Here is a 144179-nt window from a genome sequence, read left to right on the forward strand (position 1 = left end):
TGCTACGTGCACTTTACTGACACAACTGTGACTTCACACAGCACTTACATATTGTTGTTCTCATGTTGATTTGATTGATTCTACTATTCTCATTTGTAAGTCGCTTTGGATAAAAGCGTCTGCTAAATGACTAAATGTAAATGTAACATAAATGTAAAGTTATTTTATTTCACCAAAACTACACACATTGTATACCGTGAACAACTATTAAGCTTAGTTAGTAGTTAGAACTTCTCAGTTTTGCGGAACAGTTGTATTATTACCTCTTCAGCTCTTCTAATAATGAATGAATGACGATGGTTCAGTGGCAGGTTTTTTTAAGCTTGCAGTTGTCTGACAACAGTTTTACCTGCCAGTAGAAACAGTTACTATTTAACAGCTGACTATTTAAATACCTGACACAAAATCTGCATATAGTGAAATATGCATGTAAGATAAACGGTAATCTACCACATGTGCTGTAGCAGTGCAGACTTCTTTTCATCTCGGACAGACGAATTTTAAGTACAACGCCACTGCATTAGACATTGAATAGTGTTCATTAACACTGAGGATTTTGCTGTGCAGAATGTTCAGTTGCTAAAAATTAAGTTGAAAGAATGTTTCAGGAATATTATTCTAACCTTTAAGTTATGTTCTATGAACTTTAACATTTTTATGCTCTTGGAATGTAATGCAGAATGTTTGGAAAACATACTCAGAACAAAATATTGTTAGCTGGGCAAGAGTTGTGGAAATTGTACTCAGTTTATCTTCTTTAATACAAAAGAGATACATTTAACCTAAAAAACACATCCAACTGGTCAGTTTTATTCATTTTTCCTCAACTGTGATGTTAAAGATCTAGATCTTGGTGTCATTGACTTGTTACATGTGTTTGTTTCAGTGAGTGATCTGAGGATCATTCTGCTGGGGAACAGCGTGTCAGAAAACAGTAGAGTGGGAAACTTCCTGTTGGGGCGAGCAGCGTTTGACAGTGAAGCTCCACCAGATGTTGTAGAGAGAGTCGGAGGAAGATTGAAGGACAGACATGTGACCATCATCAACAGTCCTCAGCTGCTCCAGACAAACATCTCAGATCATCAGATCACACAGACAGTGAGAGAGTGTGTGAATCTGTCTGATCCAGGACCTCATGTGATCGTTCTGCTCCTCAAACATGATCAGTGTTCAGCAGAAGATCAAGAGTGTGTGGAGAAGGTGCTGGACTCTTTCTCTGAGCACGCTTATCAACACACCATGGTGCTCGCCACACAAGAGCCCACTGAAACCAATGACATCCTACAGAAGATCATTCAGAAATGCTTCAACAGACACTTCAGTTTTCAGAGAAGAAGCTCTCCTGATGATCTTCTGCAGGCGTTTGAGGACATTGTGCAGATGAATGATGGACGTCACCTGGTTTGTGAAGGTTCATAGAATTTTTTTAACTCAACAGGCCACAGAAAGACATGAGTGGGATAATATTATGATGATATTTGTTGTGATAAATGAACTATAATAAGTGTTTTAAATTTCTTATCACAGTTTCAGAGGGTGTGAAGCTGAATCTGGTTGTGTGTGGTCGTGACGGGACATTAAAATCCTCCGTATCAGAGCAGATCTTGCAGCAGACAGACAGAAGACCAGAGTGTGTGAGGACTGACGTGCAGCTTCATGGCTGTCTGATCAGTCTGGTGAAGCTTCCAGCTCTCAGTCGTCTCTCAGAGGAGGAAGTGGTGCGTCAGACTCTCCGCTGTGTTTTTCTCTGTGATCCTGGAGTTCATGTTTTCCTCCTCATTATTCCTGACACTCCAATGACTGATGAAGACAAAGCAGAAATGGAGAAGATCCAGAGGATATTCAGCTCAAGGATCAACAAACACATGATGATCCTCATAATGCAGAGTTCAGAGCATCAGACAGCTGAACTCAATGAAGAAACACAGTCTGTCATTGAGAGTTTTGGAGGTCAACATCATTTTTTTGGTCCCACCACACAAGTGTCCACATTGATGAAGAACATTGAGAAGATGCTGGAAGAAAACAGAGGAGAGTTCTTCTCCACAGAGACATTTTTTGATGCACAGATGAAAAAACTACAGACAGACATTCCTTTTCAAGGTAATGACCATAAAGTCAATAGCTGTGTCCCAATTCAGGGTCTGCATCTTTTGAAGACCGATTGAATCACAGCATCGTGATGAAGGCTCTCTCATTTAAAGGGTCCTTCAAATGCAGCCCACAAATTTGTCCTTTTATTCCTGAGCCCTGAAGGATAGAATGAATGAATCCTTCACGGCCCAGGCTATCTCAACATTTATTGCACACCAGTGACAGTGCGACTTTTTCTTTTCTTTTTTTTTTTGAAAGATCATGCTAGATTACACTTAATAAGTATAATATTAAGTATTTGGTTTCATTCTACACAAATAGCTAATAATACAAATTAAAAAAAAAAAAAAAAAAAAAAAAATGTTGTTCAAATGTAGATTTTATAGATGGTATATATCGTCGCTGCCCGATGAAACTCACGTTTCAGGAAGTGAAAAAAACACCGTATTTCAAAAGCAGTTGAATGTAGCGTTGTCATACTTGGTACGGCATCTTTACATGTAACCATATTCTTGCCAGTGTAATGATATAATCCACATTTGACCAAAATTGAGTTTAAATGGACATACGTACATATTTTACAGTAACGGTGGTCGATAAGCGTTCTTCCGATCATTAATTAGAATGGCCAAGTCGCGTTTCATATTGACAGATGAATACGCTTAGTTTATTAAATAGCCTACGTCTTAGTTTATTAAATACGCTTAGTTTATTTAATATTAATTATAAATTTATTAAATGTCTCTTGCAAACTATGAAGGGACAATGAATCAATACACTGACATGGTAATGCTAGACAGATACTTTGTTTGCACAGTCCTACTGTAATTTTGTCACTCCTAGACGTACGTCTGGCGTCAGGGGGGAAACGTTTACCTCGATAAAGGAAAGTCATTGTCTCACCAGGCTATGTTTATTTGGCAATGTAACCTCACAGTGTTATTCGGCTATCCAGTGCTGAGCTTCGATGAAACTTCACGAGACCGGCGAGATGCTTCCACAGGGCGGGAGATACGCGGCGTGATTGACAGCTTTGACACCAAATGGATATACGTGAAAATCAGATGACATGATTTCACAACTTTTCATTGGCCATTTAGATATGTGAAGCATACTGTATACGGAAATGAACCTGGACATTCAATCCGTCGAAAAATCTCAAAATCGGCAAAATGGACATACGTGGTTTTCATCGGACAGCGACGATATAGTATATAGTTTTATATACTTTTTATTATGTACATAAATGGACCAAGCTGAACATGGTTAGACGGGTTGTGAACCATGTTTTGTTTTCAGTCAGCTGTCACAGTTGCTAGGAAACAGGATTAACGATTCCATAGGCTAGATCATCCCATTTAACTGTTGGTCAGACTTTCATGGACTGTAGTGGACTGCATTACTAAGACAGTAATGCTTCTGGAGATCTACCTTCCAACAAAGTTTAGTCCTAATACACCTAATTCAGGTTTTTTGATTAGCTAATCAAGATTTTTTGATTAACTTGAACCCATTTTTGATTCCAAATGCAGACCTGCCAACATGTACACATTTTGCATAGCGTGTACGCAATTTGACCTCAAAGTACGCCGGTACAATTTGTCACTCTAAACTACACAAAAACCTGGTGACTCCTCTGTGCACACGTAGTACTCAAATCAAGCAAAAGAAAAAGAGTTTGACTGTGTTCATTTCCCCAAATAGCAAGAGAAGGATGATTAACAAATGCATAAGGCCTATCATTAAAAAGAGACTGCAAATCGACAGAAACACAAAATCCCGCTCGACCTCCCTCCTTCCACTCCCGCCGTCTCAGTGACTGAATTTTCAAGTGAGGACAGTACAGTAGTCACGCACTTTTAACTCCTTAAGGTCAACGGGTATAAAATGCTCAAGTAATGAAAGTGTCTAAATAATCTAAATAAATTTGAAATCACTATATGGCTTAGTGATTATGAAAGTGCTGTGATTGGTGGATGACTGACAAGCGCGAGTCTGGGGAAACAGGCGTTTATTTATTTATTCTCAGTGTTGAGAAACGTAGCCTAAAAGTGTTGCGTTATTGTGTTAATAATAACTAAAGTACCTAAATAGCCTACTTATTTTGTATGAAAACTAGCACATTAGTTACTTATGCATTTGAAAATATCTGTCTCAGTGCTGTGTGAGCTCTCTCTCTCATAAATTCAAACGCGCACACACAGAGAGAGGGAAGATCATTGTAAAATGGTAAAATGGTTTAAAATTTGTTCTTGCTTGGGTTATTTTTCTGTCAGAAAGCATTTTGAATTATCCTTCCGTGTTTGTAAGATTCGTTAAATGATGGGCGCTTTACTTAACACAACCCCTCGTTACAGTATGTGTCGGACTAACAACTTCTACTTGATATTCTTGAATAATCGATTTGTTTTGCTCTTTTTGGTCCTGTCTATTCATTGTCAACTGTTTTATATAAATATGTATGTATTGGCTAATGTTTACTCAGCGAATGTTTGTCTTGTTTATAATGTGCAATGATCAAATTCAAAGACAGCACATTACAAATAGAAACCCTTTTTTTCTGTGGGATTTAGTATCATATTTGGATTTTGGAATAATAAATTAAGTATTTTAAATGAATCACATGTAAACTCAATGTTCCCTTTCAGTCGGTCATGTTCGACGTACATCAGAAGTGAACCGACGAATTGGGATATCGCCAGAGAGCCATATTACCTTCGAGTGTAACTAAACGAACCAATGGAATCGGTGTGCTATATTTGCATAACGCTCACCGCCCCCGCAAGGCTGGTATAAATACGGAAGTGGATGTAGTCACACTCTGTCTTTCGCTTTGGAGCCAACTTGTGTGTGTTCTTGCTATCGACTGAGTTTAAACTACTCAAGCCTTTGAAGAGCCTTGTTTTTCTGTGCTGGTGATAAGGCACCCTACAGCGAAGCCGCGAGCTGTTTACAGAGCGTCTTTTTCAAGATGTCATTTCAAAGTGTATGTCGCCGCTATTGCCACGCAGCAGACGATGGTAAGTCTTTGGGGAAGCATGACCTGATCGTCAGGTTCCTGATGGGGGGCGAGGAGACTGAATCTGCCTCGCCCTCCCTCTATACCTTCTTGGGATCTGTCCCTGGTACTTACATCTCTCCGTGGTCATCCCTTCGAGCCTTTGCAGTCAGCGAAGTTAAAAATACTATCCATTAAGACCGTCCTCTTGGTTGCATTGGCCTTGGTTAAGAGGGTAGGGGACCTGCACGCATTTTCGGTCGACGAATCGTGCCTGGAATTCGGGCCCAGTGACTCTCAAGTTATCCTGAGACCGCAGCCTGGATATGTGCCCAAGGTTCCTACCACTCCCTTCAGCGATCAGGTAGTAAACCTGCAAGCGCTGCCTTCGGAGGAGGCAGACCCAGCCCTGGCTTTGCTCTGTCCCGTCCGCGCTCTGCGCCTGTAAGTGGATAGAACGCAAAGCTTTAGGACTTCAGATCAGCTCTTTGTCTGTTACGGAGGCCAGCAGAAGGGAAAGGCTGTCTCCAAGCAGAGGATGGCCCACTGGATAGTGGATGCCATCGCCTTTGCTTATCAGTCCCAAGGTGTGCCTTGCCTGCTCGGGTTAAGAGCTCACTCCACCAGAGGAGTATGGGTTCGCTTCCCCAGTGTTGTCTAAGCCTTACTGTAGTGGGTCTTGCGGAACAGCAGTAGATTCTCTCAGTGTAAGCTCACCCCTTCTCTGCCCCAAGGTGCACCAGGTGGCTGGAGCTTACGCTGGGCACTGGAAGGGGTCAGTAACTGTGGAGTTTTATTTGGGATCCCAATTCGTTGGTTCACTTCTGATGTACTGCAAATGTGACCGACTGAAAGGGAACGTCTTGGTTACGTATGTAACCCTCATTCCCTGAAGGAGGGAACGGAGACGTACGTCCCATCGCCACAGTTCCTGTGCCTTCGCTGTAGTGCAGACTCAAGTTGTCTCCTCAGCGAAAAACAACTGCAACAAGTGCAACTGCATCCGCTTCTGTATTTATACCCGCCTAGAGGGGGCGGTGCGCGTTATGCAAAACACGCATGCTAATTCCATTGGCTCGTTTAGTTACACTCAAAGGTGATAGGGCTCTCTGGCGATATCCCAATTCGTCGGTTCACTTATGATGTACGTCTCCATTCCCTCCTTCAGGGAACGAGGGTTACATATGTAACCGAGATGTTTTTACTGTTTTCCAAGGGTTCTGTGTCCTGTCCGTCATACTGTTACTCAAAAAAAAAAAAAAATTCCAAGGTTGGCAGGTCTGCAAATGACACTGAGAAGGGCTCAATACTTGTCCAGGACAAGTGGATTTTTGAACTTGTTTAAACAGGTTTTAAGGACTTATGCAATTCTTCTTTTACAGGTTCAACAGAGAGTGAAGATGAAATGAGGATTGTGCTGCTGGGAAAAACTGGAGTTGGGAAAAGTGCAACAGGAAACACCATCTTAGGAATTGACACGTTTAAAGCAGAAACATCTCAGCAATCAGTCACTAAAGAGATTCAGATAGAATCATCTGAAATCAATGGCCGACACGTTACTGTGATCGACACTCCAGGAATGTTTGATACTGAACTTACTAATGAGGAGATCCAGAGAGAAATCAGCCACTGCATCTCCATGATGCTGCCTGGACCACATGTGTTTCTCCTACTGATTCCACTGGGACGGTTCACTAAAGAAGATGAAACATCAGTGAAGATCATCCAAGAGACATTTGGTGAGAAATCTTTAATGTTCACCATGGTGCTCTTCACCAGAGGAGATGATCTGAGGGATAAAACCATTGAACAGTTTCTAGATAAACCTGGATCTCCTTTGATGAAGCTGATTGAAGCGTGTGGAAACAGATATCATGTGTTCAATAATAATCAGACTGGAGACCGAACACAGGTGTCTAATCTGTTGACGAAGATAGATGCCATGGTGAAAGCAAACGGAGGGAGTTTCTACTCATGTAAGATGTTCAGAGAGATGGAAAAAGAAAAACAAGATCAACAAATGAAGATCCTAATGGATAGAATCAGAGAAGAACTGGTAGGCAAACATGAAGAAGAGAATATGAAGATGATGATGGAGGAAGAAAGACAGAATCATGACAAAGAGAGAAAGAGAAGAGAAGAGCATGATGATAAAAGGAGTGAGAGGGAGAAACCGATTTCTGACTATCTGAGACTTACTAAGAGTAAAGAGATGTGCTCTAAAATGGATGATTCAGTACAGGTGAGTGTTCAGTACAAGTTCTGTTATTAAAAAAATAAATAAATAAAAAAATAAAAATAAATTGTAACAGAAATAATAACCCACCAAATGTTGCCAGACTGAATGATTTGTGTTGCTTTTAACTCCAAAAGGTCACAGCCTACAGGAAACTAGAGACTGAATACAGCAAGTGGTCCTGGAGTCTTCGCAGCGCCATGATGGAAACTGAGAACAAACTATACAACAAAATAGAAAATGAAGCAATTCATGAGGTTGATGAAACTGATCTTCAAAGAGAACTGAAGAAGACAAGTGAAGAAGTGGAAAAATCAATGTCTGAATTCTTTGAGAAAAACAGGGATAAAGATATACTGATTCAGTGGAAAACATCATTTGAAATCAAAATCAAAGGGATTCAGGAAAATATTTTGAAAGAAACAAAGAGGAAATTAAATGGAATTCTTCAGCAGCGAGACCTGAAGAAAAAGATTGATGCTCTGAGGACAATTAATGAAAACACTCTCTATGAAAAGAACAAAGAACTTGCTCTAAAACTCAAAGACAAAGCAAATAATGAAACACTGAAGAAACAGTTTGATTTGTTTTGGGAACAGAGTATGAAGAAGATCATAAACACTAAACCAATCAAAGACATTGACATAATGAGAGATGTGAAAAAGATCCTCAGTGACAACTATAGAGGTGTTTTTTTCAATCACTGGATGGAGAGAAGGGATATTTTTTCTGTGGCAAGTTATTCTGATTATGTAAAGGGAAACCGGTCCACTGAATTTACAGATTTTAAAAATGCCATCAAATTAGCTATAGGGAGGTTTGGTTATGCTCTTTCTAAAGAGGATGAAGCCCAAATAAGATCATTAGTCACAGATGTTGGTCAGCAAGCAGACAAAATTATTCAGTCATTTAACATTTCAAAGACGGGCTACAACATTAGCTGCATTCCACAACTCACAGATTACTTCAGGGCAAGAGTAAAAGAACATGAGGAAGGATCTGTGAAATATGTGTTTAAGAGTAAATTTGTCATGGACTTGGTTTATTCCATCTGTAAGAGAGCAAACAAGATGATCACTGACCAACACAGGATGTTTAGAGAAGCCAATGATCCTGAAATATATGTTGAGAAGAAGAGAGAAGAATACTATAGTATTTTCCAGAAATACTGTCATGGATCAACATCAGCTGTCATTTTTGGTGAGATCATCTGTCAGAAACTGAAAGAGCCCATTGAGCAGAGTGTCTACAAGAAGACTGCCAGAGATCTGACTGATGAAATGAGATCAAACTGTGAATCACTGAATGGAAACAGATCAAATCTGGAGAAACACATCCTGAAGACACTGGCAGAAGAGGAGGATTTTACCAAATACATGAACTACATTAATTATCAGAGAGATTACTTCAAGAGTTTCATCAGAGATGAAGTCAGTCAGTACATCATTCATAAGTTCAGTGTCAGTGTTTTACCCAAGATGAAGGAGAACTTTGAACTCCTGCAGCAGAAGATCATGAAAGCAGCACATGAATCTACTGAACATGTTCACGTGAACAGAGGAGATGTTGATTTGTGGATGAAGAGTTTCACACAGAAGCTCTCAGATGAGCTGATCTTCTCTGAAAAAGACCTCAGTGGAGTGAAACATGATGATGTTGATGACTTCAACCTTCTAGAAGATGTGATAAGACAAGAGCTTCCTGCTATAATATCTGACATCAGCAGAAGATTCAACAGAAAGACATTTCTAGTAAATCTTGACTATAAGGACAGACCACATCAGATTCTGATTGATCACTTCTGTCAGTGCTGTTGGGTTCAGTGTCCGTTCTGTAAAGCCACCTGCACCAACACCATAGAAAACCATGATGAAGATCACAGAGTTGCTTTCCACAGAGTGGATGGAATTATTGGTACATATTATGGTTTAACACAGAATCTTTGTACTGATATTTGTACAAGTTTAGTTGGAAGTGATCTGCATTTTAATACACCAGATGGTCAGTTTAAATATAAAGAATACAGCACAGCAGGAGGAGTTTATGCAGAATGGAGCATCACCCCTGACCACTCCGATCTGCCCTACTGGAAGTGGTTTGTGTGCAGATTCCAGAAAGATCTGGAAAAATGTTACAGTAAAACATTTGAGGGGAAAGGGAAGATTCCAGACAAATGGAAAAAATACACAAAACAGGATGCTATTGAGAGTTTGGATCAATGTATCTAATGGAGAAGAATAGAAAAATGAAAGAATGAAACTTACGTCTCCTATGATCACAGTAAGAGTTTCTATTACACATGACAGAGATTCTGAAGTCGTCAACATCTCAGCAAATATGAGGGCTTGACAAGATTCAGTTACTCATAAAATATATGCTACATTTAAATGTGCAGTATGCGATTTCTGAGAAGAACTGATTATCTTTCAAATCACCAAAATAAACATATCCCTACCCAGAGGGATCACACCTCTATTGTGGTAGAACTCACAAACGCCATGCAACACAGACACCTCCCCCATCATGAGTGGACACACTCCATACTGCTGATTGGCTACAAGTGTGTTTTGGTGCTTGGTCTGAACCACTTTCAACAGCGTTTCTCAGAAATCACTTACCGCACTTTTAACAAAATTTCAGTCAAAATTGAATTGTTTTTGTGGTGGTGAATTTTACAGATTTTTTTCCTGATTTTTTTAGAGGTGAAATTAGCTATAGATATACAGATAATTAAATAACAACTTTAATATTTCATATGATGATATCAAAATTGAAGATTAAAAAAAAAACTTTAAAAAAAATGTAATGCTGCATTTGCTTGTATAAATCATTAAGTATAGTAAAAAAAAAAATAAATAAATAAAAACAAAGAAATAATACATTTTCCCTCTTGTCTTATTGAAGCCCTGGACAAATCCTGCATGCAGGTCAAGAGATGAAAGATAAAATGTTCTGACCACTGTCTAAACGTTTACTTAGTGTACGAATGAACACTAAAGAAAAACATTTCAGAATATCAAGATTCACCCCAGTCCAGAAAGAGACTCTGCTCAAAAATCCAGCATAAATAAGCATTAATTACATGATGGTCCAGGTTGGTTTATGCTGGTCTAGGTTGGTTTATGCTGGTCTGGCTGTTGGACCAACATCATACTGTTCTCAATCAAAACGGAGCTAGTGAAGCTAGTTCACAAGCATTGTCTTGCAGAGTTGAGTGTGAGTAGACCAGAGTATGTATGCAAGCAGTGTTTTGGGGACAAGCATTGTTTTTGCTTGCATATTTCTAATTTCTTTAACACACTATGTAAAGGAAAACAATATAAGATTAAAACATTTAATTTATTGTAATATACATAATTATCTTTATTTTTTTGCTCCCTCTTTTGAAAGTAAATGAAAATACAAATAGTTTCAGTTATGATTACGTTATTAATCAATGTCATCCGCAGTTTTGAATAAAGTAAAAATTCAAACTGGTGAAAATGTTCAAAAGATCAAAGAGATTTGTCTCCTGTTTCAAAGGATCTGTTCACAAACCAGTTAAAATCAATTAAAAAAAGCTTGTGTGTATACATACCAAAACAAAAACATTTTGAGATATGAAAACAAAGAAAAATGTCAAGTTCATTCATGAGTTTTAGACTCATGCTTCAAACACCAGTCATATCAGAGGCATTACCCATTGTGCCCTCCAGTGGATGCAGTGAGTTCCCATTCAAAAGAGAACAGCAGAACATCATGTGGATTTGATAGGTTTAAAGTGGGGGGAAGTAAATGATAAGCGCAGGATGAAAGCAAGAAGTATCATGTAGGAGATCACGTGACCTCCTGACAGAGATCCCTTACAAAAAAGAACTGCATTATATTGAAGTACACCTGCAGTAAAACTACAGTTGTATTGCAGCTATACTGCAATATTGCAGTTTTTTTGTGTCCAAAAAACTGCAGTTTTCTATATGTAAAAACTGCAATAATCTTTTGTAAGGGATGGCCGCTTGAGTCTTCGTCAATTTGTAAAGGAGTCCACTTGAGCTCCCCTACTCGGCACTGATAAATCATCTTTTTGAGTTATAGCTTTGTTATAAATCAATAATATTTGCTCCTTGGGTTCTTTTACCAGTGTGTGATGGCTAAACGACAGCTTTTACTGTCCTCTCCAGAGAAAAAAAAACGGCTAAAAGAACCAGAAAATGAAGCGTTGCGCAGCATGGTGGCCGACGAGCTAAAGCTACAGTTTGGTATCGTTTGAGAAATCTTCAAGGAGGAATTTCAACCTGTTGCTGAAAGAATTGGTTTCTTGGAGAGAGAGATGAAGTTAATCAGTAACAACTTTGAAAACATTCAGTCAGTGGTTCGGAAAGTAAAGCAGGATTCAGCTGAAGTTAAGCTAGCTGTAGACATGCTACAAGATAAGATGGCGAGACTGGAAGATAAGAGTCGGCAATGCAACATTCGTTTCGTTGGCCTTAGAGAAAAGAGCACCGACCCTGTGGGCTTCGTGCAAACACAGCTATCTAAGTGGATTCCTTCCCTTAAAAACAAATCAGTCGAGATAGAAAGGGCGCATCACATCTACACTAGTGACAGCAACAGGAAAGGTCGCGAACACTGATCTTTAAACTACTACACTTTCAGGACAGAAACGTGATTCTCAAAGGAGCCCGAGTCGCCGGTCCAATACTTCACAAAAGCAGTTTGCTTCTTTTCTTCCCCAATTACAGCAACCAAACTGCCATGAAAAGACGTGAAATTAATCAGGCTAGGAAAAAACTCAAGCAACTTGGGATCCCTTCCTTCATGAGTTACCCCACTATGATTAAGGTGACACATCGCGGATCAACCTCCTTTCTGGAAACGAAGTGGAATCTTATGCTTCCCAGCACAAGGAATCCACATTACCTCTGCATGCATCGGTTGATGTACCAGCTGTAATGTTAACGGATGCCAGCCTGCAAACCAAAGCAACTGATTAAAAGACTCGTCAAATGCAGCGACTATACCGAGCATCACATCGGTGAACCGGTATGCCGAGTCAGTTCTTACTGATGTTCTTTTTGAGTTCATCAATGGATATATCTTGATCACAAAAGTCCTTCTGAGTTTCATCAATACCTTGTGCCACATTTTTTATACAAGAGAGGAAGTATGAGCTCTGATTACTGTTGTGTTCAGAATAGAGTTTCTTATAAAATTCTTCCACAAAATTCGAAATTTGTGGGGGGTCTTCAGAGAGCAGTTCATTAATTTTAAGTTTATATATACTATTAACACAAACATTTCTTTTTTCTAAATTATGAAAATATTTTGTATTCCTTTCACCATGTTCTATCCATTTCCGTCTAGAACGAATAAAAGCTCCCTGTGCTAAATTTTGATAAATATTGTCCAATTCAGATTGTAATTCAATTAAACTATTGATATCGGCTGGTGATTGCTCAGTCTTTTCATAAATAGAAATGATTTCCTTCAGTATTCTATCTTGTCTCAGTCTTTTTTCCTTAGATAATTCTTTTCCCCTTTTGATAGCCATATTACGTATCTGAAATTTAGTATATTCCCAATGTTTGCCATATATTTTTTCTTTTTTTTGCTTTTATTAAATTTTCATTTATAATTTTTTTGGCTTTTTCTTTGAAGATTTTATCACTCAAAAGTGTATTATTTAATTTCCAATAATTTGGTTTATATTTTATTGATTGATTCCTAATACATAAGACTAAAGTAACCAAATTATGATCAGAAAATATTGATGGTTCTATTTTGGCTTCTTCCACACTGTCTAGTAACTCATTTGAAATAAGCTAAAAGTCAATCCTGGATCTCTTAGATAAATCTTTGTTGTTCCAAGTAAACTGGATTTGATTTGGATTTTTTAATCTCCATACATCACAACAGTTCAAATGCATACAGAGATTATTAAATTCTCCGTAAGTGCCTCTTAATGATCTTTGAGGTTGACAGTCTTTGGTGGGGTCACTTATGCAGTTCCAGTCGCCCCCAAAAATTAGTTTAGCATTAATGAAGGAATTCGATAAAGCATTTATCTGTTCTTCAAATTCAGCAAAGAAAATTGTGTTTTTATGACTATTGTTATGACCATATATATTACCCAAAATGAAAATATCCTCCATAAGTTCAATAACTAAAATAATCCATCTTCCTGAATCATGAACTACATTTTTAAGGATTTTTCCCTGAAAGGAACCCTTTAATATGGCAACGCCAGCTGATTTACTGTTTCCATAAGCCATCCAAATATTATCTCCCCATTGATTTTTCCAGAAATTAAAATCTGAAGCTAAAGCGTGTGTTTCTTGAAGGAAATAAAAATCTGCTTTAAAAGTTTTACAAAATAAAAATACAGCTTTCCTCTTAATCTGTTCTCGTATACCCCTCACATTGAGTGAATAAAGTGACAAAGACAAGTTGAAAAGTATAACAAAGGTTGACTCAGAAAAAAAACCCCTGAGTTTTAGGTCTATTAAAGAAACAAAATGATTTTCTGCACCTTTTTAAATAGCTACTAATTTGAACAGGCAAACGAGTTTATAATTCTCTGATATTTGAACTATCAAACATGAGATATAACAGCACATCATTAGATGTAATTTAGAATACCACTCCATTTCTCGACGAACGCAGTTTCCTTAAATATCAAGTCCGATCCATCATTACATTCGAATTTCTTTACCCTCAATGATGGCTTTGGCTCCGACGAAGAAGGCTTTTTTCCCTTGCTTTCGTGCCTCTTCAATCTGTGGCCACAGCTTAGTGCGTGTCTCTTTGTCCTTTGTGGTTAAGTCTTCGCCGAACTTTAACTTGTTTGTTTTGAGGAATTCCGAATTCTTTGCACATTTCCATACCCTTTCTTTGGTTGATCTGGATATAAATCATGTTATCACCGGCCAAATTTTGCCATCCTCTCTCCGTCCGATCCTATGGCTTACATCAATTTGGCAACGAAGATTCTCTTCAGGGTCTTGAATGACTGCCTTGCAGATGTCAATCACACGCTGTTTAACGTCTTCTCCTTCCTGCTCTGTTAGGCCATACAGCCGCAGGTTCCATCTTCTATGATAACGTTCCATTTCGTTCAATCTGTCTTCCAGGCCTGTTATTTTCTTCTGATGATCATCACTTGCCTTCTTAACCGTTGTTATTTCTGTTTTCATGTCTTGCAGTTCGTTGAAAAAAACTCTGATGATTCCTTTAAAGCTTCGATGCTGTCTGCATTTTTCTTTATAAGACCTGCAAGACTGTCCGCGTTTTCTTTTATTTTTTCAGCCACAAGCCTCACGATGTTATCTTGGAACTCGGAGAGTGTAGGTTCAGCTTTCCCTTTCTTTGCGGCCGGAGTGCATGGAGCCGAGTCAGGGAGAGGGACAACTCCTCCGTCGGAAGTGTAAGAATGTATATCAGCTGCTTTAACGACTTCCATTACATCCTCGGTCAAATCTTTGTTTTCTTTGGTGAATGAAAGAGTCTTGTTTATCTTTTTACCTTCGTCTCTTGGTCTTTTCTCGGTCATCTTTGTTTTTCTTTTTTCCCCTCAATGTGTTAATTAGTCTGTTTAACTCAAACACAGTCCGAACAAATGTCCAAAATCGTCCTTGTACCAAGACAACAACGTAATCATATAATTCCAGTTGTTTGCACTGATCGAATTTATCGTTTAAGGTGAGAAAATCATTTATTAATCCTTAGCTTTGAATATCGCCAACTGTTCCGGCCGCCATCTTGTTGGCCCCTCACCGCTTCTCCTTCTTTCCAAAGCGCTTGCACTCCCGTGGCGTCGGTCGTTGCTATGCAACCATGAACTGAGCTCTCCAAGAGGATCAGGATGTTTCTGCAAAGGATAAATGATTTCTAGCCCTTGCATTAGTTTTACTACGAGATATATTGATGGAGATAAGATATAAAAACCACCATGTACAGCTATGATCAGCTGTTCGGCTGAGCTTTTGATGTTTTGTTACGGAAAGGCCATAGCTGATCGGTTGATTCTTGTCACACGACCTGCGGTGCGCTTGCGGCATTCTGAAAAGTTGAGAATTGCATGCGCGTCGCGACCGCGTTGATCCCATTATGAGCGCGCCTGCCGTGCGGCTACTTTTGCAAAGCATCACAAGCGTCTTTTGCTTTTCTGTGAGCAGAGCTGTTGCTGTGCACTGCGGTGAAAGAAAGCCACGACTTTTCTCACGCGACCATGCAAGAGACTGACATGAGAAACGTTTAAACCTGCTTGCAAGATTCAATGTGTGCCCGAAACACTTACTGAACTAGAGAGCTGATTGAGACACACCATTTATATGCGATGACAACCGGCTTCTCTCACTGCCACCTTGCAGAGTAGGTCACGTCGGCAGCTCAACCAATAAGATTAAACTGCTGTCATATCGTAAAAGTATCGCCATCACTCTACGATGCATATCGTAACATGTTTGCATCGCGATATATCGTACTACGATAAATCGTTACACCCCTACTGGCCACATATACAGACAAAGTTGTTAAACAGGCAGGCAGATATACAGACTGCAGCGGAGGTTTTAGGCATGCTTCAGCGCATGGGAGACAGATGAGGAACAGCCCAGCACCCGTAAAGTGGCATCCTCCCACGCTAGACTTCAGCTCCTGGAGAAAGCCCTACACATTCACAGCCTGCCCAGCCCACTGACAAAGATTAATGAGGTCTCATGATGGTCAAAATTATTAAAATAAAAGGCTGGCTAAATAAGATCTTGAAAGGACAGCTCGCGACTTTTATGCAGATAACGATTTCCCTGTATTTTTACAGTACAGTACTGGCAGCAGGGTTGCCAGCAATGTACTGTATTTCGCTTTACAGCAATGTACTGTAATGCAATTTTACAAACAGTATTTTACTGTATTTTTATGGCATTTTGTAATTTGATCCATTTTTACTGTATTTTACTATATTGTAATATATATTGTTATTTTACTGTTAAATATTACTTATAATCATTTCTAATAATGATAAAATATATAATTATATAATACATAGGTTAGAATAGTACATACATACTATAGTTAGTAACATTACAATAGTACTATACTACAGACATCAAATACTACTACATCAAAAGGCAAACCAAACAGTAAATTTAAAAAATGTATTTTTATTCAATCAATATATTTAAACATTTCAAAACATTTCAGAATTGTCACCATCTTTCGCCCCATCAGCAACAGTCTTGGTACAGTGCATCAGCAATTTGATTTATCTTAAAAAGTGAGCAAAAACAACAAGTGTCCCACAAGATTCACCCCTAACTGAAGGGCATGTGGATGGCTGCAAACAGGCCACAGTCCCTCAGTGTGAAGTCTTCCATTTAAACACAAAGGACCGAACGAAGCTGTTGACATGTGGGTTGATGGCCATCACTCTGCACCACCATGCAGATCTTCTGCTCACTCCCTGTCGGGCAGTACATTTCTTCCCTTCAATGCCAAAACTGTAACAAAGTCAAGGCACACACACAAATACATGTATTACAAAAACTGTTATCCACAGCACCAATAAAGATGAACAGACAGTGTAAGGTAGAAATGTCAAATGAAAATTCTGTAGCAAAACAAAATGCAACTTATTTTTAAAGTTTAAAAGGTTGTATTATTATGGCTAATACTTACAAAATACTCATATGCTTCCTTGTGACAGCAATGCACTTCCCAGGATGCAAAGACAAGTGGACCACACTGCTGGAAGAAATCAAAATAAATGTTTATTCATTGATGTTGCTTTGTTGGGGATAGGCTAACACATACACTGTTGCCACATGCATTTCATATAGGCCTACTTCAATAATACATCTAGGTTAGTAAAATATTATCCTAGACCTTGCTGAATATTTTGCCATGGCATGCATTATACTTGCTTTGTTGTCTAATAGATAATTATTAACGGTGATAAAAGTAATTTACACCCCAATTCATATTTCATATTTTATTATCATAATTGTTCATTGTCATTACAGTCACTATGCTACAGAACAGGGACTTCTTGCCCAAACAGATGCAGTAATAATCTGATCAAGTTAACAATAGCCAATCTCTCTGACCCCAAACCACCCATTTACAGGAGAGCAGCGGGGCGAAACAGCACGTACACATCTAATAACGGTGTTTTCGACTACAGCTAGCAACATTCACTGGCTAAATGTTTAGTTTCATTCCAGAATAAAAACGATGCACTTTGTAAAAACCTAATAGTAAAATAAACTTACCAAACTTCCAGAAATACACCATTCTGCTTCTCCAGTCACCAGCGGCTGTGTTCTTCTATGTGATGTGACGTCAGGTGGAGCGTTATTTACAGCAATCCTGTATTATTGCCTGGTATATTACAGCCAGGTTACAGCAGGGTTACAGCAAGACTAAAATATACTGTAAAATATTCCCGCTCAATCAAAATTACCCAGAATGCAATATAAATTACAGTATTTTACTGTAATATAGAAATGTGGTACTGTACTGTAGGTTTTTACAGTACTGTGCTGCTAAATCTACAGCGATATTTAACAGTGTAGACTTTATTCTTGTTCTCTTCTTTCTGCCTTCTCATTCAGTTCTTATTTTTTTTCCCTCAATGTTCCAGATGCCCTGAATTACTCTTATAAGTGTAGTCTTTTTTGTTACACACTTAATATGTCTTGCGTTATGGTGTCCGATTTATGGCTCTCAATATAGTATCTTGGAATGTCAATGGTTTAAACGGCGCTGTTAAGAGAACTAAATGGATTATTTAAGATCTAAACGTGCCTCTGTTGCATTAATACAGGAATCTCATTTAAAAGCCTGTGACGTATATAATTTCAGAACACTGACATCATTGACATTTTAAAATAGCCTCATTTTCTTCATGATGATGTTAAAGATTACACATTCTTTTCAGCCCGCCACAAGAGCTATTTGCATATTGAATATCTGCTCATATCATCTGCTTGTATTCCATTTGTTGACAACGTGGATCTTCCGTGCATTATAATAAAGGCTGTATGAAACTGCACAGCTTTTCCACATCATATAGATTTGAATGAGATATACTCCATCCAACATAGACTACGAACATATTTCCTATCATGTATGCCTATGAAAAACGATCAAGCCAATCAGAGTAGGCATGAGGCAGAGCGACATGTGCAGCCCAGTCCTGTTCTGCAGTGCTGCAGCCAGGTGTACTTGCTTTAATCCACTGGCGACCAATGAAAGACAAACACTCAGCATCATCAAACTCCTGAACAAATATGAGGGCGTATATGTTAAATTTAGCAGACGAAAACAACAGACCTCCTGCAGGAGGTTGGTTGCACTGGAACTGTGTCGCGATTCTCATGAATGTGAAAGAAACTGGCCCTGCATCCCAACATGCATACCATCCATCCTAAATAGTATGTGAAATTAGAATAAATGTGTCCCAAAGCATAGTATGTTGAAAAGAGTATGCCAAATGTAGAGGATGTTAATTGTGACAAGATGATTGACAGGTCAGTTTAAGGTGACAGAATGTGTGTAACTATGCAACAGAGCATCTGTTAAAGATGCAATTTTATAACGTGATTGTATGTCACAAAGCTTGAATACTCTTCTGCTACACACTAAAAAGTACTTTTAGGCTGTAGTATAAGTAGGCAAATTGGGGTGCAGCATGTACTGCGCGCTTATTCAGGAAGTAAAGTAACGTCTTGGTTTTGCCCGAAAGCCCCATTCATCAGAATGATCTGACGTAACGTCGAACTCGACCGACTAAAAAGGAACCTGCACAACAAAATCCCCCATCTTAAATTAATAGCGTTCTGTGTTCAGATAGGGTCCACCAGAAGTGTGTTAAAAGTGACACTGAAGCAGTGTTAGAGTTAAATATTGGATAATTATGTGGTTAACTGAGTGATGATTGTTTGGTCAGTTATTTTTGTGGCTGAACTTATTGCATATGCATTTGTAGGAGTTTCCCTTTCAGGTGCAAAATTTATGGGAGGAGAGTATTTGGGCCTATAGATTCATTTTTTTTGTTGTTGTTTTTGTCTTAAAAATTTGGACAGTCATTGACAACTATTACAAACCTTGGAGGACTGAGGATATTTTTAAATATATCTCTGATTGTGTTTGTCTGAAAGAAGATAGTCATAAACATGGCTTGAGTATGAGTAAATCATGGAATAATTTTCATTTTTGGGAGAACTATCCCTTTAATACTCACCAAACTTTGTAATAGAATTATGTTTACAATTTTTTTTCATTGATAGATATCTGAAAGAAAAACAGAAGTACCACCAACACTGTATAGCATACTAGCAAGCTAAAATATAATGCAATGAAATCACCAAAATTCTCAGGGACACAAGGCACCTGCACCACTTAGATCAGGGGTCTCAAACTCAAATTGGCGGGGCGCCGTTTCTGTGATTGACACCTCATAGGAGGGCCATATTTACATTCAAGTGCAAGAAAGTGCAACATTTTAGAAAATTTACTCTCCTTTGCATTATTTCTCATTCACATCAAATTTGCCTACTAAAATATCTTTATACCTATACTATAAATATTTTATTTACCATGCTAAATGTAAACAGCAGTGTCTCTCTCATTGTTACAGAGTGTAATATAATTATATAATACTATTAAAAATATAATACTACTAATATACTATTAATTGCAATAGTCTGGTGCAACGTCTCACATCCAACAAGGTGCATGGAATAAAAAAAAATACAGTAATTTAGGAACAAAACCATCAACACTTGTGGTGTGGAGGGGTCAGAAATAACAAAAAACTGGAGCTATATATATATATATATATATATATATATATATATATATATATATATATATATATATCAACTTTATTTTGCCAAAAAATAAAAATCTCTCATTGTTACATACATTATTAATTTTTAATATTTAGTGGAAGTATTTTCCCTTACTTTATGTTAGCTTAAATAACATTAAAATTTTGCACTGACCAACACTGTACTGAACAAATACAATCCCTGAATACATTTGTACACTCTTCTGTTTCTTGACAGACACCTGCAGCGCATTTGTCCAAGATGCCGTTTGAGCATCGGTAACGTTTAATGGCTGCATCGGACGCGTTTTGGTGGTTTAAATCGACGCTCGTGACTTAAAGTCGAGTGCTTTTACTGTGATTTAGGCAAGCGCGCTCATAATAGAAGCGACGCGGTTGAGAGCGCGGCTCATGGTTGCATAGCAACGACAGACGCCACGGGAGCGAAAGCGCATTGGAAAGAAGGAGAATGCGGCTCGGCCGCTTATGTGACGCGATATGTGAATGCCCCCATAGAACGGCGACTTTTTCTTTGCATATCAGACAGGTAGCAACTGGAGAGAAAAATAATAATAATAATTTAGCGGGCCGGATTATGTTTTATTTTTGAGATCAGTTGCGGGCCGGGTAGAGGGGGAGGGCGGGCCGTAAATGGCCCGCGGGCCGGCAGTTTGAGACCACTGACTTAGATGATGAATTGAATGGGAGATAATCGATTTTTAATTCAGTTTTCCAACCTGTACCTGGTCTCTAAGGCGAGAAAGATAAGAGGACGACATGGAAGTTCATCCCACTTTTATAGTGCGGAAAGCTCCACCTCCGGATTAATGGGCATGACTTTGTTCACATAAGGTGCTGAGAGAAGGCATAACAAAGGTTTCAATTTATTTAGACCAAAAGGACGGTCAGAGTGAGATCTAATGTTAGGAATGTTATTAATTTGTTTTGGTAACATCATAAAGTAAAATGTCTACTAATTCTAAGTCTCAAGACCTTCATCTGCAAATATGTTTTAATAATTCAAAAATAGCACATAAACAAAAATCTGTGGTTTTATAAATGTTTTATTCAGGACCAAAACTTCAGCAGTCTGTGCAACACCAGTACAGTTTCATGATTCTTGGTATTTTGGTACCATAGCAAACCTATTGGAACTATTCAAATATTATAAAATAAAAAAAATGTTAAATAAATGAGTTAATTATTAATGATAATAAGTAGTACATTAAAACAGCATGTGGCCTTCAGATATAAATTGAGTAAACATTCCTTTAAAAAGGTCAAGTAAAAAAAACAAACAAAAAAACAGAAACATTACATAAAACAAGTGGAAAGTCTATTAATCTGTATATACACTCCAAGACTTGATGCATATATCTATTTTGGCATACAGTATCAGATTTTTATTTCCTGTTTATTGCTATGGTTATCACTATGTCAGTCATTGCAGTTTCGGATTCAATCCCACAATTAATTGTGGTTATCACAGTGCAATGTGTACTCAGCAGCATGAAAAATAAACCTTTTCTTCAAATTACAAACGGGTTATACAGAAAGCAAGCAAAGAGCTGTCAATCACTTAAGTTGCGAGTGTAAGATCAGAGTTCTACACTTATGTGAAAACTCCAGTTATAATCGAAGAAGCTGCCTACACTGCACAATGAATCTTATACTTACATTGTGTTTATACTTTGTAATGAAAGGATTCATGAGTGTGTAGAATATAAACTCTGGCATTTTTAGCAGCGTTGAGCAGATTCTGACTAACTTAAACTTAAACATGTCTCATTGGCCATTGCATTTCTAAAATGCTCAACACTTCAAAAAACACATTGTAAATAGAAACACTGGATACTTTTCTTGTGCCCACACAAATACTAAATGCACAGGCAAATTTAAAAACAACCGCCTATCTTGCCTATCTACTCATTGTACCAAGTTGACCCGGTACATGTTTAAAATTTCAGTACAGACTTGATACTGAAGTACAAATACTTCTGACAACACTAGTCACAACAGACGACAAGTCCTCTGTAATACTAGGAAAACAGTTGAACCGGCTCATTGGTTCTTTTGAGTCAGACATGACTGAATCGCTGACTTCTGAATCTGCCTGTTGGTTTAATTCATTAATTTCGAAGCAGTTCTTTGGTTCAGTAACAGGTCTAGTGGCTCCTAGAGTTGTCTCTAATTCTGCATCTTGTGTCTTCAACCCACAACTAAACTTTGTTTCATTTTGTTTTTGTGAACCAGCTCAGCAAATTCCTGGCAGCAAATTGACTGAAAATTCAGAATCAGACCATCTCCTTGTGGGGATGATGTCAGGTCTCCCCCTGTGGAGTCTCTTTGATGTTTAAGGAATATGTCACCAAACATTTTGGCCAACATCAATAGGAGAATACAAGTTGTTAATGGTTTGTGGAAGACCAGATTTCTGTGAGCCTGCTTGGGCCTATGACATCCAGGAGGCATGTCAGATCTCTTCTATCAGATGCAATGTAACTGGTAAAATTTTCAAATCATGACACCAGAAGAAAGGAAAGACTGTGTCAGTAAAGGTGGTTGTGAATGTGTGCAGATTTGTGTTAGTTACAGGATCAGAGAATGACACCATTCCTCTGTCATAGTCCAGGTGAACTCTAACCTTCTCAAGCTTCTGTTTAACAGGAAAGCCAACCCTTTCATCTAGTCCATACTGCACCCACCAGACATCAGAATTAAAGAAAACTAGTCCCTTCCTCTGGTTTGATGCTGTAGTTACTCCAAGACTCCAGTATAAACTCTCTTTAACCTCCACATCCCAGCGGTGTGTTCCTGAGTTAAAACCCTCTGAACCCAGAACACATGAATACTCATCAAATCTCTCTGGATTATCAGGAAGCAGTTGACTGTTCAAGCTGTATCTCACACCAGTCAGATCATCAGACAGGATGAGATGTGGATTCGCAGTGTTTGGATCCAGAATCACAGGAGCTGATGAGACACAATCAACAGCTGCTTTTATTCTGATGTTCATATAATGATCAAGAGTGAACCGTACGCAAATTATGAATTATGACACTCGTCCTGTTGATCAAACACATTAGACATTTTCATTTGATCACTCTGACAGTGTTATAGTAAATATGCTTGAGAATTTTCAGATTTGCATCCCATGTCAACAGAAACTGACACTGACAAAACACTTGATATCTGTAGAGATCTGCTGTATCCAATGAAAATGAATAAATATCATTTTCTTCTCTTGTTTATAACTCATTCTAATGTACACAGCAAAAACTCTAGTGTTAAATTAACTCTCCTGGGAGTATATGTAACACCACACTCGAAAGAGATGTAAAGTGTTAAAATAAGAGTCTCAGGGTGCGTTCACACTTGGTATGTTTGGTTTGATTAAAACGAACCCTGGTGCGATTGCTCGGTTAGTGCGGTTCATTTGAACATATGTGAACGCTGCCATCCGAAACCTGGTGTGCACCAAACAAGTGGACCGAGACCGCTGAAAAGATGGGTCTCGGTCCGCTTCCAAACTCTGGTGTGGTTCGAATGATATATGAACGCAACATGGACCAAAGACATGTAAACGAACCAAAAACAGGAAGACGAGACCCTAAAAAGGACAGAATCCTCACGCATGTCGGTTTTTCTTGTCATAGTCGCGAGTTTGCCCATCTCAGGCATCAGATGCGCGTCTCCACGCAGCAGATTGTTTGTGTGTGTAACGGATGGATTCCCGCCGCTGTTTTGACTACTTTACACATTTTGTAAGCTCTTCACGAGTTCCCAGCTGGCCAAAATACCATCACATGCAGGCTACGCACACACAAGCTCATTTACCTCAGCAGCACACAGCATTGTTTTGGATGTTCGGTAAGTTCTGTCTCAAAATAGGCAATACGTCAAAAAATCCGACCAATCACATTGTGAATGTATGCCTTAAGGTTCAGTATCTTTTGGTTCAGTGATAAAATTGCTAATCTGAACGCTAATCGGACCAGGACTAAATGTTTTTTTTTTCTTCTTTGGTCCGGACCAAATGAACTAATTAAGTGAGTAATTAAGTGAGTGATGATTGACCATTATTGAAGATACCTGATGTCAACAAGCAGAATCACCGAAGAAGAAAATCACAATTGTAAGTCACCATTATGGAGATTAGGATCTTGTCCATTGACATTTTAATATTAGAATATTTCTGGGCTGTTGTAACTGAATTGTAACAGCCAGACAAGAAAAGAGAAAAGATGATTAGGTGGTGTTGGTTTTGACATAATCATTATTTGACCTGAATCACTGAACTCATTTAGAGCCTAAACTCTGAGTTAGATTTACCTTATAGATTTCAACATCCCTGTGATTCTACAGCATAAGATCCAGCATTTACAATATAATCTATAGGGTTTCTTAAAAGTTGTTAAAAATATTTCATTTAGACAAACAGACATCAAGATTCAGCCTGTGAAATCTAATATTAAAAAGTCAAGGTTTAAGAGCCCAACTAAAGCAAACACTAAATTTGTGATTTTTCTCTTTTGGTGATTTTGCTTGTTAACATCAGGTATCTTCAATAATGGTCAATCATCACTCAATCGCTTAATTAATCTTAATTTAACACGTTAGCTCTTATTTTCTCACTTTACAACTCTTGAGTGTGGTATCACATAAACTCCCAGGAGAGTTCATTTTAACACTGGAGTTTTTGCTGTGTAGTAGCTCATCTATAATGCTAAACTGTCAATCTTAACCCATATGTCATTTCCACTGTATCTGTAAGAGCACAGATCTTCTCCAGACTCACTGTTTTGGATGATGTCCTGCATCTTCTTCCAGATTCTGAACTGCAGGTTGCCCAAGTAACGTGACACATGAATCAAAGCTCCAGAATCCATCTGTGGATCCGGCTGTGAGATCTGGACTCTGGAAGAACATTTAGGAGTCAGAACTGCAGTGGCTTTGGATCAGAATCAAAGAGACCAGAGACACCAGCAGATCACTCACCTTTCCATTGAGACTGGAAACTTCTGCAGAACAAACACACCATTTATCATCAAGAACTCAATCAATCAATCATCAATCAATCAATGATGTGAAATCAGACCTTCAGAAAGCAGACGTCATTGTCTTTCATCATCTCCTCCATGTCTCTGATTGTGTGTGAAAGAGCTGAGATGTGTTTGTTAATCTCCTCCAGCTTTTCTTTCATCATCTTCTTCTTCTGCTCCTCTTCCTCCCTCAGTGCAGTGATTGTAGCTTCTTCTTCATCTCTGAGAAACTGATGAAGCTTCTGAAACTGATGTTTAATCTGAAGCTCTGTGTGATCAGCTTGAGACTGAAATCAAACCACATTCACTTCAATCATCTCAAAAGACACAACTGATTCTGGAGCAGCATGAAGAGTGAGAGGGTAAATGTGGGTTAGTTAACTACAACTTTCACTTTATGAAGTACTAGTACTGTAAAAGTAGCTGTTCTGACTCTTTAGAGTACAGATACAGATAATCCCCTCAGCCTCTCCTCACAAAACAAGTGCTAAAGGTGCACTGTGTAAAATTTAGGAGGATCTATTGACAGAAATGCAATAAAATATACATAATTGTGTTTTCAGAGGTGTATAAAGACCTTACATAATGAATGGTTATGTTTTTATTACCTTAGAATGAGCCATTTCTATCTACAAACACCCTGACATGTTAAGTCTCCATTTTATTAATTATATAATAAGTGAACCTCAAGGAACATAAAAAAAAATCCATGTCATGACCCCTTTATATTACATTAAATATCTTACAATAGTCAAAGGTGACTTCTGTTTACGTCTCGCCTCAGGTAGATGAATATTGTCAACAGCTCATGTATATTAATCATAGATCTAATGTTACGAATGTTATTAATTTGTTTTAGTAACATCATAAAGTAAAATGTCTACTAATTCTAAGTCTCAAGACCTTCATCTGCAAATATGTTTTAATAATTCAAAAATAGCACATAAACAAAAATCTGTGGTTTTATAAATGTTTTATTCAGGACCAAAACTTCAGCAGTCTGTGCAACACCAGTACAGTTTCATGATTCTTGGTATTTTGGTACCATAGCAAACCTATTGGAACTATTCAAATATTATAAAATAAAAAAAATGTTAAATAAATGAGTTAATTATTAATGATAATAAGTAGTACATTAAAACAGCATGTGGCCTTCAGATATAAATTGAGTAAACATTCCTTTAAAAAGGTCAAGTAAAAAAAACAAACAAAAAAACAGAAACATTACATAAAACAAGTGGAAAGTCTATTAATCTGTATATACACTCCAAGACTTGATGCATATATCTATTTTGGCATACAGTATCAGATTTTTATTTCCTGTTTATTGCTATGGTTATCACTATGTCAGTCATTGCAGTTTCGGATTCAATCCCACAATTAATTGTGGTTATCACAGTGCAATGTGTACTCAGCAGCATGAAAAATAAACCTTTTCTTCAAATTACAAACGGGTTATACAGAAAGCAAGCAAAGAGCTGTCAATCACTTAAGTTGCGAGTGTAAGATCAGAGTTCTACACTTATGTGAAAACTCCAGTTATAATCGAAGAAGCTGCCTACACTGCACAATGAATCTTATACTTACATTGTGTTTATACTTTGTAATGAAAGGATTCATGAGTGTGTAGAATATAAACTCTGGCATTTTTAGCAGCGTTGAGCAGATTCTGACTAACTTAAACTTAAACATGTCTCATTGGCCATTGCATTTCTAAAATGCTCAACACTTCAAAAAACACATTGTAAATAGAAACACTGGATACTTTTCTTGTGCCCACACAAATACTAAATGCACAGGCAAATTTAAAAACAACCGCCTATCTTGCCTATCTACTCATTGTACCAAGTTGACCCGGTACATGTTTAAAATTTCAGTACAGACTTGATACTGAAGTACAAATACTTCTGACAACACTAGTCACAACAGACGACAAGTCCTCTGTAATACTAGGAAAACAGTTGAACCGGCTCATTGGTTCTTTTGAGTCAGACATGACTGAATCGCTGACTTCTGAATCTGCCTGTTGGTTTAATTCATTAATTTCGAAGCAGTTCTTTGGTTCAGTAACAGGTCTAGTGGCTCCTAGAGTTGTCTCTAATTCTGCATCTTGTGTCTTCAACCCACAACTAAACTTTGTTTCATTTTGTTTTTGTGAACCAGCTCAGCAAATTCCTGGCAGCAAATTGACTGAAAATTCAGAATCAGACCATCTCCTTGTGGGGATGATGTCAGGTCTCCCCCTGTGGAGTCTCTTTGATGTTTAAGGAATATGTCACCAAACATTTTGGCCAACATCAATAGGAGAATACAAGTTGTTAATGGTTTGTGGAAGACCAGATTTCTGTGAGCCTGCTTGGGCCTATGACATCCAGGAGGCATGTCAGATCTCTTCTATCAGATGCAATGTAACTGGTAAAATTTTCAAATCATGACACCAGAAGAAAGGAAAGACTGTGTCAGTAAAGGTGGTTGTGAATGTGTGCAGATTTGTGTTAGTTACAGGATCAGAGAATGACACCATTCCTCTGTCATAGTCCAGGTGAACTCTAACCTTCTCAAGCTTCTGTTTAACAGGAAAGCCAACCCTTTCATCTAGTCCATACTGCACCCACCAGACATCAGAATTAAAGAAAACTAGTCCCTTCCTCTGGTTTGATGCTGTAGTTACTCCAAGACTCCAGTATAAACTCTCTTTAACCTCCACATCCCAGCGGTGTGTTCCTGAGTTAAAACCCTCTGAACCCAGAACACATGAATACTCATCAAATCTCTCTGGATTATCAGGAAGCAGTTGACTGTTCAAGCTGTATCTCACACCAGTCAGATCATCAGACAGGATGAGATGTGGATTCGCAGTGTTTGGATCCAGAATCACAGGAGCTGATGAGACACAATCAACAGCTGCTTTTATTCTGATGTTCATATAATGATCAAGAGTGAACCGTACGCAAATTATGAATTATGACACTCGTCCTGTTGATCAAACACATTAGACATTTTCATCTGATCACTCTGTCAGTGTTATAGTAAATGTGCTTGAGAATTTTCAGATTTGCATCCCATGTCAACAGAAACTGACACTGACAAAACACTTGATATTTGTAGAGATCTGCTGTATCCAATGTAAATGTAAATATCATTTTCTTCTCTTGTTTATAACTCATTCTAGTGTACACAGCAAAAACTCCAGTGTTAATTTAACTCTCCTGGGAGTATATGTAACACCACACTCGAGAGATGTAAAGTGATAAAATAAGAGTCTTGCGTTCACACTTGGTATGTTTGGTTTGATTAAAACGAACCCTGGTGCGATTGCTCGGTTAGTGCGGTTCATTTGAACATATGTGAACGCTGCCATCCGAAACCTGGTGTGCACCAAACAAGTGGACCGAGACCGCTGAAAAGATGGGTCTCGGTCCGCTTCCAAACTCTGGTGTGGTTCGAATGATATATGAACGCAACATGGACCAAAGACATGTAAACGAACCAAAAACAGGAAGACGAGACCCTAAAAAGGACAGAATCCTCACGCATGTCGGTTTTTCTTGTCATAGTCGCGAGTTTGCCCATCTCAGGCATCAGATGCGCGTCTCCACGCAGCAGATTGTTTGTGTGTGTAACGGATGGATTCCCGCCACTGTTTTGACTACTTTACACATTTTGTAAGCTCTTCACAAGTTCCCAGCTGGCCAAAATACCATCACATGCAGGCTACGCACACACAAGTTCATTTACCTCAGCACACAGCATTGTTTTGGATGTTCGGTAAGTTCTGTCTCAAAATAGGCAATACGTCAAAAAATCCGACCAATCACATTGTGAATGTATGCCTTAAGGTTCAGTATCTTTTGGTTCAGTGATAAAATTGCTAATCTGAACGCTAATCGGACCAGGACTAAATGTTTTTTTTTTCTTCTTTGGTCCGGACCAAATGAACTAATTAAGTGAGTAATTAAGTGAGTGATGATTGACCATTATTGAAGATACCTGATGTCAACAAGCAGAATCACCGAAGAAGAAAATCACAATTGTAAGTCACCATTATGGAGATTAGGATCTTGTCCATTGACATTTTAATATTAGAATATTTCTGGGCTGTTGTAACTGAATTGTAACAGCCAGACAAGAAAAGAGAAAAGATGATTAGGTGGTGTTGGTTTTGACATAATCATTATTTGACCTGAATCACTGAACTCATTTAGAGCCTAAACTCTGAGTTAGATTTACCTTATAGATTTCAACATCCCTGTGATTCTACAGCATAAGATCCAGCATTTACAATATAATCTATAGGGTTTCTTAAAAGTTGTTAAAAATATTTCATTTAGACAAACAGACATCAAGATTCAGCCTGTGAAATCTAATATTAAAAAGTCAAGGTTTAAGAGCCCAACTAAAGCAAACACTAAATTTGTGATTTTTCTCTTTTGGTGATTTTGCTTGTTAACATCAGGTATCTTCAATAATGGTCAATCATCACTCAATCGCTTAATTAATCTTAATTTAACACGTTAGCTCTTATTTTCTCACTTTACAACTCTTGAGTGTGGTATCACATAAACTCCCAGGAGAGTTCATTTTAACACTGGAGTTTTTGCTGTGTAGTAGCTCATCTATAATGCTAAACTGTCAATCTTAACCCATATGTCATTTCCACTGTATCTGTAAGAGCACAGATCTTCTCCAGACTCACTGTTTTGGATGATGTCCTGCATCTTCTTCCAGATTCTGAACTGCAGGTTGCCCAAGTAACGTGACACATGAATCAAAGCTCCAGAATCCATCTGTGGATCCGGCTGTGAGATCTGGACTCTGGAAGAACATTTAGGAGTCAGAACTGCAGTGGCTTTGGATCAGAATCAAAGAGACCAGAGACACCAGCAGATCACTCACCTTTCCATTGAGACTGGAAACTTCTGCAGAACAAACACACCATTTATCATCAAGAACTCAATCAATCAATCATCAATCAATCAATGATGTGAAATCAGACCTTCAGAAAGCAGACGTCATTGTCTTTCATCATCTCCTCCATGTCTCTGATTGTGTGTGAAAGAGCTGAGATGTGTTTGTTAATCTCCTCCAGCTTTTCTTTCATCATCTTCTTCTTCTGCTCCTCTTCCTCCCTCAGTGCAGTGATTGTAGCTTCTTCTTCATCTCTGAGAAACTGATGAAGCTTCTGAAACTGATGTTTAATCTGAAGCTCTGTGTGATCAGCTTGAGACTGAAATCAAACCACATTCACTTCAATCATCTCAAAAGACACAACTGATTCTGGAGCAGCATGAAGAGTGAGAGGGTAAATGTGGGTTAGTTAACTACAACTTTCACTTTATGAAGTACTAGTACTGTAAAAGTAGCTGTTCTGACTCTTTAGAGTACAGATACAGATAATCCCCTCAGCCTCTCCTCACAAAACAAGTGCTAAAGGTGCACTGTGTAAAATTTAGGAGGATCTATTGACAGAAATGCAATAAAATATACATAATTGTGTTTTCAGAGGTGTATAAAGACCTTACATAATGAATGGTTATGTTTTTATTACCTTAGAATGAGCCATTTCTATCTACAAACACCCTGACATGTTAAGTCTCCATTTTATTAATTATATAATAAGTGAACCTCAAGGAACATAAAAAAAAATCCATGTCATGACCCCTTTATATTACATTAAATATCTTACAATAGTCAAAGGTGACTTCTGTTTACGTCTCGCCTCAGGTAGATGAATATTGTCAACAGCTCATGTATATTAATCACGTTGTCTGCTTTTGCCTAAAATTAATTGTTGAATGTGGGGAGCGTGAAAGGTGAGTTAGCACTAGGTAATTGAGTTGCCACTTGCCTGTTAGTCCAGCCCACTGCCAAAGCACCTAGAAACTGGAGGTTTTGTTTTATGCAAACAGTTAGATTTTATAAACTTAAAGGTGCCCTAGAACCCTTTTTCACAAGATGTAATATAATTCTAAGGTGTCCCCAGAATGTGTCTGTGAAGTTTCAGCTCAAAATACCCCATAGATTTTTTTTATTACTCAATTTTTTTAATTGCCTTTTTTTGGGTGTAATTAAAAATGCTTGCAACTCTATACATTGCATAAAGTTCACACAGCTAATATATCCCTCAAAATAGATCTTTACAAAGTGTTTGTCATGCAGCATATCAGATAATGTAAGTATGGTATTTATTTGGATGTTTATTTGATTCTGAACGAGTTTGATAGTAGCCTATGCTGTGGCTAACGGGGATAAAGCTAACATTACACACTGTTGGAGAGATTTATAAAGAATGAAGATGCATTTATGAATTATACAGACTGAAAGTGTTTAATAATGAAAATAACGACATGGCTCTGGTAACTTTAACCACATTTAACAGTACATTAGCAACATGCTAACGAAACATTTAGAAAGTCAATTTACAAATATTACTAAAAATATCATGATATCATGGATCATGTCAATTATTATCGCTCCATCTGCCATTTTTTGCTATTGTTCTCGCTTGCTTACCTCCATAAAGTCTGTTTATTTGTCTGTGCTGCTCCAGACGTTAATACTGGCTTGTCTAATGCCTTGAACATGGGCTGGTATATGCAAATATTGGGGGCGTACATATTAATGATCCCGACTGTTGCGTCACAGTCGGTGTTATGTTGAGATTCGCCTGTTCTTCAGAGGTCTTTTGCATAAATCATATTTACATAAGAAAGAGGAAACAATGGTGTTTGAGACTCACTGTATGTCATTTCCATGTACAGAACTCTAATTATTTAACTATGCCGAGATTGCTTTCGTAGTATAAACACTCATGAGGTTAAATGTGTTCAAACAACCGCAAAAGCCTACTCTCTGACTACTGACTTAATGTGTAATTATGTCAACGTTTTATATGTCTCTCGTCTACTTGTGATCCGTTTGACCAAAACACCAAATCTTAATACCCGATGTAAACAGGGCCTCAGACAAACCATTTCAGCTGTTCTAATCAAACTTGTAAGTATATGTCAAAAGAATTAATTCTCACCATGATGTGTTGAACTATTTTCTCAAACTTTGCTTTAATGTTTTCTTTGTGTTTCAGTTTCTCTTGTAAGGGCTTCAGTGATGTATTGAGCTCCTCCTGGAATTTGAAAGTGAAAGACACCAGAGATTTCTTCAATATATTCATGTAATACAAAATGGTACAGAGACATTCATACATTATGTTTATGATATACAACTTATATAAAACAAGTGTTTATCCTCATATGTAAATCTTTCTTACCTTATATAATGAAGCCACTTCATCGATGGGTCTGAATGTGTGATTGATGTGTGTCTGTGAAGTATAGCACACTAAACATGCAGGATGTTTGTCCTCCAGACAATAGAGTTTGAGTTTCTCACTGTGTAAACTGCAGAGCTCCTCAGATCCTGGTGATTGGCTCTCATTTCTCTCCTTCAGGAACAACTCGCACAAGTTTTTTAAAGCAAGATTACATGTCGGCTCAGATTTTGATCTTATCCTGCAGACAGGACACTCCTGAATTTTCTTGATTTTCCAGAACTGCTGAAGACAATCTTTACAGAAACTGTGACTACATGATAAAATAACAGGATTGTTGAAGATTTCACGACACACCGGACAGGAATAATCATATTCAGCTGGTGAATCCATTCTCTCAGTTCGGGCTCCAGAAATGTAGACTTTACTTTCACTTTCTGAAGGATGCTTTCAAAAATGAAAATGTACAAAGATCCGCAGTCTGTTCTGAAACAAGCTCCTCAAAATCCTTTAAAGTATTTTTCTTCATTTTCCACTGATCACCGATTCACCTTTTTTTGCCTTTTTCAAACAGGACAGTCAGTTTGACAGGAAGAGAAATAAAGAGACAGTCTCTTCCTTGTAGTAGATGCAGTGAATGGTTCTGTCCAGGACACCCCTATACAGTTTGTGTAGTTGGTATGACCCACTGGTGTATGGCATTATGCATTATAACTCCTGTGTACGTGTCTTTATGTTAGCTAAAGTTTAACAAAGACTACAACATTCCTGGTAAGTGTTGTAAGAGGGTGGAGTTTCTGATCATCCAGGTTTCGTTGTGCAGCAGGTCAGATGACAACGTCAGGATTTCTTCAGGTTAATGCAGTGGCAGCTGGTGCAAAAAATATTTGGGGGGGGTGCAAAAAAAAAAATAGAAAGAAAGAAATACAGGAATGAATAGGCTAATTGTTAAATATCCATTTAACAAGTGATATAATAATGCATCTAGGCATGTGAAGGTATCAAATTTTCATGTTGCGATTAATTGATGAAGCTTTCTCACGGTATACGGTATTATCACGATATTAAAATAAGTTGCAAAACCATTTTTGTCATAGTTTAGCAGGTTTAAGAACTCTTTTTGTAATAAAACAAAAACAACTCTGACTGAAATTTTCAAACAGATTAAAATGCAAAAGAAGGCTATAAAGAACTCAGATAACACTTTACTCTATTTAATGCATTAAAGGTGCCCTCGAATCAAAAATTTTCCTTAGCATAGTTAAATAACAAGAGTTCAGTACATGGAAAAGACATGCACTGAGTTTCAAACTCCATTGTTTCCTCCTTCTTATATAAATCTCATTTGTTTAAAATACATCCGGAGAACAGGCGAATCTCAACATAACACCGACTGTTACATAACAGCCGGGGACTCCGCCCCCAATATTTGCATATGCTCATGATCCAAGCCAGGCGGAACCGCCCAGCGGAATCATCGGAAGTTCTGCAGGCAGAGTGAAGAAACAAGCCAAGCGAGGATAACAGCGAAAATGGCAGATCATGTCAATAAATGTTATGTTCCAGGCTGTGCAGGGGATGTGAAAACTTTTCATAGTCTTCCTCCAGAAAAAAAAACAGTCAAAAGACATGGCTGAAGTTTATCTATAACCGGATACCGGAACAATTTAACTCAAAGTTGTTAGTTTGCTCTGCCCATTTCACCGCGGACAGCTTTTCTAACCTGGGACAATATCAAGCAGGCTTCGCTCAGCGTTTGACACTGAAGAAAGGGGCAATTCCAACTAGGGCTGGGCGATATATCGAATACACTCGATACATCGCGGCTTGTAGTCCGTGCGATGTAGAAAATTACTATATCCTGAAACTCGCGGACATTTTTTTTCCTTTGTTTTTCCCCCCTCTTGTCCTGTCCAGCATCGAAGCGCAAGCATAATAATCACCTTGATAACCTAAGTTAAGAAGCTTATTTTATTTTATTTTTGATGCTTTTTGTTTGTAGATTAACTTTTACATACTCGCGGTCTTTCCCTCTCACAGAGAGACAAAACAAACGCACATAGTTACAAACGTCAGTCTGTCGCGCATGCAACGTCATACGCCCTCGACCAGCAGAAAGATAGCGGCAGCAGGTGCTAACGGTTACACATGGAGGACGACGAATTAATAAAAAAAAGAAACAGCACAGGATCCATCATCTGGCGGTGGTTTGGATTCAAGAAGGAAGATGTTGAACAAACAACGGTGATATGCAAAATCTGTCGCAAAAGCATCGCTTCAAAATGTAGCAGTACATCAAATTTATATCACCATTTGAGAACCCACCCGCTAGAAAATGAAGAGTGCTTGAAACTCCGCACGACAACATCTCAGAGCGGTGCAATATCAAAGAAAGTGCCTAAGCAACCAGCTCTCACGCAACTGAGTCTGGCCTCTTCTATTTCCAGATCAACGCCGTACGACAAAAACAGTAAAAAACAGAAGGAGATAACGTGTGCAGTAACCCACCACATCGCGAAAGACATGGCCCCGGTTAATGTTGTTGAAAAGCCCGGGTTCAGAAAGCTCATCAACACACTTGACCCAAGATATAATCTGCCGGGTCGCAAATATTTTGCAGAGAAAGCTCTGCCTGAGTTGTACATTAAAGTGAGGGAAGAGCTGGCCAGTCAGCTTGTAAATGTGACCCACTTCTCAACAACTGCCGACATATGGAGCAGCCGAACATGTGAGCCATATCTCAGTTTGACGGTCCACTATATAGACAATTGGAAGTTGAAAAGCAAGTGCCTTCAGACGAGCTTTCTTCCTGAGGATCACACTGGCGGGATCATCGCACAAGGCCTGCAAGATGCTCTCATGTCATGGAATTTAAATGAAGCTCGTCAGGTGTGCATCACCACCGATAACGGCGCTAACATCGTCAAAGCTGTGAGCCTGAACAACTGGACATGTCTACAGTGTTTTGGCCATCGCCTGCATCTTGCAATTGGTGAGTGTTTTTTACCACTGTGATAAAATAGTAATTATCTTTATTGATAAATGAGTAGGGCTGTCACTTTTGTGAAAAAATCATTTTCGATTTTTAAGACACAAGTCACAAATTGAATCGATTGTAAAATCGATTTTCCATGTCTAAAAAAAGACGTTTCCTTTTTCAACGTCAAATAACGGACGAACGTATAGAGAGCGCTGGAAACGCACAAGTCAGCAATATTTCTTATATATTGGCATGAAGTTTCGTGCAGAATAACAAACAGCAACAGGAGTGCAAATTCTCGAAAAAAATATATATGCAGAGGGGACGGCTGCCATAACAAAACATATTTTTTGATAGCATCTTCACTTTTACACAGTACTATATAAATAAATAATTACCAAGAATTAGTTTAGTGTTAGGCTGAGTGGATTTCTTCACAATTACTATACCCTTTTAAATTATTATAACATTTTAAATGTTTGTTTTCATTCTCAGAGAGAAGCATGAAGGACCCCCGTATTGACCGTGCTGTTGCTGTGTGCAAGAAGGTAGTGAGCAGCTTCTCTTTCAGTTGGAAGAGGAGGAGAGACCTGGCCACAGCGCAGCAAGAGCTAAATCTCCCGGCACACCAGCTCATCAGTGAGTCTCCTACCAGGTGGGGATCCCGAGAGAAGATGATTGAGCGGGTACTGGAGCAGGAGCAAGCTATTTCTCAAGTCTTGGCTGCAGACAAGAAAACCCGGCATCTCGTTCTCACCTGGCAAGACCTGGAAGTTCTAGAGTCAGTGCACAAGGCTCTCAAACCTCTCCTGGAATTCACTGACGCTCTATCCGGTGAGAGCTATGTCACAGTGTCCTATGTCAAGCCTGTTCTCCATCTCTTCCAGTCCAGCCTCTTGGCACGTCAGGAGAATGACACCCCACTGACCCAGTCTATCAAAGCCTCCATCCTGGATTACCTAAGGGAGAAGTATTCTGATCCTTCCACTAACGACCTGCTGGACATGGCAGGCTTAGTGGATCCCAGGTTCAAGATAACATACTGCACAGAAAAAAAGGTGGATGCCATCAAGAGCAGAGCCATAACCGAGATGGAGGCAATGCTCTATGAGACTGACCAGGGCACAGCTGAGTTGGCTGCTTCACTGCCTCAAGATGCAACAACGGCATCACAGCCAGAAGAGCCACTAAGAGAGAAATCCCTGGGCAGCTTCTTTAAAACTGCAGCAACAACTTCCACCACACTGTCGCAGAGAGAGCTTATTAAAAAAGAGTTTTCTGCCTACTTGCAGTCTGTTAATGTTGACAGTGAAGCAAATCCATTGCAGTGGTGGAACGACCATGAGGAAATGTTCCCAAACCTGAAAAATGTGGCAAAAAAATATCTGTGTGTGCCCGCCACCAGTTCCCCATCGGAAAGGGTATTTAGTACCAGTGGTAATATAGTTACATGCCATCGAGCATCTCTCAAACCAGACGCCGTTGATAGGCTTGTGTTTTTGGCACAAAACCTCTAAACAACCTGGTATTCCCTGGTTGTTGTAACAAAGGGACAACATAGTATGCACAAAATACAACTACATATTTTTTTACTTTTTATTTGTGCCATATATTTCATGCAGAAGAAACCAAAACTAAAGCTGCAAACTTTTCCATAATGGACCAGATTCACCTTTTGTGAATTGTTTTATGTTTAGGTATTGTGTTCGAAACCATAGGATTGTTTATTAAAAAACTAAAAGGAGGGTCATTTTTATAAATACACTTTCTTTTCCAACATTTGATTTCCTATTATTCAGCTATTTTTTATTTTACTGATTTTGAAATTACCTGTGACATCCTGCACAAAAGCGCATTATATATATTTGTTTTAAATATCCTAGTGGCATTATGCACAACAGGTGCACTTAAATTTAGTGTTGTTTTGAAATGTCATCTTAATGACAACATGCACAAAAGGGCACTTTTTTATTTGTTTTAAATTATTGTAGTGGCATTATGTACAAGAAGTGCACTTTAATTTTGTGTTTTGAAATGCCATGTGAGTTACAGCATGCACAAGCGTGCCCTAATGTCTTGTTTTGAAATGTTGTCTCTGACAATTTTGCACAAAACATGCACTTTCTGTTGACAATTTTATGTTAGTGCCACTCACTGTTTAATAAATACAATTGTTAACTTTGACTTAGTTGTGATATCCCCTTTTTTGCATAAAAGTTTAAAATTAGCATATATTAATGCTGTATGAACAAGAATGTTTTAATGTAGACATAGAGAATCATCATACTGGTGTGATTGTATGCATCAAAGTTTTAATTCAAGGCTAAGGCAAAATATCGAGATATATATCGCGTATCGTGACATGGCCTAAAAATATCGCGGTATTTATAAAAGGCCATATCGCCCAGCCCTAATTCCAACTATATTCCCGCAAGCAGTAAGTAGTGCTCTTATCCACATCTTGGCTGTAGAAACTATTTCTGATTAAATGTAAAGTTTCTTAGTGAACTAACAACATAAACAACCATGTAGCCAGTGTTGTCTAGATCCAATGAAAGATGCTAGTACAGTAATTACTATTAACGGTGAGGTTAAAATGTATTACTGTCTTTGTTATATAAATCTATAACATAACCGTAGATACATATGCCAATTCTCTTTTGTCGGATATAATTATAATTTGACCTATATTTAACCAACAACACATTACACCGAAGCTAACTATGTTAGTTTTTTTGCTTACAGATAGCTTACTCAATACTTCTAGCTAACTTTCTACACCGTTCAAGCTGAAACGACAGTCATTTGACAAGAGATTTAGTCACTTTTTTCAAATATTTTTATTTTTGAGAACTTGTATGACAATTTTGCACGCTTGTATTTCAGACTCAGAGTACATCACCGCGTACAAAGGATGTAGGCTATAATACATGATACATAATGGCACTGTTATTTACAGAAACCTTCCATACTACTGAAGTAGCAGAAATCCCACACATAGGTTTAAAAAATTACTATCCAGTGTGGTTTTAAAATACCTGTGGTATTTCCCTGCAACATATTCTCTCTCTCGAGGGCCATACGTGCACAATTTCCACACGTACACCTGTGGAAAAAGATATTTATAGACGATGTAAGTTTTTGTTACTAATAGCTAAATCGTAATCACACTACAGTAGCTGAGTAGTAAACATGACACTGCTTTTTTGGAATGTCTTCTATGCTTTACTTTGGTTGGCTAAATAAATCAAATTTAAAATCATATCGGTAATGTCAATATATTAGAAACAAATTTTTCGCGCTACACAATTCGTTGTTTAGAGTTGTTATTGCAAAGTGAAGAAGCTATCATTGTAAAACCATACAGTGACACATTATTACAATTTTTTTTTTTTACAATGCTAAAAACAAAGTTGCAAATACTGACGTTATGAGTTATAGTGTAAAGTTGACGCTATATGCTAGTTCCATTGACGTAACAGTTACGTTTTGCAGGTTCATACTGAAAATAAAGACTAACCACTCAGAAACGTCCATGGCCAATCGCAACAAAATTGGTTGCTTCTCTACATCTGCATCTTCGTCAGAAACAGGCTCAAACATATAAGGTTGAATACCAAAACTCTCCATCGTTCACACCGTGCAGTACAGATTTGTTCACTAGTGTGAGCTACTGGAAGGAGCCGAACAGTGAAACAGCCAATCAGAGCGGAGCACCATATTACTATTCATGAGCCTTCCAAATAAGGCAAAAACAGACCTTTTCATTCTAGGGGCTATTTGTGGGGTTATAAATGGAGCTGTAAAACCATATCTGGACAATTTTCGACCATAAAAAAGCCACATACCCTCTATGTAGATATCAGGGAACAATTTAAAATGTTTTTTCAAATCACTCAAGGGCACCTTTAACTAAGATTGAGCAATAGCTACATTTGTTACAGAGAGTGTTATTTTTTGTTAATGTTAGTTTAGAAACACAACTGATCATTGTTAGTTTTATCTCAGGTCCATTAAATAAGTTATTTTGATTTTAGTAACGTTATTAAATATTAACTAAGAAATTAACATGAATTAATAATAATTAATACTTTATAAGTATTTTTATTGTCAGTTTAGTGATAATGAATTAACATGTTAACTAATGAAGCTGTATGTTTTCAAAGTTTTACTGAACAATAACAAATAATCAGAACATTTCTAATCATTAGGGCATGTTGTAGTCCAGATTAAAATATAAAAATGTTTAGGTTTGAAAATAAATATCCTTTTAAGTATTCTGTATTTGGTGCTGTGATGAACAACACTGAGATTACAAAAAAATGAATGGCTGTTTGAAGTGTTTTAAAAACTTCACTAGCGCAGTTACTTTGTTTGCACGGTTTCCGTGGTAACCGCTGCACGCTGCTGTTCCATCAGCGCCCTCTACTGTCAGAGAGTGAACGCGCACTCAGGGAACTACACTAACCTTTTCCACTGGTGGCACTTGCGCTACTAACTTTTTCAGTTACTGGCGCAAAACATGATTTGGTCGCACAAATTATTTATAGTAAGCCACTCTGGATAATAATGAACAATAATGAAACTGTATTGCATACAGATGTGCTTTTTATTTTACTTGCCGTCTTTTAAACCACATGCCTTCTTGTTTTCTTTAACATTGGATGGGATAGATTTACTGCAATAAAAAATACAGTACACAAAGTGCAAAATGAATTTCTTTTGGATTTCAACATGCTATGGTTGGCACAGATGGGCAGACTCCTGAACTCTTAAGGAAAAATAAAATAAATATAATCCATAAAATAATATAATAATAGATTTTCAGCAGCTATTGACTTTTCTGTATTAAAGATACAAAAAAAACAAAAAAACAATGCATGTCCACTTCACAGGATATCCCCCTCACATGCCAAAATCGATTGGCCATTGTGTATAGTGGGGCCTCCTTGCCCTTTGCCCCTGCGAGAGCCAGTTCTGCACACTCTCTCTGGCATCAAAGTCAATCAGTTCAGGCCCCTCTACACTGATTCTGATAAGGTCTTCTACAGTGTCTGAGTGAAGATTTGCTCTTATGTCTGATTTAATTCTTTTCTGTGTAGAGAAACCTCTCTCACAGACAGCAGCAGAAATAGGGAGTACCAGCATGATCTGGATCAGGTGTAGGATGTTCTAAAAAACACACACAAAAAAACAGGTATAATAATATATATATTAAATGTGTGTGTGTATATAATCTGCTAAAAACAAAACCACTTGCCTTATAATCTGAGCAGTATGGCTAAGTGGTTAGCATCACCTCCCAGAGTCCAAGGTAGCTCTTGTCTTTAAAAGATGTGTATATCATCATCTTCATGGCCTGAAATTCTTCCTTGGCCAGTTCTGGATTGCACCCATTCCTGGGATTTTTAATAGACATTTAATATAGTTAATCATATTGTGTTATATTATGTTGACTTGAAAACAGTCTGAAGGGGGTGGGTGTGGTACATATACACCTTCTCAGGACTGTGGAGAAATGCTCCAAGAGAAACTCTACATCCTTCACACCGTGGTCCCAGAGCCTACGTTTGTCATCTGGCCAGGCATGGTGGTTGAAGGCATTAAAGGACTGCACCGCTGTGGTCGTTGGTGTGTCCTTTGTGTTCTTCTCTATCAGCACAAATTAAAGAAAAATTCTGAGATTCAATGAATGCATTATTGTCAACATAGAAGTTAAGTGTGTCCTTTTGGATGTAATTGCAATATTATAAACAACTTACCCAGCAGGCTACTGAATCTGTTTCTCAGGTGTTTCACAGTGGACTCACATGTCCTTTCGATTGCTCGCTGCAGTCTGGGGGCAGCTTGGCTGATGGATTCGCCTTCCACCAGTTTTGCAGCCTCCCCTTTTGAAAGGTTGACTTCCTGGATTAAAATAAAATATGAAATAGTAGAACATTCTGTACATTTTACAGTTTATTTCTAATATTAAACACCAGATAACCTAAATATATTTACTTGAAACTCCTGTCTTTCATTGTCCTGATTCTGGTGGCGCTGCTCTCGCATGGCAGCACAGAAGGTGCTTAGTTTTCCACCAGGTTTGGGTTGGGCTGCTAAGGCTTCTATGGTGACTAAAAGGTTTTCAATCCCACTGACAGCCTGGCACACAATCATTTGTTTAGCATGTATATTTATTAATGATTAATAATATGTATTTCACCCAATCCCCCTCTTACCCAACCCTTACTTGAGGTAGGATGATATCATTTCTCTGCAAAAGTAGGCTGAACTGACTAATATAAGAGAAAAGGTCTGCCAGGAAATGGCAGAATGCTACAAAAGTCCCGTCTTCCATAGTGAGTTTGATCTGCAATGTAACGTAAACACACAGATCAACCACATAAAATACTGAAACTCTTCACACTTGTCACCAGTTGAAAAGTATTACCTTTTTGGCTCTTCCTGCAATTTCCGCATTGGCTGAGGCACCTGCCAGGTGGTCCATATGCAAATAAACAGCAGTAAACTGTCCTGGGCTTTGGAGAGCGCGGTCTTTTCCTTGTTTGAGGAATGTTTCCAGAGACCTGGACACATGGGGCAGCCACCTAGTCCCCTTCACTCCACTTGGAGCATTCACATTGACTCCGATGTCTGTTCCCAGCTCCCTGAGTTCCCTCATAGATTTGGGGCTAAAATGGTATGTTTTCCAGACCAAGTTTAGCAGGTCATACACCTGCCCTATCATTGGAATCTCCCGCTGTACAGCTAGCAACCCCAGCTCCAATCTGTAGACAGAATAGTATATTATGTCAGAATAAGTTTTAACTTACTTTCGCTATGCCAGTTACAACATCTGTACATATTATAATGATATGCTATACTCTAGCGATACAATCTATGATATGATAATAAACTAATAGTAATAATAATAGGAAAAAAAAACAAGCAATACAAGACTGACCCTAATAAAAAAATAAATAAATAAATAATTAACAGCACCAAAAATATATATACAGCTACTGAAAAAATTAAAAGACCACTGCAAAAGCAATGTTTCTCTTTTTTTACTGTTGATAGGTATGTTTCGGTAATATGAACAATCTTGTTTCGTTCCATAAACTTCTGACAACATTTCTCAAAGTCAAAATAAATAACATTCAGAGCATTTATTTGCACAAAATGACAAATGGTCAAAATAACAAAAAAGATGTGGTGTTGTCAGACCTAAAATAATGCAAAGGAAATTATTTAATAATCATTTTGTAAAACACAATTGTACTACAGTGTACCTGTGAGGCATACAGTGAAACGGGATGATAAAGTCTCCAGCATCTGCTTGTAGGAGGGCTATCACTCCCCCTTTGTGGCCCAGGTTTACAGAAGCACCGTCTGCCCCCAAAGATACTGTCTTGTCAAGCCAGTCCACACATTGTGCCCCAAGACCAGAAAAGGCTGCCTTGGTTGCAGCATAAATACCTTAGATAAAATAAAATGTAGTGATTTTACTGCTTTTTAGAATTGTACAGTAGGCCAACATAAATCAATGTATATGAGTAATGAAAATTACCTTTTGCATGGGCATGTTGAACCTCAATATGGCCAATGAGGATGTTGGAAGGTCTTCCCTTTTCAATGACTCGCGCATAAACAATTTCACACTCTTTCATGGAGACGTCGGTATCGCCGTCTATCATGAATGACAAGTACTGGGTCGAAGAAATTTTGGCACAGGTCTTTTGCTTGAGAGTGTCTGAGATTACTCCAATAAATTCAGCACATGATTTGTGGTTAGCGTATGTTGGATTAATGGCCACCCCGTTCTTCTTCATAAGAATAATTTGTGATTTAAATTTGGTGAAAGGCATTTCCTCTTTGGCTATATTATAAGCTACATTGAACTTAATTATCAATTCTGATTCCTCACTTGCTCGGTTTGCTAAATCTTGACGCCGAAATGCAGTGGGGAGTGCTGCTGCGTCACGGGATATGTACCTGTCTCTACACTTCGCGTGCTTCATACTGTCATTGTGAAGCTTCAATGATTCGTGTTTGAATTGTTTTGACGCGGTTACAAATTTGGACTGTCCTGCAATTGAAGGCCCACAGAATTTACAGTACACACAGTGCATTGCTCCATCTTGGTACCTTAACCACTGGTATTCTTCGAGCCACTGGTGTCGAAATTCATATGTCCGTATCGTTTTTCCCGCGTGTGCTTTCCCTGACGAATCCTTCTCAGCCTCATCATTCTCACTCACAGGCTCCGTTTGACATGTCGCATCGACATCAAGTGATGGTTCTGTTACACTTGAACTTCCCTTCTTAAAATAGGAGTCAATTGTCCGCTTCATTTCAACACGTACAGATTGTAGGCTATGTTGAGATATATATATGCGATTGCTGCGTGTGTCTTAACTAGAGGTGTATTTTTTTAAATCAACGTTAGGCTACGCCTCGCCTACACCATTCCGGGAGGGGGCGGGGGGGTCGCTGGGTTGAAGCCAACTTGATGTGTTGAATGCTCAGAGCACGTTATAAAACGAATTCTTAAAATACACATTTCTGTTTTAATAAATGCTCATAGTAAATCATAGCATATTGCCTAAAACATAAGGTAGGTACAAAAAAAATTAGTGATACATTTGCGACCCCATAGAAATTAGGGTCGCAATGGCATTTCAAAAGGTCGCATATGCGATCATTTTGATCGCAGTGTAGTTCCCTGGCACTTTCATCAAAATCTTTGCTTTCATTCAGCGCGTCTTCACTGGTTCCGCCATGTGCTTCTCGTACACGTTGGGATTGTTTACATCTGAGCACGTGTCCTTTTGACGCAGAATACAGCGGTGTTGTGCATTTTATACGATTGATGGGTAAAGTATTCTTAATTGCTTTATAAAAAATTAATAATTGGTAATAAATTATTATTTATGGTATTCTGAAGTGCCGACGATTACAATATCATGCATATTCATTATCGCGATTTATCGCATTACCGAATATCGGCACAAGTCATCTATCTAAAACATGGAAAATTCAATATTTAAAGCATGCCATAGGGCTGAGATATAAAAAAAAAAATATCTGTATTTAATTTAAAAATATATATTTAAGATCCTGCCCAATATTTTCCTAGACAATATTTTCCTAACAATGTTCATATTGAAGGCTATAAAAACAAACATGAATGTAACTGTGTAGTATATGCTATAAATTATGTGCAAAAAAGGGGTCAAATCACATTAGGCCTAGGCTACATTCTAAAATTGTACCTTTACAATCTAAAAACAAAATGTTTTTTGAAGCAGAAATTAAATACACTAAACTAAAAATGAAAATAAATAAAAACAAAAGAACAGACTATAATTATTATTATTTTGATTACCCTAGAATAGTCACTTCACACAGTTGCTGCTATCGTACAAATACACTTAGTTGTAGGTTCGAAATATGACAATTATGTTCGTCAACAAAAACAAATTTTCAACAAATATTTTGAGCAAAATGTATTTTACTCAGATTGAACTCCGTCTGTTCAGCACGGCGGCGGCGCTCGTTCATGGAAGTTTGTGCTTGCTGAAGGCTCGTCCACGCCTGACTGCAAAATGGAAATATTTTCTCGACTTTCTAACTTTTACAGTTGGAGAATTTGTCTGTGAAATGTAAATTATGCACTGAGGAAATTATTAAATGTCACTTTAGCTTAAAAAATTATTAATAGAGGTATGTTTGTTTCCACCAATCGCTGCACAAGTTAAGGTTACGTATGATGATGAAAGCACGTTAGTGCGAGCCCTCCCGGAACCCATAGAGATTGCATTGCAGTGACTGCAGTTCGAAAAAAAAGTTCTTTGAATGGAAGTCAAGCGGCAACCTCCCCCAGTCTCTCATGAAGCCAATACGGAAGTGACTTAAACTGTGATTCATCGACTGGCCGCTGGGGACAGGCTGCAAAAGAGAGCAGAATCTCATAGAGTCCCATGTTAAATTGGCCAAGTTTACAGCAGAAAAAAACATGTTTACAAGTTGGTTCAAATTGTGGTTTTGGTCTATACTGCTAATTTTGCCCTTCATGACAACTGTGAGGGGGGGGAATTTTTTTCTAACTAATTCTTTTAAATTATATTAAGCCTTACATTTCTGCATAATTAAGGGCGTGGTCACTTGAGTGACAGGTAGATGCTGCTGCTGTCTGTGAACCGTCACTTTACCTCTGCTAATTCCAGCCGCTGAATTTGGCATCTCAGCCGTATTTGTGCTCGATTATTTTATACAATTATAAAATATGGCTTGCTGCATAATATTCGAGACTGATGTGTGTCTGTGTAGATGTGCATGCATGCGGAAGATAAACAGAATATGTTGTTGGATCGTGACATTGGCTGAAAGTTTTGTTTGTGAGATTTACTACAATGACAATGGCGGGAGGATATCAAAATCTGACAGCACTGCTTGGATATTATAACTAAAACTGCTGCACTATTTTGAAAAAAATATACTTTGGACACAGGCTCATTTGTTTGTTAGATACGATCGTATAGTTTTACAACATAAACGCTGCTCAGATTGCATCCTTTCTTGAAGAACGATGACAGAGAGCAGATCATTCAGAAGAAATGTTATGCAAACAATGGATAATATATCAATATTTCATGGACAAAAAGTACTGTTTTTGTTTTGCAATGGACATTTATATTTTACCCAAGTGCCACAGATTGGATTCATCTTGCGATCTCTATTATAAAGGTATGAAGTCCCATTTTAATTTTCCATGTTGTTATTTGCACACCCAACACAAATTACTGGTGTTGGAGCATCTATATCTTAAAAAAAAAAAAAAAAACACTGTAGATTGACAGTAAACCTTTAGAACTTTCTGATGACAAAACTTATCTTCATTAATATTTTAAATCGTATCTTAGATAGATAGATAGCTCCTTTGCTTGCTAACATGGTCACGTCGAGCTAGGCGGGCGTGGTTTCAGCAACCAATCACATCAGCTCAGACCACCTCCCCGCCTCTTTGCCCATTTTCAGTTATCCGGGAGTGACGTGCGGTGACGCGCAGCTAAGATGGCCGCGGCCTCATTTAAGCGTCAAAACTGCTGTTCATGACTCTATGGTTGACGTCACGGACACTACGTCCATATTTTTTTACAGTCTATGATGGAAGTCTATGGGAGCAGTCGGGGCAAATCTCCGCCAGACTGACATGCCCAAAAAGAGGCGGTACTCCACAGAACGTAACTCGACGCTGATTGGACTATATCTAGAGGCAGAACAAACAGCCTAGCAGTGACAGCTAGCGTAACCAGTGCCCAAGGAAGTCGACCGGAAGTTGAAGTCGGCCGCGTGCCGCCATCTTGTAGCAGAACTTCACTTGCGTTAGCATCCCATTGACTCTCATTCATTTTGGCGTCACTTTGACAGCGAATAACTTTACATCTGAGGCGTTTAAAGACTCAATTTGTCCATTATTTATTTCTAAAGATACACGACAATGTATAAAGGGCTCCATTACCTTCTATGTTACATTATGGCCCCGTAAAAACAGTTTTTGTAAAAATAGGCTAACGATTGCGTCATAACCACTCGACTCTCTGTCGCACAGTAGAGAAATTACCGAACAGTATGCATTAACTTAATATGGCGTACTGGCGTTACATTTTAAAATACTATACAAACTAATTAATCAGAATACTTACTCCTGCTCACTCACGCCAAAGAACTCCCCGCTCAAGCTCACCGTTTCTGCAAGATTAACGATGGCAGTTTGCACGCACAGCTACTAGAAGATTTACATCTGTCAGACAGGTTGCGGACGTCATCAAGCTTAGTGTGAGTCTGCGCGTCAGAAACGGAAGTGCTAAAAATCGCTAAAAATGGGCTTCACTTGTCTCAATTGAGTTCCAATGGGGTCGCTGTGTCCATTTCTTTTACTGTCTATGAGCGTAACTCTGTGGTTGAATCCGTCCCTTTCTCAATTTGGTGGTGCGTCGCCCTATAGCCCTAATGAAGAAACCGCCCCTGGGTTAATGTGAACAAAATCAAACTCTCAAAAGTTTAATGCTAAGAAAACCTTGAATCAGCAACATAAAAAAAAAAAAAATTGCTCCTTATTTGCTGGTCATTAAGTTCACACAGTTATTGTCCTGAACAAATCTTTACCAAAATGATTCCTTCACATGCTGTGTTTGGAGATGCGAGCAGCACTTACAGAGTTTACAGATATTATGACCAGAAAATCAATTTACATTCTACACATTTGTTCATTTAGCAAACACTTTTTTTCCAAAGAGAGGAATACAACAAAGGGATTCATCTTGAGGAGGCAATACACATGAACAATAAAATTAGGTTTTCAACGAGCTTAAATAAAAAAAATAAAAAATAAATTGAGTTTCATAAATTTGAATGTCACAAAACTACTACAATTCATTGGATAAGTGAGGCTGAAATGCAAATATTAAGATAATTTGGTGTTCAAAGGTATAACGTTACACACTACAAAATTAAATTTATTACCAGATAGCTATAGGCTGATTGATGCAAGTGCAAACAGCAGTCTAAAAATGTATATTAAAAAAACTCTCTTTAGCTACTAGAATTTAAGTTTAGAAATTATTAAAGTGATTGTGTACTTTGTCGTGGTCAGTGGCCAACTTAAAATATACATTTCATCTCAGATTTTACCTCAGAGATTGTTCGTGCGCAAATCAACCAAACAGAATATTTAATTACGTAATTAACTATTTATTCATTTGGCAGTTAAAACGCTGAACATATAGGCAAAATCGATTAACAAACGGCCAGGAAGCGCTTACCTTGTCTCTGGAGTCCGTCTGCTGGAAAAAAAATGACCATCAGGCGCGTGCGCAGTTGACAGAACTTGTGCGCGCTGCTAACGGTTTAAAATTCAAACTATCCGTGTGTCTCAATCAGCTCCCTGGTTCAGTAGTCAGGGCACTGATCAGGGAATCAGCCACATTCACTTTTATGATATACTGATTCACGACCTAGGGAACTAGGGAGCTGATTGAGACGCAGGGTTTGTCTCGTGCAAAAATCTGAATATTGGATGATGTAAGGTTCAGTTATTTTTTTGTACATATTAAATTCAAAAGGTTTTTTACAGAGGGAATTTTGGATATCTCTTTTTATCACTCCATAAAACAGAAAATACTATCAACAGCCTGAAAAAAAAAAAAAAAATCACCATTTTTTTTTTAGAAATAAAATGCATAAAATCAGGAAAATTATATATCAACAAATCCCTCTGTAAAATAAAACTGTAAAGTTTGGTGTAAGTTCTGCTGAAGAAGTGGAGATTTGTGACTCAGAGCAGGAGAAAAAACTCATTTTGAGAAAATGGCCTTTACAAATATTTACTGTAATTGAAATCTATAGATGCAAATAGATAAAGTGCTATAAAATAAACACTTAAAGGTGTATTTTGGATGTTTTCTTTCCACCAGTCTGATAAAACACTTTATGAAAACCCAAAAAGTGCAAAATCTCAAAACATGAGACAGGTGCCTGTTGTTTCTCCCCTTAAACACATTTGACAAGATTTCTGATTCATTTCCACTGATTCACATCAATTTCAACGGTGAAATATTGGGTTCAGAACAGAGAACTAGAGATACATACATAATCATTTATTCAAAAAACAGATACTAAAAAAAAAAATCATAAAATAATGTTTATTACATAATACTATGATCAATATGTTTAACATTTCATTTTCTTGTATAAACAGTGAAGAATAAAACAAACTTACAAAAATATCACTTCTGTGCTCGTCTTATTGGAGTCCTGGACAAATCAACAACTGAAAGACAAAATGTCCTGATCGCTGTCTAACAGATGAAACGTTTATTCAGTGTATGAACAGAATGAACACTAACGATCAACAGTTCACAAGATCCAGAATCACTCCAGACAGAGTCAAATTAATGTATTGAACTGCATCCACCATTTTGTTTCTCGAAAATTGTTCCATTCACAGACATATGGGTCACGTCTGGATGATATACACAAGTTCAGTCTGGAGGTTAACATCTTTCAGCTTCATTAAAACATGCAAACACTCATCAGGACTGTCACAGTAACTCTCACCTAATCAAACTCTCACAGACTCAGTACAAATGTGTTCTTGTTTGTTTAGTTCTGAAGCAGGAAGTTGTAGATCCCAAAGTCATTGTCAGTTTCAGAGATCAGCATGTCAGCTCTGGCTTTGTCCAACCTCCTGCGCAGAAAATCCCTTCGTCTGTGCCACTCCTGAAGCTCCTCCTCACTGTGAGCGAAGTCACAACTCAAGCCTTCAGTACAACTATCAGCCAACCTGTCAATCACACACCACAGCCAATGAGGATGACAGTAAAAACCACCTGTGTACTGATCAAACAACATGTGACTGATAGCAGATTAGCCAGTCAGAATAATTCTTCGACAAACCCTTCATCATTGATCATGTTCATTGACTTGATGTTGGTGTACCTGGGGCAGATGGAGAAACAGGGTCCAGGGAAGCGATAAGACCAGGACAGACTCTCGTCTTCTCCCTCTCCGCTCAACACTCTGTACTTGTGTTTCTCTGTGGTGATGTGCTGCTGCCACTGCCGGTCACTGTTACTGTGTTTACCACACAGAGGGCAGTAGAAACTGTCCGGCTACACCAACAAACACACTTCATGAGCACACAGTAAACATTAGAACGGCAAGAATAAACCTGCGAGCACCAACCATTGGTTCAGCAAAGTCCGTCGGCATGGTGATCTGCTTCTCTTCTACTGGCTGAGGCGGTGAGGTGCCGTCAGATGCTCTGTTCTGATTGGAGAGCCAGACGTCAAACACCTGCTGGATGTCCGTGACTGCAATTAAACCAGTCATTCATTCAGACTATGTCTAGACTGTGACGTCAGCTGAAACCAAATTCACACTCGTACAAAATATGTAGTACATACTGCACTGGTGACAGTAAAGATCGCCAAAGTTAGGACAGTTTGTCGCAGATTCATGTGTCTTGTATCATTAGTGAACAGTGCTGGCAAAAGGAGTCTGAATGCGGACAGGCTATTTTCGGGCAAAACAATTTTGGTCGAATTTGAGGTTCACACAAAAATTTGTTCATTAAGCCCTCATCTAGAGATCCCAATGCTTCAAACTGCAATCAAACGCAATCGTATGCAATTAAATGTATCGTTATTTGTACGTTTTCTGAGAGGAGTACCTTTCCTTTGTCCATGAATGATGACATTTTTCTTGTTTCTCGACAACTGGAGCTTCCTCTCAGCACAAGTTTGGTATCATTTTAAAGCGCAATGTGAATATTCATAGTGAATTCTTGATGAGTCTGAATCAATGAAATGTGATTTTCAAACTCATGCTGATGTAAACGAAATGATCTTACTTGCGCTGACTGACAGATCTGAAGTGCACACACAAAGATGGCTCAGACAGCATGCAATCCCAATCAAACTGCAAATCCCACAATATCTGTCTTGGCGACAGTGTTGCCAAGTCCGCGGTTATCCTGTGGAATTTGGGCTACTTTAACACCAAAAACTCGGATTTTACCCCCTGGAATTTTTACCGGGGTACTCCACCTGAAACGCGATTGGGCTGGTTTTGGGTTAGTTTTGAGTAGCAATTGGGCGGCTTTTGTTTGCGAAAACCTGGCAACCCTGCTTGGTGAGTATTCACACAAACATTATCTGTTATGTCTTAAAGCTGCTGTAAGGGAATTTTTAGAAAACGTTGACTTAGCCTGAAAATTTGAACAAGCACATCTCACAGGTCACATCCCCTTGCTCTCTGCTGCGCTACAGCCCTCCCTCCACAGCTCCTCCCCCATCACAACGGAGCCTGCCGTGAACGCGCAGGCTAGTAAGCAATCAGGACAACCGATGACGGCGGATAAATAGTTATAGCACATTCACTGGTACGGACGAAACATAAAAAATTAACTGGCACTGAGTTTGTTCCGTAAGTAGAATAGGGAAGTCATAGGACATACAGAGTGAGTTTCTAAAGAATACGGAAAGCGGAAGCACGTGCATCAAAAACCTTCTTTTTTTTTGTTTTTGACTCAAGAAAGAAAGATCTAGGATGACATGGGGGTGAATGAATTATCAGGAAAATTTTATTTAAAAGTGAACTAATCCTTTAATGTTAATCAAGCAATTGTGGTTTCATGGGGGAAAAAGTTGAATATGTATTTTTTCCTATAGATATTTAGTTTTAACTCGGTTTGTACCAAATCTGGTGGTATTACCAGGGTTTTAAGGTATGTTTGCTGGTGATTTTGTTTTTGGAAATTTCAGAAAACTTTAACTCGATTTTTCTCAAAATTTACTTTGCTGACTCTATTGACTTCAAACAGGTATGGCTATTTTTTTTCTTTGTCTTATTCCAACAAATCATACAACATTTTGAAGGCTTTTTAATAGAGAATGTGAAAATAGTAACTAATTTTTCAAAATTTGCTCACAGCGACTCGTTTTGCCAGCACAGGTATTTTTAACTCGAGACTAAGAATATTTCCGCCATATTCAACTTTTTTGCAAAACGTATTTTTGCAAACTAGTCCTGCAGTGCAAAGATTCTCTGGAGTCTAAATATATATATATATATATATATATATAAGATTCATCACCACAACAGCATGCCAAAATGCACAAATTGGGCATGGACACTTGCTTACTTAAATGACTATAACTCTTGAATGAAATAAGATAATCACCAAACTTGGTACACTTATGTATGGCCTCAATATGAGGACACGGGCATAAAAAATGTGCTTGCCCACTTTGTGGTGCTATAAAAGAAAAAAATAAAAGAAATCAAAATGGTCTATGGATCCACTGGTCCTACTGACTTGAAAATTGACTAGCAATGTCTTTGTCAAAGGTGCCATCGTCTATGAAGAAGACATTCACATATGTTGAAAAACATGACCGCACCAATCAATTTTCAGCAGCTATTTAACAAGGGTGAAGAGGTTGATCAGAATTAAAATCTGTGGGCATGTTTGACTCTTTGATCCCAGAGGTCTGTGCAAAATTTTGAGAAAAAAAAAAAAAAAAAAAAAAAAAAATATTCGGCCACCCGGGAGGAACTATCATATTTTACGTGTGTTCAAATGATTGTATGTTATGTTACTGTATATTATGTTTCTCTTACACACATGTTCATACAATGTCAGATCTCCTCATTCTAAATAACTTTTTAAAAGAGTTAAAAAATTTGATAAGAAAAACTGCAATTTTGTCTCGCCTAAATCAATCATCCCTAACATTAATCCTCATCTATCACACTACACAGGACCAACTTCAGCGCATGAATAGACATCAGTGTTGACTGTGTGTTTGATTTCATGCTCACAGCCGTTGTTCTTCATGTACGTCCACAGCTCCTTCTCCTCCTGACTGTGAGCGAAAGTACAGTTCCCGATGTAATGACATTTACGCTGCTTCAGCACATGGATGCAGATCTGTGGGGAAACATTCAGCGTTAGACGCCAGGAGCTCACAGTTTAAGCATCTTTATTAAAGCGTGCACACAGAAAGCCACCTCTCTGACAGCACGTCGAGTTGAGTTCTCTCCAGTTTGAGTGTATTTGAAAGGGCAAATGCACACAAAAATATATCAAACTGCCCGTGTTGGTGAGTATGCCTTTAAATAGTCAGTTATGTCTTAAACAGTTGGGAGAAAATCAGATGTGTACCATTCAATCCGTGCTTTAGCTCCTAAAGTGATAGTAGCCTAAACCTGCTGCTGTCTGAGTCCTTAAAGTTAAAAAAAAAAAAAGACAAAGAGAAAATCACTCACTGCTCTTCACTGAGTTACTTTAGTAGCTTTAACAAGGATTTATACAAAGACGACTACTGAATTTTAGTCAACAATCTATTGTAGATTGTCGTATATTTTGTTGACTAAAACTAGACTAAAAACAACTCAGATGATTAAAATATGACTAAAACTAAATGCTGATTTAGTCAAAAGACTGACTAAAACTAAATCAAAATTTTCTATCAAAATGAACACTGGCTTTTGACAAATACATTGCATGTAGAATTATAAAAAAACAAATAATTCACATCACTACTTTGATTTCACTCACGTCGTATTGTTGAGGAAAGGTCTTGGCAAAAGGTACAGGCCGCACTGTGACCCACTTCTTCCTCTCGTGAGACCTGACCAGTAAAACCCTCCTGTCTTTGGTCCAGCTGAAGAGAGACAGACAGAGGAAGAGAGTGAGAAGGTTTGCGTGTGTTTAGATGTGGCATCTGTGTGTGTGTCTGTCCGTCCGCACCTGTGTCGGGCTTTAGAGGTGCAGTATTTCAGCGCTCGGTCTGGTTCACTGAGCAGCCCATCTTTCCAGCACTGACTGCACACAAACTTCATCATCAGCTCCAGCCTGTGACCTTTGACCTCAGCTGTATCAGCACCTCCTGTTCCCTGCACAGGACCCGCCTTCCCATTCGTATGCTCTGCTCTGATTGGACTCCTTGGTTTTGCTGCTGTGTTTTTAATTGGTGATCGTGATGCTGCAATCACAGGCTGATGAAGACACAATATAAACAGAGTTTAGAGACGATCACACAATCTATGTACTAATTAATACGGTTGATCAGAACTCTACCACTAAGCATTTCAAGAATAATTAAACTAAAATCAAAAATAAATAAAATCCATAAATGAGCAATGGCCAAAGTCAAGATTTTCACTAAATAAAAAATATATTTTTTCCCCCTCGCTAAACCCTATTGTCTAATTTCAGAACAGTTGAAAGAACATTTTCTTAAATGATTTTGACTTACTTACCCAGGTTTCCTTGTTTTTGCAGAGCATAAACGGAGAAATGTTAGAAAATGTCCTTCTCGCTGTTATCATATAATAGCATGTTTTATTGTTTTTATTTTATTTTAAGCATTATTACATGTTCTTAATGACAATTGTCATTAAAAAAAAAGAATTATTTTGCTGTTACAATAAAATATCAATATTAAAAGATCAAAATTAAAATAAAGCAAATGTTTAAAAACATTAATACTTTACTAATCTAAAATCTAGTAAACATGATTTGACACTGCGAGAAGAACATCTTCTAAAACTTCTCCATTTGTGCAATGCAAAAAATAAGTCATACAACTTTAGAACAGCATCAGGCTGAATACATAATGATAATTATTTAAGAAATACTTTGATATTATATTAACATTATGTAACAATAGATAAGAAACTCACACGCTGTTTGTTCCAGTGTTTTTTGGACTCCTGCACAATCTCTTCATGGCTGATTTCTAAACACAGAGAGATGATGTTTGGTGAGTTTATAAATATAACAATAAAGAAACCAGATGGATGGATAGATAGATAGATAGATAGATAGATAGATAGATAGATAGATAGATAGATAGATAGATAGATAGATAGATAGATAGATAGATAGATAGATAGATAGATAGATAGATAGATAGATAGATAGATAGATAGATAGATAGATAGATAGAAAAGAAAATGGATGGATGGATGGATGCATGGTGTCTTTATTGCCATTATTATATTATTGTCATAGTACTATTTATTTTGACAAAGTACTGATTTGTTTTATTTGTATATTTTTTGTATTTACCATCCTCTTGTAAATTTGAATTCATAGCAATAAAACAAAATATTACAGCAAGAAAAAAGTTGGAAAACACAATCCTTTCAAACATTATTGTGCAAAAATAAGGGGTTTTAAACTAATATCAAACATCACAACGATATCTGTGTGTGAAAGAGATGCTTTAGATAAAACTGATAACAAATACTATTTTAAATGAGTAATTTGTAGATTTAAAACTTTGCTCTATTGTAAAATTATTTTCTATTTTACATCGTTTGTCTATTTATTTAGTATAGATGTTTCACTGTAACAGCAAAATAACTCTGAGGAACATCTGAAGTATATACAGATACATGACAAAAAAAAAAAAAAAGGAATTTTTTCCACTCCAAATGTCACACTTAGTGCCTCATGAGTTGGTAACACATGTTATGATTTCTGTCACATGACAATTACAGGTATTAAACTGTATTGTGTGTGTATCAGATCTCCAGTGTGTGTTTGTGTACCAGTCTCTCTCTGCAGGATCCAGATCTGCAGTTCGATGAGCGAGTGAGCGAAGCAGCAGCCGTCCTCCCTCTTACAGCCCAAACTGAGCTCATGACGGCACATGTCAAACTGACAGTGAGAACTCAACGCTCGGATCTTACTGTAACTCACAGTGCTGTTCTTCACCACGTGAACCAGACACCTGACAGAGAGACACACAGATGCTTTATTATGGCTGGCCGACTAGAAAAGACACCAATGGATGGTGTTTTTTTCCACGTACTTCTTCTTGTCAAACTGATGTTGCGTTTGAGTGTTGGCACACAGAGTGGGATTCTCCTTCCAGCGTTTGCTGATCATTCTGGGTTTACGGTCAAAACAGGCCTGATGAAAGACAGACAACAGTGTTTCAGTATCAGAACAGAGACGTCCAGAGAGTTTGAACAGAATAGTTACCACTAAATGTCCCATTAAATAAGCACATGATTCACAGCACTGAACCAGGAGCACCACTCTTTCATGGAATATTTCACTTAAATGAATATTACTTTGACTGATCTGTGGAAAATGATGTCACTTACATGAGATAAAGTATAAGTGCTCTAGAAAAAGCGTTTTTGTCCTACATACTGGTCGTTAACAAATCGTTTTTTGATTTTGTTAATGACAACTATTATATGAAAATAACATGCTTCATGGACAGAAACCTCTCAGATTTTTTTTTTAATATTAGTGTCATGGGTTTGGAATGACATGAGGGTTTCTGTCCCTCTGTTGATAGTCCAGATAACCTAAACAGATTATTTGTATATGTGAAGAAAAGCCTAATTAAATCTGTTCATCACACAAAGCATTTATATCTCTTCACAAGACCTGGGTTAAACTGCTCAATTCATTTGCATTACTTTTACCATGCCATTATTTACTTTTTTGACCTTCTAAGTTTAGGTTCTTATTTTAGCAGATTAGGTTACACAAAAAAATTATGTTTGCATTGATACATACTTAAATGCTGATGAAATTCATTTATAAAGTGTTTGAATATTTGGTTTGATTTTTCACTCTTATCAACTACTTATTTTCATTGACAAAAATTAGATGCAGTTTTAGCTTTTGTTAGTTTTATAGTAAAACTGACTAATATTAATGAGTATGACATGAAATTTGACTACATTTAAAGGATATTTTTACCAAAAAACAAAAACTATGTCTAAATACATCCTATTTTTAACACATTTTAAATAAATTTTTACTAATTTTGTTTCTTTGCATTTAATATTTTTATTTCTTCTCTTATTTTTATTGCATCTCTTGTAATGATAACATGATTTTAAAATTTTAAAAACATTTTTAGTAAAAAAAAAAAAAGCACTCATGTTATAACAGTAACATCCCATTGTAAGACTCTTTCAACTATGGAATAAATCCACCAGTAAAAACATCAAAACTGGTATTGAATCTTGAAATTTTCACCACAAATTGTGTGCGTGTTTGCTCTTACCTCACAGAGGAACATAAACATGCCCGTGTGTATGTTCAGGAGTTTGATGACACTGAGTGTTTGTCTCTCATTGGTCGCCAGTGGATTGAAGAGCAGCTCTCTGATGAGTAAGCCCCGCCTCTCCTGCGTCCACACGTCAATCTCTTCTTGACAATATGCAAATGTGCAGCCCTCACCGTACTTACACACCTGATTCTCCAACACCTCTACACACACACACACACACACACACACACACACACACACACACACACACACACACACACACATATAGGGAGGATTAAATCACAATAATTACGGTATTAGTTAATTAATCATTCAACAGGTGACGCACCTCTGCAGAGCACAAAGGCGGCCTGAAAGTTGTTGCGAGTTGGGCGGGGCCGGATCCGCCTCCAGGGTGAGTTGGCCCCGCTGCTCCGTCTGCACAACAGAAAATCCTTCTTACAGCTGTGATTCACATCAGACCTGAGCTCAAATTCCAGCACACCTGGACCTGAGAGAGACACACAGACCGATGAGTTAAAGCCAGAGTTGGGGGTAACGCGTTACAGGTAACACAAGTTTGGTGATCAGATTACTTTTTCAAGTATCTAGTAAAGTAACATTACTTTTCAATTTACAACAAAATATCTGACAGCTCCTGTCCTCATACTGAGAAATCATGAGTAAGTACAGAGGTGTTGTGTGAACATGATGGTTATTGTAGTTTTAGACTATATGTGAGCATTTACTCATCTCACTTGCACAAAAACAGATTCAGTATTCCTCAAAATGAATAAAAAGAGTCATATGCAGTTCAGAATATAATGCTAACCTGCAATAATCATGTTAAATAGCACTTTATGTATTTAAAGGTACAATTTGTGATATTTTTTTCCGCTAGAGGTCGCTAGAAGTCTATTCAAAACAAAGGCGTAGTTTGATGACGCCAAGTTTTAGAGCGGAAACTTGGGACATGTGGTCTCCATCTCAACGGACGGTGCAAAAGAATAGGGATTGGAGTCTGGAAGAACTCATGTTCATGGATGCGATTATTAACGTTACTGTAGTATGAAGCAGAGCAGGACCGAGTGTTGCGGGAGCTGAACGAGGAGCTGGAGCGATTGATCAACACACGCCTCACGAGCAGCGGGACTTTTATTATGACACAGTCGCCGGCGCCGCTTCCGCTTTTCCGGTCATGAGTTTACGGGAGCTGTCCTTGTCGACAGAACCAGCGGCAGATGGTAAACAGTAATTATGTTCCATAAATAACACAATCCACCATAAAACGTGCAAGAAGTAAATAAGGAACTGCTTGAAGCAAGCTAGTGGTTTGCTGGACGCTAGACACTACTTCCGCATTTGTCTACTGCACTGTTGTCATGTGGTTTCTACGTCAGTAAATGCGGTAACAAAGGTAACTGACGTCATTGACAGTCGACTGCACTGCCCCGTGTCACTGTTTAGAATGGGGAATTTTCTCATGATTTACAAGTAGTTGAAAACATTAGAGATATTGTTTGTAATCAGCTGGACAAAATATATAACACTAGCCTAGTGGTTTTTGGACATTTTACTGCAAAAATTTTACATATTGTACCTTTAATCTCACTTTATTAACCAATGTCTTTGCTGCTGACCTTTGATGATCCAATTCAATGAGCAAAAATGACTTTAGTTAAACAAACATTTGTGTTTCATCTTATTTGAGCTGCGGGTATTAATTTTGTTTTGTCTGCATATGTTTTATTGACTCAGAGGAAGACCGTGAGGGTTTAAGGTGCCATTTGGGACAGGGAAAATCGGTTGTTCTTCTTTTGCGCTTTTTCTGTTGTAGCGGTTAGCAAACAGCATTGCATTACCGAAAGCCCCGTTCTGGATTGGAGTGGGGATCACCTGTGACTGACTGTATTTGTTGTCTGACTGTATGAACCAAACTTTGATGTCTGTAATGTGACAGTTCGGGATGAATACATTTACCGTTACACACCTAATAGATAAATATATCTGATTCTGAATCACCTGTAGAAGTGAAGCAGGTGCTGCAGGCTTGAGTAAATTCATGTGTTTGTTCCAGTGGGTTCTTGGACAGACAGGAAAGTTTGGAGGTCATGTGACCGTTTCTCTGTAAGACACAAACACACACACAAACACACACACACACACAAACACACACACAAACACACACACACAAACACACACACACACACACACACACACACACACGCACACACACACACACACACACACATGAACTCTCTCTCATGTTAAACAGAGATGCTCCAATGCTTTCATATCATCAGACGGTCACACTCACCGTATGAGAAGAGTTTGTCAGTTTGACAGACGGCAGAAAATTATGACAGACTTTTCCACCTGAAAGAGAAATAAACACATACAGCAGAATTCATTTATTTGATCCCACAGTCTTGGAAAACCTGGACACAAAAGGCATCTTAAAAGTGTTATTTCTAGAGATAGATCAAATCTTAAAAAGTCATATGAATGTAATTTGTCTCTCAAGATAACTATTAAAGTAGAAATTGCTGAAGATTATAACGTTCTTTTGTTATCACAAATGTAAATGTTCATTCCCTTGAAAGCATTAAGGTCTTGAAACTTTGGCAAGCATAAAATATAATTATTTGCAATTACTTTATTAAACTACTTTAATATCTCAACCGTCCTAGTTTCTGTAAATAAAATATCTAGTAGGTAATATAGGAATCACATGACTAGAAGATCTGAACGCACAGACCTGGCAGACTGAATTCAGACAGCGAATCGAGCGCGTCTCCTCCCACCACTAGAGGGCGCTGCAGGGAAACGGTGTCTGCGGACGGACAGATGGAGTCTAACACGTCCAGAGTGGAGCTGGAGGAGTCAGAGTTCATCTCAGTTTTAGTGAAGGTGTCCAGAGAGTTCAAATGACTCCCAACGGAGGAGAAGAACGCGGGTGGAAGACGAGGAGTCGGAGAAGAGAAACACACCAGACCGGTAGGAACGACTCCACTCTGAGTGAGAAACAGGAAAGATTTCACTAGAAACCGCAAGCTACATCTCCAACGCTCATCATTCTTCAGTCCCCTCACCTGCGGTGTGTCCTCCTCTTTAGACATGCAGTCCAGGAGACTGTCCAGCTCGTCTCCCATCAGGTCGTTGTCCTCCAGTGGCTGAGACACGGGCACTGACAACGGCACAGCTCCGGACAGACCCGGGGCCTCATGGGAGTCGCTCACGGGGACCGGGGCCGGTAAGACAGGAGACGGCCATTCAGAAGAGCCAGCTGCTGGGAAGAGAAGGCAACACATTCAACCGCAGAACTTAAATAAAACACTTGCATACTGTACACTATATACTAGCTTCTTCTGTATAAAAATAGCAGGTGAAATCTCCATCATTATTATATAATGTCATTATTAAATTACTTCTACAGTATTTGTAAATCTTAATCCAAGATCATTGTGAGTTGATGTCAGCTACTGCAATTTAACCAGACACATCTAATAATCTAATAATAAATACTGTTGCCATTTATGTTTATGCATTTGGCAGACACTTTTATCCAAAGCGACTTGCATTGCCTTCAAAGCATTTCATCAGTTCATGCTTTCTCTGGGAACTGAGCCAAAGACCTTGGATCTTGGATCTAGCGCCGCGATTTACAATCTGAACTACAGGAAAACAACTATGCTGCATTCCCAGCATTCCATACAGATCAGTATGATATTATGAACTTAATAAATGTTTCTTTAAGTACCTGCAGAGTCGGTCTCTTTCTCCAGCTCAACAGACGAGATCTGCAAACAAACAAAACAATGAGAGAGGGAGTTATGCTGAGCTGCAACGCTAAGATTAAAATTAAAATTCATGCAATGCTGATTAGAGGTTTAAAACGTAATTTTTATATATACATATATATATATATATATATATATAAGTCCTGCCTCATCTAAAGGTGGAGAAATGAGCCCGTCGTCCTCAGATCCTGCCACTGTCCCCCCCTGAGACAAGACAATAAAAAGAAAATGTTATACAAATACAGCTTTCTGATAATAAGATTATCTTCACAAAACATTTCTTTAAGCACTCAAACATAATGTTTGAAAACATGTCATTCTGGGTGCTCACATGAGAACTGATGTACGCTTTTCTGTTCTTTAGGCCCAGACTGGCTGCAATTTCCTGGGACAAATTACTGACCGTCTGATCCTGAAAAAGACAGAAAACTTCAGAGAAACTCAACAGACGGAAGTCACAAGCCCTAGACCATGTCACATGATCCCGATAAATGGCTTAATTGAGCTTTCCCCCCATTGGACACATTATCTGGACTAAAAATACATATTTTACATACAGTAAAAAAAATAAAATAATTGTACATAATTAACATTTTAAATAATATTACATATTTAAAATAGTAATTTTAAATATCAGTTTTCCACTAAATTCCTTTTCAATAGACATTAATGAGCAGCAACATTTACTTTCATGATGGTAATGGCTTGTTTGTGATGTTTACCTGCGGTGAGACCAGCAGACATGCAGTGCTGCACTCATACGCCTCTCTGAGTTTCCCAGACTCCCTCAGACACACGGCTTTACGATATAATGCTTTAGTGCTGTCTTTACACACCTCCAGAGCGCGGTCACAATCCTTCACCCCGCTGTCAAACTCACCCTGAGAAAATACAACACATTTATAGCCTGCTTTGCATTAATGTAAGCAAAAACATGCCGTTTTTGTGTGTCTCTTTAAATGCAAATGAGCTGCTGCTCCCCACCCCCTTTCCAGAAGAGGGCGGAGCTTTAACAGCTCATGCTTCAGTTGCGCAACAACAACAAAGCTGGAGAATCTCACGCAGCCAAAATCAGGATTGTCAGCAACGGTGTTCAGCCTTACATTGTTCAAACCGGAGTCGACACTGATGGAGAGACTCAGGAAGAAGTTACAACTTTTAGGACCTGAATGGTTAGTGGATAAATTTATGTAGTTGCTGTGGAGTTAGTTGATTCAACTTTGAGTTTGAACTTTGAGCGTTGTAACTTTGCAGATGTTGTTTATGCTCAAACAGCAACATTACACACTAACTAAAGTTAAAAAAGTGAAATCATAATCAACCAACCCTTTAAAGGTACACTATGTAACTTCTGGCCCTCTAGTGGTTAAAAAACAAAACTGCATGCATTTTGTGGAAGAACATTGTCTTGGTTATGCTTTGGCTCTGCGTGACATCCCGTCGGTCTAAAACAAACACTTATAATCAGTGTTGGGAGTAACGCATTACAAGTAACTTGAGTAACGTAATCAGATTAATAATTGTATACGTAACTCGTAACTTTTTTTAAGAGCAGAGAGATAAAGGGAACTAAGGGGATTCAGACATGATTTAGGTTTATCAAAATATTTCTTTTGTTTATTATCACTTCTGATAATTTCATTGTTTCATTTGATTTAAGTAACTATCTATAGTGTGGATATAGATTTCACACTCACACTAGGCACATTAATATTATATTGTTAATATTAATATTATAGGTTAAAATTAACACTTAAACTACCCACTAAAGATGAGTTGGAGAAATCTGACCACATCTAGAAGTCCTCAACCGGGCAAACTTTTTCTGGCTCTTCTAGTGGCTCTCATCTGAGCAGCCTGGTGACGGCTTTTTAGTCAGATCACATGCATCCAGCTGGGGTTAGAGAGGGATCTGTGACTTTGGGAACTGCTCAGTAAGCTCTTTCTCATGCTATCACGCCGTCCTTGCTCCTTATCTATGTGTGGAGAAATCCTTGCCTGGTTCCTTTAGTATCCTTGACCATTCTTTACATCCCAGCTCATGACTTATTGATGTTAATGTATTCTTGGAGTTGAGTATATATATACACTAACTGAAGAATAAACCTCTGAAGATGCTTGAACTCTGAACTCTTGCCTGTGCTTTTAATTTCTTCCCATGGCGAGGGGCAACTTAGAGTACTGGGGCAAAAAGGCTGAACCTTTCTAGATTTTACAACAATTTGGGGGAAAAAAGCACAAAAACTTACCATATTACTGAGTGCACGGTTGGTTACAGTGTTTACCTTCTTTTTATTCATGTTTTAACCTTTTCTTTATTTGTGAAAAATACTACAATATGATTAAAAAAAAAGAAAAAATGCTTATTTTAAAGATTTAATTTTGTTGTTTTTTATGTTGATTTATTTTTTAATTATTTCTAATTTAGTATGCAATATATTAATCTTATTGCAATTGTTATGCATGTTTTATTTACTATCTTTAAATGAAATAGCTTGACATCAAGTCAAGTCATGTTGCAATAGGCTTGCTGCGATAGTCAGTGTTGACGGTGTTACCAGAGTTCAGCCGTAACATTTCCTCACCATCACAACCCCAACTATCAGTAATCAATATTTTCACATGCAACATAAAATGCAAAAAATCACAGCTAAAACTGATGAAATCTGAAGTCTAGAGTCCCTGGCCACTGGATATTTAATATATTTGGATATTATACAAAAACACTGAAGGAAAACATCAAGATGTACATAAAAAAAACTTTGAGGCAGATATGTGTGACCTGATCCAGAAAAATGAGTCACAGTGACCCAAATTTCAAAATTGAGATTTTGGTATCAATGGAAAGATGAGACAATAAGCTTTAAAATGATATCCTAGTCAAAACCTGAGAAAATCACTTTTAAAGTTTTTTTGCCTGTTTTTTGTTGATATCTTTCAAAATCCATTGCATTTAAAGGGATAAACTATTTATTTTACAGCTTAATTTGACCAAAGACGTTTTTATATATATAAATGCTATTAAACCAGGCTGAAGCTCAAATTATTTTGAAGTATTTATTTGAATTAATATTTTATAAGGCACTTTTACAAAGATTTACTAAATTCAGAAAGATTGAACAGAGGTGCTACAAAGAGGGAGGGTGTGTGTGTGTGTGTGTGTGTGTGTGTGTGTGTGTGTGTGTGTGTGTTAGTTAGAGAGAGAGAGAGAGAGAGAGAGAGAGAGAGAGAAAGTGAGAGAGGCAGAGAGACAAGCAAAGAGAAAACAAATAATGCTAGCCTATGCAATCATTTCTTTGTGTAGGCTAGTTGACAATAACAGTGTAGAACAAATTCATAACGGAGATACCAGCGCGCGCTAGTCTGACAGGAGGATGGCTGGACCAATCGCGTGCCTGTCAGTCGAAACGGGGCTTCCCATTGATAAAAATCAGCGTTTATGTCAGTGTGTTTACATTTCTAAGCTTTTTGATTGGTTCTATACAACGTGTAATTGTTATTACAGATATTTTGTGCCAATTTCCCAGGAAGTTGTTCTCTTGAACATGGGATGGAAACGCAAATTCGCAAAAAAATGTTTTATGCGATATATTCCAATTTTGCACACAAGTTAAATTCAGAACTTTGGATGTAAACACAGCTATATTCACCATGTTCTGATGGGCGGCCGCGCGGTTGATGTACAGACTCTCCAGCAGGGCGGCGGGAACATGAAGCCCCTCGGCCTGAGCGTAAAGTGCCACATTGACGCCCTCGCTGAAATGACCCCGTGCCTGCGTCCACTCATCCTCTCGAAAGGCAGCGTTGCCCTCGTCTAACAGATCACACACCAGCTGAACCACAAACCCCTGATGACACCAACAACAGAGACAAACAGATGAGGAACAAGTGGTCATAAATTAATGTTTTTAACGCTCATTTCAAGCTATAACAAATTGTGAATGTGTCTTCATTTGTGTGCAAAACATCTCCTCAAGCCCAACCTCATAGCCTTCAGGGTCCGGATAAGGCAGAGAACATCTGTAGACACAAATAAAAAACAAAAATCAGCAGATACTCAAAGATACTCAAAGCTGTAAGAATTACAGAGTAGATCAGCGCTTCTCAACTGGTTTGTTTCACACAATCTGCCCATGTTGACATCTGTCCAATTTGACCAGATAACACTTGTTGCCAAAATACTTTGATTGGACGCCAACACAATCTACTATCAGAACAAACCAAAAACTCATTTTTAAAAGGCTAAAGGGTTTGCTGATCTGTTTTCATGGCAAGAAACATTTTTGTAAACTCTATCAGGTTTTATATTAACTATAAATATCTTACAAAATGTTAACTGAATAAAAAATGTTTCTTCACTGGAGTAAACCAAGCACAATCTAATGAAACACAGGTTTAGACAAAACAACTTTCTCCTATTATTAAAAGCATCATCCTGGCCTATTTGGCAATGGATATAAATAATCTGGTCTGAGAATAATAGCACAATCTAGTATTTATTTCTGCAGGGTTTGACAGTTTGTCATACTTGATGAAGCTCAGCGCTCTCCGAATCTCCTCTCGGCGCTTCTGACGCTCAGTGCTCATGTTTGACCATCACAAGCCTGAAAAACAAACAAACAAACGCGTGTGCAAAAGTTCACGTTTACCATCTGTTCACCTTGACAGTCCCAAAAAGACACAAATGCCTTCAATGTAAAAGTGCATTATTATATAAACCAAATCTTTGGTGAACTTTCTTTACAGAAAATAAACCCTGGCAGCTGTGGTTGAGAGAATAATGCTGTAAATAAACTTACAGAATCTGTACGTTTCACAATTTAACCCTCAGGGGTCTGAGGATTTTTGGGGTCCTGGAGAAGTTTTGACATGTTCTGACATTTGTGCTTTTGTTTTTCATAAACATATTAATGGAAAAAGTGTCATTACACTGTATTCAGCACAAACTAGGCTACCATAATATGTGAGGAACATGTATGTTTGTGTTTTTGAAGGAATAACGTTTATGCGTGGTTATTGAAAAAACAAAAAACTTAAGTCACTGAAATAAGGCCAAAAATAATATATTAAATCTGTGTTCACAAGACTTCTGGGTATTGGAGGTTGTAGACTAAAGTTTTTGCTTCAGAATGATGTAAAAATTATGCTGCCTACTCGTTCATATAAAACAATATATTGATTTAGTTTTTGTAAGACACTTTTTGTCAAGAAACACAGTATGCGTGGAGGCGTGAATCATCATGAATAATGTTGTGATTCACACCTGAGAAGACAAAAGATCTGCATAATGAGGCCTTTCAGTCAGGTAGGCTGTGAAAAACTCTCTGTGATCATGCTGATAACAGGATTAATGTCCACTCTTGACAAACAAAAAACAAAAAAAACATGATTTTTGTGATCTCATACATGCACATATTATTGCACATGATGTGAAGAACATTTTGTATAGGCCTATGTTAAATTACAGTACCAGTCAAAAGATTGGACACATTTTTTAAAAATAAATCTTAAGTCTCTAACCAAATATAATGTATTTCTGTGATGCAAAGCGTCTGAACATTCCTACCTCTATGGCATTTCATATAGGATAATATAAAACAATTTCATGTGAATTCTAGAAATACAGCTTTTCACTGTAAATTATAAAATGTTTTGCTCCTCTTTACTTCGAAAAACAGTACATTTACAGTATTTTCCAACATATTACATTGAATTTAAGGTTAGATCTATTGTTTTTGCCATATAAATAGTAAGGGCATTTACTGTTAACCACCATTTTAGTCTTTTACAGATAAAATTACAATCATTTATTTCAGTGGGATTTATACACCAAGGTATATTTGTGTATCTCAACAGTGTTTTTATTCGTGTCTGATGTAATGTGACTAGCCTACTATTATATAGTACACTATCAGACTCAGTACTGCTAGTGTACTAGAAGAAGGGAGTTCACTGGACATTTGAAACACGCCCAAACGAACTTCCTCCCTTCAGTTTCTGCAAAAACGAAACTGAAGCAGCTGGAAATAAACATTCACATCGAGAACCTAATAACCCATAAAGTCAGCCACCAAAGAGCAAATATAACGCCCTATTAAAGCCGTATTAAAATCACTCACAAAGTTTCTGTATGACTCCACTAAACTCACCTGTATCGGGAGAAAATCACGACCAAACGCGCTTTCTTCTGCGCCTCGCGCGTGTTTAGATGGTGGTTCGTGTCTAAAACATTAGAGGAATGACTGACAGGTCCTTAACCTTAACCTCGATCATCTCAAGACATTTTTCCATATGTATGTGTCAACGCTGTCCTGTGAACTCGACAAATGTTTTCAGCTAATGAGACGCGCGCGTCTGCTCCGCTAGGAGGCGCTCGGTGGAATCCGCGTTTAAATCTCTCTTGAGGGTTTTTTTATTGTTATTATTTTATTGGGAACGTATATATTGTAAAAATGGTTCCTTTATAGAGTTTATAACTGCTATACAATTTGAAACACGCCATAAGAAACATTATAAAGTCAAATAACCCACATGCAGGAATCAACGAGCAACTGTGATTGGTCCATCCCGAACAGCGCTGATTAAAGTAACGCTTGTCACGTGACACAGTGACGTTCGCGTTCCGATCTAACGGTCGTAGGTTTCTCTCTGGACACTAATGAACTTTAAACGACAACGCCTAAATCATTTTTCTAAAAAGAAAATCTGTTTTTTAGTAACATATGCATTATGCAAGCCTCAATGTAATTAGTTTGTTGGCACGTGACCATGTGTTTTGAGAAAAGTTTTCAGTCGGGGAAAAAACATTCATACTACACTGCAGTCTAACAAGTTTCTTTATAAAACCTGCCAACAAAAACAATATACGACGAATTACAAACAAGTTAACAAGTACAATTAAACAAGTTATAACGTCGTCGGTGTGTGGGATTTTCACTCAACACATGCAGTAGAGTAAAGCTCAGACAAATGACAAAAAGCATAGAACTACAAATCCCATGAACCACTGCGCGCCTACACTATTTGCGTCATCAGCGCGAGCGGGAGGAAGAAATTGGGAGTAAAAGAAATAGCCCACATCTAAAGCCAAATAAATCATTTCAAACATCACTTGTAAGTACAAACATAATATTTAAACACTAAGTTTGTTCCGGGAACGAGTGTGTTGTAAATAGGCTGAGTCACTTAAAACGTGTTTGTGTGTTGATCATGTATCAGTGTGAATCTGAATACGCATGTTCATATAGACAGATACATAATGACAACAAACATTCATTTAGGGGTGAACAACAGCGGTTACACATTAACATTATAACATGTAAAATAGGTTTATATGGAATGGATTAATCTATGCAATTTAATATTATATAATACAAATAATTAAGGCAAGACACTGCTGATGAATAGGGTAAATGTTATAATAGATTTTCACCATACATTTAGATTTGCAGTCATTTTTGTATGACAAGTTTTCTGAAATGTTATGTTGAAATTTCAAATGAAGCTGAATATGCACTAATTTCCATACATTTCCAGAACAGAAATGAACATTGCATAAATATTGTTTAACTTTGTTGACAATACTAGAGTTAAGGGTTTTACAGAAGGGGTTTCTCTTTTCATCACTTCAGAATTAAATGTTATATAAAATTAGGCAAATGATACATGAACAAACCCAGCAGTAAAAACCTTCAGAATATAGATAGGAATAAAATTGTAATGTTTGGTGTGAGTAAGATTTCTGACTCATTTTGAGGAAACAATTTTAAAGATGTGTATTGTAATTGAAATCTAATAGACAAACACTTAGAAGTGTATTTTTGAATGTTTTCTTTCCACTAGTCTGAATCAACATGTTATGAAAAGCCAAATAGCACAAAATCCCAAATTGAACTGTTTCTTCTCTCTTTAAACTCTCATGTGTTTATCTGTGGGTTTCAGTTGGTGTCAGGATGGCATCAGATGACGTGGCAAATCTCGCGGACTCGTTGGCGAAAACTCAAGTCAACGAGGGAGAGCTCAGCTATAAAGGACAGGGCCTCAAACTGGACAACGCTCAGTCTGGTGAGCTCAAACACACATAATATCTCACATCTGTTTCTGGTGTCTTTATGAAGGAATAATGTTGGTTTTGTGTGCAGTGGAGGAGATGGTGAAGGAGATCGAGGAGTTTGACGGTCTGCGTGCGCTCAGACTGGAGGGAAACACCATCGGCGTGGAGGCAGCACAGACCATCGCCAAAGCCTTGGAGAAGAAGAGTGACCTGCAGGTGCTGAAATCAGGCTCGCGGCCTTCATTTTTACTAAACTCCATCCTAAAACAGTCATTCTTCACTGGTGGAGCATGACCTGAAAGACTTGGGTAAAGTTGGTTTTATATTCGCACATTCAGACATCAGTATTCAATAGCCTTGTTAATCACACTACATTGGACATTCAGTGGACATTCACAAGTAAATATGCCATTAAAACAATACTTTCCTATTTTGATCGACTGTGAAAAATGTTGTAAGTTGACAATCGTTGGTTGTCAATATCATGTCGCTGCTTAAAATTCGCAAACATTAATTTATTGCACATTTATTGGAAAGTCTGAATTTATCAGAAGTCTGAATGTGCGAATATAAAACCAACTTTACCCAAGTTCCTGAAAGTGGGTTGAGGGTCTATAAGCTAAACGAAAGATAGAAATGTTGCCTGGGCAATAAACTAAAAATTTATGGAAGCCCATTTACACCACAACAATGTGGATATCTTGTATAAAAGTCAAAATTAGGACTTGAAAAGTTGAAATTAGAACTTAAAAAGTATTTCGTAACTTTGACTTTATCTCATAATTATACTTAGTATGTCATAATTTCAAGCCCATTTCCGCCACATAGGAGTTCAAGAAATGATGACTTAAAAATTATGATTTTAAAAGTTATAATTATGAGATATAAAGACAAAATTAAGAATGTAAAAGTCATTATGAGATAAGAAGTGGAATTGACGTTAAAAGTCGAAATTTGAACTTTAAAAGCAATTGAAATAAAATGTTGAAATTATGACTTGAAAGTATGTATTATTAAGTCATAATTCCGACTTTTGACATCATAATTTCAACTTTTCCAATCATAATTATGACTTAGTTTGCCATAATGTTGACCTTTCATCTCATTGTCTGTCATAATTTTGACTTTTGAAGTATTCATTTTGACTTTCATCTCATAATTGACTTAGTATATCATAATTTTGACTTTTGAAGTATTAATTCCGACTTTTCATTTCATAATTATGACTTATGTCATAATTTCGACTTCTGAAGTCATAGATTCGATTTTTCATCTGCTGACTTAATATGTCAAAATTTTGACTATTTATGCATGATTTTTTTTTCTTATGTGGCGAAAATGGGCTTCCATAGAAATAAGGTAAAGCACTTAAGGTTATTAGCTTGAAATAAATTTAGTTTGATAAACTAAAACCAAACAAAAACTGAAATGAAAATAAACCAAATTAAAAATATTACAAAACTAATTAATAAAATTACAAAGCAAACAACAGTATTACTAAAACATGAAACTAAAATTGACATGAAAACTAAAAACATAAAAACATTAAAAAAAGCTAATTCTCACACTATTGTTTTATTATATTACATAAAAACTAAAATAACACTTTCACTTGCAGTAATAATAAATAAGATTTGTGACAATCACAATGTTACAGAGCTCCAAATGTGACACGATGATGGAAAAATATGAGATGGGGAAAAAAATAAGAAATATTTATATTGATGGAATTAAATGATGGAAATCAATAGAGTGTGTTTTGTGCATTGAATTATTAGCTGCCAAGAGCAAGATGATATATTATTAATAATATATAAATTTTTATTTTGTAATGTTTATTTACTTCAAGCTATTATTAGGAAACAAAAGTAATCTCCTGTATCTCCATTGTTTTTCTGTCATGTTAGTGCTGCCACTGGAGTGACATGTTTACTGGCCGCCTGCGAGCTGAAATTCCTCCCGCACTGGTGAGATTTGATGATTTAACTATTCTTTATGGTACCACAATTCATCCTTTATAGGTGAAACCCTTTGAAAACTCTTTATTATGCTCAATGTGCTCCTAGCAAGTAGTTGTGACTCATGACTACAACTAAGAGTTTAACAATAGTAAGTGTGTTTCTCCAGGTTTCTTTGGGTGACGCGTTAATCATGGCTGGAGCTCGTCTGAAGGTTCTGGATCTGAGCGATAACGCATTTGGACCCGATGGTGTGAAAGGCATCGAGAAGCTGCTCAAGAGTGCCGCCTGCCACTCGCTGCAGGAACTGCGCCTGAACAATTGTGGAATGGGCATCGGAGGAGGAAAGGTGGGCGGGGTTTATGATGATGCCAGTCGGGTTTCAGAAGGAAAAACTCCATTCATTTTCTCCATAGGGGAATTGATTTTATATGATAACTTAAGGAGGGTTAAGACAGACCTACTGTGAGCTATGAGGTTGTTAATCAATAGTATTTTTATCAAAATATAGTCGTGTTTAACAGTAGAATTCCTACTGAAAAAACTACATTACCCATGATTCTGCAGAAAAATATCCACCAATCAGAGAATTGTGACAAATGAATGGGAAAATAGTTCTGTAACCAAAGATGCTTAAAAAAAAAAAAAAAGTGGATAGAACTGTTGTGCTCTATTATATTGCCATTTTTTCCTGTGGTAATGTGGTGTTACCTGCTCCTGTAGATCCTGGCAGCGGCTCTGACGGTGTGTCATAAAGAGTCGAGTGCGCTCGGCGCCCCCTTGCAGCTGAAGGTATTCATTGCTGGCAGGAACAGACTGGAGAATGATGGAGCCACAGCACTGGCACAGGCCTTTCAGGTGCTGAATGACACGAGAACTAAATCTCAACTATAATATTAATCATTTTCTTGATTTTCATTTATTTGGAGTTTTTAAAATCTACCTGTAAGTTACGTGGTGTCATTTGGTCCATTGCGATGGTCCATTGATGAATGCTTTATCTTCTCAGTTGATTGGCAGTCTGGAGGAAGTGCACATGCCCCAGAATGGCATCAATTACCCAGGAGTCACAGCTTTAGCCACAGCTATGCAGCACAACCCACAGCTGCGAGTGCTCAACCTCAACGACAACACTTTCACCAAGAAAGGAGCGATCGCTATGGCAGAGGTACACTGGAAAACACTGAACTAAAATTAAATCTGAACTATATAGGGCCTTGAAAATTTCAAAAGGAAAGTTTATTAATAATGAGAATCTAGAAGGATATATAGTTTCAACATTATTTATTCTTCAGATTTCCTCTTCAAAAAAGTATCAGCTGTTTGCAAAGTGACCCCCATTTGGTTTCTGACCACTGAAAATGTGTACAATTTACTTATTAAGATCTTCAAGATTGAAGATTGAACCATCAAGGGCCTTTAAAATGAAGATACCAAAAATAATGTTTGTTAAGAACCAGAATCTAAAAGGAAATTAAGATATGTTTAATACTTCTTGAGCTACAGGCATGCAAACTTGAGGCAAAAAGTGCACAAAGTGCTTTTTTACCTTTTTTGAACTGTCACCGTTGGCATATAATGGAACAAAGATTGCCCAAGTCAACAGATTCAACTAATATACCTATCAATCTCTGTGTAAAAAATAAAATAATGACACTGTCATATTTCTAAAGTCATTTTACAGCCCAGTAAATTGGCTCCAAATCTCAGGTGAAATTTGTCATTTTGAACCCCCACTACAAAATAGTGGATTACTCAGTAAATATACATTTAACATTTAATATTTTTGCTTTCATCACTATTTACGTTTCATTCTACAGATTATTATTATTATTTTTTTTAAATCAAAAATTTGAGCCAGGGAAGTTTCTGAAATTTGACCTAAATGACTCATGTTGAAAAATCTAAATTGTTGAATGGCAGCTAAATAATTTGTGGATGTATTGACACCACAGGTTAAAAACTTTAATAGATTTCACCATACTTCCTCAGTTGATTAATCACAGTACATTAAGACCATTTTTTTTAAAATGTGGTTTAAATAAGCAAATGAGGCATTGTCTAATTAAGAATGCACTAATTTACATACATTTCCAGAAGATAAATCTGAACACTGGATAAAGCCAGGTTCAAAATGTTTGTTTCATTTTGTTGACATATTAGAGGTAAATGTTTTTACTGAGGGGATTTTGGATATCTCTTTTTATTAATACATAAATCAGAAAATATTGTAGACAGATGAAAAATACATTTTCACCATGTTTTTAGGAATAAACTGTTCTGTAAATCAGGCTGAATGTTAAATGAACAAACCCCTCAGTAAAAACCTTCAGAATATAGATATGAATAAAACTGTCAAGTTTAGTGTATGTTAGTGCTGCTGAAGTGGAGAAAAAACTCTTTAAAGATATGTATTGCAATAAATAAAATAACCCGCATGAAAAAGCAATGATTCTCAAAGGTGTTTCTCTGTGTGTGGTGTTAGGCACTGAAACACCTGCGCAATGTGCAAGTGATCAATTTTGGTGACTGTCTTGTTCGGTCTGAAGGAGCCAGTGCCATAGCAGAGACTCTGAAAGAAGGACTGCCGATACTCAAGGTACTGACAGATAATGCTGATTAATAGTAATTATGTTATGTACCTTTAGCTAAAGGACTTAAAAATGAAGAAATTATGAAAGCTAAATCAGTAAAGATGCTTGTCCCATTCTCACTAGGAGCTGAATCTGTCTTTTGGTGAAATCACAGAGGAAGCTGCTCTGGAAGTGGCCCGATCTGTCCAGCACAAAGATCAGCTGGAAAAACTCGACCTAAATGGTACAAACACACACAACACACTTAAACAGAAAAAAACAACAGTCTGTGATCATTAAATATGCACTAATTATTCAAGTTTGGCCTCTGAAACCAATGGTGAACAGGTTAAGAACCACTTGTTGTGTTCATGTAAGATTTAATTACGATTAAATGTGTTTTCTGTCAGAGTTGTGTATTTGTGCATCACCTAATACATAATTCTCTCCTTAATGTGTTGAAACAAACAGTGATTTGCAGTGATAAACCAACCGTTAGATGCACAGTTATTATGTAACTAAAACTATTTTCGTTACTTGAAATAAACGATAACTGAAAAATTAAAAGAAAACAACCCTTATCAAATAACAATATAACAAACTTATTTACAATTAGTTCAAGTTTATGTTCTAAAATAACTAATACTAAAAGTGAAATAAAAATGACTAAAAAACATATACATTATATAAAAATAGATACAAATATTAAATAAGTGACAAGATGAAAAATGACAAAAACAACAAAATTACTAAAAAAATAATTAAAAAATGAAAATGGAAAACATAAAAATACTATATGCTAAAATATCTACAACTAAAAGTGAAATAAAAATGACTAAAAGCTATATTGACATTTAAAAAAGAGAATAAACAATAGTTACAAAAGCACAACAAAATTACTGAAACCTTAACATTTAAAATGGAATAGACAGATAGATAGATAGATAGACAGATAGATAGACAGACAGACAGACAGACAGACAGACAGACAGACAGACAGACAGACAGATAGATAGATAGATAGATAGATAGATAGATAGATAGATAGATAGATAGATAGATAGATAGATAGATAGATAGATAGATAGATAGATAGATAGATAGATAGATAGATAGAAAAGTTTGTCAAGATAATCTTTGAAGTTGGCTTGAGAAAGCCTGACCAGAAATGTTTTAAAAGCTTGAATTTTGATGGTTTTCAGTTTGTGAATTTTTTTTTTTTTTTTTTTTTTATTATTATTTTTTTTTTATCTTAGTAGTTTTAAAGCTAGCTAAGATAGATGTTAAATCGGATTCGTTATTAAAGGTATGGTGGTTCTAGCTTCAAAGCTGTACGAGGATTTAGAGTCAGAAGAATAATAACTATAAGTTTAAATTGCATTTCAGTAAGTTGGCTTTCTCGAGCTAACTTAAAAATAACATTGGAAATGTTACAAAAATTATAATAGTATCTTAGTGATAACACTGGTTAGATGACTACATGAGCGAAAAACATTTGTGTCATTAAAAATGACACACTGCAGTAATACTCATAGACTAATCCTCATAATCAATGTGTTTGTCTTTAGGGAACAGTCTGGGTGAGGAAGGATGTGACAATCTTAGAGAGGTGATGGAGAGCATGAACATGGGAGACAAACTGGGCTCTCTGAGGTATCAAACACACACTAAACAAAATCACTCGTACAAAACACATTCCAAGTTCCATTTATCTTAATGTGAAAAAATACCTTTACCTGATTTACAAGAGCATTTGTTTGCGGTCTTCTGTGTTCATGTGCATTTGAAACAAGTCCACCCATAATTTCTTTCTTCCACCACACTTCCACACACACAGTGATGACGAGGGAGAACCTGAGGAAGATGAAGATGAGGACGATGAAGAAGATGATGATGAAGACGTGGAGGAGGAGGAGGAAGAAGAAGAGGAGGAGGGAGAAGGAGATGAAGAAAAGAGTGAATTAAATCAGGTTTGATAACATCTTTAAAGCATCCAGTTTAAAGTAGAATTCAACATAAAAAACACAAAAATGAAATAAACATGTACCTGTGGATGTTTGTGTAGTTCTCAACGCCGCCTTCAGCACCTCGTACTCCAGACGTCTCGTCTTTCCTGACTTTTCCATCTCCAGAGAAACTACTGCGACTCGGTGAACGGAGAAGCTCCCTCATCCAGCAGCAGGTCACATATTACATTGAACACATGCTCACATAATGCACTTCTGAGATATAACTTGTCTCTCAGGTCATTTCTAGTATTATCATAGAGGCTGTTCATGCAAAACATGTTTTAGTGTTTAAAAATGTGACCCAAATTTGGAAAAATCGGAATTTATGGAGCAAAAAAGAGCAGACTGTAATAATCGCAACAGAACTAGAGTTGAGTGTGTTTGTGTGTCTTTTGCAGGTGGATGTGTTGGATGTGACTAAGACAGCTGAAGCATTTCTGAAAATCTCCTCTGTGTATAAGGAAGATGATGAAGAGGTGAAATCAGCCGTGCTGGAGAGTATCGGTGAGATGACGTGAACATCCATCACATGGTTGTTGAATGATCTGAGTGACGTTCGACTGATTCTTGTGTCTGTGTGTTTCAGATGCAGTGCTGAGTAAAGCCTTCTTTACTCCGACTTTCCAGGGTTTGAGTTTTGTATCATCGTTACTGGTGATGCTTGGACTGTTGAAGGTAAAAGCATCCAGCACATTCAGACTAGTTTGTGCACAGATTTTACATATAGTTTTTTATTGATGTGTACCCTTTCTCATGGAAATGTGTCATATCAGGTAACTAAAATAGGTTATGAATGCCATTTTATGTTGACTTTGACATTTTAGCATGATTACCATGCATTTCTATATTAGTCCATATATTTCTATACTAGTTTTGGCTTTTTACAATTGTACCGAACCATGTTCTAATTCAGGGGTTTCAAACTGTTTGATGCCAAGGTCCTTCAAATATGATGATCCCATTGCAAACTACACCCTTTCTCAATATAAATGTCTAAAAAAACCCAGACCCCAGTTTGAAAACCCCTGTCCTGTTAGAAATGGACCTGGTTTCGTTGCTCACCATGACTAAGAACCGTTCGAGCTGATGGTGGAGAGCATGTTTTTGATGTTCAGGTATTTCTCTCTTTCTCTGTAGAGTGAAGACAAGTTAAAGCCGGTGAAGGTGGTCCCAGGTCACCTACAGTGTTTGGAACATGCAGTAAAACAGAGTTATTTCCCCCGAGAACACATCACTGTCCTCAATGCTTTCATGACCAGGTAACTCGACAAACAAATGTTTATGAAGGTAAACAGTTGCTTTTGTTATTAATTGTATGTGGTGACTGAATCTTCTCTTTGTCTGTGTGTTTGATTTATTTTTATATATGAAGGCAGAATAAATCGCTGGAGGTGTGCAGTAGTGCTCGAGACCGCCTGAAATTCACCCTGCAGAAACTCACACCTGAGAGCTGAACACACATACACATACAGTTTTAAAACACAAACATCTGCTTAAATGAGTTCCATGTGATTGTTAATAATAAACTAACATGTCTTGAAACATCACCTGTTGTCTTCCTTCAATAATAAATAAATGTACAGTAACAGGATTTGAAGGGTAAAACTTAAAATCTGCTGTGAAAAATCACATTGTAGCCTACTAAAAAGAAATTGTCTATGATTTTTTCTTTTAATTCATGGTTCTGCTAGCTTCGAAGCATGTTCATTTCTTACCTCAGTTGAAGCAGCATCTTTCCTTTTTTATTACATATTAACACATTTTTTCGTTCCATTTATAACATTTATTCAATTAATAATTTACTTGAAATAGTACTTCTGACCGTTAACTTTTAAAAGAGGCGCGTACGCGCATTTCTGTGACGGTTCTGATTGAAGAGGCGTGCTGTGTGGAAAAGCGCTAATTATTGGTTGTTTTATTAATAAAAGGAAATCCATTGTGTTTGATACATATCTGATATAGTGTCTTCTGATGGTGAAACCGGAAATCTGAGCTGTAGAGAAGACCAGAAGTCAGTATTGGTTTTCTTTTACATTACTCTATTCTTTTATGAATCCAAATCACATAGTAAAACCTAACTAGATAAAAAAGTTCGTCAAGACAAACTTTAAGTTGGCTTGAAAAAGCCGGTCCAGAAAGTTTGAAGCAGTTTTTAAACGTTTTCAGTTTGAAATTTTCAGTTTAGTAGATAGACAGATTGATTGATTTAGTTTGATAGATAGATAAGGTGTTGCTATGCGGTTGCTAGGGTATTTGAGGTGGTTGCTAGAGTACTCAGGGTGGTTGCTATGGTGTTGCTATGCAGTTGCTAGGGTACTCGGGGTGGTTGCTAGGGTGTTGCTATGCAGTTGCTAAGGTACTCGGGGTGGTTGCTATGGTGTTGCTGTGCGGTTGCTAGGGTACTCGGGGTGGTTGCTAGGGTGTTGCTATGCGGTTGCTAGGGTACTCTGGGTGGTTGCTAAGGTGTTGCTATGCGGGTGCTAGGGTACTCTGGGTGGTTGCTATGCGGTTGCTAGGGTGCTCGGGGTGGTTGCTAAGGTGTTGCTATGCGGGTGCTAGGGTACTCGGGGTGGTTGCTATGGTGTTGCTATGTGGTTGCTAAGGTACTCATGGTGGTTGCTATGTGGTTGCTATGGTACTCTGGGTGGTTGCTAGGGTGTTGCTATGCAGTTGCTAGGGTACTCGTGGTGGTTGCTATGGTGTTGCTATGCGGTTTCTAGACTACTCTGGTTGGTTGCTAGGATGTTGACAGGGTGATGTGTGTGGTTGCTAGGCGGTTGCTAAGGTACTCTGGGTGGTTGCTATGGTGTTGCTATGCGGTTGCTAGGGTACTCTGGTTGGTTGCTAGGATGTTGACAGGGTGATGTGTGTGGTTGCTGGGCGGTTGCTAGGCTGTTCTGGGTGGTCACTATGAGATAGATAGATAGATTTAGTTTGATGGATAGATAGATGAGTTTGAATGAGTTTCAATGGATTAGAAGTAGTACATAGAATGGCACTTGAGTCTAATTGAGTTTTTGAGTCTAATGGGCTTCCGTAGTTTAAATTTGAATTTTGACAGTTGGAATTTGAAAGTCTTGGCTCATTTGAACATTCCGTCAATGAAAGTCAATGGGATTTTTCCGAGCTTTAACAGTCATTTTTAGGAAAACCGTAAGTCGGATCAGTTAGAAAAGATATAGCACACTAAGTCAGAACAGTTTGGAGTTTGTGGAGTTAAAGCTCTAGGAGAAGTTAGAGTTGCAAATTTTAGTCTCAGAAGAAAATAGCATAACAATATGTTGGCTTTTTCAAGCCAACTTAACTAATTGTGTTGCAGTGTTTTATTTGCACCAAACAACTAAAATGTATTATATTAATTAACCCAACATGAAAAGTACTTTTGATAATAGTTCAGAATGTGCGAGCTAATAACGCGTGTGCTAATGCTAATTCTCAATTTTATTTTTTATTTTTTTTACACACGACAAAACCGTATAAAACATATAGCAGGGACAAACGTGACCAAAGACTGGTCCTATACAGTTCATCAATGTTGCTCAGAAGCATTAAATAAAATAATAATAGTAAACAAGCAGGTTACACTCAATTTTATCATTGTGAAATATATTTGACTCGACTGACAGAAACTGGAAGCTGATAGACAAAAGAAGTAACGTGCTTGAAAACAGCCTAAACTCAATTTTTAATATGAAACTGTCATCGAAGCAATTTACCAACAACCAGCATATTAATTGTTTGTGGTAAATAAGAGGCAGTCTGGGGCTGTAATGAAATCATGTGACTCAATTCGTTTTGGTGAAATCACAACAAAATGCACACAAATGTGTCCCTGCTCCTAATATACAATCACTAATGAACATCTTTTTATGAGAAAAAAAACAAAAACAAAACAAAAAAAATGTACTAGGGAGGATTAGAACCCCAAACCTGAGGACTTCTGACACACTTAACAAAAGTTCAACCTCCAGACACGAACAGATCTATGTATTTATTCACTGACATAAAGACTCATATTGTATTAGTCAATCTAGGATGAAACTAATCACATTAAAAATTAGTTCTATGTAGGCTTACTATTACAATTTATTCAATAAAAAAATTGAAAACTATAGTTTGTGTTATTAGAGTAGTAGTCAGATTGTGTTGTGTTCGTCTACACTTGTAAGTTAAAGGTGCAATATGTAATATTTGCTGCTTCCGCTTTTCCGGTCATGAGTATGAGGTAACACAGCTCTGTTTATCATATTAGAGACATTTGAGAGTGTTGAAAATGATGTTATAACGTTACTCTGTGCGTTCGCTCGGCGGCTGCTGTGAGACACTTGTTTGAGACACACTGCAGTAAGATTTTAGAATATCATCTTAAATGATGATGGCTTGTGTTGATAAATGGCATGCAATTCATTTTAAAACATATTGTATGATGGAGAAAATGCTGTATTATTGTTACTAAAAATAAAGCTGCATCTGATTATGCTATGTTAGCTACTGTTTTTCTCTGAGCCATAGTAAAGCATGCTACTCGCAAAAAATCAAGAAAATTGATTTAAACAGTAAGACTAAACGTGTTGAGCTATATAACTAATTAGTTTTCTGTCTATAAATATATCAAAACAGTTGTTCCCTTTGTCTATTAAAACATGTAAATATTAAAGCATCTTTGGTGTTTCCATGGTTTCTACAAAATAAAACCAGAAACTGAGGATAACGCGGGAATGATGCAATTGACAGGCAACTCCTCACACGTCCTGGAGCCTTGGTTAAAATTGAAATTTTCTCACGATTTACAAATAGTTGGAAACATTTGGAATATTTAAGTGCTCAAGTGAACAAAATATATAACACTACCCTAGTGGTTTTTGGATATTTTACTGCAAAATTCTTACATATTGCACCTTTAAATTAAGATAAGAACACATTTGATGAAGAGTCAATACAGAAATACAGATTTTCAATGGGTTCAGTAGTGGATGTGACAAAATAATCGGTAGGACCTCTATACGATTTAATTTTTCAGACGACACAGTTTCACCCTTGAGTGTCTATCTAATCCAAACACAGCATAGAGCGGCTGAGTGAATTTGGTCTGGACTCTGTGGATGAGGCTCATTGTGTCTGAGATGCTGTAGAAGGACAAAATCCCTGCTCTGTGATCCACATACACTCCTATTCTACTGCTGGACACTACAGGAAGGACAGTTTCAATGTTATTGTGACAGAATGAGCAGAAAGTGGGAGTGCAGTACAAACTCCAGGACTGATCATTAAACCCAGCTATACTTTCAGGACCATTTCCCTTCCTGCTGATGCTCTTATACGTCACTCCTATAACCACTCCTAATCTTCCATCTCCACTCCACTCCACCTCCCAGTAACAGCATCTAGTCACACTCTCTCTGCACAATGCCTCCATCCAATAATCAAATCTGGCTGGATGATCAGGATATGGCTGAAATGTGTCAGCAACAGTGATCACAGTGTTTCCCTCAGACAGACTGAGCCAATAATGCACTGTGTTCAGATCCAGAGTCAACAGACGGGAATCTGGTAGAGATAAAAATATAGTATGGAAGTAAATTAATGCCAAATGTTTTTGAAATAAAAAGCTTGTTGAATTGCTCTAACTGAAAACAAATATGCACTGCATTAGCTGTACTTGCATTTAGATGCACTGTATTTTTAAGGCTTGCATTTTTATGGGATGAAATTCAACATGGTCGTATATTTAAGCTGTGAATATTTCAATTAAAAATATTTCACACACATTTTCATTATTAAAAATTCAATAATTCATATTCACATTTCAAATTTCACTTCCAAGATATTTATTCTGTTTAAAAATACAACCTATAAAATTCAACTAGCAATTTTCAGTCCATTTTATTTCGCTTTACAAATTCGCTTCCACAAATTCAGTGGTTCAAATTCGGCAGAAAATTCAACATTTCACATCCGGGAACTGCAGGAAGAGCAGTAGAGTGCCGATGCATCATCTCTATCTGCTGTTAGTCTGCTTCACCAGCAGGTGCCGCTAGCGGCTGTTTAGGAAGACCAAAGCAACGCTAGTAAATCATCATTCATTCATAAAAACGGATTTACAGAATTAGAGCAAGCATAAGTGAATATGTGATGATTATCAGGGCCAGTATAAATGCAGAAAAGCTGATAAAGACACAAAAGCTGCATTTATGTTTAATTCAGTGTATTTACGCTTACTTTCCCAGTGTAGCTACAGCTTTCTGTACAGTGAACAAGATAACGTTATTGCCCGATGCTGGTGTACAGATCAAACGTTAAATCTGAGATAGACATATATTTCTCTCTGTTGTTTAGTTTCCTTAACTTTATATCGAGGCACTGTGTTGTAATACTAGGGCTTCCCTCATCCGTCATAGGATTGCCCTGCCATCAGGACATATAAAACTCTTAACACAGCTTAATGGACTCGTACAGTGATATAAAAGACCAAACTCGCACCTCATTTGTGATGTAGGTTAGACTATATAGGCTCCAAGAAAGCAGATACTGGCATAAAGTTGATTTGACGCTGAACGTTTGATTATGATATTCGCAAATTTAGGGACCGTCTCTAAAGTTACGACATTCTGTATTCACGTTTCTACCTTCTACCAAACTCTTGTAGACACACATGCACATATACATATTCAAACACACCCCACTCAAAGTACATGCATATATACTATTTCTTTTTTCTTTTTTTTTTACACGTTCATCACACAATTTTTTTTTTACTTTGTTCATTTTTTATTTTACCTGATCATAGATTATCCTGCTTATACAAATTTTAAATAAAATTTAGAAATAAAATTAACTAAGTAGAACTAATTGTGTGATGAATGTGTAAAAAAAAGAAAAAGTATATGTGCATGTACTTTGAGTTGAGTGTGTTTGAATATGTGTGTGTGTGTGTGTGTGAGAGAGAGAGAGAGAGAGAGAGAGAGAGAGAGAGAAGGGTGCATCACTCTTTGACCTGGCACCTATAGATGAACACTTCACAGGTAGTTTTGGTGACTAAATCATTCTCATCATATGCTATTGAGCTTTAAGTTATGGCAATTTTTTGTATAATCCAATACAGTAGTGAAATACATAGCAATCTTTACATATTACTTGACACTTTATTTGGAACCACTTTACAGTAAGGTTCATAATGTATTAACTAATGTGAACTATCCATGAGCAACACATTTGTTGTTGTATTTGTTAATCTTTGTTAACGTTAATAAAAATACAGCAGTTCATTGTTCATGTTACTTCACTGTGCATTAACTAAAGTTGACAAATACAACTCTTGATTTTAGTAATGTATTAGTAAATGCTGGAATTAACATTAACAAAGATTAGTAAGTGCTGTAGAAGTGCAGTTCATTGTTCGTTCATATCAACTATTTAATATAAAGTGTTACCTTTTATTATAATAAACATCAAAAATCTAAAAGGTTTGCATTATACCTGACAGCTAGATGAACAATTTACAGTTGGTTTTGTGACTAAGTCATTCTCTTTAAATGCAATTGAAGGTAGAAACGTGAATACAGAATGTCGTAACTTTAGAGACGGTCCCTAAATTTGCGAGTATCATAATCAAACGTTCAGCGTCAAATCAACTTTATGCCAGTATCTGCTTTCTTGGAGCCTATATAGTCTAACCTACATCACAAATGAGGTGCGAGTTTGGTCTTTTATATCACTGTACGAGTCCATTAAGCTGTGTTAAGAGTTTTATATGTCCTGATGGCAGGGCAATCCTATGACGGATGAGGGAAGCCCTAGTATTACAACACAGCGCCGCGATATAAAGTTAAGGAAACTAAACAACAGAGAGAAATATATGTCTATCTCAGATTTAACGTTTGATCTGTACACCAGCATCGGGCAATAACGTTATCTTGTTCACTGTACAGAAAGCTGTAGCTACACTGGGAAAGTAAGCGTAAATACACTGAATTAAACATAAATGCAGTTTTTGTGTCTTTATCAGCTTTTCTGCATTTATACTGGCCCTGATAATCATCACATATTCACTTATGCTTGCTCTAATTCTGTAAATCCGTTTTTATGAATGAATGATGACTTACTAGCCGTTGCTCGTCTTTGTAAACAGCCGCTAGCGGCACCTGCTGGTGAAGCAGACTAACAGCAGATAGAGATGATGCATCGGCACTCTACTGCTCTTCCTGCAGTTCCCGGATGTGAAATGTTGAATTTTCTGCCGAATTTGAACCACTGAATTTGTGGGAGCGAATTTGTAAAGCGAAATAAAATGGACTGAAAATTGCTAGTCGAATTTTATAGGTTGTATTTTTAAACAGAATGAATATTTTGGAAGTGAAATTTGAAAGGTGAATATGAATTATTGAATTTTTAATAATGAAAATGTGTGTGAAATATTTTTAATTGAAATATTCACAGCTTAAATATACGATTGTGTTGAATTTCATCCCATAAACATGCAAGCCTTAAAAATACAGTGCATCTAAATGCAAGCACAGCTAATGTAATGCATATTTTTTTCAAATAGTGCAATTCAACAAGCTTTTTATTTCAAAAACATTTGGCATTATCTTACTTCCATAATATAGTGTGTAAAAATAAAGTAATTATTTAACAGGTAACATAGTATGTTATCACCTATATGCATAGAAATGTGTTGGTGTTATTTATTCTTCCTGCAGGGTAAAAGCAACCCCATTTAAAAATATCTATTCATGATAAAATAAATGTACTTGTGTTACAAGCATCAAATATGGTACAATAAATAGTAGGTTCAAAACCTATTTATGTCCATCAACAATTTTCCATGAAAATGAACATGGTACAATAAATAGTAGGTTCAAAACCTGTTTATTTATGTCCATCAACACATTTTCCATGAAAATGAATAGTTTAAGTAAAAATTATTGCACTCGCTCTACATTTTTCTCTCCATCTTGATGACATTAATTTTCAGTCATTCAAATAATTAATAATGAAAATGGTTTATTTTTATTATTGATTTTATAATTTGTTTTTCTGAAGCCCATGTTACACACAAAGTAAAAAGGCAATTAACTTACTGAAAAATAGTCAAACTCATTTTCATAATAACTTACACATTAGGAAATCCTCTCTGGTCTGATATTCAGGAGCACCAATGACCTGGATGGATTTCACTATGGTAGAAAAACATCTGCAGTTTAATTCTCATGAAGAATATAATATACATTTCTGAAAATTGCCTTTACCTATTCTACATGTCTTTTCTATCTCCTCACTGTAGAACTGCTGCAGTTTATCTGTGAGTTGAGAGATGGATTTCACTATGTTGTCAAAAGACAGATGAGAACTGATACTGAAGCCATCTATGGATCCAGAGAGAAAGACAGACGACAAACTCTACAGACACAAAGACAAAAACGCAAACTCCCTGTAATTCCAGAAGCTTGTTAAAGTCCTGAGTTTTTGAGAAGATCTGTGTTACCTGGAGAAAATGAACATGATCCTGTGTTTGTGAAAGCTGCTTCAGCTCAGCGTCTCTCCTCCTCAGATCATCGATCTCCTGCTCCAGTCGCTCCAGTCGTTCTTCAGCTCGACTCACTGCAGCTCGTTCCTGATCTCTGATCAGCTGAATCACCTCAGAGCGACGTCTCTCAATGGAGCGGATGAGCTCAGTGAAGATCCTCTCACTGTCCTCCACTGCGGTCTGTGCAGAGCGCTGTTACACACATCACAATCACACAGTGACTTCAGTGGGACTAGAAGAGCTCCAGCACTGGAGGAAAGTCCAAACTGAGACTCAAACTCACCTTATGAGACGCCACAGCCTCTCTCAGCTGCTGAAGATCTTTCTCTCTCTGCTGGATTCTCAGCTGGATGTTTCTCTGTTTCTCCTCAAAATGTCTCTGCAGAAAATAAAACTATGATTAAAGCAACACCAAAAATAAATAAATCAAAAGATTGGAGTCAGTTAGATTTTTTATAAGTTTTTGAAAGAAGTATTTCATGCTCACTAAGACTGCATTTATTTGATCAAAAATTTAGTAAAAACAGCAATATTGTGAACAGTGTTGGGTGTAATTCATTACTAAGTAATTAATTACTGTAATTTAATTACTTTTGCCTTGAAAAGTGTTGAAAAGGAAAGTGCAAGTTCAGCAGAGGGCGCTAAAAGACATTTATTATCATATGACTGCCTGACTGTTCTTATGCGGAAGTCATTTTAGTGTGTAGTGAAGCGACAGGCAGAAGGAAATCAGGGTTGCATCCGAAAACTTAGGCAGCTGACTTGTTGCCTCGCTGCCCTATCAGGCAATGACTTTGCAGGCAGCGTTTCCTGTTGTTCCCCTCTATGAAAGCACCCCGACAACATCCCAGCATACCCTGCCCATTTGAAAAGTTCTTTAGCAGCTACAAGAGGATAACAGGAGGTTACACCACACTGTGTTGAATATGCAACGTTGAATGGACAAGAGTGATGCTTTGTCACCTCATCATTCTCTACAATTAGTACATGAACATTCTCCCAGTGTCAGAAAGAAGCATCAAGCTGTAACTGTACCTCAGTCTGTCCATCAATCAGCTATTGAATAAGAGGAGGAAGACTGGGCACCACTACCTCCCCCAGTGACATTAGATGAGAGACCAAAACACCCCAATCCTGATCACAGAGTCATAGATGTCCTTGAGGAGCTAAAGGAACGCATTCTCAAACTAGAACTTAAGGGGTCATCTTCCCCATCCACACCAAAATATCAACAGCCTGATGATGACACAGGATGGTTAGAGTCATGGTCAAATCCTAGTATTACTGTTGTCCGTCCATTGCCACCTCAGAGAGAACAGCTTCACTGATGCACAACCATGTAACCAGAAGAAATCGTATAGGGGTCCCAAGCCTTCAATCCCAGACTTCATGTTTGATGACCCCAGAGAATCTGAAAGACTACGAATATCCTTAGAGAATATCCTCCCCCAGATGCAACCAAAAGGTTCAAATACCAAATTCTGCTAGACCATCTCAAATTTGAAGAAACCCTTTTAATTGCGGACTCATACAACTCTCTGTACCCTTACTCAGACACCATGGCCTCTCTCATTCAGCACTATGACCAGCCTCACTAACTGGCCTTGCGTAGAATTGCAGAGTTGATGGAGGGACTCACTATCCAATCGGGATTCTGTAAATTTGTACTGAGAGTTAGGGCACTGGTTGGAATGCTAGAAAACCGCTAAAGGAGGAAGGACTCACTGAACTTCAGTGCAAAGCAGTACATTTCCCCAGGACATCAGAGCCAACTTTAGGCGATACCTTCATCAATTAAAGAGACGAGTTCCCTACCTTTTGGACTTTGCAGAGTGGTTGGAGTATGAGCTACAAATCCAGGAAGGTGGTGATGCATTTGATCGGATAGAGACTAACAAAAAGGCAGCTAAATGGCAAAGAGACCACAGGAAAGATGGTAAAGGAGGAAACAGGCAATGACTGTGCTCTTGGGCTCTACCCAAACTACTATTTCCAAAGCACCTTCTGCAACAATGCCCCCTTCACAGTTACCTGAGAAGTCCAGACTGTACTGTCCTTACTAATAACCTGCACAATCTTGGTGACTATTTTAACTTCTCTCATCTCACTAAACAGCAGAAGAAACAGTGGGTGACAAACAACGGTCACTGTTGGAGATGTGGCCACAGCCACCAAGCAGCACAGTGCCATCTAAGGTTCATCTGTGGCACCTGCAAAGGCAAGCATCTGAATGCTCTTCGTAATGTAAACACCAAAACAGAAGAACAGTCCAAAGGGGAGAAACCCAGTGCTGAAACAATTTGTGGATTTGTGAACTCCACTGACATTCTTTACTTAGATTATTTCTAAATATTTAGACGTTCTGCACTTATTAACCCCAGTCCAGCCAGTAAGGTTAGGACCACCATGGTGCTAAATACAAGACTTGGCTGGACACTTCAAGGCCCTACCACTTCAAGTGCTTACCACTGCAAAATGGAACCCAGGCATGCTTGTTCATGGCAACAATCTACCCATTAGCTGAGCTGCATCACAATGTGAAAAACCTTTGGTAGCTCAACATCTTTCATACAAGAATCAAAAGTTGGTGACCAGGTCTCGACAGGATCAGACTGCAATGGAGCTCTTGCAAACAAAGACAGTCCGGGTGAACATAAATGGAGTACAGCGATATGCCACACCTTAACTAAGGATGCAGCCCATGCCCACTTTGTCTGCCAGAGTCTTTTAGAGGTTCATCCTGCATCAAATGGTGACTCACAATGAGAAAAACAGAATTGTGTTAAATTGTTCCTTTACTCATCAAGGAAACAATCTGAATGAACTGCTCCTGCCTGGTCCCAATTTAAGCTCTTCTTTGCTAAGTGTCCTGCTGCGATAGAATATTACACAGCTTTCAGCAGTGACATTAAAGGTATGTTTCATCAGGTGAGGCTACTCCCTGAGGACAGATCACTCTTACAGTTCCTGTGGCATGACATGCAGAGAGAGGAGATGATGTGTGTGACGCTGTAAAAAGACACTTTTATGTGGACTATTGGCTCCAGAGCTTCTCTTCCCTTGAAGCAGCCAAAGCAGCGGTCAACAAGTTGAGAGAGCTACTGGCTAGTGGAAGCTTTGAATTAAGGCAATGGGCAAGTAATATCCCAGATGTCATAAGGTACCTTCCCCCAGAAATACTGTCACAAAATAGTGACCAGTGGCTCAACCAAAGTCTAGGGGACCCATAGGAATCTGCTCTCAGATTACGCTGGAGGTGTAGATCAGACACACTGACATACAAGTAAGTACTGGATACTTTGGAGTCATGAAGCTGTTTGGAAAGAGCAACATGCTTGTCTGGAGTATCAGAGTTGGTGAGCCCATCCAGATCTTCCTTGGATGGCAGATCTACCTCCTACCCATCTCTGCTTGCAGTGATCTGCATTGTTTTTCTATTAGAGGGGACTGCTTTGGCCCCTTCTTAGTCAAAATAGGTTGCCACAACAAAAAGAGTCTTGACCAGTCTAGACACAAATTCCTTTCTAATCACCCAGATGAGATTCATTTCTCGCAGGGGCAAGCCTGCACAGTAAATTCCCTGTTAAATTAACACTGCTCTGTGTTCATATGGGAACCACCAGCAGGGTGTTAAAACTAACACAGAAGCAGTGTTAGAGTTAATTAGACACTTAAAGGTGATAGAGAGGATTTTTTCGTCGACTGAGAATCCAAAGACTGTTACTGAGTTTTTTAAATGAGCGCATGCGTAAGAACAACCCCCCTCCTTCACAGCTCATTTCAAAGGAACGCCTCCCAAAACTCGTGCACGAGTATTGGAACACGAGTGTTTACCACCGGCATTCGCTGTGTCGTGTTTTTTGGATTCATTATGTCGGACTCACCGCAGGTAACTCATAATCTGCAGTTGTTACTCCTGTCTCCGGACAAAAACACTGCATGTGGCGCCTGTGGAGTGTGGAAAATTACTGGAGCGCGCAGCCGCGCACATCTCGCACAAGGAACGTCACGGCAGTGATTGACAAGCCAGAGGGCCAATCCGCACACGTCTCTCACAAGGAACGTCATGGCAGTGATTGACAAGCCAGAGGGCCAATCGTTTACGCGATGATCACGTAAACGATTGGCTGATGTTTTTAAGGCCCTACCTCGTGCACAGATGATGTATATTAATATTATTACTTTCAGTGCACCTAATAAATAGTATTTTATCAGTTAGTAAAGACAGTTTCAAGTAATATTGCAAAAATGTATAAAACAAAACATCCTCTTTAGCACCTTTAAGTGATTGAGTGATGATTGTTTGATTATTGAAAACACCTGATGATAACGAACTGAATCACTGAAGGAAAGAGAACGTCTCGGGTTACGTCTGTAACCCTGGTTCCCTGAATAAGGGAACGAGACGCTGCGTAGTCGCTTTGGGAACGCCTCTGCGCGTTTTGTCTTGAAGCACTCGTGAAATCGAACCAATAGTGTGACGGGACGTCAGTGCGGGTGACGTCACGGACCAGGAAACTATAAAGCACTCCTGAGAACAAAGAACGCCAGCTTCTGATATGGATGAAGCAGACGCTCACAGGCGTGCAGGGAGTATGGCTAAGCTACGCAGCGTCTCGTTCCCTTATTCAGGGAACCAGGGTTACAGACGTAACCCGAGACGTTCCCTTTCATGGGAACATCGACGCTGCGTAGTCGCTTTGGGAACGCTATCCCAACTAGGCCATAAGACCAAGTGCCTGTCTGTTATCTTACGACGAGAGCACCGAGGACCCTGGAGTGGAGCCCAAAACAAGGTTATACAACCTAATGAAGGTATGCTGAGATGACCACCCAGCCGCATCACATATCTCGTTAATGGGAACCCCCGAGATCAAAGCCTTTGAGGCAGCCATACCCCTAGTAGAGTGTGCCCGGACAGCCAAAGGTGAAGGCTGCCCGTATGACTCATAGGCAAGAGAGATGGCCTCAACCACCCACTTGCTCATTCTTCCTGATCCGGATTAATCAAAGGAGGAGGACAAAAGGCCTGCAGTACAATCGGTCCTGGGACGTTGGTGGGGACCTTGGATTTATAACCAGGTCTAGGATGAAGGAAAGCCCTGAACATACCAAGCGCAAATTCCAAACATGAGGGAGCAACCGAAAGTGCTTGAAGATCTCCAATTCTTTTGAGAGATGAAATTGCCAACAGGTGGACAGCTTTGAGAGGAATCTTCCAGACACCTCCTCTAATGGTTCAAAGGGAGCCTCAGCTAACCCTTCCAACACAATAGCCCAGTCCCAGGCCGGAGTGTTGTACGCACAGAAGGCCTCAGCCTCTGGGTACCACAGAGAAAGCGTATAAATAGGGGGTCTCTTCCACAGAAGAGTCCCCAAACAGAGCATGATAAGTGGAAATAGCCACTATATAAACCTTCAAGGTAGAAGGAGATAAACCATCCAAGTTTTATACTTGGAGAAATTGCAGCACAAGACTGATAGAAGAGTGGAACAGGTCCAGCTGACGTTGTCTACAGCAAGTAGAAACCAACTTCCATTTATTTGTCTGTATAGCTTTCTCGTGGAAGGAGCTCTGGAGTGGAGTATGGTCTCGACAACCTCAGTTGGGAGACCGGATTCTATGAGCCTAGCCCCCTCAGAGGCCAAGCTCAGAGTTTCCACAACTCCAGGCGGGGGTAAATTACCATGCCGCCCGCTTGAGACAGAAAGTCCTGTCTGATGGGGATCTCCACGGGGGAGCCGTCTAGAAGAGACACTAGGTCTGCAAATCAAACTCGGGTTGGCCTTAATGGGGCTATCAGTATGAGATAGACCCTCTCTAGGCAAACCCTCTCCAGAACTCCTGGGAACAGAGCGATCGGGGAAAAGTGTGTACAGACGTAACCTCGGCCACGTCTGCACCATGGCATCCAACCCCAGAGGGGTGGATTAGTCAGAGAGCACCACAGTGGGCAAAGAGATGTTCTTTCGAAGCAAATAGGTCAACTTCTGCACGACCGAAGTTCTCAAATGAGCTCCACCACCTCAGGGTGGAGACTCCATTCCCCGGGCCTCGGCCCCTGCCTCAACAGGATGTCTGCCCCCACATTTTGATGGCCCCTCGGGTGTGGGAGGAAGTATTTGAGTACTCGAAATACCGCCATCATTTCCAGATGATTTATGTGTCAGGAAAGTAGATGGTCCTCCCAAAGACCCTGAGCCGAGCGACCACTCATGATCGCCCCCCAGCCTGTGAGGGAAGCATCCGTCGTTAGCATTACACGACGACAATGAGCCCCCAACACAGGTCCCTGGGACAGGAACCAAGGCTTCTTCCACATGACTAAGGCACGAAGGCATTGCCGCGTGACCTTAATCATGCGAAAAGGATTTCTTCTCAGAGAAAACCCCTTGGTCCTGAGCCACCACTGTAAGGGTCTCATGTGCAGCAGGCCAAAAGGTATCACGTTGGACGAAGCTGCCGTAAGACCCAACAGTCTCTGAAACTGTTTTGCAGTGTGTGACTGGCCTAATTTCACCCCATTCACGGCCGAGAGAATGGAACGCACCAGAGCAGGAGACAGATGTGCCTGCATCGTGATGGAATCCCAGACTACCCCTAGATCGTTGGTAGTTTAAGCTGGAAGAAGCACACTCTTCTTGGCATTAATTCTCAGCCCTAGCCTTCTGATGTGAGACAGAACAACATCTCAATGTTGGACTGCCATATGCTCAAACTGAGCTAAATTCAACCAATTGTTGATATAATTCAACACGCGAATGCCCTGGAGTCTCAGAGGAGCCAGAGCTGCATCCACGCATTTTGTGAAGGTGTGGGGTGAAAGCTAGGCAGAAAGGAAGAACCCTGTATTGGTAAGCTTCGCCCCCGAAAGCAAATCTGAGGAACCTCCTGTGCTGAGGATGGATGGATACATGAAAGTACCCTCCAACCCTCTTTGGAACAAAGTACAGACTGTAAAACCCTGACAGCTTGCTGGGAGGAGAAACCCTTCTATAGCTCCTTTTTGCAAGAGCGTCAGAACTATGTGTTCCAATACCAGAGACTGCAAGGGGTCCACCACTGTAGGGAAGACCCTGTTAAATTGGGGCGGGCGAGACCCGAATTCTGTAACCCTTTCTTTGTGAGCAGTACCCATTGAGAAATACTTGGAAGAAGTTTCCATTCTACCAGAAATCTACTAAGGGAACCAGTCTCTCATGACTGGCCTCTGGTGTTTTTTTTTTTTTGTTTTGTTTTGTTTGTTTTTTTTTTTTTTAACATTTGACTCGGCGCCCTTAAGCGGCGAACCGGCAGGGAACAACCGAATCAAATGTCGACCGGCCCTCCTCAGAGGGTCAGTGGAGACCGCTGCACCCTGAAGCACACGAGGTGGCAGGGTTGGCAGAACGGCCCCCTGAGGGCACCGAGGAGGGGCGGATACCATATAGTGTGGTAAAGAACCCTCTTCGGAAAGGGGCTACCCTCGAATGTCCTATGCCACTGGCGTCAGGACCTTTTCGAAGTCTTCTTGGTGATAACAGTCCGCAGATCTGTCTTACCCCACAAAGACTTCAGCTGTGTTGCCTGTCCCGGTCCCCAAGCTTTCTGCGGGGGAGCACGGGTGACGACACTTTTTTTTTTTTTTTTTTTCAGTGCCCTGAAACGGCGAACCGGCAAGGAACAACTGAACTGACCACTCTATGACCCTCCTCTTCTTAGAGGATCACTGGAAACCGCTGCACCCTGAAGCACACGAGGTGGCAGGGTTGGCAGACCGGCCTCTCTTCTTTTAAATTCCTCAGAATTTAATGTATTCAATATTTCATTTAATCCTTAAATTAAATGCAGCCAAAAACAAACAGTCAAAAAGACAGGCTGAATATATTGGAATACAAAAAGAATTATAGCTCGTAATAGTTTGCAAGATATTATAGGGAAAAAGAGAAAGGGAACTCCCGTCTACTCAGTTCCCTCCAAATATATATAAACATTTTATATATAATCGGCTATATATTACGGGCACGATATCTATGCGCAGCCTCGGCAAACGCGAGATCCGAGCCGTATATTCTTTATTGCAGACTTAATCTGCGCGCTGCCTCGGCAAACGCGAGATCCGAGCTATATATTCTTCATTGCAGACTTAATCTGCGCGCTGCCGCGGCAAACGCGAGATTCGAGCCTTGCGTTGGACTTTTATTCCCTCGAGAATAAAGCCAACAGGAGTGGAGCTAAAAACTCCCGCTAGTGCATACTTCTCTTTACACTTCGGGACATTTTTATGAATGAACACTGTCAGCTGTGAACTGACGTGCATGCTCCACTCTCAGCGTGTGCATCCCTACTCGCTTTGTAGTATAGCACTCAAAACTGCTGTTCACTTTCTTTATATATATAAATATATCTTCAATATTTGTAAGTTGACAAATTCAGAAAGATATTTAACTTCTCAGTTAAATCGAGAAAATAATCAGACAAGTCTATCACGGTCTGAATATTTCAGATTAACAAAATAATCATGGCTTTCAAACACAACTGATTTGTTTCTGATGTTAGAATAATAAACGTGTGATTTTGAAACACGATATGTGTGTGAGGTGGCGAGTCCTCAAATCAATATCACAATATCCACCTCCTCAGAGCTGGACATGTGTACCGGTGCCTCAGCCCGGAGGAAGAAACCGCAGAGCGTGCTTCCACCTGGGAGAGGCACTGAACCTGGCAGGTAAGGGCAGAGAAAGGGCAGCGCCCGTCTCTAACCCCTCTGCCAAATTCATCTGCGAACCCCATGATCTGAACCGCCTGTCTGCCTCGGCAGATGCGGGATCCGACCACGAAGAACGCGAGCCGCGGCGCCCTCCTCAAAGAGCGCCCGGCGGGAGTGGAGAGGTTTTATATTACAATGCTCGCAAACAACCCCCTCGAGGGCCGCCTGGGCATGCTCCGCTCCCGGACAAACAACACAGAGCTCGTGTGTATCCCCACCCGTGAAGTAATGAAGGTAGGGAGAAGCACACGGTCTGATGCCGTTTGCTCGCCATTATAGTGTCTTTTATATACATATATATGTGGTGTAATACTGATACTCTTGTTCTCAAACAAAAGAGATCGTCTCTGTATATGTAATTGACAGACAACACCAAATAAGACACACGATAACACAGAGCGCTGCTGAAGACACAGAAGCTGGCGTTCTTTGTTCTCAGGAGTGCTTTATAGTTTCCTGGTCCGTGACGTCACCCGCACTGACGTCCCGTCACACTATTGGTTCGATTTCACGAGTGCTTCAAGACAAAACGCGCAGAGGCGTTCCCAAAGCGACTACGCAGCGTCGATGTTCCCATGAAAGGGAAACACAAGCACTACAACTAACTTCCAGCCACAGCCTTAGATGAAATCAACTGAAAAGACATTAAATATCTCTTATTACAAACCAGACTGATTTTATTTCTGTCACAGTACTTTTTGAGAATTAACAGAGGTTTAGATGTTGTTTTATTGAAAATGTTTGGTTACCATTATTGTGATCAATGTTTCCTTTAGTTGGACAGTTTGACTCTTGGCTTTTATGTTAAGTTTGTGGTCTTTGTAAGTGTTTACAAAAACAATTTTTACAAAGGAAACCATAAACAAAGGAAAACAATTAATATAGTTTACATCATCATGAAGAAAAATGATTGTTGTCCCATTTCTGATTGAAAGTGCTTATTCATTATTAAAAAGTTATATTCACCAAAAGTGCCTTCATACCCCAGAGATAAGACATTTTGAATTTTTAAAGAAAAGAAAAAAAAGAATTTTAATATTTCTATATTATAAGTCAATCTAATAACTGTTTATTATATTGTTAATGTTTGTTGTGACTATTCTAAGAAATCTATTATTAATATTTCCTTATGCAAAACCACATCTCTATCCATCTGTAACCTTAAAGAAGCAAGTTGGAATAAAAGAGAATGCTTATGGAGAACAAAAGACTCATGCATTCTAACAGAAGACAACAGCGATCATAACTTCAAACTAGCAACACAATCTTACTGCTTCATTACAAAAAGTAAAGTAAGGAATTGCTCTTAATTTTGTAATTTAATTAGTTACTTCTGATTTAATTGGACTAAATACTATACTATATACAGTTTGTTTACACCCAGTTTCCATGTGTTCCAATTAGGCATGTGACGGTATCAAATTTTCATCTTGTGATTAATTGCTGAAGCTTTTATCACGGTATACGGTATTATCACGATATTAAAATAAGTTGCAAAAAAAATGTTGTCATAGTTTAACAGGTTTAAGAACTCTTTTTGTAATAAAACAAAAAGAACTCTGAATGTTTAAATACAATAATACACTACAAAAAAATATATAAAGTGAAATTTTCAAACATTAAAATGCAAAAGAATTAGGCTATAAAGAACAACAGATAACACTTTACAATAAGGTCTCTATTTAATACATTAACTAAGATTGAGCAACAGCTACATATGTTACAGAAAGTTTTATTTTTTGTTAATGTTAGTTTAGAAACACAACTGATCATTGTTAGTTTTATCTCAGGTCCATTAAATAAGTTCTTTTGATTTTAGTAATGTTATTAAACAGTAACTAAGAAATGAACATTAACCTAGAATAATTAATGCTTAATATTAAGTATTTTTCATTGTCAGTTTGGTAATAATGAATTAACAAGTTAACTAATGAAGCCATATGTCTCAAAGTGTTACTGAACAATAACAAATAATCAGAACATTTCTAATCATTAGGGCGTGTTGTAGTCCAGATTAAAATATAAAAATGTTTAGGTTTGAAAATAAATATCCTTTTAAGTCTTTTTTAATTATTCAGTTTTTGGTGCTGTGATGAACAACACTGAGATTACAAAAAAATTAATGGCTGTTTGAAGCATTTTAAAAATTTCACCAGCGCAGTTACTTTGTTTGCACGGTTTCCATGGTAACCGCTGCACGCTGCTGTTCCATCAGCGCCCTCTGCTGTCAGAGAGTGAATGTGCGCTTTCATTCAGCGCGTCTCCTTCACTCGTTCCGCCATGTGCTTCTCATGCACGATGGGCTTGTTACCATCTGAGCGCGTGTCCTTTGGACGCAGAATACAGCGGTGTTGTACATTTTATACGAGTGATGGGTAAAGTATTCTTAATTGCATTATAAAAAATTAATAATTGGTAATAAATTATTATTTACGGTATTCTGAAGTGCCTACGATTACAATATCGTGCATATTCATTATCGCGATTTATCGCATTACCGAATATCGGCATAACCGTGCGTTCACACCGCCGCCGGCGAGAGCGTCAACATTCGCCCTGGCCGCCCTGCCAACTACGCTGTACTGTTCGTTCAAACCGCCGCCGACAGGAGGGTCAAAGTAAATGACAAGCCGCGTCAACCAATCGGAAGCCTCTCAAGCGAGGACCTCTACATTCCAATTGGTTGCCACCGAACCGCGTCATAGCTCATTACCATAAAGTTAACCTGATTTCAACTCTCCTCGACGCTCTCACCGTCCAAGACGCGCCGCGCCGCTCTCGCCGGAGCTCGCCGCCGGCTCTCATTGAAAATGAATGACTAGCGTCACTTTGAAGCTCTCGCCACCGGCGGTGTGAACACACAGTAAGTCTAGTTCCAATAAATGCATATTCAGAGCACAGAAACATTCAGAAGCACAGAAACATACTGTCAGTGCTGTCATGTGATTTATCAATAAAATAAAAAGATGAAAAGTTCTAGCATATATTCCTTTTTGTCTTTGAGGTAAGCTGTTCACAAGGCGACCCGAGTTTGAGTCTCAGCTCGAGTTTCAGGCTTCTCAAGCCAACATCAATGCTTTTTCACAAACTTTAGCCTCTAGATGCAAATTGTGGCATGTTGCAAAGCATTCCCATTTCTTGCATTTTTATAAAGATGTCATCACCGATTAGTCAACATCGACTCAACTTTAATCACATAACAGTTGACTTAAAGGGATAGTTCACCCAAAAATGAAAATTTGATGTTTATCTGCTTACCCCCAGGGCATCCAAGATGTAGGTGACACAATGATGAACACAAATGATGATTTTTAACTCCAACCGTTGTGGTCTGTCAGTCATATAATGCATTAAACAGTAACACCATCTATAAGAGTAAAAAAAAACACGCACAGACAAATCCAAATTAAACCCTGCGGCTCGTGACGACACACTGATGTCGCAGTTGGACATAGTGGTGTATTAGAGGTAAAAAATGATATAAATACTGTTCGGTTTCTCGCACAAACCGATTGTTTCTTGTCTTAGGACATCAATGTGTCATCACAAGCTGCAGGGTTTAATGTGGATTTGTCTGTGCATGTTCTTTTAACTCTTATAGATGGTGTTACCGGTTGGAGTTAAAAATCATAATTTGTGTTCTACTGAAGAAACAAAGTCACCTACATCTTGGATGCCCTGGGGGTAAACAGATAAACATTAAATTTTAATTTTTGGGTGAACTATCCCTTTAAAAAAGTAGGTTGTTTAACCCATTGTAGTGAGCAGTACCTGTTTCTCAGTCCTCGCTGCTGCAGTTGATACAGTGTCATGATTTTTGTGTTTATCCACCAAACACAGCATACAGATACACCGCTGGTCAGTACGGCAGTAAATTTCCAGCATTTTATCATGTTGAGGACAGATCATCTCCTGCAGTCGTCCAGTGGCGTCCATCAGATTGTGTCTTTTACTGAAGAGATTCTCATGCTGTTCAAAGTGATTTTGACAGTAAGAGCTTCGACACTCCAGACACGACTTCACTGCTTTCTGTTTTATTCCAGCGCAGGAGTCACACTGAACATCTCCAGATCCAGTGTGATCAACTGCAGGAGCAACAGCTTGGAGTCTCGTCTTTAGTTTCTCCAACATTTCAGCAATCACCACATTCTTACCTAAAACTGGTCTTGGTGCGTAGGTTTTTCGGCACTGAGGACATCTGTAGATTCCCTTCTGATCCTCCTGATTCCAATAGTCAGTGATGCAGCTCATACAGTAACTGTGTCCACAGGGAATCGTCACTGGTTCCTTCAGGAGATCCAGACACACAGGACAGCTGAACTGGTCCTGATCCACTGAAATACTGGCTTCTGCCATTTCACTATATGAACACACAGATAGAGTCTGATAGACTATTGTAAATTGATGCTGTTAAACAGAAAAAAAAATGGGTGACACTTTATTTTATAGTGTCCTTGTTACATTACAAATAGTTACTATAGCAATTACTATAAATTGTGCATAAGTATATGCAACTAACCCTAAATCACACCTTAATCTTAATCCTAACCCTATAGTAAGCACATACAGTTAATTATTACTCTGTACTTAAAATCCCCCTCTTGCCCCCCCCTCTAATCTTTGATTACCAAAATGACATAAAACAATTTTTTTTTTTCCTGTGAAAAAAAATCTTCATGCCTTAAAATAGCTTGAATATACACTTTTGCCTTATTTAGTATACGCAGAACCATGAATATGCAAATTAGCCCCGCCTCCACTCACTCACACCAGCTCAGAGATCCACTCACTCAACTTTACTCAAGTTACTGTAGTAAACGCTGCACAATGGTATCGCTCTACAACGTCAGACACAAATTAATATGATTAACCTTTTGCTTGACTATGTTATCGAACAGCTAATAATGTGTTGATAATGTTACACAAACCATGTACCCATTCACCATCTCAGAGTCAGAAAGCTGCCTTATCCATAGAAACGCTTTGAACAACTTAAAACGTCAGTGGAGAAAGGCATGTACTTCATCATATCATCGTAATATACACATAATATCATAATATCTGTTAGATATCTGTGGAACTAACAGGGTGGAATTCTAATAGAATAAATAGTATTTAGTTTATATACAGTAGGCCTAGCAAAAATTTAGCAGTACATAGCATTTTTTCCATTATAATGTGTCTAGCGTTACATTATATGATGAACATTCACAGACAGCGCATTCTCATTTGTCTTGAGTATGAGTTTCCTCATAAGCACAGTCTTAAATTAGTTAAATAACATCTTAAATGAACAAAGAGTTGTGAGAAAATGAGATGCGCATCAGCGGCAGGTCTTAAAGAATCAATAAATCACAGAACAAAGGTAACAGAGATAACTGTAGCTAATATAGTCTGTATTTAATTTATAATTTATGCAGTTAAGACTGTAAAGTGTTTGATAACTTTATTTCCTTCCTTATGATGGATTTCATGTTTGTTAATCTAGTTAATCCAATAAATTATAGCATCTTTAATTTAAATACAAAAATCAATCAAAAAAATAATTTATTATGTCTGTCCTCTCTAATTTATAATTATTTCTCTAGTCATCTGAACAGAGAATTGTTTTGCCACCACGAATGATTGTGATAAGGAACCACATAGCTATTTTCTGTGTCCCTCCCCCAAAGGAAATCTGGATTTATTTTATTTTTTTTTTTAATTGTTTTGAAACAATAGGTGCAGTTTCACACATTACAGATGGCAAAGCTCATCCACTGTTAGAACCTGTTAACACTGTGTTCCACCCTGTTATACTTCGTTCCACCTTGTTAGACAAGTCATTTTAAATAATTTTACAGCAACATTAAATGTTTGGCATACTTTTGTCTTATTTAGTTCAACATGATTCAGAAAGATACTCTAAAACCGGTGATTAGCTATATAATCCACTTCACCATGCAGTGCGCTTTGCGACATTCCGCAAAACCGAAACTAACACACCCAAAACAAACATTCATAATAAGACTCTAATACCTCCTAAAATAGAGGTAAAATTTAAATACTAAACTAACCTGTGAAATCACCACGAACAGCGATTTCTGCGTCTTTGATTTCTGTAGTATTTGGGTATTCTTGAAAAGCTGACAAATGATCCGTCGGTCGATTTGAAAGTAGGCTATTTGTGGTGTTTCTAGGGGTTGATGAACATTTTTGAGCAAGTCGGTCAGTTTCTGCTTCCCGTACAGTCACGTGATCTACACTAAATAAAGTCACACAATTCAAATACGCGCTACGCCTTCTTTATTACTTGCTGATATGTCATATTTCATATTATGCTATTGCATCTTTTTTTTTTCCTCCCATAATGTGCTTTATTATTAAAGGCTGTACTTTCCTATATGAAGAACTGAATCTTGAAAAAGTACACACACACACACATGATCACAGTGTTCATGTCAGTCCTGTCAGAATACTCAAATATTGTTATATTATATTTCTCAAATAAGATCTAGTATTTGATGGTCAATTAGCTAATATTATGTTGAATATTTCGTCGCTGTTTCTACAGGAAGCGTTTGTGTTCAGCTGTACTGTAATTCTTGAATTCTGTGCTGTGATTTCGATGTGCCGCTGTACTGTAATTCCTGTCTTCGCCGATAGATGTCAGAGTTCAGCGCTGATTTCTATGCACAAGTGTAGCTGTGATTGCTGTCCTCAGCTACAGCCCCAGCGCCACATGTTTCGAAACGAAGCTTTTCAAAGCTTCGAATCATTTGAACCAATTGCTTCGCAAAATGATTCACTGTTTCGAAGTGTTCGAAACACCACACGCTGGTGACCCCTGCTGGTCGAAACAGTGTAAATGCAACAAAAACTCATTCTAAACACGCATAAAACAGCTTTTACAAACCCATTGCAAATGGGTTATTGAAAGTATAATCTATCAGATGCAATTAACTAATCATCTAATACCATTAAATACTAAGTGTCTGTATAATATGTGTTCTTTTATCAATTTTCAGGGCTTGTTTTGTTTATTCTATGGATGGGTCAGCTAAACAAAGACTATTAACTACTATTATTCCTTTAAAATACCTCATTAAAAAGTCTACAAATGAATAAAAGTCAGATATCAGGTAATACTTATACACTTAATACTCAGGTAATAGACATAAACACTTGTTCAATGACTCACCACTGGGTGAGTAATTAATGACATTATTTTTATATTTGGGTGAAATAATCATTTAAGTAAATTTAAGACACTACCACTATTACTACTACTGCTACTACTTTTTCTTTTTTTTTTTTTTTTCTTTTTTTTCTAGAGCACATTGTTTACTAAACCCAATAATAAAATGTTTCCGTCAGTTGCAATGATAATTTGCATAAAATCTCTTCTTGCATTTCTTCATATTTTTTCTTAGGTGGGTAATGAAGAGGTTCTGTCACACTATAGCAGCAGCATTCAGACAAACATTGCCCTACCAAGAACTAACTTAGGTGTATAATGAAACTTTAGTGTCACTTTCAGAAAAAAAAAAACTGCAGAATAGTATCTTTAAATGTTCATCTAATTCATGAATCCTAAAACTGAGGGAGACATGAATAGATAGGATAGAGAGAAACCACTGATGTGTGCAGTATGGTCCAGCAGCAAGGGAGGTGAAAGGAATGTCTCTCACGTCAGAAACACGTCAAAGGAAGCAGAACAGAGGCAAATATTCAGCTAATGTTTACACAACACAATTTTCTACAAGAAAACATAAAACTTTTTATGCGTTTTGGCCGTTCATTTACATGACAACTTTGTTTTGGTGACCTGAAAATGCAAACTTTTGAAAACAGGTTTCAAAGTGCAAGTTCTTGAAAACGCAGTTGTTCTTTACAAAGTGACATCGCCATCTACTGGCCTGGTCGCAGAAAATAGTGTGTTTAGTTGTTTTTGCAGATCCGTGTGTGAACAGGGATTGTTTTGACAATGGTGTCGTCTGTACAAAGAAAAAACTTTTCTGTTTTTAGTAGATCATTGTCGTGTAAATGTACCCTGAGGTACGTTTATTTTCTCCATCAAAGCTTTAAAGCAGGAAAAACGCAATCATACACCAAATAATACACTTTCATTCCTAGTCATATTTAATGATTAAAAGGAAATTTAATGTCAGACATAATTTAGATACAAACATCTACATGAAAAGAAAGAAGAGCTTAGAAACACTCTTATATTTGTAAATTTCATAATCTGAAATGTTACACTTTAGTGTGAAAGGAAGAAAATTGTGAGGCCCATCATTCATACAGCAGCACACACCCATGTGCAAATATATACACATATATATAAATTCAAAGTATGAGACCGCATTTAAAGGCAATGCGTGAGTTTTATATTTAAAATAGTAACTTGTGCAGAAAAGTCTCATATAACGATATCAAGAAGATTCACCACAGTCCTCACAGCCCAGACGTTCAATTTTCTCTTCTACAGACACCGGTAAGATGACATGTGAAATTCTGCTCCACAGTCCACTCAGTTTGTCCACGTCCATTCGATTAAACTTAGCTGAATTGCCAGAGGAGACAAACTTCTGTTTTAAGTGGTCATATACCATGTCCTCAACTCTTGATAGACTGGCACTGGATGGCACCTCTGCATCAAGCATTACAGTAAAGGTCAGGAGGACGTTTTTATAAGCTGCATCTTCATGGTCACAGTAACGATAGAAGATGAGAGTGGATCCAGGAGGGAGCTTTTCAAAATGGTGGATAACTGCAGCAAACTTTACACCACCAAAGGCATTGCTCAGTTCGCTATCAATGTCCGTCTTGACCTGATCGCTGTCTTGCCATGCTTTGCTTTCTCCGTTAATGTTCAGAACTGAAGAGTTTCGGGCAGTGGAATAGGCTTGAGCCAAGCACTGAGCCAGACAACCAAGAGTCCTTTCAGCCCTGGGACCAGACGTTAGAATCAGGCTGACAGGTTCAGTGGGATCGTCAATCTTTAGGTGGCCTCTGAGATGTAAAAGGCTCCTCTTCCAGAGCTCTGGGCGCTGATTTGGAAAGCTAGTCTTAAGTTTTTCCATTTCCTGATTGAACACATCCACCACTTTAAAGTCTTTTCGAACAGGTGGAGTTGAGTCAGAAAAGTGCCGATATAATTCAGGACAAACCACAGATGCAAGAAGGACAATTAATGCACAAATCCATAACAGTTCTGTAAGAAAAAAAATGATTAGAGTGAAATGATTGGCTGGTTCTCTGTGAAAATCATTTGACAGTCATTCCTCATAATGGCAAAAATGTCATTTAGAAAAGTAATTTATTTATAGACTTAGAACAGTCAGAATGGAGAGTAGAACAACTCACTATCATTCCTTCCCACTTTGATCTGTGGTTGGCTTTCTTGTGGAAGTCCAGAAGGGGGGGTCTGGTGTAGTGACTCTAAATGTACAAAACAGGCAACATCTTTTAAATGTAAGAATGAAACACCACTTTTCAAATTGCAACAAAATTTCATCTACTTTATGGAGAGTAGATTACCAAATTGTCCCCTTGGAATTATAAGGTTCTATCTGACATTTTTGTCAAAATTGAGTTATTCACATATTCCTATTTTGTGACAACTTATTTACATTATCTGACGTTTTAAGTTTTAAGTTGTGTACATTTTGGGACTTTTTTTTAGAAAACAAAAAGGTTCTATTTATCTACAGGTTACTGTTAACTTGGTTCTATAAGGTTCTATCTGTGAGCCAATCAGCACTTCATATGCGCACACGAGGACCAATCAGGAGGCCAGTTTAACAACAGGTGAGTTGGAACAGGATGTGAAACCACCTGACAATATAATTTTACAACCTTTTCTAAAAAACTGTGAAACCTTGGCTAATCTAGAAGGATTAGTAAAACATTTATCCTGCAAACAACATTCTGAGTTGAAGTCTGTTGAATGAACCCTTCTACTCGAACACACTTGATTGAACACAATATAGATGTGGGAGATGCTAAACCTGTCCGTCAACGATTTTATTGTGTATCATTTGACAAACATCAGAAATTGAAGTCAATTACATGCTTAAAAAAACAACATAGCAAATCATCTTTTTCAGATTGGGGTTCGCCTTGCTTGTTAGTGGGAAAACCAGAAGGTAGGCAGCGTTTTTGCACAGATTATAGACAAGTGAATATCCTAACTAGACCTGACTCGTACATGTTGCCTAGGTTTAAAGACTGTGTAGACCAAGTTGGATCAAATTATTTTTTCAGTAAATTTGATTTGCTCAACACCCATGCACAGGATATTTCCTCTTTTATTTCCCTATTTTTGGATTGTATTCTTACTCTGTAATGAGTTTTGGTCTGAGAAATGCTCCAGCTACATTTCAGCGTTTAATGAACAAAGCGACAGCTTTGAAAAAAATGTGTACGTGCTAAAGTTATAGCAATTGACAAATTTCCTATAGTCCTCAGACTAAATGTGAATTGATGAGATTTTTGGGAATGGCTGGGTATTACAGGAGTTTTTGTCCCAACTTTTTTATTTTTTGTAGCCCCGCTTACTGATTTGTTACAAGCAAAGGCTGTATCTGTGTGGACGCCTAAATGTGAAAGTGCTTGCTTCGTCTCCTGTCCTAACATATTTTTTTTTAAATCCTGCTGGTGGTTCCCATATAAACACTGAGCTGTGTTAATTTAATACCAGGGATTTTGCTGGGGAATGTTTGTATGTTTTCATCATAACTCACTTTGTAGGAACTCCTTCCTGGTCGTATATTCACAACTTGGGACAATGACCTGGATGGTTTTCACTATGAATAACAAAGAACATCTGTGCATCAGAGCAAGCACTTTAATTCCCATTTCAAGAAGAAATTAAACTACTACCATTTTATAGTTAATGATTGGTGATGTCCTCTTTACTGAGAATAAATCATTAACAGCATTTACCCTTTCCAGATATCATTTCTGTCTCCTCGCTGCAGAACTGCAGCAGTTTGTCTCTGAGTTGAGAGACAGATTTCACTACTTCATCAAAGGACAGATGAGAACTGACAGTGAAGCCGTCTGTAGATCCAGAGAGAGAGACAGACGATGAACTCTACAGACACAAAGACAAAAACACAAACTCCCTGTAATTCCAGAAGCTTGTTAAAGTCCTCAGTGTTTGAGAAGATCTGTGTTACCTGGAGGAAATGAACATGATCGTGTGTATGTGAAAGCTGTTTCATCTCAGCGTCTCTCCTCCTCAGATCATTGATCTCCTGCTCCAGTCGCTCCAGTCGTTCTTCAGCTCGACTCAATGCAGCTCGTTCCTGATCTCTGATCAGCTGCTTCACCTCAGAGCGACGTCTCTCAATGGAGCGGATGAGCTCAGTGAAGATCCTCTCACTGTCCTCCACTGCGGTCTGTGCAGAGCCCTGTTATAAGACACACATGACAACAACACAGTGAGACTAGAAGAGCTCCAGCACTGGAAGAAAGTCCAAGCCCAAACTGAAACTCAAACTTCTCTTCTTCTCCAAACTCACCTTATGAGACGCCACAGCCTCTCTCAGCTCTTTCTGTCTCTGCTGGATTATCTTCTGCAGTTTTATCAGTGTTTCCTCAAAATGTCTCTGCAGAAAAAAATATAATTGAATAAATAAATGTTTCCCTCACTGAGAGAAAAATCAAATGAGAATCCAATATTAAGCAGTACCTGTTTTTCTTTCCGTTCTGCTGCAGTTGATACAGTGTCATGATTTTTGTGTTCATCCAGCAGACAAAGCATACAGATACACCGCTGGTCGGTATGGCAGTAAATTTTCAGCATTTTATCATGTTGAGGACAGATCATGTCCTGCAGTCATCCAGTAGCATCCATCAGATTGTGTCTTTTACCTCTGAAGAGATTCTCATGATGTTCAAGGTGATTTTGACAGTAAGAGCTTCGACACTCCAGACACAGATCCAGTGTGATCAACTGCAGGAGCAGCAGCTTGGAGTCTTGTCTTCTTCAGATTCTCCACCATTTCCGTAATCACCACATTCTTGCCTAAAACTGGTCTTGGAGTGAAGGCCTGTTTGCATAATGGACATCTGTAGATTCCCTCCTGATCCTCCTGATTCCAATAGTCAGTGATGCAGCTCATACAGCAACTGTGTCCACAGGGAATAGTCACTGGATCCTTCAGGAGATCCAGACACACTGAATAGTTGAACTGGTCCTGATCACCTAAAATATTTGCTTCTGCCATTTCACTAGGACATGCAGATAGAGAGGGCAGTTAGTGCTCATTGAGTGATAAGAACGTCTAGATACCACAACTGTAACCATGTTTCCCTGAGAAGGGAAACAACACGCTGCATCGACCAAAGCTATGGGGACATGCCCCTGCAGAACCTGGGGTCTGAGGCACAAGTACCATTAATGAACGATGCAATGTGATGACATTGCAAGATGCGCCCCAGTGCATAAGACGGGTCTCTAAGTGCATCTTCCTTCTATTATGGCGCCTCTGCTTACCACTCCTTTAGGATTAAGGAGGAGCCTGAACCCCAACAAGGGATACATTTCTCAAAGGCAGCCAGCTTCATTCTATCTTCTCTAAACCTGTCAACTAACGTCTTTGGCAGTGACAAAAAGTCCAGAGGGTAAGACGGGGCATCCAAAAGGACAGCTTTGTCACACTTCTTAATGCCCAACAAATTAAGCCACGGATACCACTTCATCATCACCATAGCAGCATAGAACCACAAAGGGAACTGAGAACCTCAGTGTGCAGGTCTGGGAGAAATGGAAGGCTCAATGGAGCTGCACACTTATGTTTCCGCAGATGTTGCTTGCCTTAGCCAGGGGTTTTCAACCTGTGGGGCAAGCACCTGTTAATTCAGAAGTGTGCGCTTGAGTGAAACAGCTGTGAATGTGAGATTTTGCTAGAAAATTTTTAGTCATGCACCAGAGGTGGCAATTTGACTTCTCCCAGCTATTCGTTGGCTACAGTTACGGCAGATCTCCAGACCTGGTGCAATTGAAGGCTCCTTCACATTCCTCCAGCTCTGTCTGAGATCCGCATGACAGCAAACGCGGGGGCTAGAGCCGTTGGGCTCAGTGGCTTGACTCCTTTCACTCGTGAAGAGAGCCAGCTGGGTGTGGAGCTCTCTCAGTCAGAAATCATCACAATGAATGCATCCAGCCCCCTCAAGGGCTGAATTACTTGCTCTGCTCCAAGACAGGTAACACACAGGTTATGACCATTACCAGGCATTATAAAATGAATGGACACACTGTTTAAACTGTCTGCTTGCCATTATTCTGCTCTTACCCTTTCTCCTTTTTTTTTAAACGCACTGCTATCTTCACACAGCACACAAACAAGACAAAGAGGCTGATGATGTTCTCACTGACCCTTTTCATACACTGGGGTGAACCTTGTGACGTCATCACACTGCATTGTCTGTGAATGGCATGTTGGTACACATGCCTTTGAAACCAGGTTCCGTGGGAAAGCATCCTCATTGTGTCAGTTGATGCAATGCTAAGTTCCCTCGAATGGGAACTGGAAAGGGTTTTTAGGACCCAATAAAGTTTACATAGCATTTTGCAGAATTATGCCGTCATTGGTTTTGTGTTTTTTTTTTTTTTTTTAAATGAGAACAATGAATGCAGTGTCCTTATACTGCAGTTACTGTCAGCCTCTTTTGGGGCTAATTAACTTCATCACCATATATCTTGTGTTGGAGTTAATCAATAATAAACCAATTTGATAAAGTGCGAACTCTGTTGTCTGTGTTTTGTTAAATGGACAGTGCAATAAACAATAATGCAATTTAAAAAATAGCATTAAACGATGGTATTATTACATTGTTGAAGCAACCAGCATAGGCAAATGCTGTTTTTCCTTTTACTCTGAATAAACAAAATAACTTTAGTAAAATTTAATAATTATGTTACAAAAGTGTTGCCACAATTAATAAAATTCAATTAACTAAAATTTAGAAATTTCACTAAAAATAGAAACTTTTGAGTCGGAGAGGTCTGAAACTTTAAAATTTGTATATTGATAGCTAGGGATACTAACGGCAGAAGGTCTGGACTCTATCGCAGCTTTCATTGGCCAACGACTGCCCAAGAGGACATTTGACTGACATGTAACACAACCAATCACAGTTCGTTTTGCTCCACGTCATGTTTAGGGGGGTGGAAATGTAAAGTCAATGTCCCTACAATAAAAGACCAGTGTGCATCTAATAAATTAGTCATTCAAGAACGTTATGCAAGTTTACTGCAACAATGAAGCCTCAAACTTCACATACTTTTGAAAATCCAGTGTTTAGTTTACTGTCACAGTTGTAAACACGACGGCATTCTTCTTCTATGAGGGGGTTTGGCTTCACGGCATTTGTTTCCAGGTGGAACCATTAAAGAACGTGACACACATGTCTCCTGGACATCCTGTAAAATTCAAACAACCAGATGACGACTTTGAAAATACTGAAGTGTTTCCAGTTAAGTGTGTCATATGCATCAGACGTTCAGCCAACAGTCCGTGGGTGTGACATTTGAGGCTGAGACAATGCCAATCCAAACTGTAAGCTAATTGTCAATCATCTTTTACGATAGTGATCCTGACAGAACTTTGTTTATTCACAGTAAAAGGAAAAACATGGCTTCTGCCTGCTGGTTGCTTCAACAATGGTAATAAAACCATTGGAAAGAACTCAAATTCTTGTGCTTTGATTCACAAATCAATACAGGGTAACACAAACAACTTGATTAATATTCATGAGCACCACACTCTGACAACGTTTAGCATGAAAAAAAAAAAAAAAATAGGCACCTGAAATGAGACTTGAGCAAAGAAACAGAAGTGTTCGTAAACTATTTGTTAGTTAATGCTGTTAAACTCAATAAGATGAAATAATTTACATTTTGGTAACATTTATCAAGTTCACTACAAAAACGCTGAATGACAAATGTCTCACACATAACATTAATATAATTTATCTGATTATGACAATTTTATTTGTGGACGCCACTTTTAAGTCCATTAATCATTAATTCACTAATCATTAAGGGTCTATTATAAAAATGTTGCCTGATGTTTCTTAAATGTTAAGTTATGCTTAATTCCTAATATCCAATAATAGCATCCAATAGGCTGTTCTTCAAAACATGTAGTTTTTATTTTTTTTTTAATTCTTTAAAAAAGAGAAGAGATCGAGGCTGATGCGATTGTTCAAAAACAGACAAGGCGTTTATACTAGGGCTGTCAAATGATTAATCGCGATTAATCGCATACAAAATAAAAGTTTGAGTTTGCCTAATATATGTGAGTGTACTGTGTGTAATTATTATGTATATATAAATACAAACACATTCATGTATATATTTGAGAAATAGTTACAAGTATATGTATTTATTTATATTTTTATATAATTTATATTATATATAAATAAAAATATTTTGTACATAAATAACATATTTCTCTTAAATATATACATTAATTTGTGTGTATTTATATATACATAATAATTACACACAGTACACCCACATATATTATGCAAACTCAAACTTTTATTTTGTATGCGATTAATCGCGATTAATCGTTTGACAGCCCTAGTTTATACTTGACGTGCTAGTTGTTGTAATATTCTTTGAAATAACAGGGGGCGACTCTAAGTAATTGTCCTCTAAAACCATCAGGAAGCAGCGGTGAAGAAGTAAGGTACTCAAAACCATAGACATATAATAAACACTAGACGCCCTATTGGCCGCTTTGGACTGTTGCTGCGATACGTCAACGAGTCCGCCATATTGTGCGGGGCAAGACTGCGCTGTTAACAAACACAAGTAACGGACGAGCTGCGGTTTTTCTGGATAAAAACAAAAATAACGTTTACATTTATCAACCAATTTCAGTGGTTTATAATGTACGTGGTGTACAAAAAGTTCTAGTTACTTAAGATCTCTATAGTTAGGCGTATAAAATATTTATTTTAATTAAGAAATAGTCAAAGCTCAGGCTTGTCATGTATTTGACTGCTTTATTCTTGCATAAGAATTGTGAAAACGCCCATACTAAGATATAATTTAATTTTCACATTAAATTAAATAAAGTTTTCTTATTGTAAAAAAGGGATTTTCTGTCTTTAACGCAATTTTAGCTTTTTTTGAGCTTAGAATTGACCACCATTGATAAAATTAAACAAATCATCAAATACAAATCACACGGGCTGCTTTCTGTATTTTATAGCACTAAAATGATACAGATATTTACAGAAAGATACTCCAAAAACATACAACAACAAAGATAACTGATGGATCCTTTATGGTAATACATATGATGGTACAACTACAGTGCAATGCAAATAAAGAAATTGAGAATAGTAAATAGTTTGTTATACACAATAAGAAATAGTTTATGTAGTATATAATATTGTCAATAAACAAACAGTGTACAGCAAATAAAATAGTAATGAATAGAACATTTATAAAATAGTATAAGTACAATAATATAATATAATAATATATTGATAATAGCATATAGTATAATACTATAATAATAGCAATAGAATATGTAGTATCATTTACAGAATATAGACAATAATAACATCATAACTATAATAGATTGATAATAATAGTGGTATAATAATAATAATCGCAAATACAATGTAATATCAATTGCAGAATAATATAGACAATAATAAAAATAGTAAATTAAATAGTGTCTTGTACAATAATAACATAGTATTGGTATAATAATAATAACAACAAAAGGCTATATATTTTCCATCAGTCTCTTGGAAATGGTGAGAACAGTCCACTGACAGGCTCTCCTCAGCTTTCCTTGAGGCTATAGCCCTGGTTGCAATGGGCTGAAAAAGAAATAAAAATATAAACAAATCACCATTTAATGGCAAACTTTTAAATAATGTAGATGAGTCGGTAAACTTCCCTTCTAGCTACTTCTCAACTCGTTGTCTTTGTGAAACCTTAAATGTGTGAAAAGCTAACTAACCTAAGGGTTAGATTAAGATGAACAAAATATCAGTCACCTAGCCGTAACGAGTACTTGTCATAAAAGTCGGTTTTAATAAAATAGAGATGCATATTTAAACTTTAGTTTATAAAATAACATAAGCTAAAACTATATTAGAAATCATGTAAACTCACGTCTCAACTTTCACAGCTAACTAGTGACAACGCTAGCTATTTTAATCTGACTGACTCCGGTGGCCAACTACTATCAATTATATAATGAAAATACAACCAGAAACAAATGTTCAGTCTTACCTGTGAAAGGTTATTCCCTGAGACCGGTTTTCAGTTGTGCAGCGATTTGTACAGCCCCAAGCAGCACATGAAGCAGGCATTTTTCTCAGTTCCAGTTATGAGCGTAATGCGAACGTTGCCCCGGACAACATGGCGGCGCCGTTGACGTACGGTCCAGCGGCCAATAGGGCGTCTAGTGTTTATTATATGTCTATGCTCAAAACGTATGCCTTGGCAGTTTTTTTTGTAATTTTTCTTTATTATATAGATGCATTCTTTTTGGGTTTTATGTTAAAGACAAGAATATACTCAATGCAACTTTTTGTATAAACCTTCTTTTATTTATTGGAAAGTTTTATATCCATAAGTGTAAATACATGAAAAGTAAACCCCATTTTAACTTTTTCAAACAAGAATTGAAGATGTATTTAAAAATACAATTTCAACTTCTGTTAACAAGAAAGCAATGAAAACATCCAGAATTTGTGCCATGTTTAATATTCTTCCATATTTATCTAATTGCCCTCTTTTTTCCTCCTAATTTTTCCTCCTAATTTTTTATTTATTTATTTTGCATGTACCAACTTGTTCTGTTTGTTATTTTTGCAATAAAAAAAACAAACAAACAAAAAAACGTATGCCTTGGCAGGATCAGACAGGAATGTCTGTGTTTGCATCACAGAAATAAATTATATTATATATGCGTGTATGTATATACACACAGAAAATCATTATTTTAAATTTTAATAACATTTCACAATATTAGTTTTTTTTTCTGTATCTTGATCAAATAAAAGCAGACTTGATAAGCGTAAGAGACTTATTTCAAAAACATTAAAAATAGTATCCACACTTTCTGACCGCTACTATGCATTTCTGATGTTTAGAGGATAATTACTCCGAGTTCAAAAGAATAGCCTACGGTGAGCGCGTCAAGTAGCCTACTTGTCCGTTTCGGGAGGAGCGCGCGCAGTCAGCGGAGCCAGGTGAAAGTATAAACAAAACATATGCGGAACTGCACCTCTAAGTGCTTTGATTAGTGACGAAAAATAGCCTGGGGTACAACTTAGCCATGTAGTTCAGAATACTTCATCCTATGCATCCAATATTTTAACAAACATCCCATTTTTTTCTGTTTAGTCCCGATTTTTTTCGATTCAGAAAAACCGAAACTAACACAACTAAAACATAAAAGGTTTTGTGAAAATTCACAAAAACGCTAAAACGTGAATAAAGTAAAAGAGCAAAACAGAATATTAAAATCACAGGTGACTCAGTCAGACCCTGAACTCACTTATCTGAAGAAATCACCTCAAACAGCGCCTTGATCTGCGTATTTGATTTCTGCGCGCGTGTAGGTTTTTGTTTGTTTGTTTTGTTTTGTTTTGTTTTGTTATTTGTTTTTACTTTAGTTGAATGATAGACTGATGATCCGTCGATCGATCTGAATGTATTTGCGGCGTTTCTAAGCGCTGCTGATCGCCGAGAAGAGCTGTGTAGCCTGCTAGTCGGTGAAGAGATTGTGAGCTCGGACACTGTTTCCCGCAGAGTCACATGATTTAGCCTATAGGCTACACGAAATTAATTTCACACAGTTACATTCAAACAAAATCAACAACCGGTGCTTTCCTTTAACTTGCCAATACTTAATATTTTATTTTATTACCTGATGTTTTTCCATAATGTGCTTTATCATCTTGTCTTGGCAATACGATTTAAGCAGATGTTGTTTCTGAGCTGAATGTGCGCAAGTCAGTACGATCATGACGCAATCACATAAAGTGCAAAAGTTGAGAGACTGACACTACATCATATATATATATATATATGATGAGTTCAGATGCAAAAGCCTCGAAGTGCCATCTGAAATTTTCTTCTGAAATGAGCATTTTTATCAAGCTTGTATGTTTAGGTTCAGTAATTTCACTTTAATGTCAATTAATAGGTCATTTTCATTGCCATTAAAGTGAATTAACTGAACATAAACATACAAGCTTGATAAAAATGCTAATTTTAGAAGAAAATTTCAGATGGCACTTAGAGGCTTTTGCATCTGAACTCATATTATATATATATATAGGATATAATAGGCCATCTGGGATTTTGGTATGGAGATAAAGGTTATGATTATAATATTTTTGGTAGCATCGTGTGTGTATATTATGTCAGGAACAAAAACACTGGATCCAGTAGTGTCAGATATGAGTGTAAACAGTTTATTGATCCACAAACAGGGCAAGATGGTCAGACACATGCAACATGTCAGGCTTTGGTGGTAACATGACTGCAACAGGCTGGGATCCAACAGGCAGATGGTAGTCCAGAGAAACACAGCTGGGTGAGAATCCACACTCGAACAGAAAACTAACTCACAGGAAACAGGAGACAAAGGAATAAACTGCTGGAGACAACGAGACCACAATGTGAGCACAAGAACAATCTGACAATGAAACACAGCAAACACACGAATATAGGACAGATAACGAGATGCACCTGTTACTGATCAGCACAATTAGTCATGCTAATGACTAACTGACACTGACAGCACACAAACACACACTCACACTCAGACAGAGTGAGAGTGAGTCGGTGAACCCATGAACCATGAAATTTTAGCACCATTTGTTGTTTTCTTGTGGTCTGAGATAGAGCGTTTGGACTCAGAAGTGCTACCGTGACGTCAGACTTAACAACCGAATAGTTCATTTAACACTATAGTTCATTTATGTAAGTGAGGATAGCAAAATAAAGTAAACTGTGACAAAGTATACCCCAAAATTCTTCATACAGTGGACAAATGTAAGCTCTAGTGTAAGTTCTGCCAGGAAGACTCAATGTTACGTCACCTATTAGTTTAGATCTAACCAATCATTATCTTACACTTGGAGTATAAAAGATTGCTGACACATGTTTGAGTCTGTAGATGCTGACGCCAACCTTCACCTCCATCCTCCCCACCACCACCAGGATGGTCCCTGTCCATACCTCCCAGGGGGTCGGCTACGCCCCTGCCTTCATCTTCAGGCAGAAAATGCAGAGTCCGCAACCCTCTAGGATGTGAGCTATGGACAGGGCCTACGCCAAAAAACTTTCTTACAATATTTTGCTTGCTGATTGTTAATAAATATTGTTGTCATGTTATCTTACCTTCCCGAGTCTTTCTGGTAGAACCAGTTGTCACGGAGTCAGTTCCAATGACTAACAACAACACATCGTCACCGGATCTCCACGCTCCGCCCACTCGTTCACAATCACTGGAACACTGATCATCTGTACCTGCACCTCATCACACCAGCACTATATAGACTCTCACTCCCTGCACTTCTGTGTCTGGTCTTGTTTTCACTTACCTGAACTCCTTACCTGTTTGCTTACCTGATGTTCCTGTGTTTCCACTCCTTTGTCTATGTCCTGTGCTCCTTTGTCCAGTCCACATCTGCTAAAGAGAACTGTGTTAACTCCTCAGCTAAGTGACTTTATCAACGTGCTCATAACTGCTACTTACCTGCCAGTGCTATTCCTGTGTTTGTGCCTCTGTTTAAATAAACTACCTGTTGTTGTTCCCGTCTGTGTCTGACATGTGATTTGTGTAAATACAATTCTGAAATTACATAACTTGCACATCATCGCCTCTGATAACAGGTCACTCCTAATTGTAATGTTGACATGCATTTTCTGTAAAGCTACTTTGAAATGATGCATATTGTGAAAAGCACTATCCAAATAAATGTGAGTATGTACACTGAATCAGTATAAGATGTATTTATGTGTGAGTCCTGAGAATCACCAGAAAGGTTTTGATGAAGTGTCATTCTTAAAAAATCTGGCTTAATGAACTGTTGTAAAACCATTAATACAAACACATATAGGATGCACTCTTCCCCCACCAAATTCACAAACACCTTTACTGTGAGTCAAGTGTTTTTCATTCTTTTGTCTTTTTAACAATGATCATATCAATGTGTTGGAAACACAGTTCAGACAGGACCACTTTGGCAAGTTACCTGAGTTTACTGAACACAATTATATTTGGCAGTATGGTTCCTTATTGGGGTTCTTGCTCCAAAATTAATTCAACATATAAGAGCTTTTAACATTAACCCCCCGGAACCATCAGCTTGGAAATGCATAGACAATCAAAACACTTAGTAATGTCTTTAAAAGCGAAAATGGTAATCGTGTAGATGTGGCAGTGGGACGTCTATACTGTAGCTTGGTTATTGAGGATGAGTGTCTCTCAGCATTGAGGTCCATGCCAGCCGGGACTTGAAAGCCTTAGTGATCTGAAACAAAAGAAGACGACAACCAGAATGTGCACAGTAATATGCTCATGCTTATAATGCAGAAGGGGGAAGGGTTGCGAGCAGTTTGAGCATACTTGAGCAGCAATGCCACGTATATATGTCCCGTGTCTAATAGGAGAATGGTAGTGATTGGAGCGATTTAACACCTGACCGCGTCTGCTGGTCACACTAGTCAAGTCAAGTCAAATTTATTTATATAGCGCTTTTACAATTGGTAATTGTTTCAAAGCAGCTTTACATATTAGAAGCACAGAAAAAAAGGGAAGTGGTTAAAACTGTACAAACAAGCGTGGTAATATGTAACATATACAAGATGGTGCTACATTAAGCCAATGTCGGCTGACTTCCAGGGGTGGAAAAAACCCCCTAGGAGAAAAACCCAGCGTGCTAGCACTGGGAAAAAGTCCTAGGAGGGAAAAAACCCCTTGGAAGATATATATATGTAAATGTATATGGAGATCAAAATCTGAATTGTACATTTTTATTATAGAGATTAAAAATCGATTATATATAAATATATGCACTATGCCTACATGGCCTGACTGAACTAACGCTGTGCTTGATTTCTACAAAGAAAATCTCCCAACACCTATTCTGGGGTGTATGGGTAATGAGGACTCTTTGGCTTGATAAATATTTCTGATACTTTATAAACCTATATAGAATAATATAAAACTATAGTTCAGGTACTACTGATCGTACACAATATAAAACTCGCCTGTGTGTCTTTTAAGACCCCTCAATCAAAGGAAGCATGGTCACAGACACCTTATGTGCCATCAGACTGGAAGGAGTCAGCAGACAGGAAAGGAATTAACAATAATAAAAAGAACCCCACTGTGGCTGGGTGAGAGGTGTGAGCACTATCAAAAGTCAAATTTCTCAACAACTTGAACTGTTTTGTCTTTTTATTTTTATAATTCAACTTTTTTTATTGTTCAACAGTCAAAACTTAAAAGTACATCACCACAGCATTCAAAAATCATCTTTGCAATAACACATTCAGCCACTAGTCACCATCAGTGGAGTACAATCATAACAAAATCAATTAAATTAAACAGTTGTTAATCAGTCCTACTTATTCAAACCATTTTTATATGTTGCCAAAAATGATCCCATGTTTTGTTTTTTTCATTTCTCCCTCACTATGCAGTTCTTGTCTTTTTTAACACATCCAGACAACAGCATGGGAAGTCATGTAGCCATGTCACAATGTGACACCACGTGCCATATATTACCTGTCATCTGTTGGTATGGCCTGACATCTGACAACCTGTCAGTCTGAGAGTTATGAGGGGTAATAAATCATTCACAAAAGTCATAAATCAATAAAAAGTGACATAAGGTATATGATAACACTATGCATTAAAATACAAGCACGGTTAATGCAATGCATTTTTTTTTCTCCAAGCAGTGCAATTCAAGATGCTTTTTGTTTTCAAAAAACATGCCATTCTTTTACTTCCATAGCTAACATTCTAGAAACATAGAATTGGGCACATTCTCAAAAGACATAGTGTTAGTTTATCCCATGGAGAACATTGTAGCAATGTATATTTTTTATACTCATGTATTTGTATTTTGTATTCCAAAAATAATAATCACTGCTGTTTAACTGTAACAATTGAATACAATTCCCCCCCCCCCCCTCCCCCCCCCCCTTTTAAATTTATTATGCTACAAAGGGTTTTAAAAAGCTGAAATCTTGTGTAGATCAATGCAACGTTCGATGTCAAAAAATGAAAAAATTCTGTGAAGGGGCAGTTGTGACCCATACCAGTGTTGTCTGCTTCTTCTTTGGCTGTAGTCGCAGCTGTAGTCACGGTTGCCTCTTCTGTGGCTGTAGTCACAGCTGTAGTCGCAGCTGTAGTCACGGCTGCCTCTTCTGTGGCTGTAGTCACAGCTGTAGTCGCAGCTGTAGTCATGGCTGCCTCTTCTGTGACTGTAGTCACAGCTGTAGTCGCAGCTGTAGTCGCAGCTGTAGTCACGGCTGCCTCTTCTGTGGCTGTAGTCACAGCTGTAGTCGCAGCTGTAGTCACGGCTGCCTCTTCTGTGACTGTAGTCACAGCTGTAGTCGCAGCTGTAGTCACGGCTGCCTCTTCTGTGGCTGTAGTCACAGCTGTAGTCGCAGCTGTAGTCACGGCTGCCTCTTCTGTGGCTGTAGTCACAGCTGTAGTCGCAGCTGTAGTCACGGTTGCCTCTTCTGCGGCTGTAGTCACGGCTGTTGTCATGGCTGCCGCTTTTGTAGCCAATGTCAGGGTTTCTCCACCCGCATTCTTTCCATGTACAACCGCACTCACCAGAGCCCCAATCACTCCCGCTGCACACACAGTCAGTCCACCTCCACCCACAGTCAGTCCACTCCACTCCACTCCACCCGCACCTGCAGTCACTCCACCTCCACGCGCAGTCACTCCACCTCCACCCGCAGTCACTCCACCCCCACCCGCAGTCACTCCACCTCCACCCGCAGTGACTCCACCCACACCCGCACCCACTCCACCCGCACCCGCACCCACTCCACCCGCACCCATAGTCACTCCACTCCCACCCGCAGTCGCTCCACCCCCACCCACAGTCACTCCACCTCCACCCGCAATCACTCCACCCGCAATCGCTCCACCCGCAATCGCTCCACCCCCAATCACTTCACCCGCAGTCACTCCACCTCCAACCAAAGTCACGTCACCTTTGCTCACAGTTTCTCCACCTACGTTCGCAATCACACCACCTCCGTTCGGAGCTGCGCCACCTCCACTGACAGTGGCTGACAATTTTCGAATAGCTGTCATTGCTGCATCTTCTCCGATCGCAGCAATGTCTGCCAGTCCCTTTCCTCCAATTGAGGCTATGTCTGCCAGTCCTCTGATCACAGTGATGGCTGCCACATCTATTATCTCAGTCATGACTTCTCCTATGGATACTTTAGATGCATCAATTTGTTTTTCTGTTGAAAGAATTTCTCTAGTTTCCACATTTTCAGACACAGTGTTTTTTGGAAACTGTTCACGAATATAATCTGTGACTGGTTCATAATGAACTGGCTTACCATTGTTGTCAAGAGCAACTACAACATAATCATATCTTTTTTCAACATTTAGTACACCATTTATTAATTTGACATCATAAATGTCCATTTGGAATTCGCTTCTGTATAAAATCCTGTTATTAGAAGCTTTAATTTGAAATCTGGGTTCAGCTTAGTTTTCACTGAAATATTCTCTTTTCATGAAGGATTGTGTCTTTGGCGGTTTAAAATTTTTGGGGTTCTTTACATGATTCTTTCTATAATTCATTGCAGAATCCCACACTTTCTGCCAATAGTTGTTATCAGACGGAGGTTGGGGATTGTCCAATAAATGCTTCATATCAAAATCTTGAAATGAAGCACGTCTTTGTCTGATGTGCAACTTTGTGCAAACACACACCAATTCTGACTGTGTATCGATGGAATTTATAGTAATGTTTGAATAGAATCCTCCAGGAAAATGTTGCCTCTCTTTGTCTTGTTGAAACACCATGAAGCTGCAGGTTTGTTCCACCTAAAAAGAAAGGAAAGATTTAATGTTACAACTCATGAGATCATTGTGACCAAATGATGTAAAGATATATGCCAAAAGTACTTGAAAAAGTAAACCACCATTGATCAGTTGTATAATTTGTCTATTGAAAACACCATTACAGTGTCCAAACAGCCTCTAAATGGCTTTTGAGGGAAGATAGTAGGAAATTTCTAAAATCATTAATAAAACGGAATTTATACATTTTTACTCAAATCTCAACTCTTTGGCAGGATTTTGCTAAAAACAAAAAAACAAAACACTGCTGTAAAAATTTTCAGAAATTGCTATAAAATCAAAGCCATATATCAAAAAAGAATAAGAAAAAAAAGTTGAGGTTCATTTGAGGTTCATGTCTCACAAAAAATGCTTTCAGAAAGATTTTGTTTGTGTGCAGTACGAAAATTTTCCCATTTTATAACAGCAAAGCTCCACAAAAAGCAAGTATTTGCGCCATGTGGTGAAATATGGTAAAAATGTACATTTTGGAGCCTCACAAACAGAATGAAATCCTATTAACTGTATGTAGGGCTGCAGGACGACGAATGACTAAGAAGAGATACAAAATCCTTTACAAAAGTCTTTAAAGGATTAGTCCACTTTTAGATAAACTTTTCCTGATAATTTACTCACCCCCATGCCATCCAAGATGTTCATGTCTTTCTTTCTTCAAAAAAAAAAAAAAGGTTTTTGATGAAAACATTCCAGGATTATTCTCCTTATAGTGGACTTCAATGGCCTCCAAACGGTTGAAGGTCAAAATTACAGTTTCAGTGCAGCTTCAAAGGGCTTTAAATGATACCAGACGAGGAATGAGGGTCTTATCTAGCGAAACGATCATTCATTTTCGAAAAAAATAAAATAAAAAATACTGTTTATGCTTTATATTTAGGCTTTTTTAGGTTTTTTAGGTTTAGGCTATATTTTGTGTTTATAAAGCATATACAGTTGTATTTTTTTAGAAAATGACTGATCGTTTCTCTAGATAAGACCCTCATTCCTCATCTGGTATCGTTTAAAGCCCTTTGAAGCTGCACTGAAACTGTAATTTTGACCTTCAACCGTTTGGGCTCCACTGAAGTCCACTATAAGGAGAATAATCCTGGAATGTTTTCATCAAAAACCTTAATTTCTTTTTGACTGAAGAAAGAAAGAAATGAACATCTTGGATGACATGGGGGTGAGTAAATTATCAGGAAAAGTTTATTTAAAAGTGGACTAATCCTTTAAGAGTCTTTAATAATAGGCTTGTTCAAGATGAATCAGCGCTGCACATAATGATCGACGTATGACATCATAGTACCGCAAGAGCGATTTTAAAAGCGTAAGGAGTTGTGTACTCTCCAGTTGCTCTCGCAGTATTTTAACGTCATACACCGATCAGTATGTGCAGTGCCGACACATCTCAAACAAGCCTAATATCTGCAGGTAAATCCAACAAAGGGAGGCAAGTAAACACAACCAAACATTAATGAGACCGAACAAAAACCAAGGGAAACACAGGAACCTACAGGGCTAACAAGGTAATTAATGACAACACAGCTGAATGTGATAACTAAACCAAATCAGTAACCATAGTAACAAATTAGAACACAACCAATGTGATAAAAAAATTGTCCCTAAGGACGCACAAGGGTTAATTTCGCAGTCAACCAAATTTAATGTTGACACATCCTGCATGAGTGAAATACTTTCTATACTTTACAATCTCAGAAGTTTTTTATGACAATATTTAACCATTAAAGCATTACATGTGAGAATCAAGTATTTAAAGGTGCCCTAGAATGTTTTTTCACAAGATGTAATATAAGTCTAAGGTGTCCCCTGAATGTGTCTGTGAAGTTTCAGCTCAAAATACTCAAAATAGATTTTTAATTAATTTTTTTAACTGCCTATTTTGGGACATCATTAAATATGCGCCGATTCAGGCTGCTGCTCCTTTAAATCCCTGACATTTAGAAAAACAATTTACAAATATCACTAAAAATATCATGATATCATGGATCATGTTAGTTATTATTGCTCCATCTGCCATTTTTCGCTATTATCCGTGCTTGTTTACCTGTAATAAAGTCTGTTGATTCTTCTGTGCAGCTCCAGACGTCCTGCCCTTGTCTATTGCCTTGAACATGGGCTGGCATATGCAAATATTGGGGGCGTACATATTAATGATCCCGACTGTTACGTTACAGTCGGTGTTATGTTGAGATTCACCTGTTCTTCAGAGGTCTTTTAAACAAATGAGATTTATATAAGAAGGAGGAAACAATGGAGTTTGAGACTCACTGTATGTCATTTCCATGTACTGAACTCTTGCTATTCAACTATGCCGAGGTAAAATCAATTTTCAATTCTATGGCACCTTTAAATAATTTAAATAATATTTTAACAAAATTAAGCTCAAATGAAGTGAAGTGAGGGCAGAGTCTGTCTGCAAACTGTGTGAGGTGATCATCTGGAGTTACAGGGTTTAGTCTCAAGCTCTTTTTTTTTTTTTTTTTAAATACTTTTTATTTGTTAAATATTTGGAAAACCCACTGACAGACATGCTGGGTGACCAATGGCATTGATTTAGGAAAAAAGAAGAAGAGGAAGTAATATGTAGATTTCACCTGAGAACTCTACTTTGGATTTATTGTTAAAATCCCATAATGCAAGTGTGCAACACGATAGCGTAGATAGATTCTTGATGAGCGTAGCTCATTCTCTTAGGTTGATATCTAATTTTTAATATTATATATGACATCCACACTTACCATCCATATTTCACCTACATAAAATAATTATAATGTACTCTATGTCCTGACAGGAAGGGTTGTAACTTTTTCATGCAGAAAAATAATATTTAGTAAACATGCTTAAAACCTCACCTTCAGTGACAAACTCTCCAGATGCCATTTTTCAGGATTCAGCAGCACATTTTCACTCACTGACAGATTTACATTGAGGCAGGGCAACTTGGTCTGCAGTTGCAATGTTGCACAAAGTTTCCCTGATCCCAGGTGTGCACTCTGATTCAGAAATGGAGAAGGACAGTTGAGGGGACTGCCATCAGAGAGGACAGACTGACAAAAAGAAGTAAAGGAGTATGACTGTTCTTGTCATTTTGGCAGCAAACTCATCAGCTGTGTGAAATTTCTATGCAAAACACCAATATAAAGACCATCTGGTCAATGAATAACCATGTGGATTATGTTAGAGATGTTTTTAAAGGTCATGGACACCAGATAAAGGTACGTTTTCCGTAAAGGGTTTGCACGGTAAACTTTTTGATTGTTTTTTTGACTGGAAAAGCAAAGAGTGTATTGATTTGGTCCTGTTGCAGGAGAAACACTTACAGTAAATGACAGGGAGCACTTTAGCCTTAAACATAAGTGCATTGGTCAATTTCTTTTTTCTTTCATTAATAGTAGGAGGGTAGCTATCTTTGTTAATAGAAATGTACCCTTCAAGATTTTAAATTGCATTAAGGATTAGCAGGGTTGTTATTTTTAAGCATCAAAATATGTTGTGGTCAAAATATATTATATATAATTGTAATATATATACTACAATTTTTTCAGGATTATTTGATGAATAGAAAGTTCAAAAGAACAGCATTTATCTGAAATCTTATTGACCCCAAACTTTTGAGTGATAATGTTACAAAAGCGATGTATTTCAGATAAATGCTGTTCTTTTGAACTTTCTATTCATCAAATAATCCTGAAAAAAAAACAAAAAAAAAACAATTGCACATAACTGTTTTCAACATTGATACTAATCAGAAATGTTTCTTGAGCATCAAATCATCATATTAGAATGATTTCTGAAGGATCATGTAACACTGAAGACTGGAGTAATGATGCTGAAAGTCCAGCCTTGCCAATGCAGAAATGAACTGCATTTTAAATTCAAATAGAAAACAGTTTTAAATTGAAATAATATTTCTCAATGTTACTGTTTTTGCTATATTTTGGATTAAATAAATGAAGCCTTGGTGAGCAAATGAGACTTCTTTTAAATCATTTTTTGACCAGTAGTGTATTTTTATGAATCTGGCAGATGCTTTAATCTGAAGTAATTTCATGTGCAATGATGTTGTACATTTCCCCAGTTCATGCATGTTAATTTAGCTGAGAACTCATGATCTTGACATTGCTAGTGCCATGGATCTCCAGCTTGAGCTACGGAAAAGAATACAGAAGTTCAAATGTGCATATAAATATGAATAACGTACACAATTATTAGTGAATGAGACCCAAAGACTTTACAGGCAGCGTTTGCACACAAAGTTACCTCACGAAAATGATTTCAGATAGATTTATGAGGCAGAGTAATGTAATGACCTACAGCAATATTTCATTAATAGTAATTTCTCAGTAGAAATGACATCAAAAGTGGAAAATGTTGATGAAAAATGTACATTTACACACAAACTGACCACCAAGCACACCTTTCAGATGCCATCTTTATTTTTAGCTCAACTGTCACAGAAAGGAAAGCACAGGATTGTGGGATAATCAAAGGCAGCGAAGGATACATCTTTGCTGCCTTCATAAAAAGGTCAGATGAAGTTATCTCTGAAGACAGGAAGTGAAGCTAACTTTGGATTCTTGGTGCCTTCCAACCTTGGAATGTATCCTCAATAGGCAGCATTTTTAAGATTCTGGACGCAGCTGATGAATTAAGGACATATTTACTTATTCCATCCTTCATAAAAGACCCAGCTGAATCACTCTGAGTGTTTAAAGTGGGCAGATGTATGTTGGCTAATAATTGCCCTCTTTCCTGTAAACCATGCCCATATTGAAAGTGAAATCTAGTAAATACAACCCAGCAATAACATCTATTAAACTCTGTAACATGTAAATACAAAAAGTCGATATTGTCAACTGTTACGGGTAAGGGTAACATCTGTTCCCAAAACGGAACTTAGTCGCCTTTAGGTGGCGTTCTAGATTCGTTTATGTTTGTGTTTGTCTTTGTGTTTTGCAGGGTGGATCAAGTGACAGGTGTAACAGGTTGCTTTTAATGAGTGGACTGATAAAAGGGTTTTTCCTTCCAAAGAGCGTTGGATCTGCGCTTGGGTTCCTGATTTCATTTGGACTTGATCTCTCTCCTGCACCAGTTTTTTGTGTTATTGTTATTTTTTGTTCGTTAGTTTATTATGTGTTTTTTCTTTAAATAAATATATTTTTGAGTCAATTTGAGTTGAGCGTGGCCTCCCTGTTTTGTTACGCTGCCATGAGCTAGGTAGCATGTAACACAACCTTTAGTGATTAAATCTTAAATAACCTTTCACTTCAAACCTTGAACGTTTTTTTTTTTTTTTTTTTATTCAAAATTGATTATAAAGCAATTTGGAAAGTTTCCATTCACACAGTCCAGAAAATGAATGTTGTCTTTATGTGGTCTTGTTTCACTTTGCTTTCTGTTTAGCTGAAGTTTTTTAATGGATCACATGCTTAAATAATAATATTTAAAAAGCAGCATTGCAAAGCACTTCACAGAAGAAAAAAAGAAAGCATACAATTTTACAAACAATACTTTAAAATAAGTGAGATATAAAAAGATACACCAAATAAGAACATACTATCAAAAACAAGTCAATGAGAAATTTAACAATATCAATTTCAATATAATCAAGTAAAAGCTACCCTAAAGAAATAAGCTTTAAGGGAAGATTTAAAAACACTAAGGGATTCTGCTTGCCTAATCCGAGCAGGCAAGGAATTCCAAAGTCTTGGAGTGACTGAAGAAATGCCCTATCACCCATAGATTTTAAACGAATATGTGGAACGATTAAAAGGCCAGCTTCCGAAGAGTGGAGATCACGCACAGGTGTGTAGGGGACTAAAAGCTCAGAGAGATAGTGAGAAGCCAAACCATTCAAAGCTTTATAAGTAAGCATGATAACTTTAAAATCCACACAAAATCTGACAGGGAGCCAAGGTAAAGACACCAATGCATATGCATATTATTACCTATGCATATGATTAAATAATGAGATCTTATTGTAAAGTGTTACCTGTTGTTCTTTATAGCCTAATTCTTTAGCACTTTGAAAATATTACTTTATATATTTTTATGTATTTTTATATTTAAACATTCAGAGTTTTGTTTTTGTTTTTTTTTGTTTTTTGTTTTTTATTACAAAGAGTTCTTAAACCTGTTATACTATGACAACACTTTTTTGCAACTTATTTCAATATCATGATAATACTGTATACCATGATAAAAGCTTCAGCAATTAATTGCAACATGATAATGAAATTTTCAACATGAAATCTGATACCGTCACATGCCTAATGCCTCCAAATAGAAACTGCATGAAATGTATCTATGCATTTATATTATAGTATTACCTTGAAAAAGTGAACTTTAAGAAATAAGCAGCTTTATTGAGTGTTTGTGAGACACTAACAAAAAAGGATAAAAAAAAATCACATTTACATTTATTTACAGCTTTTGGCAGATGCAGGTATCCAAAGTGACTTACAGTGCTCTTATTACAGGAACGATCCTGCTGGAGTAACCTGGAGGAAAGTGTCTTGATCAAGGACACACTGGTAGAGACGCTGCAGAGATCGAACCAGCAACCTTCTGCTGACCAGCTCAGTGGTTTTGCCCACTACACCACAAAAGTAATGAATGTTTGCAGCAGACACAGCGGCAGCCAGATTGTCCCACGCACCTTCTCCTACACTTGCTTCAAGGTTGTGGGGTTCAGGGGTCATGAGGTCTTCCTCATCCTCTGGATCAACGATGTTCCTGTTGAGAAGAGCAGCAATGAGGGACATGATGGATGGCAAAGACCAGTGAAGGTGTTCTCGGTGGTCAGCTGCTTCATCAAAATAAAGCTGCGGAACTGGCACAGCTGTGTTGAAATGGCAGCAGGTCTGTAAATATGTGATTGTTAGAACAATAAGTTTGAATAAAGCTTTGTTTCATGTTTGTTTGTTGTTGACTTGTATATGTATTTATTTATTGTGATGCAATATCAAAACTGAAAGCAAATAAAGCACCGGGTGCAGACGGTTATCCCCCTGAATTTTACAAAATGTTCAGGCTCCATTCAGGTTCTGCGGCTTTTGACGACACATTGATGTCCTAAGACACGAAACAATCGGTTTATGCGAGAAACCGAACAGTATTTATATCACTTTTTTTTACCTCTAAAACATCCCTATATCCAACTAATCTGCACATCCGGTCGGTGAGGTCTGATTGCACTCTGACAACGGAAGTGATCTCTCGCACTCATTGAAGAGAGATCACTTCCGTCATCAGAACATGTTTTTTGACCCTTTTTAGAGGTAAAAATTATATAAATACTGTTCGTTTTTTTGCACAAATCGATTGTTTCGAGTCTTAGGACATCAATGTGACGAGCCGCAGGGTTTAATTTGGATTTGTCTATGCATGTTTTTTTAACTCTTATAGATGGAGTTCCCAATGACATGCATTATACGACTGACAGATGGCAACGGTTGCAGTTAAAAATCATCATTTGTGTTCTACTGAAGAAACAAAGTCACCTACATCTTGGATGCGCTGGGGGTAAACAGATAAACATCAAATTTTCATTTTTGGGTGAACTATCCCTTTAACATGCTATAAAAAATTATCTGTGAGGTATTTTGAGCTGAAACTACACATACACTCTGGAGACATCAGAGACTTATTTTATATCTTGTAAAAGTGGAATTATATGACCCCTTTAAGTCACATTTTACTTTCATTCAGTTTGTCAATGATCTCAGAACACAGAAGAAACTAAGACAGGTGTGTCAACAGGTGTGTCAACATTTTTAGTAACTTCATGTCAGCGCAAACTTATTTCCTTGTGCTGCGTCAGGTGTTTGTCCAATGAATTGATTTTCTCTTGCTTGTCTGCATTACTGAAACATTTTTCAAATCTCATCTAACCACATTTCTGAACCCCTTCAGAAAGATCAGTGCTTTTGCTACTAGAAGAACTTAATTTGGTTCATTTAACTGTAGGAGAGCTGATTCCCCCCTTCTTTAGTGCTTGTTGGTGTTGGAAAAGTTTAATTCTTATAGAAATGGTAATGCTATTGTGATTTGTGGCCCCAGTAGATGAGTGCATCCTGTGAGGTATTCATGATAATTTTGGGAAATTTTAGCAATTCAGCTAACAAAATTTCATTCATTTAGTCACCTTTCATCAATTACCAATAAAAACCAGGGACACATCTATATTATGCAAATATACTGCAGCAGGTGTCTTTAAAATACTGAATGCCTTACAATAACCTTTCAGTAAGTCACTCCCTACAGAAAAACCTGTTTCTTAGTTGTGTATTCAAGTATATAAATCCTTCAGTTAGAAGATTTTTGACTGTCGAACTGCAGTGTGTATCATCTCTCTGTCTGTTTTCATATGCAGTGAAATGGCAGAAGCCAGTATCTCATGGGCTGAGGATCAGTTCTGTTGTCCAGTGTGTCTGGATCTCCTGAAGGAACCAGTGACGATTCCCTGTGGACACAGTTACTGTAAGGAATGCATCTCAGGTTGCTGGGATCAGGAGGATCCGAAGAGAATCTACAGCTGCCCTCAGTGCAGAAAAACCTTCACAACAAGACCAGTTTTAAGTAAGAATGTGGTGTTTGCTGAACTGGTGGAACAACTCAAGATGATGAGACTCCAGTCTTCTCCTGTTTCTCCACTTGTTCCTGCTCATCGTCTTCATCTTCACACTGGATCTGGAGATGTTGCTGGAAGAAAACAGAAAGATAAACAGGTACTGCTTCATACTGCATCTCACGAGTGATGGTTAATGTAGTTTAAAAAAATGTAATTATGTGATTTTCTTTCAGTCAGGATAAACAATGTAATTATAAATGTAAATGTGTTCACTCAGATTTCTCAGATTATTATTTCTGTTTTCTGCAGAGACATTTTGAGGAGAAACAGAGAAACATCCAGCAGAGAATCCAGCAGAGAGAGAAAGATCTTCAGCAGCTGAGAGAGGCTGTGGCGTCTCATAAGGTGAGTTTGGAGAAGAAGTTTGAGTCTCAGTTTGGACTTTCCTCCAGTGCTGGAGCTCTTCTAGTCTCACTGTGTTATTGTCATGTGTGTCTTATAACAGGGCTCTGCACAGAGAGCAGTGGAGGACAGTGAGAGGCTCTTCACTGAGCTCATCCGCTCCATTGAGAGACGTCGCTCTGAGGTGATTCAGCTGATCAGAGATCAGGAACGAGCTGCAGTGAGGCGAGCTGAACAAAAACTGGAGCAACTACAGAAGGAGATCAATGATCTGAGGAGGAGAGACACTGAGATGAAGCAGCTTTCACAAACACAGGATCATGTTCATTTCCTTCAGGTAACACAGATCTTCTCAAACACTGAGGACTTTAACAAGCTTCTGGAATTACAGGGAGTTTGTGTTTTTGTCTTTGTGTCTGTAGAGTTCGTCATCTGCTTTATCTACAGATGGATTTAGTGATGATTCACATCTGTCTTTTGACAATGTACTGAAATCCTTTTCTAAACTTAGAGACAAACTGCAGCAGTTCTCCAGAGAGACTATTGAAAACATATGTATAACAGGTAAATACTTATTTATTCTAAGAAATTAGTTCAGCACCATTCATTAAATGTAGTATACATGGTTATAGTTTAAAGGAATCCCCTGGTGTTAAGACTTGTATGGCTTAATATAACGTAAATTATGTCTCTTACTGAAATATGTAGTAGAAAACCCATGAAAGATTTGCATTATTTTAAAAAATCCATTACATTTTTGGACAATGGGCGGCACCATTTTGCTTAGGTGCACAGTGCGTTCTATGTCGATGACGTCAGATGGTTGCACTCTGTCAGCTACTTACATTACTCTATGGCTATTTTTACCAACACAACTGGTAATATAATATACACGATGCCACATTGTGCAGCTTTTGGTTGTAATTTTCAGTCGATGAGCCACAAGAGAAGCGATTTAAGTCTTTACTGCTTTACTAGTGATAAGAGGAGAAAAGAATGGGAAGTTGTGAAGAATGTGGCACTCGAGACGGATATAAATCCGATCACTCAAACCACTTCAGGAGGTGGTCTGGGACGCATTCCAGTCAAAACTGAACAGGTCTAAATGCATCTGGTTGTTGAAACCACATAAATTTAACTCCTCCCAAAAATGCAAAAAAATAAACGTGTGAGAGCGTGTTATATTTTAAATAATGTTATAGCCAGACATGGCAGCGCTGCTGCAGCACGCATCGCCGAGGAGCAGCTGATTTTCTATAGAGGGTATGCACGTTATGACTGCGGCCACGCCCACTGAGAGGCAAAAGACTGAGCGGCAGCAGCGTGAATGCCGCGAAAAACACACAAAACACAACCAAAACGGGAAAGAGCTTTGTGATTGACTGTACAAATAGCTTTGACACAAAACCTGAGGTATGTATTTAAAGACTGCCGAAAGCTACAGAAAAAAAGAAGCAAATGGATCACTGCAATTCACCGAAACAACTCGACTCCAGTACAACTCGACTCCTCTGTTGCCACTCTCTCCTATTGAGGTCTTGATTTTGAAATTAGCTGATAATTAATAAAATGCAGCTCATTGTTGCTTTCGGTGACGTGAACTCGATCTGCATATAGCGCTGGAATTGAAGATCGGATACACAGAGACACATTTATATGGCCAAGTGTAAATGCAGTCGTTTTTATAAACCAGATCCGATCAGAGAAATTAAGTGACCAGGTGTAATGTTCTCTCCACTTTAGCCCTGATGCCTTTGATTATTATCTGTATACTTTGGTGCAACGGTAACACATACAAATCTTAATATTCGCGGGTTTCCTTTTAAAACACGATCAGCCTTTTCAATTTGAGCCAGAGCGTAAAATTAGTTAGGCTGAAAACATCATGCAATGTCTCTGTGGCTATTCAAACTACTGTTGTATGGTGTGTAAAAATCGTTTGATATGTCACCTGAATGTATACACACAGTTAAACATGCTGAGAAGATGCTACTCTTTTATGCGATCACAGATACTGTATCTCGTGCATCACAGCGCACGCGAGCTTTGAGACAGTCTGTCTCAATCCAGATGTGTTATAAGCGTACCTCGCCAGACTCTCCATGATCCTCATTTGGTTAAAGCATTATCGCCAACTGTAAGCTTTTTCAGCTGTGGTCTACTTAAAGCATCAAAGGCACCAGGGCTAAAGTGAAGAGAACAAAAACGCGGATCTTTAGGAAGTTTTATTCGTCCACATTCTTTACAATTTCCCATTCTTTTCTCCTCTTCTTATCGCTAGTAAAGCAGTAAAGACATCGCTTCTCTTGTGGCTCATCGACTGAAAATTACAACCAAAAGCTGCACAATGTGGCATCCTGTATATTATATTCCGAGTTATGTTGCGGTAAAAATAGCCAAAGAGTAATGTAAATAGCTGACAGAGTGCAACCATTTTACGTCATCGACATAGAACGCAAACAAATTGGCGCCACCCATTGTCCAAATATGTTATGGAATTTTTTAAATAATGTAAATCTTTCATGGGTTTTCTACATATTTCAGTAAGAGACATAATTCATAGCCATACAGGTCTTAACAGCAGGGGATCCCTTTAAAGGTGCCCTAGAATTGAAAATTGTACAGCCAAATTATCAGACTCTCTGCATGTATCGTGAAGCATGCAAGCAGTGACAATAGCGGAAATGGCAGATGGATCAATAAATGATATCATGATATATTTAGTGATATTTGTAAATTGTCTTTCTAAATGTTTCGTTAGCATGTTGCTAATGTACTGCTAATGTGGTTAAAGTTACCATTGTTTCTTATTGTATTCACAGAGACCAGAGCCATGTCGTTATTTTCATTTTTAAACAGCAGTCTGTATAATTCATAAACACAACTTCATTCTTTATAAATCTCTCCAACAGTGTGTAATGTTAGCTTTAGCCCCATTAGCCACAGAGCAAAGCCTGCTATCAAACTCATTCAGAATCAAATGTAAACATCCATAAAAAAAATTACCATACTTATGTGATCTGATATGCAGCATCACAAACACTTTGTAAAGATCCATTTTTAGAGAGCTGTGTGCAGGGCTTGACATTAACTTTTTTGCTCATCAGCCACTGTGGCTAGTGGTTTTTCCAAAGTTACTAGCCACTCAGCATTTTCACTGGCCACAATTTTTCTGTTGGGAAATTACATTTTATATGATTAAAGTTGACTTTGGCATGATACATTACTTGAATTTGAGTCATTTTACTTGATTAGCTAGATTTAAAACCCTTTCAAACTTTAAAATGCAGATTGACCACCCTTATTAAGACTAGGCCTACATGGTAGGCTATATCAGCTGGAATGTGCGGGTGGGCAATATGAGCATAATATGATCAATTTTATCATTTTATAAGTTATTTTTTTAGGCTATATAAAAAGAACAAAGAAGCAAATTAGCTAATTACAAATACAATAGTAAATTAAATAGCCTAAACTCTTTTTTCAGATACAGTAGGTTTATTTAACATCTCTTGTTGTTTGATTAACATTAACAACATACAGATATTTAATTGGGCTGCTGAATGCATGTATGTAATATACTGACACATATCCAGTTTTTAGCCACCTGTTTATGTACATTTAAGCCATAACCGACTGTATCCACGTGAGATACTCCACACAATGAACATTTTGACATCTGTGTGTGCGTGTATTTGACCATTTAGGCGCAAGGAGATCTGATCGCGCACGCGACAGAGAGAGAGAGCTTCTGTTAAGTGTCATTCAGCATGATTCCGCCGATCCCGCCTTCACTAACTGCAAGTTAATCTATAACGAATTGTGATCGGATTGTAATTTTGTGCTACGATGAACTTAGCTACCTTTCATTTGACGGTAGGCTGAAATTATATTCAACCCGACAAAGTGGATAGTGGGAGTGGCTGTCTTACCCGCCACAGCTGAAATCTACCTGCATTTGGCGGGTGTTAATGTCAAGCCCTGGCTGTGGGAACATATTCTTTTTTTTATACAATGTATTATGGAGTTGCGACTCTTGCCAGCTTGGGGGCGGGGATCACAAGCATTTAAAGGGGACATGCAATGAATCGGCACATATTTAATAACACCCCAAAATAGGCAGTTAAAAATTGTATAGTAAAAAAACTATGGGGTATTTTGAGCTGAAACTTCACAGACACATTCTGGGGACACCTTAGACTTATATGACATCTTGTGAAATAGTGTTCTAGGGTACCTTTAACTTAATGTCTTTGTGAGAATTAAACTGCAGATGTGTTTTGGTGTCCATAGTTAAATCCATCCAAGTCATCGGTGCTCCTGAATATCAGACCAGAAAAGAGTTTCTACAATGTGAGTTACTATGAAAACTGTCAGCATCCTGAGTCAATTTGAGCCTGTAACTCTTCCTGCTTTACAATAAATTGTAGGCCAGCTTAAACCTTCTGGATTCCCAGACGTTCTTCCCCCATATTTGTTGGTTTGTTTATTTATTTACTTTGAGGTGATTGGACCTACTGTTCAAAAGATTATGAACGGCTGCCTTGAAACCACAACCGTACCAGATGGCATGAAGCTTGCCTTTGTCCATCCACTTCTCAAAAAGCCAAATTTAGATCCAACAGTTCTGACAAATTTTAGGCATGTTTCACCAACTACAGAGTAGGGCTGCACGATTTAAATAAAATCGCACGCGATATGGCAAAGGCTGCGATTATTTAATGCGTGGCTTGTCAGAGCTGTACGGCTCTGTGGTCAGTAGTAAATGCTTCTCCATCTGAAAGCCAGAGGGCACTCTTGCGCAGAAACTCAAAATATGCCCTGCAGCAGAAGAAGATAACACGCATCATATCGCTGTAGCTAAATAAACAGAAGATTGAAACGCTTTGATTAATTAAACATGACTTATAAACACACGACTGCCTTTTTCTGTGTAAGAAGCCACATCATCTCACAGAAGGACACTCAACTGTCGTTATGAATTGAGTTTTGGAGTAAAAACATGTTATTAAATGTTGTCTTTTGTTGGACAAGATGTTAATAAATGCTTCTCGTGTCTGAAAAGATGTTTGACGCGTGTTGCTTTTCAAATGTACATTATAATCGACTCAAACTCGCAGTGCTTTCAGATGGATTAGCATTTGGAGCCATATTTCATTGACAAGCCGCGCATAAAAAACAATCGCAGCCTTTGCGATTTCATAATCGCACTAAGAATCGCGTTTAAGCAATAATTGCGTTCAAGTTCAATGTTATTTTTCGTATCGTGCGATATATCGTGCAGCCCCACTACAGAGCTTACTGAATAAAAACAGGATTTTTGAAGTGTTGCAATCAGGTTTTAAGAAAAAAAAAAAACATTCCACAGAAACAGCACTGGTTAAAGTTTTAAATTATATTTTACTGACTCTCAACTCTGGCAAGTCTGCTGTGCTAGTGCTGTTAGATTTGAGTGCAGCATTTGACACAATTGACCACTGTGTCCTCATCTCTCATTTGAAGCACTGGGTGGGCATTTGGGGAAATGCCCTGAAATTGTTTCAATCCTATTTCAAAAGAAGGTTCTCTGTTAGTATTGAATTTACTTCGGATGCAGCTCCACTTACGTGTGGTTTCAAGGTTCTATTCTTGGTCTGATTTAATTATCTTTAAATCTTTAAGAAACACAGCATCTCCTTTCAAGGGGTGGTTCAGTGTTTTTTTTCTAGGCTTGATTGTGTTTTTGGGGTGCAGTTTAACATGTCCTAATCCTTTGTTTTTTTAAAAAAGCTGTATTTTTCATATATTTTACCTTTAATCTACACCTCTGTTTCCACTGTCATATGTCAGAACTATACATTTAAAAGACATGTACAAACAATAACATCTACTTACAGTTTGAAGCCAATAAACAGCAGCTTCATCTTTCAGTAAAATCAAATAACACGGGTTTGGATACACAGTTGGCTTGTTTAGCAGATGTAAAGGCCTGGATGTTGCTAAATTCACCTCGATGAAGGAAAGACTGAGATTATAGTTTTTCAATATTCAGAAGCTTCTATATAATCTCCCCTTGCTTTACCTTTTGGCCATCTGTCTTTGTGTGTCTTTGTGTGCTCTCAAATTTGACAAACAGATTAGTTCTGTAGTCAAAACCAGTATTTTTCATCTCAGAATCCTAGTTAGAAGTAATATCATTTCTTTCTTATAAGGACTTTGAAAGGGTGATCCAAGCCTTTATCTCAACATGGCTTGACTATTGTAATTCCCTTTATATGCATATTAACCAATATTATATTGGCTCTACACCGTCTGCAAATTGGACAAAATGCTGATGCTAGGCTCCTTACTGGTGTGCATAAACGAGAGCACATTACTCCAGTTCTGATATCTCTGCATTGGCTCCCAATTCGTTACAGAATTGATTTTTAAAGTCTTGTTGCTGGTTTTTAAATCTGTGAATGGATTAGCTCCTGTATATACAGTAGTCAACATTTGAAGTGGATCAAAAAAAGTTCATCAAAGTTGTCCTAAGAAGAAGGTTTAAGGACAATTTTGATGGACATTTTTGATCCACTTCAAATGTTGACTACTATATTTCCGATTTACTATCTGTTCACAATCCTTTAAGGTCCCTTAGGTTGTTCAACCAGAGACTGTTAAATGTTCCTTGGGCTAGACTGAAATGATGATAGAAGGTCTTGATTTATTATGTGTTTTTCTCCATTAGATTTCCATCTGTTGACTCTGGATCTGAACTCAGTGCATAATTTCCTCCATCTGTCTGAGGGAAACAGAGTGATCACTTTCGCTGACACAGATCTGCATTATCCTGATCATCCAGACAGATTTGATGGTTGGGGTGAGGTGCTGTGTGTCAGAAGTGTGACTGGACGCTGTTACTGGGAGGTGGAGTGGAGAGCAGATGGGAGAATAGGAGTGGATATAGCAGTGACGTATAAGAGCATCAGCAGGAAGGGAATTGGTATTGAGTGTGCAGTTGGACGTAATAATCATTCCTGGTGTTTCTACTGCACTCAAGACTATTGCTCATTCTGGCACAATGACATTGAGACTGTCCTTCCTGTAGTCAATGTCTCCAGTAGAATAGGAGTGTATGTGGATCACAGCGCAGGGATTTTGTCCTTCTACAGCGTCTCAGACACAATGAGCCTCATCCACAGAGTCCAGACCACATTCACTCAGCCGCTCTATGCTGTGTTTGGACTAGATAGACAGACATCGGTGAAACTGTGTCAACTGACCAGTTAAATCATGTAGAGATTATATTTATTATTTTGTCACATTTACTACTGAACTTTTAATAATCACAAATATAGAGAGAGTAAACAGATTAAGAGAGTATAATAATGGCTGTAGACATGAGAACAGATAATGAATGTTGAAAAGTGTGTTAAATTTAGTCTTTTTATTGAAACTTCATGAAATTATTGTCTGCCTGTCAGAAGTAGCTTTTAAAGCGCCCAATAAAATAAATACAGTTGCAGGAATACGTATGTGTAATGTCACGGCTATGACGCAATGTATACTTTGGCTTTGCTGTGTTCCTGCTGTCCTTTTCTCTTTCAGGATTGGTCCTGGGCATAATGAGAGGCTGCTGGTGGTTGGATTGGAGGAGAGACCCGAACTATAAATTCCCCCAGGATTCCGCTGGAGGGCGCTCTCTGCTTCTTTGTTTTGATTAGTCATGATTGCTGGTGTGTTTGATACTGTGTGTGTTAGCTCTTGTGAAAATGTTGCTACATGTCGTGGTTTATGCTGTTAGCCACCTTTGATTGTGAGAGCCTTATGCATGTAACCTCAATGCCCTACTTAACATGTTTGCAACTTCTTAACCATCTTGGGAAGCCGTAGTGGGTGAGTGCCTTGTTTTTTTTGTAGGCCAACAGGCCACTATCTTTTCTCCTGTTTTTGGTAAGGATAAGGAGTTAGATTATTTTATTGTATGTTTTGTTTCTTTATTTTAAGTCATAGGGAAGTTAGTTTTGTTTGTGGGGAAGTTAGTTTTCTGTTTGTTTGTTGTTTTGGCATTAGCTCACCCCTGATTATTTGCTTCAGAATCTTCTTGTTTCTTTTTTTTTTTTCTTTTTTTTTTCATGAAATGGTTTTTGTAATCACCTAAAACAGTTCTGCATTGAAAAAAAAAATGAACAAGAGAACACTTAAAATAAAAATGAGTAACAAATTGGGGGCTCGTCCGGGATTTGAACCCAGGACCTCTCGCACCGAAGCGAGAATCATAAAAAGTAGGATTTCTTATCAAGATATTTAAAAAAAAAAAAAAAAGTGGTCTGATATTAATTTAACTTACAATTGAAGACTAACACAATCTGACTAAACTAACACTATAACTAATTGTATTTTTCACACTGAGTAAGTTATCATTCACAGTGTAGGGTGGAGAAAGTAAGTGAAAGGTGTTGGATATTTTATTATTCATAGGGTTCACAAACAATCCTTGCTTCTATATATCCAAATTATTGTCTTCTCCTGCATGTTCATCGTATACATCATTCACATGGTCATTTCTCCTTGCTAACTCAGTGTGCACATAATTAGGAGTTAGGAAATTTCAGGGAGTTTGTTGTTGTCCGTCAGAGCAGATGTAAACGGATCTATCCATCAGAGTGGATCTAAATGGATCTTCCTCATGCAGAGGGATAACTGTTTATATTTGTCAGGTAGCTGTGCGTTTAAACAGTACCCTTACAGACAAATCTTCCTGGATTAACTCTAAACAGAGCTGCATCCAGGGATAACTCTAAAAATATTTGTCAGGCAGCTGTGTGTTTAAACAGTACCCTTACAGACAAATCTTCCTGGACTAACTCTATACAGAGCTGCATCCAGGGATAACAAAAAAAAAAAAAAAAAAAAAAAAACTTACTTCCTAATTCTCCCAGCTCTTTCAACCAGACATCAAAAAGTCAGAAAATGAAAAAGATGATACATAAAATATATAAAATGCATTAAAAATTAGTTAGTCTCTCTACAGTAGCAAAAAGAGTGTGGGTGTTTAAGTTTCTGTTTATAATATTTGAGAAAAAATGTCTGTCTAGCTTTACCTAGTTCCACAGTGTCATGAATCCTGTCAAGTTCCGGACTACATCTCCCATCATCCTCTCTGCCACTCACCTGCACACACTTAACACTAATCACTAATCATCACACCCAGCTGCAGCTCATTACCAGGACTATTAAAGACTCTTACACACATCACCTCACTGCTAGGTCTTGTTTTCCCAAGTGTTGCATTTCCAAGCGTTACTTCCTGTCTGCCTGTCCTGTGTTACCGTTCCTGCCTGTTTCCTGTTTGTTGACCCGTTGCTGCCTGTCCTGACCATCGCCTGCACCTTGACTACGATTCTGCCTGTTCCTTGTTGTTCCCGTTTGCTCCTGTTTGACCCTGCCTGTATGACAACGCTCACTGTAAATAAAGCTTTGCATTTGGATCCCTACCTGAGTCCCGCCTTCGTTACAGAAGACCTAGCCATCCTCAGATCCAGCAGCTTGGTGAGTGTTCCAGTCTCAGCTATCATGAATCCGTCTGCTCAATTAATGTGTCTCCGTCAGGGAGAGAGAACCATTGAGGAGTATGTCATGGACTTTATAGAACTGGCACCGTTAACTTGTTTTAATGAGGTGTGCCTCATGATATTCTTCCGCGGTGGACTATCTGACCTGCTCAGTTCCGTCATGCCATTGCATCAGCCTGAGGGGTCGTTGGAGCAATATATTGTCCTCGCATTGCAGCTGAGTGGCTCTAGTTTTACCGTGGGTGTCGCGGAGGAACACGACACCACGTTGCATCACATAATGGCTGCCGCTAAAGAGGACATTCACAAGATGGCGTCTACAACAACAACAACGCCAGTTCATACCCCCGCTGATCGCCCAGAGTCAAGTCACGTCTTCGCTGATCACCTAGAGCAACGTCACGCCTTCGTTGATCGCCCAGAGCAATGTCACGTCGCCGCTGATCGCCCAGAGCACCGTCATGCCTTCGCAGATCGCCCAGAGCAACGTCACGCCTTCGTTGATCGCCCAGAGCAATGTCACGTCGCCGCTGATCGCCCAGAGCACCGTCATGCCTTCGCAGATCGCCCAGAGCAACGTCACGCCTTCGCTGATCGCCCAGAGCAATGTCACGTCGCCACTGATCGCCCAGAGCCACGTCACGTCTCTAGATCAGTCAGAGAACGGCAAGGATTACGTTCCAGTGTGGTTGACCCACCGCTGATTTCAGCACGGGCGGCTGGTATTCCCAAGCATACACCAGCCGTCTCATTCTCAATCCCGCCGGCCGCGCCGCTCTCAAGCCAGCCGGCCGCGCCGCTCTCAAGCCAGCCGGCCGCTTCGCTCTCAAGCCAGTCTGCCGCTTCGCTCTCAAGCCAGTCTGCCGCTTCGCTCTCAAGCCAGTCTGCCGCTTCGCTCTCAAGCCAGTCTGCCGCTTCGCTCTCAAGCCAGTCTGCCGCTTCGCTCTCAAGCCTGCCGGTTGCTACGCTCTCAAGCTCGCCGGTTGCTACGCTCTCAAGCTCGCCGGTTGCAACGCTCTCAAGCTCGCCTGTTGCAACGCACTCAAGCGCCCTGGACGCGATGGACAAAATGGCTGCTTTGCCAGTGCCCACGGGCAAGATGGCCGCCCCTTCGGTGTCTGTGGACGTAGGGGTCGTTCCAGCCGTTGAGTTGGCTGCAGCCAGTGAGTCCGCTCCAGAGCCCACTCTCCTTGTTAGTCCTGCCATGGCCAAGAGGGCTGTTTTCACTTTTTATGTTCTGGCTGTCCTACGTGCGTGGAGGATGCACTCGAGCGCAATTGACTTTGAAACTGTATGCCAGCCCGAGCTCGCTGCCGTCCCAGAGCAGTACGAGCCCGCTGCCGTCCCAGAGCTGCCCGCTCTCCCTGATACAGACACGGAGGTCGTCACCGAGCTGCCCGCTCTCCCTAATACGTCTGCCCTGCTGCCGGCGCCACCCGAACTCCTTGCCCACGAGCCCGTTACGGACCCCGCTGAAATCCCCAAGAACTTTTTGGGGGGGGGCAGTATACCTGAGGGTGGGGAGCTTGTGGGTGGGGACCTTGCCTGGACACTGCCGTTTTCAGACTTTGAACTACTAGGGCCATTTATGGACTCATTGTTGCGGCTGCCCAAGCCGCCTAACCTGCCGTGGCTGCCCAAGCCGCCCGACCTGCCGTGGCTGCCCAAACCGCCCGACCTGCCGTGGCTGCCCAGGCCATTGGACCCGCCGTGGCCGCCCGTGGCACCTGACCCGCCGTGGCCGCCCGTGGCACCTGACCCGCCGTGGCCGCCCGTGGCACCTGACCCGCCGTGGCCGCCCGTGGCACCTGACCCGCCGTGGCCGCCCGTGGCACCTGACCCGCCGTGGCCGCCCGTGGCACCTGACCCGCCGAGGCCGCCGGCCCACTATGGCTGCCTGAGTTCCTGGACCTGCCCTGGAGACCTCCGTACCCGCCTGCACATCCAGTATCTCCTGCCTGTAGGTCTCCAGGGCACCCACCCCCCCTCCCCAGTTGTGCCATCTACGGCGCGAGGACGCGCCTTCCGGGAGGGGGACATTCTGTCATGAATCCTGTCAAGTTCCGGACTACATCTCCCATCATCCTCTCTGCCACTCACCTGCACACACTTAACACTAATCACTAATCATCACACCCAGCTGCAGCTCATTACCAGGACTATTAAAGACTCTTACACACATCACCTCACTGCTAGGTCTTGTTTTCCCAAGTGTTGCATTTCCAAGCGTTACTTCCTGTCTGCCTGTCCTGTGTTACCGTTCCTGCCTGTTTCCTGTTTGTTGACCCGTTGCTGCCTGTCCTGACCATCGCCTGCACCTTGACTACGATTCTGCCTGTTCCTTGTTGTTCCCGTTTGCTCCCGTTTGACCCTGCCTGTATGACAACGCTCACTGTAAATAAAGCTTTGCATTTGGATCCCTACCTGAGTCCCGCCTTCGTTACACACAGTGAAAGCATGAAGGATATCTTTAAATATGTTTCAATATATTTCAAGTTTTGTCTTTCGCCACATGCGCTCAGCTTTTCTGCATTGTCTTTGCATATTTTGCACTGATGCTGAGTTTCTTCACGGTGCTTTTTGTCTGCCACTTTTCTTCCTGACTTTCACAGGAGCAATGTTATCACATTCTGTACTTTTGAGTTAAAAGAATCAAAGAAAAAATCAACAGAGTCTGCAGATATGCTTTGTGTTAAAGATATAGCCTTCATAAACAGTACACTAGTATTCTCATTTAAGAATCGCCTTTTGACCGAGATAGATCTAGCTTCAACATTCGGAGAGATCAATAAATCAAAGGAAATACAGAAATGATCAGATAGTGCTACATCCTTAATGATAGTGGATGAAATGTTTAGACCCTTACTAATAATTAAATCTAGAGTGTGTCACGATTGTGTGTGGGTCCATGTACATGCTGAGTCAGATCAAAAGTATTCAAAACAGTTATGATTTCTTTTGCCATACTGAATTCTGCATTATCTACAGTATATGGATGTTCAAGTCCCCAGTAATAGCAAAATAGTCAAACTCTTAAACAGTAACAGTACTGTTTAAACGCACAGCTACCTGACAAATATAAATATTTTTACAGTTATCAGCGTGAAGAAGATACGTTTAGATCCGCTCTGACAGAAAACTAAGTTGAATTAGCCCTTGTGGCTACATATTCTGACTGACTCTTTCATCCAGATAGGGGTATTCTCTGTTTTACTGTTATTTTTATTTCTTATGCATTCCATTTTTTTTTTTTATTTTGTATTTGTTTTCTCTTTATGTAAAGCACTTTGAATTACTAATGTGTATAAAATATGCTATATAAATAAAATTGCATGCCTTGCCTAAACAAAATTGGCTAATTTACTTATTTTACAGATATTAATGACTATATTATATCTTTTGTATGTTATATATCTTTTGTATTTGTTTGGCTGTACTCATTTATGCTGATTACTTTATATAACAACAGAAATGTATTTAAACTGTACACATTCAAAGTCTCCAGAAGTCATATGATTGTTTGAGGAAAAGGGCGAGATTTAAGATGTTCACTGTGAAAAACGAGCAGCTAGAACATATTCTTCATAAGTTTAACTTTCAAAGAAAGTCTTTCAGGTTTGGAACGACACAATGGTGATTAAGTGATGACAGATTTTAGGTGTACTGTCCCTTCAAGAAGCGATCGCTTGTCCAGCTGTTAATGTATTATTGTAATATGTCTAATAATAAATATGTTTTTCCTGTTAAAAAAGTTCCATTTTATTTGAAGTGTTCTAATGTGTACAAGCTGCTAAAACATGAACTAAATAGATTATTGAAGCGTACGATCTGAAAGCCATACATGTAGCAGAATTATTGGAAATATCAAAATATCATTGAAGTTAAAAAAATTGTTAAAAAAAAATATTGAAACATTTATCTTTCTGTCTGTCTGTTTATCCATTTGACATTATAGCCTATATCTATTCTTGTAATATTGGGTTACAAAAATTATGGATTAAAGTGAGGTTAAAATACAACAGTCTATAAAGTTGATGCTGTGTGACCCATTATGGAGGATGATTATTGCATTATGTAATGGCTTTGTGAAACGTTATCAACTAAAATAAATGGAAAACCCTTAATCATGGTGTTTGCATAGGCTATTTGGCATTATTTCATACTGTAGCCAGTACTCGTGTGCTACAGTTTTTCACAAGGTTTAATACTGATTATGTCCTGCTGATTATTGGGTTTGTGTTGTACTGAATGCAGTATTCTGCCAGTAAATCCACCTGCCGTGTGACGTTTTCATTAATTTGAGCAGATAATACATTGTTGCAGCCCCGCCCTCACTAAAGCTCTCCTCTCATTGACTGCGGACATTTATTGATCTACAGCCAACTGTCTATGCTGAATCATTCACGCAGGCACTCAGGCAGAAGTTTCCTATAAGAAATATAGTGAAGAATTAAGTGTGAGACCACCATAAACTCTTTAAAGTCATTTACAAACAAACTGACCAGCAAATGCAACTGTCGGACACATCTTTATTTTTCTATCTCAACTGTCATGAATGGAACACATAGAATTGTGGGATATAAAAGGCAGCGAAGGATACATCTATGCTGCCTTCAAAAATTGATCTGATGAAGGCATTTCATGAGACAGGAAGTGAAGCTATCATTGGATTCGGACATGCCTTGATGCCTTCCTACCTTGAAATGTGTCCCCCGAAGGCAGCATTTTCCAGTTTTCGGATGTAGCCCTTGTGTGCAACAGAGTTTCCATCATTTGAAAATGCCAGAAGTGCAGACACAGAGATTGAGAATGCTGCTGTCTCCTAAATGTCACGTGATTTACTGGAAACCAGCAGCCTACAAATACCCTCTGATTGGCTGAAATCTAGAGTCGTAAGTGTTTAAGACCACTGCATAGTGTACCATAAAGCAAAAGAACACAGCGTTCTTTCATCTGTCATCGGACGCACATCTTATGTGATATTCAGCACAGAACTTTCATTTGCTGTTTGGAATCCAGATTCACTTCAGGTTTGTCAGAATTTTCTTTATTTTATTTAGAGGAGTGTTGTAACAGGGTGAGTACACCAGCTAACAATTTTTTTGTTATAAGAACGTCCTCTAAATATTCAGTGTTGGTTCTGGGAACGTAAAAAAAGTGTCCAGTTTTCTGGATGTTAGAGGAATGTGTTTTAAAAGGTATGATGTTCCTGAAACATGTTTGGTTGAAAATGTTTAGTTTGAAGTCACCACCATGGTGATCAGTGTTTGTTTTAGTTGGGCTCTTGACACTTGATGTTTGTTAAGTTGCTTTTTTTCAGCAATTGCAGGTGTTTTCAGAAACATTTCTGCATTGATAAAGCAGATCAACATGTCTGTTTTAATGGTCAAATGACTGCATTAACACTAGAACCGCCAGGGATCGCTTGTATACCTAAAATCCTGTCATGACGAACAGACTCAGTCTAATTTTTCTCGGAGGCTCTGGATCGCTGTCAGATGCTGATCTTACCACCATCAGACTCTCCATCACTCATGGCATTTAGGGCTTCTACCTCTTTGGCATCCATAAATCGCCAGCTTTTACTCATTGTGACTTTATTTATGAACCAATAACCGCTAATTCAGTGAATGAAATGTGTTGCCTAGCAATGTACAATGTTTAAACATAAGGGGATGCGAAAATGACAGTGCAAAAATACAGGCATTTATATAGCCAGTAGATTTGACCTGTTATGTACATTTGAAAAACAGCTACGGTTAAAATTTACCCAGTGGCTATTCTAGTGTTAACGTGATTTAAACAACTGCTTTTTCTGTAATTGCTCACTTACAGAATTGAAGCATTATTGAAAAGTATTAAATTCAGCTGATATGATAAAGATAATTTGTAATACTGTAGTGATTTGTGTAAGATTGTCCAAAACTATTTGAAAGTTAAGATGTTGAGACACACTTAGACATCAGAACTCATCATACAAATCTCAACAGTGAGGTTTAATAATTCGGCTGCATAATTTTTTAATGTTGCAATGCATGCTGGGAGCTATGAATGTGTTTTGTATGCTAGCATGAAGCATGTCACTACTGTTGTGTTTCATATGCCGATGTTGATGTCTGTGTATAAATGACACAAAACATGTTTTAAACAGAACGTTAACAATGACAGTGTTATTTATACACTCACAGACATCAACATTCAGCATCTGAAACGCAACAATGGTGTTACAAATAATCTTTATCACATCAGCTGATACTTTAAAAGCTTTTCAATAATGCTTCAATTCCCTAAGTTAACAGTTACAGAAAAAGCAGTTGTTTAAACCATTTTAATGCAGCCATTTAACCGATAAAACAAACACGTTGATCTGCTTTATCAATGCATAAATGTTTTCTAAAAACACCTGCGATTGCTGAAAAAGAAGCAACTTAAAGGTGCAGTATGTGATAATTTTGTCCGCTAGAGGTTGCTAGAGGCCTATTCAAAACAAAGGCGTAGCTTGATGACGGCAAGTTTGAGTGTGGAATCTTGGGACATGTGGTCTCCACCTCAACAGACAGTGCAATAGGACTTGGGAAGAAATCATGTTCATGAATGCGATTATTAACATTACTGTAGTATGAAGCAGAGCAGGGCCGAGTTTTGTGGGAGCTGAACGAGGAGCTGGAGCAATTGCGCAACACACGCCTCATGAGCAGCAGAACTTTTATTATGCCACAATCGCCGGCGCTGCTTCCGCTTTACCATATGTATTGACAGCACAATTTTTATTGTGAGGTTATGATGTAAAATTATGATAACTATACTGTAGCTGCTACAGTAACTAACAAAATCTATCCAATACTGGATTTCGTAAGTGTCTGAAAAAGACAATTTTCACAT

General features: G+C 38.4%; 8 protein-coding genes, 1 long non-coding RNA gene and 1 pseudogene across 13 annotated transcripts in view; 4 read left to right on the forward strand and 6 right to left on the reverse strand.

Annotated features, from left to right (window-relative positions):
- Positions 1-21192: 21192 nt before the first annotated feature.
- Positions 21193-25939, reverse strand: LOC137017166 (nuclear factor 7, ovary-like). The gene is made up of 4 exons (XM_067381146.1): positions 25235-25939; positions 25135-25157; positions 24935-25053; positions 21193-23109 (listed from the first exon to the last, which is right to left on the reverse strand). The coding sequence occupies exons 1-4, from the start codon at positions 25340-25342 to the stop codon at positions 22610-22612; spliced, it is 750 nt and encodes a 249-aa protein (XP_067237247.1). The 5' UTR covers positions 25343-25939; the 3' UTR covers positions 21193-22609.
- Positions 25940-26144: 205 nt separating this feature from the next.
- Positions 26145-33064, reverse strand: LOC137017165 (nuclear factor 7, brain-like). The gene is made up of 6 exons (XM_067381145.1): positions 32446-33064; positions 32206-32301; positions 30175-30405; positions 30075-30097; positions 29875-29993; positions 26145-28061 (listed from the first exon to the last, which is right to left on the reverse strand). The coding sequence occupies exons 1-6, from the start codon at positions 32836-32838 to the stop codon at positions 27562-27564; spliced, it is 1362 nt and encodes a 453-aa protein (XP_067237246.1). The 5' UTR covers positions 32839-33064; the 3' UTR covers positions 26145-27561.
- A 1529-nt stretch (positions 33065-34593) lies between these two features.
- LOC137003664 (E3 SUMO-protein ligase ZBED1-like) lies at positions 34594-40560 on the forward strand. The gene is made up of 3 exons (XM_067363889.1): positions 34594-35437; positions 35921-36846; positions 40528-40560. Exons 1-3 carry the CDS (start codon positions 34594-34596, stop codon positions 40558-40560), a joined length of 1803 nt encoding a protein of 600 aa, XP_067219990.1.
- An 8398-nt stretch (positions 40561-48958) lies between these two features.
- Positions 48959-67144, reverse strand: zc3h7ba (zinc finger CCCH-type containing 7Ba). 2 transcript variants are annotated; one of them, XM_067381135.1, is made up of 23 exons: positions 66950-67142; positions 65329-65404; positions 64784-64820; positions 64451-64648; positions 61523-61681; positions 61132-61212; positions 60948-61004; positions 60761-60800; positions 60093-60289; positions 59759-60014; positions 59318-59376; positions 59023-59125; positions 57350-57511; positions 57016-57221; positions 55798-55898; positions 55535-55716; positions 54662-54717; positions 53727-53974; positions 53535-53640; positions 52796-52904; positions 50156-50283; positions 49910-50082; positions 48959-49754 (listed from the first exon to the last, which is right to left on the reverse strand). In XM_067381135.1, exons 2-23 carry the CDS (start codon positions 65385-65387, stop codon positions 49574-49576), a joined length of 2898 nt encoding a protein of 965 aa, XP_067237236.1. In that variant the 5' UTR covers positions 65388-65404; positions 66950-67142; the 3' UTR covers positions 48959-49573. The 2 variants fall into 2 exon arrangements, with proteins under 2 accessions (XP_067237236.1, XP_067237238.1); XM_067381137.1 differs by lacking the exons at positions 48959-49754; positions 49910-50082; positions 50156-50283 and adding an exon at positions 53139-53199 and having other exon boundaries at positions 52807-52904; positions 66950-67144.
- A 570-nt stretch (positions 67145-67714) lies between these two features.
- On the forward strand, positions 67715-76940 carry rangap1a (RAN GTPase activating protein 1a). Its single transcript, XM_067381140.1, has 16 exons — positions 67715-67913; positions 68742-68864; positions 68942-69069; positions 70761-70820; positions 70981-71160; positions 71535-71669; positions 71821-71979; positions 73297-73410; positions 73529-73628; positions 74953-75037; positions 75222-75354; positions 75450-75566; positions 75792-75897; positions 75980-76068; positions 76531-76652; positions 76766-76940. The coding sequence occupies exons 2-16, from the start codon at positions 68753-68755 to the stop codon at positions 76845-76847; spliced, it is 1722 nt and encodes a 573-aa protein (XP_067237241.1). The 5' UTR covers positions 67715-67913; positions 68742-68752; the 3' UTR covers positions 76848-76940.
- Positions 73491-75556, reverse strand: LOC137017168 (uncharacterized). Its single transcript, XR_010894566.1, has 3 exons — positions 75432-75556; positions 75121-75238; positions 73491-73621 (listed from the first exon to the last, which is right to left on the reverse strand). It is a non-coding gene; the product is annotated as an uncharacterized lncRNA (long non-coding RNA).
- LOC137017163 (E3 ubiquitin-protein ligase TRIM47-like) lies at positions 76504-99859 on the reverse strand. Of its 4 annotated transcripts, none has more exons than XM_067381144.1 (7): positions 99726-99844; positions 97441-98076; positions 85203-85298; positions 84878-85111; positions 84642-84792; positions 84510-84569; positions 76504-76524 (listed from the first exon to the last, which is right to left on the reverse strand). In XM_067381144.1, coding segments are annotated over exons 2-7 (1128 nt in total). In that variant the 5' UTR covers positions 98026-98076; positions 99726-99844; the 3' UTR covers positions 76504-76522. The 4 variants fall into 4 exon arrangements, with proteins under 4 accessions (XP_067237245.1, XP_067237243.1, XP_067237244.1 ...); XM_067381142.1 differs by lacking the exon at positions 76504-76524 and adding an exon at positions 77077-80940 and having other exon boundaries at positions 97441-98029; positions 99726-99859; XM_067381143.1 differs by lacking the exon at positions 76504-76524 and adding an exon at positions 77077-80940 and having other exon boundaries at positions 84672-84792.
- A 2093-nt stretch (positions 99860-101952) lies between these two features.
- On the reverse strand, positions 101953-112364 carry LOC137017161 (torsin-1A-interacting protein 1-like; annotated as a pseudogene).
- Positions 112365-121942: 9578 nt separating this feature from the next.
- LOC137003671 (tripartite motif-containing protein 16-like) lies at positions 121943-135012 on the forward strand. Its single transcript, XM_067363903.1, has 8 exons — positions 121943-122002; positions 125267-125652; positions 127162-127516; positions 127669-127764; positions 127865-128098; positions 128184-128325; positions 132055-132114; positions 134471-135012. The coding sequence occupies exons 1-8, from the start codon at positions 121943-121945 to the stop codon at positions 135010-135012; spliced, it is 1875 nt and encodes a 624-aa protein (XP_067220004.1).
- Positions 135013-142274: 7262 nt separating this feature from the next.
- Positions 142275-144179, forward strand: part of LOC137003675 (erythroblast NAD(P)(+)--arginine ADP-ribosyltransferase-like) — a 3832-nt gene continuing 1927 nt past the window's right edge. The window contains exon 1 of the mRNA XM_067363915.1: positions 142275-142327. The gene's annotated coding sequence lies outside the window, so the exon portion shown is untranslated. The remainder of the gene's footprint in view (positions 142328-144179) is intronic.

This window comes from Chanodichthys erythropterus, chromosome 3, assembly GCF_024489055.1.
Source record: "Chanodichthys erythropterus isolate Z2021 chromosome 3, ASM2448905v1, whole genome shotgun sequence".
NCBI classification, from domain to species: Eukaryota; Metazoa; Chordata; class Actinopteri; order Cypriniformes; family Xenocyprididae; genus Chanodichthys; species Chanodichthys erythropterus.

Excerpts from the sequence above, each read along its gene's own strand:
- LOC137017166 (XM_067381146.1), bottom strand. The coding sequence starts at position 25,342 with ATGATGAAAGAAAAGCTGGAGGAGATTAACAAACACATCTCAGCTCTT. Across the intron at positions 25,158-25,234 it reads ATGACGTCTGCTTTCTGAAG|AAGTTTCCAGTCTCAATGGA; the intron begins GTCTGATTTCAC and ends TTTGTTCTGCAG. Across the intron at positions 25,054-25,134 it reads TTTCCAGTCTCAATGGAAAG|AGTCCAGATCTCACAGCCGG; the intron begins GTGAGTGATCTG and ends ATGTTCTTCCAG.
- LOC137017165 (XM_067381145.1), bottom strand. The coding sequence starts at position 32,838 with ATGGATTCACCAGCTGAATATGATTATTCCTGTCCGGTGTGTCGTGAA. Across the intron at positions 32,302-32,445 it reads AAGTGGCTTCATTATATAAG|GAGGAGCTCAATACATCACT; the intron begins GTAAGAAAGATT and ends TTCAAATTCCAG. Across the intron at positions 29,994-30,074 it reads TTTCCAGTCTCAATGGAAAG|AGTCCAGATCTCACAGCCGG; the intron begins GTGAGTGATCTG and ends ATGTTCTTCCAG.
- LOC137003664 (XM_067363889.1), top strand. The coding sequence starts at position 34,594 with ATGGAGGACGACGAATTAATAAAAAAAAGAAACAGCACAGGATCCATC. Across the intron at positions 35,438-35,920 it reads TCGCCTGCATCTTGCAATTG|AGAGAAGCATGAAGGACCCC; the intron begins GTGAGTGTTTTT and ends TTTCATTCTCAG. Across the intron at positions 36,847-40,527 it reads CCAGTTCCCCATCGGAAAGG|AGAAACCTCTCTCACAGACA; the intron begins GTATTTAGTACC and ends TTTTCTGTGTAG.
- zc3h7ba (XM_067381135.1), bottom strand. The coding sequence starts at position 65,387 with ATGAGCACTGAGCGTCAGAAGCGCCGAGAGGAGATTCGGAGAGCGCTG. Across the intron at positions 53,641-53,726 it reads ACCTCTAAAGCCCGACACAG|CTGGACCAAAGACAGGAGGG; the intron begins GTGCGGACGGAC and ends GTCTCTCTTCAG. Across the intron at positions 50,083-50,155 it reads CGGACTTTGCTGAACCAATG|CCGGACAGTTTCTACTGCCC; the intron begins GTTGGTGCTCGC and ends TTGTTGGTGTAG.
- rangap1a (XM_067381140.1), top strand. The coding sequence starts at position 68,753 with ATGGCATCAGATGACGTGGCAAATCTCGCGGACTCGTTGGCGAAAACT. Across the intron at positions 71,980-73,296 it reads GAGCGATCGCTATGGCAGAG|GCACTGAAACACCTGCGCAA; the intron begins GTACACTGGAAA and ends GTGTGGTGTTAG. Across the intron at positions 75,898-75,979 it reads AGCCGTGCTGGAGAGTATCG|ATGCAGTGCTGAGTAAAGCC; the intron begins GTGAGATGACGT and ends TGTGTGTTTCAG.
- LOC137017163 (XM_067381142.1), bottom strand. The coding sequence starts at position 98,025 with ATGGCAGAAGCCAGTATTTCAGTGGATCAGGACCAGTTCAGCTGTCCT. Across the intron at positions 84,570-84,641 it reads AGAAAAGACATGTAGAATAG|TGAAATCCATCCAGGTCATT; the intron begins GTAAAGGCAATT and ends TTTCTACCATAG. Across the intron at positions 80,941-84,509 it reads CAGAGAGGATTTCCTAATGT|ATTCCCGTCTGTTGACTCTG; the intron begins GTAAGTTATTAT and ends TATCTCTACCAG.
- LOC137003671 (XM_067363903.1), top strand. The coding sequence starts at position 121,943 with ATGAATAACCATGTGGATTATGTTAGAGATGTTTTTAAAGGTCATGGA. Across the intron at positions 122,003-125,266 it reads GTCATGGACACCAGATAAAG|GAACGATCCTGCTGGAGTAA; the intron begins GTACGTTTTCCG and ends CTCTTATTACAG. Across the intron at positions 127,517-127,668 it reads GAAAACAGAAAGATAAACAG|AGACATTTTGAGGAGAAACA; the intron begins GTACTGCTTCAT and ends TGTTTTCTGCAG.